This window comes from Drosophila simulans, chromosome 3L (assembly GCF_016746395.2).
Source record: "Drosophila simulans strain w501 chromosome 3L, Prin_Dsim_3.1, whole genome shotgun sequence".
NCBI lineage: Eukaryota > Metazoa > Arthropoda > Insecta > Diptera > Drosophilidae > Drosophila > Drosophila simulans.
The window spans coordinates 13,909,226-14,027,989 of record NC_052522.2 but is presented as its reverse complement, the minus strand read 5'-3'; the positions used below and the strand labels follow the sequence as shown (position 1 = coordinate 14,027,989).

The 118,764-nt window shown below is 39.0% G+C and overlaps 9 protein-coding genes across 22 annotated transcripts; 3 read left to right on the top strand and 6 right to left on the bottom strand.

The window, feature by feature from the left end:
• Window positions 1-10,298: 10,298 nt before the first annotated feature.
• Window positions 10,299-11,497, bottom strand: LOC27206788. The gene is made up of 3 exons (XM_016182596.3): window positions 11,324-11,497; window positions 10,694-11,265; window positions 10,299-10,626 (listed from the first exon to the last, which is right to left on the bottom strand). The coding sequence occupies exons 1-2, from the start codon at window positions 11,384-11,386 to the stop codon at window positions 10,702-10,704; spliced, it is 627 nt and encodes a 208-aa protein (XP_016031843.1). The 5' UTR covers window positions 11,387-11,497; the 3' UTR covers window positions 10,299-10,626; window positions 10,694-10,701.
• Window positions 11,498-19,290: 7,793 nt separating this feature from the next.
• Window positions 19,291-20,884, bottom strand: LOC6738030. The gene is made up of 3 exons (XM_002084809.4): window positions 20,736-20,884; window positions 19,554-20,522; window positions 19,291-19,491 (listed from the first exon to the last, which is right to left on the bottom strand). Exons 1-3 carry the CDS (start codon window positions 20,755-20,757, stop codon window positions 19,424-19,426), a joined length of 1,059 nt encoding a protein of 352 aa, XP_002084845.1. The 5' UTR covers window positions 20,758-20,884; the 3' UTR covers window positions 19,291-19,423.
• An 858-nt stretch (window positions 20,885-21,742) lies between these two features.
• On the top strand, window positions 21,743-22,310 carry LOC6738029. The gene is made up of 2 exons (XM_016169567.3): window positions 21,743-21,882; window positions 21,943-22,310. The coding sequence occupies exons 1-2, from the start codon at window positions 21,855-21,857 to the stop codon at window positions 22,251-22,253; spliced, it is 339 nt and encodes a 112-aa protein (XP_016031841.1). The 5' UTR covers window positions 21,743-21,854; the 3' UTR covers window positions 22,254-22,310.
• A 529-nt stretch (window positions 22,311-22,839) lies between these two features.
• On the bottom strand, window positions 22,840-24,126 carry LOC6738028 (sporozoite surface protein 2). Its single transcript, XM_002084807.4, has 2 exons — window positions 23,967-24,126; window positions 22,840-23,904 (listed from the first exon to the last, which is right to left on the bottom strand). Exons 1-2 carry the CDS (start codon window positions 23,995-23,997, stop codon window positions 22,940-22,942), a joined length of 996 nt encoding a protein of 331 aa, XP_002084843.1. The 5' UTR covers window positions 23,998-24,126; the 3' UTR covers window positions 22,840-22,939.
• A 101-nt stretch (window positions 24,127-24,227) lies between these two features.
• LOC6738024 (rab11 family-interacting protein 3) lies at window positions 24,228-65,842 on the bottom strand. 13 transcript variants are annotated; one of them, XM_016171469.3, is made up of 12 exons: window positions 65,083-65,836; window positions 56,613-56,767; window positions 56,269-56,551; window positions 55,955-56,023; window positions 55,077-55,121; window positions 44,779-44,817; window positions 43,899-44,013; window positions 26,939-27,073; window positions 26,385-26,841; window positions 26,170-26,318; window positions 25,862-25,900; window positions 24,228-25,578 (listed from the first exon to the last, which is right to left on the bottom strand). In XM_016171469.3, exons 2-12 carry the CDS (start codon window positions 56,743-56,745, stop codon window positions 25,450-25,452), a joined length of 1,593 nt encoding a protein of 530 aa, XP_016031830.1. In that variant the 5' UTR covers window positions 56,746-56,767; window positions 65,083-65,836; the 3' UTR covers window positions 24,228-25,449. The 13 variants fall into 13 exon arrangements, with proteins under 13 accessions (XP_016031830.1, XP_016031829.1, XP_016031832.1 ...); XM_016171468.3 differs by having other exon boundaries at window positions 56,269-56,548; XM_016171471.3 differs by lacking the exon at window positions 25,862-25,900.
• Window positions 38,116-38,951, bottom strand: LOC27209289 (peptidyl-prolyl cis-trans isomerase). 2 transcript variants are annotated; one of them, XM_016184736.3, is made up of 2 exons: window positions 38,811-38,951; window positions 38,116-38,756 (listed from the first exon to the last, which is right to left on the bottom strand). In XM_016184736.3, the coding sequence occupies exon 2, from the start codon at window positions 38,716-38,718 to the stop codon at window positions 38,224-38,226; it is 495 nt and encodes a 164-aa protein (XP_016031840.1). In that variant the 5' UTR covers window positions 38,719-38,756; window positions 38,811-38,951; the 3' UTR covers window positions 38,116-38,223. The 2 variants fall into 2 exon arrangements, with proteins under 2 accessions (XP_016031840.1, XP_016031839.1); XM_016184735.3 differs by having other exon boundaries at window positions 38,116-38,718.
• On the bottom strand, window positions 52,449-53,477 carry LOC6738025. The gene is made up of 2 exons (XM_002084804.2): window positions 53,139-53,477; window positions 52,449-53,078 (listed from the first exon to the last, which is right to left on the bottom strand). Exons 1-2 carry the CDS (start codon window positions 53,355-53,357, stop codon window positions 52,578-52,580), a joined length of 720 nt encoding a protein of 239 aa, XP_002084840.1. The 5' UTR covers window positions 53,358-53,477; the 3' UTR covers window positions 52,449-52,577.
• A 1,153-nt stretch (window positions 65,843-66,995) lies between the features above and the next one.
• LOC6738023 (transient receptor potential cation channel subfamily V member 5) lies at window positions 66,996-70,402 on the top strand. Its single transcript, XM_016169568.3, has 9 exons — window positions 66,996-67,684; window positions 67,767-67,993; window positions 68,056-68,335; window positions 68,394-68,907; window positions 68,968-69,194; window positions 69,248-69,399; window positions 69,461-69,569; window positions 69,636-70,058; window positions 70,112-70,402. The coding sequence occupies exons 1-9, from the start codon at window positions 67,286-67,288 to the stop codon at window positions 70,283-70,285; spliced, it is 2,505 nt and encodes an 834-aa protein (XP_016031824.1). The 5' UTR covers window positions 66,996-67,285; the 3' UTR covers window positions 70,286-70,402.
• Window positions 70,403-79,093: 8,691 nt separating this feature from the next.
• On the top strand, window positions 79,094-81,056 carry LOC27206229 (SOX domain-containing protein dichaete). Its single transcript, XM_016169569.3, has one exon. It carries the CDS (start codon window positions 79,325-79,327, stop codon window positions 80,471-80,473), a length of 1,149 nt encoding a protein of 382 aa, XP_016031823.1. The 5' UTR covers window positions 79,094-79,324; the 3' UTR covers window positions 80,474-81,056.
• The last annotated feature ends 37,708 nt before the right edge of the window (window positions 81,057-118,764 follow it).

Genomic DNA, 118,764 nt, shown 5'->3' with positions numbered 1-118,764 from the left:
GAGAGTTGACCACCGACCAGCAAACGTATATATATATATATTCCTATATAAATTCGTATATATAAAAAATATGAAAAACTGCAGATTGAGGGCAGCTCAAAGCAACTTCGACTGCTACTTCAACTTCTGCGTGCATAAAACATGAATTAAGGTAATGAAAATTTATTGACTGCTCGCTCTCAGCGTGCTCATAAAACTTACAAGGTCATTAAGAATGCATGGCTGGGGGAGGTTGGGTTGGCTTTATATATACATAGCCCCCTCCCGCTGGTCTACCCCCGCAATATCTTCTTAATCTGAGCAATAAAAGTGTATGAAAAAATGAAAATGTTTATATATTTTTTTCCGCTGCAATTTTCACACCATTTTGTGCAGAACTTAAAAAACAAATTTCGACGATTTTCTTGTAGGTTTTTTTCGGGAACAATTTTTCATGCTCGCCGCTATGGAAAATCGTTTTCCAATCACGTAAACACAGCTGGAATTTTATTGCTGCGTGTTTTATTAAAAAAGAAAACAAAACAGAAGCAGAAGCTCCGAAGGGAAGCGAAGAGGGAGATCACGAAATCGCTGGACGCATTTTCGCAGCGCGTTGTAATAATAAAAGTTTTCCGCGAGGGAGGAAAATGTGGAAAGCCACCGCAGGACAGGGACCGAAATCTGGCGCCGAGCGAGTGCAAGCTACAGATGCACAGAGATATACTATATGTGCATATATCCTTTGGGTTTTCGTGGGGCATTCGGGGCAGACCATATAAATCAACCCAAAAGCGCACACACTTATTTGCCGCTCTGCGGTACTATGAAGTCCCGAGCTGCGCTTTTTTTTTTTTGCCCAGAGTCCTCTGGCTTAGGGTATTACGGATCGGTTTGTTATGCCAACGGAGGGGGTCCTTTAAGTCCTGCATGTGCATGCTGATCATGGGATTGCTGGGAAAAGGTAATTGCTCGTGCTGGCCAAAAAAGCAGGGTAGTGAAACTAATTTAAAATTCTTTGTGCATATTTGTAGACTGGCAGTTGAAAATGTGTGAGTAGTGCTTTTATGCCTTTCCATTTTTAATGGCATTAAATAAGAACGGAGAAAAAGAATTTTTAAAAATGTACATATATTTTTAAAAAAATTCGTATGGTAGAAAAGCTCCTTCAATTTCTTAAAATTAATAAGCGCATTTCATTAGAAACACATCGTAGATACATTTTCAGCTTTAAATTATTAAATAATATTTACGAAGGCACTGGCTTAAATGACTTGTGAGTTTAAAAGAACCTTTAAAGAGTATTCAATTGTCTCCAACCCAACTTACCATATCATTTGTATTATATTTTTTCTTTTTACTGATTGTGTTTTTGGCGCGGGTAGAGAAGTGGCAGCTGTTGCTACTTTCGCTGCTGCATGTTGCCTTGAATCCTTCGCATTGTAGCGAAACAGTTTTCCCATTTTTTTCGCCCGCCACCCTTGCATTTATTTATCATATTCTTGCTTTTCTTTCGCGGGGGGTGTGGCAGGTCGGGGGCGGGACCAACGGGCCAACGGGTCGCATGATGAATGCAGTGGGCATTAGAGGAAGGAGCGTGCGGTCCATGGCAGTGACCAGGGAATTTATTTGTTTTGTACTTATGGTGTCATAAAATTGTTTTAAGGCCAACTTAAATAAAAATACAGAATGGTGAAAGCGGAGAAGGGCAACAGAACAAAGAAAGTAGCGCAAAAAATGCAGCAGAAACGCAGAGAGGCGAAGGAACGGGGCAAAAATCAAATGGTCATTGGGGAGAACGGCGGGAAAAGTGCTGGGAAAATGCATGGCATGTCGTTTTCTGCTTATTTTCTAAATTGAAAATACTTTGCGTTATAATTTTTCAATGTAAGCGTCTTCGGGGGAAAAGAAAGTGCGGTTGAAATTAGAGTTAAGATGTGCAAAAAAATAAGAGGAAAATAAGATATTTTTAAAGCAGAGTGTTGCTTGTGCAGCAAATAGGGATACCAACATTTATAAATAGCTTTAGAAACTTAAAACCCCTGTTTTCACATTATTCCAAAATTTATAACACAACTGTTGACTAATTGATGAAAACGAGATAACTAAGTGCATAAACAATAAGGCACTGATTAACGTTGAAATTAGCTCAGTGTGCATGGAATAATAATTCAATAGTCTTTACTTTGATTAGAACAATATCAATATTTTATGTTATCAATGCCATAAATTAGCCATGATTCGATTGGCTATAAAACAGATTTAAGCTGATCGCTTTACTTAACGCTTGTTTATTTTAATGGTGTTTGTTATTTAGTATATATTATTAATAATGGTGAACAAACCGTATATATTTGGTTTAAGCCGCTTTCCATTGCATGCATTTCTTTAATAAAATATAAGAACACTTAGCCTTGACTTGGATTGGCTTCAAACTTCTTTTGAATTTCACTAGTTTCATTTTTTACCCAAGACCTTGCCAAGGAATTCATAACCCATGGCCAACTTGAATCCACTTTGGCTAACGCTCCACCTTTCTGCCCTCTCCTTTTATACATCATATTTATATATATATATATATTTTAAGGGAGTGGGGCGAATATTCTTTTTGCATTTGTGCCCTTGGGCTGCATTGGATATTTCGCTAAGCTGCATAATGAAATGTTTGCAAGTGCTTAGCAATGCAAATTCGCGGGCCCTCAGGTGTGGACGGTCGTCCAAGAAGCGGGGAAAATAGATGGCAGCTCTCCTCGGGCCCGCACAAATTATCTAATTAAAGCAGAATGAAATTCCTAGCCACTGTCAGCAGCTGAGGCTTAGACCAGGCTTTAAGCAATCTATGCAAATAATCCACAAAGGAAAAGTTACGAATTCTGCACCACTCGTGTGTTCAGGGGCGGGTGAAATTATGCAAAGGACGAACTTTCTGTTGCAGCTATCTGAAAACGCCACTAAGCAGCTTTAAGTGTCTGTCAATGTCATATTTTTTGCGAAGCTTACAGCAGTTTTTTGGTGCTTCATTTTTGTACTAGCTGATAAGCTTAAAACAAATGCAAAGAGCCAAAAGGAGAAGACAAAAATAACATGGAATGTAAAAATGATGAAGGAATCTATAGCAGAAAGGATGAATATCGGATACGCTATGTGTGAAGTGAGGATATCAGATCGGAGTTATTAAAACTATTAAGATAATAAGGCGGGGTATATTAATATTATATTAAAGTAGGGCTAATGGGATTTTGTTGACATGAAAAAATCAAATACACCACAAAGCCATTATATGCCATATTAGAAATAACGCAGACATCAATGTGGACAGTAAATATGTATCAAATATTACTTTAATATCATTTTTAAATGTTAAATTAATTAATTTTCAGGTGTAAATATTCTTTGGGGCCGGACACAATGCTCACGAACTGTTTAAAAACTAAGCAAATGATAAAGTTTTTCTACCGAAACGAGGATAAAGAGGAAGTTTAAGGAGAAGTCTTATTTTTCGTTGTTAGAACGGCTTCTTCGTTTCCTTTCCCCTCGATTACTGTCGGACCTACTTCATAATTAAGTAATCTCCCCGACTATGCAGCTCACCTTAAGCTGCCAACTGGGAGAACGACTTGGTATCGCAGGGGACGGAAGACATCGGTGCTGGGGACTTGGGGTCTGGGGCAACTGGTTTCCACACCATAACGGAGCTTTTGAGACAACTTAACAGCATGAATGAGCTGCCTAACCAAAAAACGAATAAAAAAAATTAAATTTAAGGCAAATTTTTCACTGAGGCTGGCAGAGAAAAAGAACCAGAGACTGGAGACTCCAACGGTAGCCGAAGTCCGCACTGCAGGCATCCCAATCACAATCAGTGAGTATGCGATGCAGAACAGGCAAATATACACTGCAAAAAAAGAAGGACTTCAGAATACTTAGACAATTGACTAAAAAAAACTGTGATCTTCAGAGTAACAGCATTTAAGCTCACTTATTAAGAAGTGCTTAACTGTAACATGTTGTTTAAAGCACAATATTCAACTTCATGATTCAATTTATATTGTAAAAGTTGTAATTATCAAACATTTTAAGCTAACTCATTTCTTGGGAATTTGAAGTAGAATACTTTTTTTATTTTCAGTGCACACGAGAGGACCCAACTGAGCATATCTTATTACCTCTGCAGAGAAGAGTGGGGAATTATATTACCAAGTAGCCAAGGCAACTTTAACTGCCTCTCGCTTTGACTTTGACACATGTTATGAAATTTGAATAGATCACCGCGAACATTACGGCCCGATTGGAGTTAAGAGGTGAGAGGAGCACATAATGATGCAGCAGAAACCTGTACATTTTACAACTTGATTTCTTTTTCAAAAATATATCCCGTGTGTTCTCCCGGAGGAACATCTGTACAATGAGTTAACATGAATTGAGTGCCAGTTAAATAAAGCCGTTTGCTTGTAAAGATTTTAGGTTGGGGGAAATTAGGGAAAGTTGGAATAGATTGAAGAATTCAATTGAAAAGGGGAGGGGCCAAAATGGCGTAATAAATTGTGATAGATTATGTAAAAAGACTAAGATTTTCAAAGAAAATGTTAAAAAAGTAGCATATCATCTTGAACTCCATATATGTAAAATGCTTTTAAAATATCTAAAACAATACTTGTACAAGATATTAATAAATATATTAAGATTGCATAAATAAAAATTTTCCGCATACTGGCTGCTGTTTATTTTAATGATTATTATCAGAACAAATCAACATTATTGTGGCAACGGTGATTCTTAGTTGATTTCATATTGGCATAATTCTTCTTAAATACTTTAAATTTTTTCATTCGACTATAGTCCTTGTTATCCAACCTATGCAAAGTCTGAAAGACGCCATTAAATTTCCATTAATGCAGCACAACCCGTCGCCTGAGTCTATGCAAACCCGCAGCTTGGCTGCTTACTTATTTTTAAAGTGCCACCTCAGATTGGTGCATTCAACCTGAACTCCACTCGGGTCCATCAGAAGGACAGTGACCGTCAGTGCACCTGGGGGCAACATTATCTAATCATTTGGGGCTAAGGCTGTGGCAGAGACTTGCACTTAACCCATTAGCCGCAATTGCCACAGCAATGAACTAGGTGCAGCGAGAGATGGAAAAAAGGTTAAGTCCGTAAGCCGGGCGAGCTCTGTGCGCTAGTCAATAATTTTCATAACTGCCGCTTAATTGAGACATTAGCCATAATTGGCCCTAAGTGAGTGTAATACAAGCGACAAAAGCATCCACATCCATTTGAGCGCAGCGAAGTGTTAAGGCAGCGATAAAACAAAACAGGAACGAAATCGGAAAAGAGGACATTGCCTTCGAGATAGTTGAGCTACTCTATTTCACACTGAAACACAAAAATCCCATAAAACGGTGATTTAATCAATGAAATTATAAAACTGGTGGGAAATTGCATAAAAATTAAAGATTTTCATTTATCGTAAGCTTTCATATTTTAAATTAATTTTAACCCATTAACAAGTAAATCAATGAAAGATTTTTTATCCTTAGCGATTTTTTTCAGATTCGCAGGGGTGTCTGAACCCCAACATACAGGGTGATTCTGCTCGCCTGGGCGTGAAATTGGCAGTGGGGTGAAATCAAAGCCAAGTGGCCAAGTGTGTGGCAGGCAAAATGTGTCAATAAATTATTTCAGCCTGGCTTTCGCTCAGGTGTTAAATTGTCTCCCTGAAGGAAAGGGGTTAAGGCGTTATTGAACCCCCTAGTTCCACCATCCTTCGATGATTTGTCAGCGCACGTGTTGCACATGTCAACTGCGTAAATAAGCGGGAAATTGGCCAACAGTAAAGGCAAGCGGCCAGGACAGGAGAAAGTCTAGACCCTCGCACAGTCGTTGAACCATGAAAATATCTACAACACTTGGCGACATTTCCCTTTGCTTTGCCCGAATCGCAGTCCCAAAACTCCAATCAGTTTCTCTCTGGCACACTTGTCGTATGAGTGATTTATTGCCTTGAACTCCGCTTGACCCATCGCCTGAATCGAATTCAAATAATAAAGTCGAAATTAGTTGCGGTTCGAAATGGAAGTGGCCAAATTGGAATTGCAATAGTTTTTATGGCAAAAAAAGCACAAAAACAAACGAGAGGAAACAATAAAATTGATGAATCGCATAATACGGCCAAGGTTGTGGACTTTTTGGGGGGAATATTCTGTGGTTAAGTTCGGTTTCGATTGGGTAAAGTTTTCCGGCAGAGAAGCGCCGATTGGTATCGGTGGCAGATAGAACTGGGTTAGGTAAACAGCAAAAGGACTGATAGAAATATAAATTGCAATGAAATCAGAAGTAATAATTTAACACGAAATGACAAAGCCAGCTTAAAATGCTTCATAGTTCGCAATTTAAATATGCAGCTGGATATGTATTAATATTTAAGCTAAATCTAGCTCATTATAATTGGTTTTTGGCTTACTAGTTATTGTCATCTTTTTATGAATTTATCAGTTACGCAACTCTGCTTACTCTAATCATCAACATATTTATGTATGTCTGTGGAATGTCAATATCCTGCCCATTCAAGCTATTCATCAACGCACGCCCATAAAATTTGATCACCCAACTGGACGACTCCTCCCAATGATAAAGACTACACCCGGATTGGCGATTGGAGCCCAGAGCTTTAACTGGACCGCAGGCTGTGCCGTGGAGTCTTGAACAAGCGGGGCCTACACCCAATCCCACATGGAGCCACTCGAAGGGGAGAACTCTTCCCGGCCAACTTCAGTCAGCCATATGTGTTGAGTGATATAGAACATGTTAATGGCTTTTAATCAATTTGCAATTTTTCCTATATACATTTTGTATTTTTTTCCTACTTTGTTGTGGCTCACTGGGCTGTGATGTCATATGTAATGCGAAATTGATATTGCTGTGACAAGGCTAAAGGAAAAGTGCAATGGATGGGGGAATTTCCACCAGGTTTTCTACATATTTTAATGATAGTTTAATTTGCAGCAATTAAAACGGTCTACACCAGTCTGCAGTCGACTCAACCTGCGATTACGTAATCAGCGAGAGAAGACAACACCAGAAAAAGCTCTTCTCCGCGGGTCTTGCATAATGATCAGTCTTCTCAGCAGTGCTGTGAACCTTTGAATATGGCTAAAACTATTAAGTTTGGCTAAATAACATCTGTTGGCTTAAAGTAACCAGGCGTCGTTTCAGTTATTGGTTTACAAATTATTTTGCAAGAGATGGGGTTGAACTGCGAACTTGTAAATAAATATTTAATGTCAAGCAGTATAGAAACAAAGTTTCGAATTAAACTTTTATGCATTTCAACACGCTGAGCTTTAGCTGCAAAATGGCAATATTGGCATCTCAGCTCCTCTTCCTCCAATTCCCAAGTGATTTCCGCTGCTGGCTTGCGCTTTGGCTTCCTGACTTGGCATCGATCTCGAGCCCACCTGGCTGGCTGGGCTGGAATGGCCCCAGATGACTCTGGAAGAGACCCCACTCCAACTAGTTATCTGGTAGCCAGCATCTTGGCAGCCATCCATGGCAACGAAAGCGTCGACTTGCGGCGACAGCAACTTGATATGCAGACAAGGAAGACAAAGTGGCAGGATCGTCAATTAATTCGATAGATGTTGATTGATTTCCAACAGATAAAACCCTCGAAAGTCTAGGTGTACGAATGGAATGTGGGTAACTCTCCCTAATTTGTGTCAATCTCATTGGCTAGAAATAAGCTCGAATTGTAAAAGCATATGCTGTTCTGCTCTAAATTGAAATATGGAGGTGTTCGAAGTTCGTGCTCCAGAAAGTTCTTCGTTTCTTGATTGATACACTTATAATTGGCACATAATTACAGTTCCATTAGCATAGAAGCCTTGGGCAATAGCCACACTTTCCTCTGTCGGCTGCACACCAGATTTCAATCTATGAGATTCTTCAGCGGCTTGTTTGGCCAGTTGCATAATTAACGTTTGTCGTGTTCGGGGAGTGTTCGCCCAAATTGTCGCGTTAATTGATTTTAAATGGGCACCTTAAGTATCCTTCCTTAGATGATTGACCACAAGGAGTTGATGAATGGGTGCCATAATGGTCACAAGATTGGATTCAATTGATGGCTTTCCTGTAGGAAAACACATGCAAAATTAGATGTGGAAATTCGCGGCGTTAAGTACTTAGATAATATCTTAATGAATGCCTGAACGTTGATAATTAATATAATATAATTAAGAGTTTAAATTAGATTAATCCGATTTATTCAAGAAGTTAATTAATATAATATTACATATGAAAAATATAATACTAATTTTAGACTAGACGAATTTCTATCTTCACAGGCATAAAAAAATGTATTTTGGAAATTCTCAGCTTGGAAAACCTTACCCAATATATTATTACCTAGGTACGAGTACTCCCGATATTTTTAAACATATTCCTGGAGCTGAGCCCCAAGTTTCACGGCCATGTAATTATGAGCCCATTGATCTACAATTTATTGCTTACCATTCGCTTAATCCCTTTGCCAATTCAAATTTAAAGCGGAATTTTAAACTGTCGCAACTGTCGCAGCTCATTAAGCATCCAAAGAATTTTTGGACCGCGACAAGGTCTGGAACAGGCCATGGCTTACTCGCTCATAAATTAGCAACAATTTCATTTCGCTATTGGAATTGACGGCCAGCACCGCGGCAGCACCCTTCTCATCCCCATTCCCATCCGCATTCTCATCCCGATTCCCCCAGTGCCCCAAAATGGCAGTGGCACCAACTGGGTCCATAAATCAAAAGCAGAGCATGGCGTTTAATACACTTGACGTCAGATTTCCGCGACAATTTGCGCATGAATTAAACATAAAAGCAAGTGAGGTATACACGAGTGGAATGCCCTCGCACCACCCAGCCTGCAATCCGAACTCCTGGGAAGTTATATTGTGTTGGTGGAACACGGGATCTGCACTTGGGAATCAATTCTTTCTTAAAACGATTAAAAGATTTATATATGAACAACGGTTTTGGAGAAAATAATTATCAAATATGTATTTTTCACCATATCACGCCGCGTAGTGACATTCGAAGCGACTTTTCCGAATGTTAAAGTTTATTTTTCCCAGTGCAGTTTTCCTGGCGAGCGGGCAAATAAAATCAAAGTAGGTAACACGCGCAAATAAAACACTTGACACATTAAAACAGCAACCAACGGCCGCACACATGGTTGGCCCAAAAGGGGGCCTTGTAGTGGGCGCCTGGGGAGGATGAGTGCGAAGGGGGCGTGGCAACGCCATGAGCAATGCGGCAACAAATTTCCATTTTGTCGCTGAAGCGATGACGACGCCATGCAAATAAGAGACACTCCATAGACCCCCGACACCGGGGACGAGCGAAATGAGCAGGATATGAGGCTGCATATATCTCGGATATATATTCCTGCGTATGTACGGGGATACCCCTCGCATATCCACTCACGCATTATGCACGCCCCCGACTATAGAGTGTCATACATACAAATTTAACGAGTCGCATTTATGATACCACAGACAAGTATAATAATTTCAATTAACGACACCCACGGGTGTTTTTGTGCCGTTGCAGGTTTATCCGAAGGATGTCATCCTGCGAGAGATCCTGTGGCAATGGGAGTTACGGGGTAAATAGGTTATGACAGCAAGTGTGCAACAGTCTGTGACTGGGATGTGGAAAGTCACATTCAAATGAGCTTCATCTCAAACTCGATTGGGTTTGTGTAAAGTCACTATTTCAAGGGCAAACACTATTAGCTGCAGTTCTAAATATTATAACCAAGTACAAACTGAGTACAGTTTGAAAATCTCAGCAAGCTATGTACATTTCCTTAATAACTCCCACACAGCTAAAATATTCGCTTTTCCCTTAGTAATTTAACTTCGCAGCACTTTATATCCACATAAAGCAGAAAGTAGACCTTCTATACTTCTACACGACTTAACGCCTAAGAGGGTGAAACGAATGAGCAACAGTTGATGAAAATATTGCGAATGAAGATGAGACCAAATGGGATGTGCGTGCCACCTGGGCAGGTGAGCTTCAATTACCTGGAGAAACGGAGTGTGTGTGTGCATTATTACGCCGCTAATTAACTAAGCGCACACACGCATGGGCATACATACTCAGCTTGGCCACACTTCTTGGCCAAGTTTTTACAGCCCTCGCCATCTCATCAGCATAAAAGTTTTTAATGAGCCATTTTGTTGCTGTTGACAACGCTCCTGCTGTCGCATTTCACTTGGATGTGGGGCTTAAAAAGAAGGTCGGCCGTGGGATGTAATTCAAATGTGAGGCGAATTTGTTATGACAAGCTCAGTTGACACATTTTAATTAAATTTAATTAATGCATTCGGCAGAATCCCGTCCACGATATAAGCCAAAAACATAATACCACCACAGAATGAATGAGCATAAAAGCAGGCGGTGGCCTTTGTTTTATGATGTGTAACATTTGTCGCATCAAAAGAGATAGGTAGCGTAATTGAAACACGTGTAAAAATATAATACAAATGGTAAATTGGGCAGTGCATAATATATATATATATATATATTTTTAAATACAATGCTGATTTCATATGCTTAAGCTTGTCAATTCCCAAGTTTTTTTGTTCAGTTCGTCTCGAAACTGAAATATATGAAATTGAGTGAAATTATAAATAAACATTAATAATATACTAATTATCAATGCGTACCTTTTAACTCATAGACCATGTTGTTTGGTTGGTTGTATGTGTGGCTCAACTCGTTTATATAGAATTCCTATATTATCTTTTAGCTTGCAAGCAGCCTGGTTACGTTTTTCTATGCAACGGTTTAAGTTTGATATTTCGCTGTCCAGTAGCCTCAATTCTTCTTTTAGCTTAGCAAGGCGCAATTCCTTGTATTTATTCCCATTTTCGTATTGGGCTTGTTCAGTGGGCTGTTTAGTTGACTCACTTTTTAGTCCACAGCTTTCTATATTAGATACAGATGACGATTGGGAAGCAAGAGCACACTCGTCTTTTAAGTTGTTGCTCAATTCGGCTATTTCAAGTGCATACTTGTCCCGCATAGCGGTGATTGATCCCTTGCGTTTATCGATCATATCTCCATCACTTTCATATTCCTCGAGCATCTTATTTAAAAACAGGAATTTACTTTTCATGTCAAGCAGAAAAAATTCCTTTTTTTGCTGGTCGTTATTATTCTGGAAATATTCTCTTCCCACGATGCCGTGTGCCCCGGGTGCATTTTGCTCAGTATTCGCATTCGAGCTACTGCCAGGCTGAAATGGAAATATGGTTTTCTAGGCGAATATCTATCGCAAAGGGAGGAGATCTTACCAATTCATCGTTCGCTGATGTATTTTCATTGGAATCGCTGTTTAATTTCCTATCACTGTCCATTTTAGCATTTATTTTAAACAAACAAAATCAAAAGTCAGATCTCAAAGAAAGAACACGTGCGACACAAGAAAACAACTTGAATTGCATAACGCCAACTAATACCTTTTTGGAATACGGTCATACTACAACAATTTTAAAGTGTTTGAAAAATCTAGGATCCAACGTAGCGCCCACTCTAGAGTCTACCCCTTCAATTTAGTAATGTATATTATATTTTTTTAACTATTTTTACAAATGAATAGTAACAGTAATGTCCTTTCGGACACACCAATGCAATCTATGTTATTTTTAGTGGCACAATTATCTTTTAGTATTATCGCAAATTTCAGTATTTTATTATCTTGTAGCATTTGGCGTGAATCTAAAGTTTTCCACACAGCTTACACGCTCTATTTTCCAAATGATCACCTCAATTTTTGCCCATCGTGTTACCTCCTACAAATGGGATTACTGGTCACGACCACAGCAAGGACCTCCGATTGCAACCTGTCTCTCATCACAGGGTTATCCATTTTGTGCAAACAGCAGCGGAGACGTAGCCCCAAAAGTCAATCAGTCTGAAAATTATAAATGCAAATTGATGAAGGCGGTGAGGCTGGCAGCTCATTGATTACCGAGATCCCAAGGAGCATAAACAATGGCCCACCTCGCAGAGCACGCACGACCATCGACGTGGCCAAGACGGATGGACAGTATATAACAATTAGAAGTTTCCTGCTCATCCATGGAGTCGTGGGCTTTGGGGAGGGACCAGGTAATCTGAGGACAAGTGGACAAACGACAGTGGCAAAGGCAACTTGTCAACTCGAATGACGTTTTAATAAGTCACATAATTCATGGGTAGAGAATGTGTGGTGTGGGTCTTTAGGGTTCCATATAGCTATACGAAGACCTATTCTTCGTGGAGAAAACGATTCTGGCGAATGTGAATGTACCGCGTTTGCCGAACTCCAGATTACTTGTTTAGCATGAAGACTGCATCGCCACTTTAATACAGTGGGACCATTGGCCAAAGTTGTCGGGCCAATGGCTGTGTGTAAATGCTAAGGTATGTGCCAGAGATACTATGTTACAATTTTAAGTTAATTCATTTTTATAATTTATTTTTTATTACACATGTGGACATTCAGGTTTTGTAATTTATAGATGAGTTAATATTATTTATTTTTACCACCATTTCTAAAAGGCGGAAAGTGAAATTTATTATGGAAATACGATCTTCCAAAACCTACATATCTATCGTTGTAAAATCTAATGTAACACCACTTTTATATATATTATATTTCTTTAAACCTATATTTATTTGGCATAGATATTAATTATACGTTTTATTTTGTATTCTTTCATTTATTAATATATGTAGTTATATTCTTTTCCATTTATTCTATTTTAGAATAATGCAATTATTAGGCTTTTTCTTTAAAAAATGATTAAATATACTTATTATTTGGAAAATATATATATAAAAATTTCTAAAAAAATGTACCTAAGTAATATATATAGTTTATGTGTAACGTTACCCACTGTGCCCGTTTTCCTGGTAAAACCGCGTAGCATCTATTGGCCTCAGGGCACATGGCGCTTTTGGAACGCTTTGACACATGCTCCCACCGCAGGCTCCACCACCCCATTACCCATGCCCCATCCCCCCAACTTGTCAGCTGCTCATTTGTCAATGTAATTGATTTTATGCCTGAGCTTTTGACTAAGGTTGTCGTGCCGTTAAGTTCGACCGAGAGAGGACTTAGCGGAGGGGATAGATTGGCCTAGAGCAGACACTCAAAACGAAACACATAAAAAAATTAAGTAATTAATGTTTTGAGTTCATACATTTTTATGTATTCAAAGTGAATTTTTTATTGTATATTTTTTAACAGTTAAGTTAAGAGGAAAGCGCCCTCGAAATAATTTAATTTATATTTGATATTATTTACAAATATCCTTCGAAAGTGTTTAGAATTTCTCAGTGCTAACACATCAATTTTAGTTATTTAATACAATTATAGAAATTAAAAACATTTTTTGTTAAGTGCACGTCGATGAAAGGGACGGTTGCAGGGGCATCCGCAGACTGAATTGGTTTTTGTGGCTAAGATAGTTGGAGCTACCTGGCAACTTGGCCACTAGCCTTTTGCCTGATATATTATTCGATTACAGTTAGACGTAAATCAAGTGGAAGAGCATGATGTAGCCATCACTTGAGCTCCAGGTTCAGGATGCGAACTGGGTTTTTGGTAGGGAGAAGTTTTAGCGTTGACTTCATATGACAACGATTCAAATTGAATGTCTGACCGTTGGTCATCTGGGAAGCTCGAATCAATAAACTATGAAAGAAGGTCAAATGTGGTAACATGAAAGTCAAATTTAAAAGATAGGACGTATAATAGGAAGATTTGGAGTTAATTCATAGTGTGGGTAAAAATTCATGAAAATTAAGCATTTACCTTTTTAATTAATTTTTTTTCTAGACCTTATACTTTCTTTTTATACTACGATTTGTTTAAATTCCATATTAATATGCCATAATCATTAATAATTGTTCACTTAAATGTTTTTATTTCTTACAAAAATATTCGCTCTTTTTAAAATAATCCCCACTGGCTGTCGTAAAATAGGTATACATAACATAAAAAACAAACAGTTATAAAATCGCACTCCTTTCGTAGCGTTTCTAATTGAATTTTAACACATTTCGTGACAGGATGATTGAATGATAAATAGGCCGATGGATTGAAGAGTGCGCCACCCAATCGGCACAACTTAATTTTCAATCAATGCACAAAACCAGAACAAAAGGCTTGCCAAAACCGGCGGAGGAACAACCGGCAGCAGGAGGAACTGGGACCAGACTGCAGTTGAGGCGACTGTTTTATGGGTGAGCGCGTTGTATCTGTGAGATACGTAGATACTTCTTTTGGTCAGAGCCCCGGGCGCACACACGCATTCGCGTTTTGTGGTGGCAAAAGAAAATCCTTGGCGCTCATAAATTTTTATAGCTTGTAATTATTTGGAATGTCGGGCTGGACAGGTCCGCAGTTTTGCCTCCTTTTCCCGGCCCCTCCCCATTATTTTCGCTTCATGGCCATCAGTGCTGTGGAAAATGTATCTGGCTATTTCCAAAAGGTCAAAAGCCGGTAGCCGTTCAGTTATGCACCCAAATGTAAAGAAAAAAATATTTTTGAAGCACGTCTAGGCAAGTGGAAGGTAAAACATTTAAATATCATAGTGGATAGTTAAGTAAAACTTATATTATTTATTTCACAATCATATTTGACATGCGCAAAAGACAAAAAATGTTGATCTAAATTAATAAATGAATATTCCCTCTTGGCGCGCAGTACTCAGCCAGCTTAATTGAACAGTCAATAAAATGTTTTAATAAATTATTTTATATGAAACATTCATAGCATACCATAAAGATTTTAAGTTAATTAAATTTTCCTTTCTCCTAGCTATTTTTTGCACTGAAAACTGACTCTGATGGCCATTCTGAGCTGCGCATGCGCGGCAGGCGGTCTGAGTAGATGACTTTGGCAGCTTCCTGCTTTGTTTGGTTTTCGGCTTTGGAGCAATGCGAGATTTATACTTTGGCTTAATTAATGGCAATGCTTTCGCGATTGGCTTTTATGGCTCGTACGCGTATCTACTGGATGCATTCGAGCAGCCGGTGTCTGTAATTAGTCGTAGCCAGCTGAGAGAATCGTGTTTACTGCGCTGTCTTGGCCAAAACCATCCGCATTGCTCTCTCTTAGGTGCTAATAAAGTTGTCAGCTAATTAAATTGGCAATCATGGTTGCTGATCGATAAACGACTGATAAAGAATGTTTGGTCACTTCTCAGATTGGCCATAATTAGAGTTTAAATACATTGGCGAAATAAGAGGCATTAGGTGAATCGATTGCCAGCTTACATTTTATTAAAATAAAATAACATAAAATAATCAATCCGGTTAGAGTCCGGCTATCTTTTGAATGGGTAACTTTTAAGGATAATAATATTCTTAACTTTTGTGTTGGCCAACGATTCGATTACGATTCCCTAGCATAGAAGTGTGGAGCTCAACTTTATGCATATATGCATATATCTTAGCTGGCTCATTATCTCAACAGCCGCCACTTGGCCGATTTCCCCGATTCCCGGCCACTTTCAACGCCTCAGCGAGCAAACTCAATTACTTAGAGAACACGCTGTTGTCCCGCACTTCTTCTGCCCTGCCACGCCCCCCTCCGACTAACGCCCCTCTTCCATCCTGAGGCGGCGATTCCTGTCTTTTGGTTTAGCTTTTATACTCTGACTTCGTTTCGTTTCTGCCTTTCTGCCCGGCAACTTAAAATGCAAACATTTGCCGAGCTTCCACCGAGCTGCGGAGCTGTTCTCTACATGGCTGTTTTTGCCTTTTTGATGATTACAAATTAATCACACTTTAAACATGGCAATTACGCTCTGGAGGGGGCCACAAAACTTGCATAGACACATGGCCAGGCGAATCCCGGCTTCCTCAGCAGCGAACTCCGCTTCTTTTATATGGAAAATTGCTTCCTTTCGCTGTTTAACTTTCGTTTTAATAAATAATCAAGTAGGCTCTGAGTCGGGAGACGGGCTCCACTTGAGCTGTTTTAAGCTCCACTTTTGCTGCTGCGGCACTGGAAAAAAAGTTGACCTCGAAATAAACTAAAATTTCAAAACTTTTTGCATGTGCAAAAATCCATTTAAAAATATTAATGTACCTGTAAAGTTATAATATTTTTAAATAAAAGATAAATTAGCCAATAATGTTCAGAATAAATGAAGGTGCTTCTTATAAGGATATTTTGTTTATTTATAATATACTTTATTAGATCAAAGGAAAGGAAAAGGAATCCCTTAAATTCATAGTTATATATAGTAAGTAATCATTGCAAAAAAGCTAAGAATTGCGCAACCTATTATGTCAGATCGTTATTTTGGTAAATAAAATAACGCAAATATTAAATATTCAAAATATGATTTCCATAAAGCTCGGTTTTGTGCTCAGTGCACTTGCTCTTCTTGACTGCTGCTGTTCGTCAAGTCCCTCGTGTAATTTCCAGGCAATTTCTCATACCCATAATTGCATAATTTCAAAGTTGTTGGCAACTTAATTGCGCTGCACATTGGACCAGGCCAAGAGCGATCCGATTCTCGGGCTACCTGTCTCCCTCTGGCCGAATAGTGGCGTCCCGCTTTGGCCGCTGCCATCATCGGTGTAAATAAAACCTTTTTAAACGCTTGTCAGGCGGCTGGAACCCACGTTGGGCCTAACTGCCAGCGACTTCAAGAGCGCGCATCATCATCAAACATGTGTTGCTGGAATGGGTCCAAAACGGGCTGTCCCCCTCCCGCATCCCTAGCCCTCTATAGACCGCCCCCACTTATCCCCCTGCCACCCATTTGGGCCCGCAGTCATTTGCCATCAAAGTTAATATGCTTTATATTAAATTCTGTTGCCTGGCCTCCTTTTCAGTCCGGTTCAACTGCTCTGGCCGATGGGCATTTTATAATCTGCATCTGCCGCACTTCCCCGTCTGCCCACGATCCCTCAATCCACCATCCACCACCCATCGCCCCTTTTGAGTTCTGTTTGTGGAATTGTTTGCAGTTTTCCTCGCTTATTCCATCTTTTCCGCTGCGTGTCGCAAACATTTCGCATCAAATTACTCAATTAATTTCACTTAAACGAAAAACAAAGTTAAGGCAGCCATTTAATGTGGGAGAAACGGAAAACAGGAAATGCTGCGGTCAGTCATTCCCACCAGGAATTACCAAATTGGTAGGCATTTGTGTGGAAATCGCAGATAATTGGTAAAGAATAAAACAAGTTAAAAAGCCAATTTATGGTTCGTGGCGCATAAAATGAAAGGGAAATTATATGGCTCAGAGCATCAAATCAGAAATTAAAAAACAAAATGGTCCAGTTCCCGAAGCGCATTAGGAGAAATCATTTAACCCGTTGGAAAAAAAAGGAAAAATCCAAAACTACTCGATGAAATATACAATAAACATTTTACAATACGATGGCTAACATTTTACACTGTCAGTAAAAGTTCAAGTGCTTAAAGGCCTTGTTCCCAGATTTCCTAGCAGGCCCATCATCACAAACGCCCTCGAAATGGCATTCCATTTCATTAGAAGCTTATGTAACCTTTCAAAAACTTTGAAGCACCCAAGGCAGCCACCTCCACAAAAGAAAATTCTCTACGGGGCAGAAATTTGCGAACGGACAGTAGTCAACGAGCATTTCCAAATTGATTTATGGGAACATTTCTTGCAAATGAGCCGAGCAAATCAAAACAAGACTGCTAGTAGGAGCGGCTATATTCCAGTTTCTCCCTCCAATCCTCGGATACTCGGATTCTCCACTGGCCATGGCCAATGTGGACTGCCAGCGAAGCCAACGAAATGCATTTGGCACGCAATTACGGCCCAAAGTGTTAATTGCATTTCCGCTCTGCTCTGCAGCCAACCAAAGGAGCAGAAACAGCAGCAGGAGCAGAAGCTGGAGGGCGGGAGCCGAGGCTATCCAAGCCATCAAATGCGGCACGGCCCACAGCTCACGCATTCGGCATTAACCAGAGACAGCCTACATGCACTGAAAAATATATCTGATAAAAATATAAAATCCTTAAATTATGTAATACATATTTGCCCCTTCAAAACATCTAAAAATGTTTATTTTGCACAATATTTAATATTTTTTTTCAGTGCACTGGGAAGAAGTAGCTGCGACTAAGCCAAACCAAACCAAGGCATTTGGCTGAGATAAGCGAGCTGCAGAGCTAACGGTCTTTTTTTGTATGGGGCAGTTGCAAGTGGAGGGGAATTCGGTGGTATAATGGCCAAGACGCATGCGTGGCACTGCGGACCTGGCCAAAAACAGAGCAAAGAAGGCCAGACACGCAGCAGGCGGCCAGATGGAGCGAAACTAAGTCAAACATTTGTAGAACACGGCGGAGAATCCAGCGAAAAGGGGTCTCTGGACATCTAAGATCTCCCGGGGGAAATGCGGATGGAAAAGTGGAAAATTTATGGGCCCCAAAAGGCGAATAGATGTCGTAGATTTCGCATGCTACAACGAATAGTTAATAGTTGAGGATGGGGATTTGGCCAAAAACCTACCATGTAGATGCCTGGATATACGTAAAATATGGGTTGGAGGAATTGATAGTTGCCCACAACAAGATAACCATCTTTTTCTTAGATAACAAAAAAAAAAAATACCAAAGCCATTTGTGAACTTCCCTTGAACTCCGTTAGTCGACCAGAAGTGCCTTTTAATTGGTTCAAATCGCAATTTGCATAGACCATTTGCAGAAGTTATCGCCCGGAGGTCCGACATTCGAAACGGGTCCAGGTTTCCATTCGGGGATCCTGGTTACCAGCGGCTACATGTGGCAACATTTTAGTGATAAGCCGCAGCAAAAATGTTGGCCAAGTCGGCACACAGCTGTCGAATCCGCATTTGGCCAAGCTCCAATCTCGAAAAGCAAGCCCCATCCCCTCGACGCTGTCGCTTTTGTGGCATTTGTATTGGCAAATCAATGATAATGGCATTTATTTGAGCCAACTCCGCTACGCTCGTCGTGCGGCTCTTACCCAAATCCGTTAATAAGCCATTTTGACAAATTGGATGATTGCCGCGCAATCATTCGCCTGCCAGGAGCAGATGGGACATCCCAGCCAGCTCCCGGCAATTCGGAAAGTGTGGCGAAAGTGAAGATAAAATGTCAAGCAAACAACTTCGTGGCCGATACGGAAAATGGCGTCCAAATGGGATCTGACTGCGAATGGGTAGCAGAAATCTGGTGGCAATGGTAATGATACCATAATATTATGGTAAATGGGACCTTAACTTTTCAAAATCGGTTTGTAGAAAATAGTTTAACTGATTCACTGTTTTAATATCTACTTTATATTTTGCAGCTATTATAAATTTGGAATTATTTTAAAAGGTTTAAATATTTTCGATGGAATATAGTGTAAATTCGTTTGTGTAGTTGAATCACATCCCAGAGGAACAGCTTACATCATATCCCTTTTATAGCAAGTAATGGTATTTTGGCATTCGGCATCGTGCACTTGGTGGAAAACTGCAAAACAGTAAACATATATTATATTAATATAATCGAAAATATTGAAAGTAGACCATTACCATTCTTGGTGTTGAAGCAGTTCCACTGACTCAGCTCACATTGGCCTGGAAAATTGACCACACATTTGCCGTTGCTGGCACAAATGGACAGTGAAGCTTTGGGACACTGGAAATTGCATTTTCCCAGTTTCATTTCCTCGCGATGCTGGGCAATCAGTTGGGGAATGTGGGCGTGAACCTGGTTGACTATATTGGACACTTTGTCGGGAATAACCAGCGAGCGACCTGCCTTCGATGAATTTGGTTGAGGTGTTGTTTCGGATGGTTCAGGATCCTCCTGATCCTCTTTAACATCCTTGTCTTTGTCATCAACCTTATTGGTTTCTTTATCCTTCTGGAGCTGCTCCTTTTCTCTTTGAGCTTCCTGTTCTTTCTTTTGTTTAATGGCCTGGTTCACTGCTAATGGAATGTGTTTCTCGGCCTGTTGCATCACCTTGGTCACATGCTGTTGCAGTTTTTGCAGCTTTTCGGCCACGTTGATGGGTTCTTGACCAGGAAGCGAGAGCACCACATGCTCCACGGGCGGCATCACCACCTTATTCTGCACCAACGGCCTTCCGTGGTGGATCAGGGTACCGGTGGCCTGGTGATGGGACACCTTCACCGGTGGATTGCCAGCTTGCACCGACTGTATGCCAGATTGCAACGCAGGTGCAGCCGCTGGGACGTCGGCAAGGGGAGGGGCAAGGACATCACCAGAGTGTGCCAGTGGTGGAAGGAGATCTGGATGGGGCTTGACCACTGGCGCGTCGCTCCCACTCCCACTCCCGTGCCAATCCACCGGTCCACTCAATGTGTTCGAAACCTGAGGTTTGTTCTTTATGTGCTGGAGTACATGATTGATGTGGCTGGTTATCAGGTTCTGGATGTGAACGGGGAGCTCCGTTTGCTGGGGTTTCCCCGTTGTGGTTGTAGTTGCGGTTTCCGTAGTCTGGGTCAACTCGACGGCTTGTCCCAGCGACAGGATGGCTAGGAAATATCAAGGGATTATTTCATAATTTTCTTGCTTTTAGACCCAGTAATAATATAGCTCAATTTCATTATGTTAATACAAACATTATTCTGGGTCAACTAGATATCTCGATATCATGCATAAGATTCTTGTTAACTCAATGATTATTATAAAATTGTAATATTTTCCCTATGTTCTAAACATAAAATACTCGTTTAATTTAAACTTACCTAAAACCAAAAAAGTCTTCATGTTAATCAGTTAATCCGTACTTGTGTTCCTTTTCGACACCCAAAGGCGTTCTGTGACTCTTCCTCCAAATGTTTCCACTTTATAAAGGCTTTTGGGGCTCCCTTAAACGTCACCAGCCTTGCAAACGATTTGTTTAATAATATTTGTTCATGTTATTATTTGGTTTTTATGTAAATTCTCAGCACACGAGATGCTAACAGGTTTTTGGTTGCGCTTGAACGGACCAGTGAGCTGAGACTCGCACTTCGAAGGAGGGTGTCGATGAGGTGGGGGATGGGGTAGACTTGTCTTCCACCTGGGCATATCTCTCACATACTGATTTAATCGCTTCCTTAATAAAATCATATATGCAATTTTGTTTCAGAGGGTCCACAAATTATAATTGTAATTATTAAAGGTGTCAGAATATGTAAAATACAAAAAAATTATTGCATATTGAATGGTTTTTTATCAATATCAATTAAAATAACATGTACGTCTATACATTTCTATGGCTCATAGCGTTTAATATATAATCTATTAATTACTGCATTGATTAAATAAAGAGGTGGAAATATATTACATTTTTGTTTATTTCAAATAAATGTATACTGCATTTTATTAGTTAATGCTTGTTGAAGAAATTAGCGCCATCACAATGGGAACGCGGAGTTTTCCACAACTAAAGCGAAATGGTTGCAATTCATAGCATACTTTCAGGCGGCAGATATAGCGAAATCAACATTGAAATGCCAACAATAAATATGCAAATTTGGCATTTCGGAGTATTATTTTTAGTCAGGCTTGGCATTATAATTACAAAGCAGATAAGAATAAAAATGACAGACAAAGCTGCTGATGGCACCGATGACGATGCAATTTAATATCCCTGGCAGGTGTTAAAATAAGGGATTATGCAGGGAATCAGGAAGGACACACCGCAACAACGGCAGCAGAAACCAAAAGCTGTCATCAGCAGAAATCTGATGAGTATATAAAAACGTGTCCAGTCGGTGCCAAAATCAACAGTTTTACAGTTGCTGTGAACGCAGCAAGGTAATACGCACCAAAAATAAACATCAACAGTTTCAACCGAAGGACCTCATCACAAACCAACAATGAAGCTCCTGTCTTTATTCCTTCTGGGTTCGTTCCTTTGTAAGCTAAATACAATAATTATTTATTAATATAACGAATTTTGTACAGCCTTCGTCGCTTATACTGCCGCTAAAGTGGTTCCCGCTTCGAATAGCAATAGTCTGAGCATTGACCAGCACGGCAAAAGGGTTTATGCGGATGTGACCGAGGATAAATGCGACTATTCTTGTCCCGAAAAGGATCCTTCGGTCTGTGCCACCAATCGACAATGCCTTCTGAAGTTTGAGAGCCGCTGTGCCATGTCGGCCTACAACTGCCGTAATCCCCAGAAAATGTTTAAGACCGTGGAAGACCATCGTTGCACGCAGGACTGGCAGCCTCTATGCATGGAGTCAGATCTCAGGGAGTTCGGCTTGTGAGAAGTGTTTTTAAATGAAAGGTTGAGCAGAAAATAAAATGAAAATTAAGAAAGTTTACATATTGTATTTCAATTGCAATTGCTTTATCTTGGCAACACATTCACTCCGAAGTCAAATAATCAATCAAATAGTCAGTTTAAGACGCCACTTTATATCAACAAAACATAAAACAGAAGCAAGGACGATTTGAAGTGCATAGATGACACTGAAGGATCTTCAGTCAGATTTCCTCAAAAAAGGCAGCTAGCAGTCTGAGAGTCTGTCTAACTCATACGCCCAAATTACATCAATCACAACTTTAAATTTTCATTATCCTTATACACTTGAACCTTTCGTAAACACATTTTATAAATAAGTAATTAAATTATATTAAAAAAATACGTTTTTATACAGGTGTTAAAGAAATCAGCGCTTAATAATTACTTCAAGGGTGTATAAGCTTGTATGTATGTATAAGCAAGATTCCTTTCTTGTTGTAACCTTATTAATATTTAATTTGTTAAGACACTTTTACTATAGCTTAAAATCAGTAACTAGCTCAAGGACAGTTTGCTAAATTTACCAAATTTTAGAAGAAACAATTACTTTTTTCTGTGTATTGTATGCATTTAATTAAATGTTTTGTTATATTTTTACACAAATGTTATTGTTTTGATATAATACTAAGACTAAGAGTAATAGCTATTTTAAAGCGCCAGTTCCTCCGCCTTGCATCGCCTCATGCAAACTCCCAGTCGGCACACATCCTCGTCCACTGCACGGAACGACAAATCGCGGTGCTTGCAGTTGAAGGTGTTCATTACGCACTGATTTGCAAATTCATGGATGCAGATTCCATTGAAGGCACAAATGGGCGAGTACTCGAACTTGGTGCATAGCTCATCGCAGTTTTCCGTAGATGGAGGTGTCATAATATCCACTGGCGACGTGGTGGTCGTGCCACCCATCAGAAGATGGAAACAATTCCTGTTGGGTACTCGCTTGGGCATTGATGTAGATGCGGGTGCGCTGGTGGTACGACTGCTGGGCTTAACAACAACTGGTTTATGTTCGGAAGCATCGGGAATGGGTATGCCAGGATTGGGGATTCCATGGTTGGGGATACCAGGGTTGGGGATTCCATGGTTGGGGATGCCAGGGTTGGGGATTCCATCATTAGGAATGCCGCGGTTTGGAATTCCATGATTAGGGATTCCAGGGTTGGGAATTCCATGATTAGGAATGCCAGGATTTGGGATTCCATCATTAGGAATGCCACGGTTTGGAATTCCATGATTAGGGATTCCAGGATTGGGAATACCATGATTAGGAATGCCAGGATTTGGGATTCCATCATTAGGAATTCCACGATTCGGTATTCCATGGTTAGGGATGCCAGGATTTGGGATTCCATGGTTAGGAATACCAGAATCCGAAACTGATCTTGTCACCCGCACCTTATTATCAGATTTCACTGTAGGTGGCACCACTACCTCCTGGACAACATGGACCTTGCCCGGCTTGATCTCCTCTACGGTGGCGACCTCTTCCCGTTCCTGGTTGGTAAGGATCACGGGCTTTCCATTGGACAGCAACGGCACTTGGATAGTAATCCGACCGATTTCTGCATTTGGCACAACCTGCGCTGTGGTGAAGACGAAACACAGCAGCACTGGAAAGCACAAAAGTAAAACTCAATTCTGTTTCAATCGAAAATGATATTCAATTGCCCACCTGCGGCCAAGTAATAATGTGGCTTAAACATCCTGTAACTTTAACTCCAATGTCTTCTCTGTCCTTCACTGCTGTAGAACCCGGCTTATATAACGCGTTCAAATCGAAAAGATCTTATGCAATCTTCCCTGTGAAGCAAACCTGTTCTTCGCGTCACGCTTCCTTAATAAATTAAACATTTATGTGCATTGTCTTCAAACGAGTTTCGCCAATTAGTATCGCTTTTATTTTAGGGCCAGTCAAAAAAAAAAGGCGGGCCTGTGTTTATAAAATATTCTTCTTTTTATTTTGATATAAGTTCAGCGACTTGCATCTAGTAAATTACATTTAAAATTCCATATTTCGCAGCATGTCATTAAACCTTATGGACTTTTTTGTTAGAGTTATCTAAGCCTTAGTACATTTTTTAAAACATCCGTTTAAGGCAATAAAATTTTGATTAACGATTACACATCGATTCTCGAGTTTTCTTGGATATTATTATAGCTAAATTAGGGTTGACCGCTTGAGTTGTTCAGTTGCTAAGACTATTAGGGATCGCTTTCGTTGGAGCTATCATGTGTCATCCCTAAACGTTTGCACATTATGTCCATTTAATGTTGTTATATATGCAGAGTAAGATTAGTTTTAACTGTGCTATACATTGACATATGTGTGTGTATTAATTGGATTAATTCTGAATTGCATAACTCCTCGTGATAATTGCTCTCATTTAGACTCACATCAAACTAAAACTCCGTCTTCGTATCCTGGGATTGTCCATACCATAAACGCAAATTTTTTGATAGATTTTTGTAACTAGATTACAGGCAAACTAAGGAAGATCTTTCCTGAGAGCGCAAAATATGGATAGAAGGATTCAAGATGTATACATGTTATAGAGACAAGATCTTTGTGATGGAAAGATTTGAAAAAATGGAGCACTTGTCCTAGCAAAAACCTTCTTAGCTGCCATAAAGAAATTGGAAATATTTCCTTTCAAGCATCAACAGTTCATAAAATCTCTTTATGCTATACACATTCACAATCAGATTTTCTGGCAATTATCAATAAATTAATGGGTTCCATTTCATTAATGAGTGAAAGAGTTTTTCCGACTTAAAATCTAACAATATTTATAAGTAATATCTTTATGGATCAACAACACGAACTATACAAAACGCAAACTAGAAACGAAGGAAAATAAACTTTTACACAATTTTAGACTCTCTTTATACAAAACATAATCTAATCGAATTAAGGACTTTTTCATCATTTTGACATGCAATCTTTGTGTTCTCTGCGTTGTTTTGGTTTAAAAATCTACATTAAATTGTTATAAAATAAATTACGACTTAAGTTAGGCATAAATACATGTATAGAGTGTAGCTTAAAAAGTTAACGTAGAGTATGGTTTAGTTAGTTTATTAATTTTAGGTAATGTTAGGTGGTTGTGGCACTCTGCCGAGTGCCTAGGGTTGGTTTGTTCTTCCAGTGGGCTGCACTACTTTCGCTCCATGGGCTTGACTTCCAGCAATTGAGGATAGTTCTCCACGATGTTGAGTAGAATGGTATCAATATAGTGCTTAAGCCGAACATTTTCATCCTCTTTTTCCTGGAAGGCCTGTTGAAGCTGCAAAACATACATTATTATTAGTATTTTGAAATATATTTAGGCAACACACAAAACATGGATAAAAAAAGAATTTGAGAGTGTATATACAAAAATGAATGTTATAGGGTTATCCAGGTGATAAATTGTCCGTAATGAGTTTGATCGATAAAAACCATGAACCAATATTAGTTTGAAATCAAATTTCGTTTAAGTCAAACTGCATTGCGTGCACAGTGGCTCCAAAACCGTGTTTTATTAATTGTTCTTTTTGTTTGCGGCTTTTGCGTGATTGAAGCATTACCTGACTTAAGGATGCTAATGTGGCTGAATCCACAGAATCCTGTAATACAATAAATGTCAATTTAAATACACATGTGGGCAGATAAGATAAATGGTTTTTAAAATAAGCGCAGGGCAGTACGGACACTAGTAGGACACTTTCAAACTATATGTTCCAAAATAGCATTTTAATCAGTTTTCTTTTGCAGTGACTGTGCGTGTGCTTTTGGACTTGGCATCTTGACTGTGTTTTTGTGGGTGTGGAGATGATGGATTGGACTACACTAAAAGCGGAAGCAGGTGACGTAACATATGGACTCAAATACACACCTGGGCTTGTGACATCTCCTCCAGCTCCTGGGCCAAACTGTTGAGGGTCCCGTTCAGCAGATGGCGACCCTGCTCCACGCCATTCGTCAGCATGGTGGCCTGATTGGTCAGCATCGTGGCCTGCAGCTCCTCGTTCTGTTCTTCGAGGGCTAGTAAAGAAAAAATTTGCATATTTAGTTATAAGCTCTCAACATTGATTGAATGTGTTCACGTACTTCGATTCTTCTGGCGCATCTCCTCGAGCTCCTGGTGCAGCTCCTCCAGTCTTATGCTCTCCGGCGATGTGGTCGGCATTGCCCGGGCTCCACTCTCCTCGCGTGCACGCTGCAGTTCTCGGCCCAGCTCCAGCATCAGCTCCTCGGTGGACTTCTTCTCCTGTTCGTGGCGGCGCAGTGCCTGTGTCTGCTCCTCGAGCTCCTGTTGCAGGACGCCGATTTGGTCGCGCGCCAGCTCCAACTGCTCCTCGGTGCGATGCAGGTCATTGGCCTGCTTGTCACACAGGACACGCAGTCGGGCGGCCTCTTCCCGCAGTGCCGTTGCTTCGATCTCGGTCGCACGGATCTTCATCTGGCAGTTCTCGTTCTGCAGCGAGGCTTCACGCTCCACGCGGGCCAAAATCTCGCGGTGCCGCTTCTGCTCCTCGGCCAAACGCTCCTCGGCACGTAGTTCCGACTGCAAGAAAAGTGTCACAAAGTTATTGTTTGTTCTAAGAAATTTGGTTCCGATCGTGTACTTTAAATAAAAATAAATAAATACAATAAATACAAACCTCTCGGTACTGCTCTTCGAGCATGTGATAACGCGCCTGAAGGACTGCATATTCGGTCTTGGTGCGGGTCGTCCGATCCTCAGCTATATTCTGTGTATCTGACAGATCGTCCACCTTGCGCTGCAGCAGTTCCAGCTGTAAATATATAGAAAAAGAGAACTGATAAGTCTATATTCAAATACAAAGGTTCGTGCATCGACTAACACAATCTTTTTTCATGTGCCGCAGATCGAGGAGAAGATCGTTCACCAACTGCACCTCAGCCATGGGATATTTCACATACATTTGCCTATATCTATATAGTGTGCAAATGATTATATATTTGCTGATATATCTTTTCACATTATTTAGGAATGCTCGCAGGTTTAAAAAAATTCAAATTATTTCTGCATCGCCGCGTAGTCTTTGCTCATTTGACGGCCGAAGCAGACTGTTCGTTCATATTTTCTCGAAGCGACAACGACAACTCTCTGAAAATGCTGTTAATTACACTAGTCAACACGCTAACAAAATGTTGATAACAAAACTTGTGCCTCAAAGTACAATTTTTCAACAAAAACATTCCACTTGAGAAGCACTTTCGATGCTTTTCCTACACATCTGCCATCCCACTTGGTTTGCCCAGTGTTATTGGCATGCCTTGCCCATATGAATCTCATAAATATTAAGCATACGCCCCATAGGCAGCCACTTCAAGAGAAGGCGTAAAAAGACACGCACACACAGATTGCTAGTGTTTTGCATTCAAGTTTTGGCCAACTATTTGCTGGCATGTGCATCTGTTTTCGCCATTACAGATTTGCAGCCTGCTGATTTTTGCGCAATTACTCATGACCCGCCCGCGCATTACAAAAACGTATAGGAAAAATAAAAACAGAAGTTTTGAACATGAGTCGCTTGCCTGCTGATAAGAAATATGCAAGATGAATGCAGTACAGGATGCCCCAGAGCTGGCTTATCACAGCAACCGGAAACAGGGTGCGTTTTTTCCGTTTTTAACAAACACTTTTGTGATATAAGCTTGCATATTATTTATTTTATAAGCTGGTTTTAGTCTGTAACTATGAAAAATCTATCTAATATTGAACAGCAACGCGGGACTCTTGATGAATTAATTCTGTCACCTTTTGCTGATTGCACCCCTGCTACACCCCACAATCGTACTACCCCCATGAATGTCAATTGAGAAGTTCAATTAGTGCCTACAAGCGGTTTTCATTTGGGGTCGGCACCCAATGACGCTCCAACTGTGCGGCAAAGGGTTCAATTATGCTTAATTAACTGCAATTGGCTGGCAACTATTCGCAGTTGATAATTTTGCTAGATTTACAGAGAGTGTGGCACTTTATATTCGATCGAGATGTGCGCACTGAAAAGCGATGGATACACGGACACACAATCGACGTCAAAGGCTGCGCGGCAAGTACTGAAAAATGGGCCTAGGGCCCCACCAAAAACAAACAACAGAATGCCATAGAAATGGAGAAATAGTCAGAGAGTGGGGAATATATAGAGAGAAGAATTAGCTTGCTGACTCAACCGAAAAAGTACGATATGGCGGGGTCTCAATTAGGGTATGTGTACAATGAACCATGCCAAAAAACTAAGCATATTATATAGAAACTAGAATTTAAATTAAATGTCTGCCGAATTCTTCCGAAAAAAAGAATACGGAAAGGGGCAAAAGGCAGAAAAATAGCAGCGAAAACAGAAGTCGCGACTCATTCAGAAACCGTTTGGTCAAAGCAAAGAAAGTAATAAAAATAAAATGTTGCTGGGGGCATAAAGAGAAAACGATAAAAGTGTAAGACAAATTGAGTAACAAGTGACAAGGCGTTGTACATAGAATCATGTAAGAATGTTATGGCCGAGTGGCCCGACTATAATATACCCCGTACTTAGTTCATGGCAAAATTCAGCACTGATCTATAGCTTATCTTGAAAAATCGAGAAGTATTATATAAAATTCTTAAGATACAATATATGATACGAAATGTATATTGAAGCTTATTAGAATAAGAATTCCATCTACAATATGCCGTTAAGAAATAGAAGATAAGTCTTTCCTTTAAATACTTATAGTTATTTAGTACTAGGTATACGAAAAGTCGTAAGACAACGGTTTCTGGCTTGTCACTTTCCTCTTTCTCTCGCCTGAAAAAGGTGTTCCCGAGGTCATTAATGCCTTTCGGCCTTTTTGAGGGCCTTTGATTTTTCCAGTTTAGTTTTGACAAGTTGATGGCACGACAGGTGTAACTGAACGATGGGAAATGTGTAATGTCAAGTGCGGAAATACGAAACAGATGTTATGGGGTCCATGAAGTTTGGCCCGAAAATATGGGAAAATTGGAAAAATAAAATGGAAAAAGAACACGGTGTTTGAGTTTCATTTTAATTTTGCCCTATTCTAAAAGTTTTACCTTGCAACAGTTTACACGTTAACAGCTCGTAAATAAAAAATTGGAATGAATTGGTAGCACTCGAACATTAAAATCGGCATTAGCTTTGACCCCAAATGGAAAATCTTGACTTGCAACACACACTCACAATTTCCTCCTCCAGCAATACAATGCCCTACAATTGTTTCATTTATCAAATGAGTTTCCTCACTAGTTTATGTGGATCAAGTATGGTAAACAAATCTAGCATCCGCCGGAGGTTTATCGCTATTCAGAAGCAAAAATAAAGAGCTGACCTCCAGCGCAGTGTTTCATACGTAGAATCTCGGTGACCCATTTGCTGGACCACTGGGAAAATAATACGCTTGATAATTGATTGCATTAAATACTGGGAGTTGCATCAGTAGCTTAGGGAAAGAAATTTTACTTCGCTGCCCCAAAACTGGAGCAATCGCCTTAGAAACCAACGACTTCCATACTTTTCTCTCCATCCAAACGAGCTTCTGTTACTTTCGTTGACACATTTTCCCTTCACGGCTAATCATCAATTTTGTTACAGTTTTTTGTATCATTAATTTTGGCTCCGTCAACTAATTTCTCAAAATGTCTATAGTATTTCGATTTTCCTTTCTTTTCTCACTGATGATTTGTGACCGATGATCTCATTTGGCACAGAATATAGTATTTTTTGTTTATCGTTAGCAGATGTCTAGCAAATTATATGGCAAATACAACAAGTTCTTCGACTTTGAAATTTTATTTTTGGCCCAGTTTTGACGTTTAAAAAGGTAAATAAGTCAAGGAAATCGTAAACAAAACAAAAAGGTGGAAGCACATGGTGGTTTTAAAATAGTGTAAAATCTAAAACTTTTTTAAAACAATGCAAAAGAAACTATTCACATTTTAAGTCTTGTAACTAAATTGTTAAATACTTATTTAAAAACATTTCAGTTTCTTTAGCTTAGTTGTATTTTATGTGAAAATCCGTACATATGCAATGTTTCATATTTTAACAAGGAAACCTTTTTAAAAATTTCCATATTTTTTCGGAATCAATTCATAGTTTAATGGAATTTTCCACCACTCAACTTCAACTCACTTCGTTAGTTTCCAGCATATTTTTTCAGCTAAGCCTGTTAGGTAACAATTGATTAATATGTCAAAATCGGAATGATATTTCCCACAGCTGAACAAAACAGTTGAACTAAGGCAATTCAAAGGTAGACTAAAGCAAATTGCATTCAATTGCGGCTTATTTATAGTGAATGGCCTGGACATTATTGACAGAACGTATATACTATATACTACTTAGATGTCATGACATGCGAACTAAAAAACGGGGGCGTCACACACCCCCAATGAACCCTGAACTTTTAGATGGAACTAGCCCCGGAATCGGGGGAATTAGTGGTACACTGCTTACTTGCTCATTGAGATTATCGCAAATCTCTGCGCTGAGGGCGCCGTTCATCATGCCAACAGGTCCTGATCCGCCACTGCCACCACCTCCTCCTCCCCCGCTATTGGTATCCTCGAAATCACAGAGTAGTTTGTTCTTGAAATTCTTTAGGTTCTCCAATTTGAAACCGTTTGTATTCGTATTATTCGTTTTATTATTGAATTTACTTGTCAGGTTCTCCAAATTGTAGATTTTATTGTTATTATTATTGTTTATATGATTGTTGTTCGATTCGAGGCTGTTGTTGTTAGTCTCCAGCTTGTTTTCGATGAAAACCAGCGAATTGGGCTCCGAATTGGATGGCACAATGTCCTCAAAGTCCGCTGGATTGAGGCTGAGAAACGTCTCCTGATCGATCAGTATGGGCGGGTGTTTTCCAAAGCCACAGTAGTCACTGCCACCACCGCCAGTGACTCCCAAACTGTAGGCGTTGCTTAGCGGATTTTGCGAGGCACTCGTGTTAAAGCTCAGATTCAGATCCTCCAGACTATCCGTAGATAGCTTTCGATTTTGTTGCGCTCCGATTCTGCACTTGTTGTTGTTCAAATTGCTATTGTTGTTGTTGTTGTTTTTGTTGCTCTGCTGATTTGTGGGTCCTACGAATTCGAATTGGCCCGCCCACATATCATAGGCTAAATCGATGCTATCGGGCTGGCTGGCAGGTTGACTACTCATGATTTACTTTTTATTTTATTATTGGGTAGTTTTGTTCCTTATTGGGGCGTGGCACTGGTTGGGTTGATGTTTTGTTTTCATATATTTTCGCACTTTGATGTTTTGCTTTTTTTGATTTTGTGATTTTTAATTTGTGTGGGAAGACAGTTTTATCTTAGTTTTGTAGGCACATAATTCAGATTATTTTGTATTGCTTTGTTTTCATCTCTCAATTTGACTTTAAGGCACTTTTCTGGGCATATTTAGGCTTTTCTCTGGCTAAACAAAATATGTTTTATACATAAGAATTTTATATTGCATTATTTTGAAAACCTTTGTGGCATTCAAATTGATTAAATTTATTTCATTTTATTATCAATTAATTATTAATTATTATTAATTAATTACTCGATGTTTTTTATTTATTTTAAATAGTTATTTTATCATAGTTTATTTTCATTATTTATAAAACTAATGAAAAATAGATTTTTTAAAATCTTTTCAGTTTCTTACAGTAAAAAAATCTACTTATAACCGCTACTGAGCACGTCTTTAGGTCCCATAACAATCTCATTTAAAAATTCCCCTTGCATAATTATAATCAAAGCAATTCTTCAGCAGATCTCATCCAACAGATTGTCCCCCACGAATTTCTTTCTGTATCTCCAAAAATGAGTTTCTTGAACTGCCAGCAGAGTTCACAGAGTAAACAAAAGAATTTTCTTTCCCCCAAGCAGTAAAATGAATTATGCAGAATCGTAATAGTTGCGAAAAAAATAAATAGAAGCTTTGCAAATGATTTCTTCTCTTGTATCGCGATGGCCTTTAGCACAATTCTTAACAAATTGAAAGGTAATTGTTTAAGATTTGGATAGGTCTCATACAAAGAGGAGAGATGCAGAAAGCAGAGCAAGAAATTGTCTGGTAACAAAGGCAAAGAATGGTGGAAAAGCATAAAGAATTTTTCTGTATTTCATGCAGGAAATGCGCGCTTGCAAAAAGATAAACAAAACAAGAGAGTCCACGAAGACAGTCTCCACAACACTGCTTGTCCCCTCTGCAAGCCACTCTTCTCCCAAACAGAGTCTCATTCTTTCTACACGACTGGGTTTGGTTTCTTCTGGGCTTCTGGCTAAGTTTAATTTCCTAGCTGAATTGATGAACTTCGTGTAGATAAAACAAAGCAATGGAAAGAAGCGACCAAGAAGAGGAAAAACTGTTGGTGCATGCAATTCTTCTGCCGTAACTGAAAGAATTGCATAATCTAGTCGGAGACCGTCTTTGCTCTTCATTGCTGTCTCTTCTCAAGCGATGATTCAATCCATCGCTAGAAACAAACGTCATGGGGAAATGTGTCATGAATTCGAATTTTCTCATCTTTCGCTAAATTTTTTATAATAAATTGTATGATTCAGAAGAGCACAGAAACGGGAATTATACAAATTAAGATGAAAATAAGAAGGAGAGCAGAATATACAATTCTGCACACTGGCTCATGTCAAATGGGTTTAAGTGGCTTGTCATAATAAATTAGAATTTATTTGTTTTACTTGTTTGCTCAGCTAAGAAATTAGAAGCATTCTCTTACATACGAAAAGAGGAAACGCGACGATTTAAATCGTTATTCATTTTTAAAGTTTTAATGCTCTGCTTTTTAAAAATCACGTTGATGCCCAAAACCACAAATCCCTCAATGAACAAAAATAGAAGCCGAAAACAACTTGACCGCAAGACTCATTGATCTGTGGACAATTTTGTCAATGGAGCATGGCAAACGCAGAAGCAACAACAATAACAACAACTTTCACCAACAAACCAACAAAACTTGTCTAGTAAACAACTGAAAAAATAACAACAACAAGCCGTGTCGTACATATCTTGTGCAACTTGTTTCGTTTCGTAGGAAAAATTATGATGAAAATTGAAAGTAAGTGAAATAGCCGCTTCAACAACAATTTCTATTTTCAACTGCAATATTTTCGGAATTTTATGCAGTAGCAGACACGTTTTATGATGCATCTTTCATCGCCTAACGCTCGAAATCCGAACTAAAGGAATGTTTGGAGTTCAGCTGAAATATCTGAGTTTAAATGGGGGATCCCATAATGAATGCACACGCGCTAGTTTGGGAACTATTAGAGTTTATGCGTTCCCAGATAAAGCATTTATGTGGAGCCATAAAGATTGACTTGTTTAGCATAAATAGCTCACATTTGTGGTGATATTAGCTGAGGTAGCAAGTCATGGTTAAGTTGGGATAGGGTGCATCATAAATAGATTTTGGGGGAAAATATTTGGAGAATTTAAAATCAAGAAGATTTATGTGATCGACGCAAACCCATAAATGTTTTTGAATAGAATCACAGCACTTCCTAAATTCGGATGCATTTACTCATTCTAATATACATTTAAGTGGGTAGTTACTTCCGGACCCTCATCATTTATGTATTCTAATCTAGATATAAGTGGCTAGTTTCTTTCGAACTTTTGTATTCCTACGAACCCCTAGAAAACTTCCAATATTTCAACTTGGCAACAAATTCGTGCCAATTACCCCGTCTAACCTCGATTTCCTGGCCTGGTGTTGCAGTTTGCATTTGCAATTATTTCTTCTGTTGTTGCATTTTACATGGCAATAAACCTTTCGGACGACCGCCCACGCTAAGACAAAAGAACTAAAAGGTGAAACTGAAACAACATGCTAACCCCATTTCACAGCCTGGGGAAAACGACAAGGAGGGCTAGAGATGAAGGAAAAGACACAAAAGTCGCGACATACAACAGCTGTTTCCTGCCACAAACTGATCTACCACAAATTGTTTTTACCTTCCATTATTATTGCATTGGTATAAGAAATATTTAAAAAAAATAAGAAGATTACACAGATAAAAGCGTTCTTTTTTCTGGCATTAAGTGTGCTAGTCACAGTTATCTGTACATTATATAAGCCAACCCTCTCTTTATTCTTAGAACCAACAGACCGTAAAATTATTTTGTTCGGACTTTGAGGAGAATTCTAGACAATTTTACATATCCTCGTCGTACAGCTATTTTCCAACCTCTCCATATTTTCATTGTTATTTTGTTCCTCAGGTTTTGAATACCCGCCTAGTTTCTAATTACCAGAAAATGCAATGGCTGGCTAAGTTTGCTTTTCTTTTACTTTGAATTTGTGGCGTGCTGTTTACTTTTGTAGTCTAGTAAACTGAATCATTCTTAGTCTTTTCAAATTGTTGGGCGACTTTTATTGGTAAGGTGCCCTTGTCAAAGCTAAATTTTCACGTTATCACATACAAATTTAAATAAAGGTCAATATGAGGGCCAATTAAAAGCAGGGCATGACTGATAAAGATTTTACTTTTCGCTTTAAATGATTCCAAGTTGATTTACGAAATAAGCAATCAAATAAATAAATTACAACTTTATTAAAAATGATTAGGAAACCCTATTCCTTCAATATAAGTACAGTAAGTATCCTAATAATCTGAATTCAATTCAACTTAAACCAATTTGCTAATGAAGTAAACTTTCCTTTCTTGTCAGCTGAATATTTTTGGATTATCATATCTTTTCAACGATTTTTTTCTCGCCCATGTCAGGCAATCAAAAACAGCATAATAGAAAATTATCATTAGCTACTCTTCAGCAAAATTGAATTCCACAAAGATTTGCATACAATGGTCGACGAAGGGAGGGGTGAAAATGGGGATGAGTCGAACGAGGGGAGCTCATTAAATGCAAATTTTACTCCGCTGCTGTGCACTTTTCATGCAACAAAGTGAGACAAGAAAAAAGGTTGTAAAATACACAATGATTAAGCGAAATTGGATCAGGAATGTTGAGCACCACATAAACTATTCATGATTTCAAATAATTATATATTTAAAGACTTTGGATCAACCTGATGGGGATCAGATGCATAATTATAATGCGTTTGATGTACTTTTATGTGTCAAGTAAATATTTTATAACTTTCTTGAAGCATTTGCTTAAAAGAATCAAAAACAAATGATGCAATCCTTTAAAATATTTTCAATTTTTCTGCCGATTGTATGATCTTAAATGATCGGTGCTGCCAAGCTTTCTCACAAATATTTTTCAATTTTAAAAGTGAATAGCTAATTTTTTCGATTATTTAAAATGGTGTATTATGTATTTTATTACAACCACAATCGAGGGAGAAAAACAAATTTCGATTAAAGCACGCGAAACGCGAAAAGCAAACTGAATGAACCAGAAATTCAGGGGCAAAATAAACCGAGGCAGTCGCCAGCGATAGGGAGAAAAATGAGAGACTGGGAGAGCGAATATGGGGAGGCGCAATCTTTATAAATAGGAAAAAATAATAATCAACAAACAAGAGCAATGACAAGGGACCGAAGAAAGAGAGCGATCCGATCCCCCAAAGGAAAAGTTTTTCGCCATATGTCCGAGGGTGATTCTCTCGCCAAATCCGCCCGCCTCTTTTATTTTGAACATATGGTTTTTGAGTCAGGGACAGCGCATAATTATGTGGAATTTATATACGGTCACCCCAAGCCAACCGCTCCCCAAATGCCTCCCATCATATGTACATACATACATACATAAGTATATGTTTAACTCATTACTAAATAAAAGAGCAAGTGAATAAGCGTGGACACGAACCGAAAAGCAAGAGTAACGGGATGCATGCGGGATTGGATGGTAATCCCCATCCATCTCGTCCCATCTCTTTCGTACACCCCCTTTTTTGTTGATGTCATCAGAGGGTCTTTTCCGTTCTTTTGTTATTGCGGCTACCTTAGGCCTTTTACTTATTGGTTTTTAGTGCTAGTTTTCAGTTCCGGTTAGTTGTCTTCTTCTTGCTCCGCCTCGGGCACTGTGCCGTTAGATTTATATGCCTACTAATTGACGAACCATCGCTAATGAAAGAATATTTTCCTACCAAACTTAACGGTACGGAAAATGCCTAGTAAAAGAAATTAAGAAGTACGAGTTATGTATAATGAATGAACTTGGAACTGCTATGCGTGATTCTCGGTGGGAGCCCTTGATTTATTTAATTCCCTTTTGATGGAGAAACTTCCGAAAGCAGAGAAAACAAAACTTGATTTTTAAAGAGGTAATATTATTTTGGTTTTTCATTTTCCTTTTACTACAAATTAAAAAAAAAATATTTTAAACTTGTCTCCATTATTAATAAAAAAAAATTAACACAAAAATGATTTATTGGTACATTCAAGACACAATTAATTTACGTTGTGCCGGTTTTGCAAATTTTATCACCTTATCTTCCTTCGTTTACTTCATCAATTACAGTCAGGGCTTTTTCAACGTTTAACGCCCCATTTCGAAGAATTGCTTTGAATTGTTTAAGGCTATTTTATTTTTTCTTACATTTATTATTTTTTTATTTATTTATTATTTTTGTATCATTTATCAATTTTATGCCACACTTGATTTCCATTTTTTATGATTCGATAAAACACTTATTCAACCGCACTTTTCAATTTAGGATCAATCAAGCAATATATTTGCCAGAGGGTATGAAAATTAGAAACATGAGCCGAACAAGGGCTACTTTGATTACGGGTTTTCACAACAGACCATGTCATTAACGAATTTGTTTTGATTTCACATTTGCCAAAGGCACCTGACACAGCTGATAAGCGAATTCGATCGATAATAGCTAACACACAAAAAACACACACGAATTGAGGTAACTTTGGGTTAATTTTCTCGAATTTCGAACCTTTTTTAATTTGGCTATTTTGCTTAGGAGAGCAGCAGCAGCAGCTGCATTTTCCTTAGCATTTTCCTTTTCCTTGGCAGTTGCATTGCCCAACAACAAAACACCCGCGCGAGAGAGCGCGAGAGAATGAGAGACAGGGCGACCGTTCGTTGCGCTGCTCCGCTTTTCTAGTGTTGTGAACGCGGCAAGCGTTAAATGCAATCTGAGAGAGGAAAGCGCTAAAAAGCCAGCGCCAAGTCGCGGCCCCTCCTCTGCCGCTGCCTCGGTCGACGTCGGCAGAAACCGCGACTTGTTTTGGGTGCCCAAAAAATAACGAAAAGAAATACAAAAAAACAGAGCCTCAAAGCAAAACGAACGCAATAGAAAAATTCCACTAATGCGACTTAGCAGTGTTGGAAATTCGTAATACATGCACTTGAGAAAAGAAAATTGGGTTTGCTGAGTGCTTTATATACACATTGTATCACAAAGTTATCCAGGTGTTTTTTGGTTTAAAAAATAATGCTGACTTCCAATAATAATATTCGTATATTAAAAAAAGAAAAGCGATTCATTTGAATTTAAAGATTTATTTAGCAATATATGTATTACAGATGGATCCACCGGTTTATTCTTTTTATCTATTTTTTTATCAGTGTAAGTGACTTAATAGACATTTGCAAAGTGCATTCGGGTAAAGTGGATAGAAAGGCTTGAGGGAAAGGTGATGGGAGACAGAATGAGAATCGAGTGGAAAGAATCAAAAGCGACATATGCGAGCATCTCTTGAACTAAATTGAGTCAATTAAAAGTAATGGAAAGGAAAATCAAAGGAAAATGAGTCAGGGAACTGGGCTGTTCAGGGTGCTCCGGATGATTCAAAGAATTGGTTTGAAATGGGGAATTTCTTTAAACATATATGAGAGCGATGTAAATAATTGAACAGAAGAAATACATTATTTTGCACCCCCTTTTATTTTGCTAATTTTTCTTGAAAAGTATAATTTCTGTGTAATATTGTAAGTGTGTGATTGACAGCACAATTATGTATTGACACCCTTCAGAGGGCACCGCAGTCTTCGATAATAACTTTCTTGCTGGTCTTCCCATCTTTTGAACCGTAGGATTCTACCTTCTGGACGATATCCATTCCCTCAACGACTTTGCCAAAAACGACATGCTTATTATCCAGCCAGGTGGTTGTCCCGGTGCAAATGAAAAACTGAGACCCATTGGTATTGGCCCCAGCATTGGCCATCGAGAGTACACCAGCTCCGGTATGCTTTAGCTCAAAGTTCTCATCGGGAAACTTGTTTCCATAAATGGAGCGTCCTCCAGTTCCGTTTTGATTGGTGAAATCACCTCCCTGACACATGAAATTCGGGATCACGCGGTGGAATGGAGATCCCTTGTAGCCGTACCCCTTCTCACCGGTGCAGAGGGCCCGGAAATTCTCCGCCGTCTTGGGCACCACATCCGAACGTAGTTCCATCACAATTCTTCCTATCTTCTCTCCTCCTGCGGCTATATCGAAGTAAACGCGTGGCAACGACATCTTCGCAAATGCCGAAAATTTTCGAAGGAAAGCCAGATCTATTAGGTTTAAAGTCGAACGATGCCTTGTTCAAACACAAGAAAAATATTTACCGGATAACTTGGAGGTGACAGCTTTATAATAAAAATGAAACGACTTTCAAGAGAACCGTACAGTAGATCAGCTGGAACTGAACTGACGAATATTCTGGGCTAGTCAGGGACCTGAAGTAAGGGCTCTTTGAAATTCATTCCACAGCCTTCTTTATAAAATCCAGTAGCAAAAAAAGGGCATCAATGCAGGCTTCCACAATTTTTAATACATTTCAAATTATGGGTATATTTGTATATTTTAGGTAATAATTTCTTTAAAATAGATTTATTGTAGTACCTCCCCATACACTGACTTAAACCTACCTTTATCCGTGTCACAACGTAATCTTACAGACCTTATTTACTCTTCTAATTTGTTTAACCGCCGCCCTAATCAACGCAAAACTCCCATACTTTTAAAGCCGGCAATATTTACCTTTCATTTGCAGTTGTGTACAAACTCCACGCGATGAGTGTATGTTTGTATAATTAGGCAAAAAAATTTGTCAATATTTACTTAGCAAAGCAAATACAAGTTTTGCTCGCAAACTGTGAGAATTATCCAAGTTTTAAAGAAGTTGCTATTGCATTTATATTTATTCATTTGTATGTTGTCAATATGAACGCATAGCACTCCTTTAAAACTCTTGTACTCCTACTTCTTTGGGTTTAGCACATTTTGTGTATATATTAAAGTCCAGGGCCTAGTTAGTTTCCAAGACAACAATTGCTATTTGGGTATACATATAAACAAGAATTGTTATAAGGGGAAACTAAAGGAAGGTTGAAGTACGATAAGATTGGCTAGTAACCAAGAACGTTGTAAACACAATGTTCGAAAAAGTAGGTTTGGCATATTTCATAAGTTGCAAGGAGAAAATTAAGAAAAATAACAAATTAATAAAAATTAAAAACAAGCTCTAGATAATCTCACCTCAAAATGCCAAAAGTTTAAGATGATTTAACGAAAGAAGGTTATTCGCACGTAGGCCGTAATTGTTAACTCGACTCTCCACTGTCTCATTACTTATAATAAATTGTAGTGCGACCAAATAGCGAAGACAAGAAAGATACAACCCATAGTTGGCCAAGACAAGTGCAGCCCCAACTGAACTCGAACTCGAACCCGATTCGATTCGTTTTGACTAGTTACCCATTAATGTAACGCCCCGTTCGCCTTGGACAACCTTGTGCAAAAAGTAATATACGGAAAGCCAACATGACGTAATGGAAAGCGTAGGATTTCTACTTGCCAACTGCTCCCACAGCCACGCCCCCAGAAATAGGCGCCTCTTTATTATGGACTTGCGAGTGTATGAGTGTGTGTGGGAACATAAATTCACATTATGGCCAATTCTTCGGGCGATTTTTCAGCTTAGATAAAAGGTAGACAAGAAACACTTTTGTGGGTTCGTTTTAGCACTTACCAAGTGGAATTGGTAAGATAAGAGTGCTCGAGGTAGTTTGTGTTTGGCTATTGTTTTGCTTACCTGGAAGTAGAGGAAAATAAAGAACGAATTATTATTAGATTTGGAATAGCAAAATTCAAGATAATGGATATGGAAACGAGGTGAATGTAAAGTCAACACAAGAAGCATTTTAATGTCAAGCAATATTTTTCAGAGGGTGTGGATATACAGTACAAGCCAAAATGGAAGAACCAAGAACCCAGAAACAACTAACGCCATACAAATTATTACACTTTTCCCAACAAGTTTAAGAAATATTTTCCTATTTTCCAACTATCGCCGATCGATCCATCAACTGAAAACCGGCAAAGAAAAACGTTTTCTGCACCCACACTCTATAAAAAAAACCACTGAAAATGGATTTTGTCTAGCGGTTCGTGCCATTCGTTCCGTTCGCCACCTGTATGGGTCGTCTTATCGATTAAACAATTTTGCTGGCACCTTTGACGCCCACCTTTAAGACCATCAGAAGTCGAGGCCCGGCACAACATAAAAAGCATAAAGCCGAGCCGAATGAGATATGGAAGGGAAATACAAAAATAATACGAAAAACTCGAGTAAAAACCATAAACGAAAATCAATTTTTAACCCAAATGTGACGTTGACCCAGAAACCATCGAAATCCTAAAGACAAAGAGACCCACACACAACGAATTGAAGCATAAACGTTGCAATTATCATAATTAATGCAAATGCTCCTTAAAGTATACCGAAGTAAAAACGGAATTAAATACTCAAAGGCATTTACGAAAGCGTTTAACCCAAATGGGCTGAAATTGCTGCGATTGGATAGATGATGCAAGTCCATAAGGGGGAGGTTAATTGGTCGGAATGACAGAGAAATTGGTTTGCTTAGTCATATTATCATGGGAGTGCAATGTTAATGTTTTGAAACAGTTTACACAGTTTGGGAAATATTTTTTAATTCAATAATTATAATATATCATTCAGTAAGCTCGTAGGACAGTAAATCATCTTGTAGACCATGATATATATGCAATACCAGTAAGTAAGCCGTTGTTCAATAAATTCAAATAGTGATTTCTTTGCAGCGCACTTTGAATATATTTGTTTCCTTCCTGCTGACTGTAGCTTCATTTGTATTCCATTTACTATATTTATGCATTCTATTAGCCAGACACCTGGTGGAAGTTTTTTGTAAAGGCGATGCCTTGTAGGTGGCTGTTTCCAGTCGACGCCTTCGTCGATGCGGCGAAGATATATGCACATGTGTATGTTGCCACTGGAAGAGCCAAAGCCGGGGGGAGATATTCAATTCGAACGATTACCAAATCCTAAACATTTTGCTTGGGCAACAACTTCAAGTGATGTCGTCAGCGGAGATACTCCACTTGTGCATGTATTAGGCCAAGAAAATAAAACAGATTTCATCCCCACATCTCTTGCCAACTCTGACAATTGAACAAATTGCAATTGTGGCATTGTCTTGGGCCTGCCTACAGTTATAATTGCATAAGTGCGACGATGCAAAACAGCTGCAAAGAGCCCGAGACAAATGCAGATTTTAATCAACCTCTGACAGCGCTGGGAAAACTGGGAAGACCATGTCAAGATCCCCCATCCCGAAACCTTACGCAACACCTTCGGTTCAATCCAATCCGATTCTTTTCTTCCGCATTAGATTGTCTGATGAGTGACCTCAGCTTAATTAAGCCAACGGAGCATTAAAAAAAGTAGTGGCCGGGGTGCGGAAAATAGGGTCAGCAGTAGTGAAAGAAGAACCAAATAGAAAATCGTATTCGGTGCAGTGAAAATCTTTTTGGATACGCTTAACACTTTCCTGGGCATCGGGCCAAGGTGAGATGTGGAAAGTTTCTTGAGTTTTCACAGTCCACTTTCAAACAGATGTTAGGATTGAATATGAAGACAGAATGGGATCTAATTACTACTTTTATATTGCTGTAAAGGTAACTAAAATATATTTAGAATTCAAATGAGCGAATTAATATTTCAATGCTTTCATATAGCAGTACAGTTGATGCCAAAAACATTCTCCTTCTTAATAAGCCGTCTGCTTTTCCACTCGCAACTCATTTTGTATTCAGCGCCCAGTTTCACACAACAATCAAACGAAATGCGAGGCACTTCTTTGACTTGTAATGATCTTTTGGCCCAACTCCACCTGTTTCGCACCTGGCCAAAATCCCTTCCCTCTTCTACAAATACCACTTCCGTTTCCCGTTGGCCTGTTGCATAAAAGAACAATCGCACAGGGCGTTTAAAAATTGATTCGTACGTGAGATTTTTCGCAAAAATCATTTTCACTCCTTCTGTTTATATTTCTCCTTTGTTTTTTCCTGTGCGCTTTTCCACCTTTCCTTTTGCCGGCGACTTTTACCACGTTCATTCCTCCTTTTATTTGTTTATTTTGAGCAATTATGCAGAAAGCGATTTTACATCGGTGTGTATCAGCATTATATGTGTGCACTTCTAGCAATTGATTTTATTTTGCTTGCTTTCTTTGAGGAAATCTTAAGCGTTTCAATGATAGGAAAGAAAGTTTTTGCTTAAAAAATAACTTGGTTTAGATTTTGGTATTGAAACTTTCATAAGAGGTAAACAAATTATATTATAAACTGTAGCAAAGTAAATATAGTAACGAAAATAAAATAAGCACATTAAGCATACATAAACTTTGAACTCAAATATGCACATATCCATTACAGAAGCCGATGAAAACCACACACGTACTGAACTCTTCCTCATATACATATGTGTGTATTTCTTTCTGACGTTTCCCACAAGGAAAAGCGAAAATAAACCCTGCAGACATCGATGATTTCTCGACCTCTTTGGCACTCAATCAAATAAGCATCTACATGGGCAGTGGGAAATCTAATCGACAGTGATCCGGCGGAGGCTGAGTGAATTTCAATGACCTTGAGGCGCCAATGCACTCCCCCCAATGGCCATGGCCAATTGCGGAGAGCCTGCTAAAAATGCTTTTGCTTTTTTCGCTTTATATAATAGTCGGCGGAGCACAATCGGATTGGATCCGCAGAGATCGCGATAGACAACGGCAACCTACACAAAACCAAAGCACTGAATTTCACCTGCCAAGTAGCCACGAACTCCCAGTAAAAATACCAGCGAAGGTGACTGCCTCAGCGATTGAGGGAAAGAAAACACGTTTGATTTCATTGCGGCCGAAGATCCAAAGTGAAAAGTCACAAATTCACTTTTCCAGGGATTTCGGTTTTTATTTTCCCAACGAACATGGAAAACATTTTCGGAATTTCGTCTGAATGAAAATGATCTTCAAGCTCACACACATGTTGGGAAATGAATTTTGCGATTGCGAATTAGGTTCAAGTGCAGGTTATGTCTCTTCATCAGCAATTTCTTTAATGAAATATCGAGCTTTGACAATTTTTTTTTTTTTGGCAATTCATGCGACGGTACATTTATTTATTTATTCCGTTATTTTTCGCCATCTAATTCGAAGACTTTGAAATCGAATTGTGCAAGCAAAATGTGTAAAAAGCCGTGGAAACTATGTATTTAAATTGATGTTTTAACGATATCTAATTATCTGAGCTTAGGAATCCAAAACATAGTACTACTTGAGTTTTATTTAATTATAATAATTATTTGTGCTTTGTTTAATCGGTACACTTACCCTATAATCGTAGTCATGACGATTCTCCAAGCTTATGTCGCTGTACATGTCTTCTGTTGTATCACAGTTGGAGCTACGGCCCGATGAGTTAAAGCTCGATGATCTATAGAGTTGGCTGAAAAACATTTAATTTATAAGTAATTTAATCAAATAATTTTTAAATTCAGTTTTAACTGTTTATTAAAAACTCGTAAATTTTAAAAGAAACGAAAAAATCAAAAGAAAACGAATTCGCCTTAGAATTCAATTTATACCTTTTCGAATTCGCCTCGGTTAAAATAATTTTTACTTGACAATGTAAATGAAAATGTATATAATATGGGTGCAAGTCTTTAACAATACAGCCATTTACGTCGAAAAACTTAAACAATTCAAGGACAAAAAATAAACATTTACAATTTAAAAAGATATTTAAATTAATTTAAATTTAATATGAACTACTATTTGAAGTCATAATATTGAATCTGGCATTTCTTTCTGCAAACTAAGATATACTAGTAGTGTGTTTGGATATACAGTATAGCCAAGACTTTAACCAACGGAACAATTCATCTCAAACTGTAGCACAATGTTAGCACACAAGGCGATTTCGATATGTGCAGCATACTTGCCGGCTGCGAATGGGATCTGTAAGCAACTTTCAGTGCTGTCAAATTTAACGAGACCAGTGCTACCCATGTACCAGCATGTAAAATGTAAAATTTACAATTTATAAAGAGTGTATAACACATCTTAGAGTTTTAATATTAAATTTAAGATGGTTTTTGGACAGAAAAACATCATTTGCTTGCTGTATTTAAAAAAACTCCATGAAAACACTAACCATAAAATCGTGTTTATTATATTTCTTGTTAATGTTAATAATAAGTAGTAAACTCACCTGGCTAAGGCATTTGAACTAATCTGCCTGCGGCCGGAACTGAAAACGAAAAATAAACCATTGATTAGTAAATTAAACATACTTTCCGCACTCTACCAACAAACCACCAAACCACTAAGAATAGATAAATGCAAATTTAACCCTAAGTCTAAGCGAGCCGCAACCCATAGAAGCCCTTCAAAATGGATGAAATTCCAGCAATTCGAAATGCAAATAAATTGGCTGGCATTGAATGGCCAACAAAAAAGAAATTACCCACAAAAGGCAACTTGAATAACAACTTGACGCAGGCAGCCAAACAAAAGTAAAAAGAAACCAAACACGTGATAATGAAGGAAACAACACTACCAATGGTAGCTGCCAAAATACAACAAAAACTGCGCCACCCACGCGAACAGGTAAAAGAAAATGGGAAAAGCCGAAATGCAGCCAAGAAATTGTAGCAGCAAAGAAACGTCAAAGACAAAATAATTGCGAAAGATGTAGATGTAGACAGATAAAGAGACTCAAAAGACACAAAGACGCAGACGACTAAATTTCGAGTAAAAGTGGAAAAGTGGGGGAAAATGTGTGTTTGTCTAAAGTGCATATCGGGAAAATGGGTCAAAGGTGGGAGACATTTTGCAACTACAACAGATGAAAGCCAAATGAAAAAGAAAGAAAAGTGCCGGAAAAGTGTCTTCATTTATTTGTGTGCTTTTGCTGAAAGGCTTTTTAAATAAATATTCAGAAGGGATAATTGAGTTGTTGCATATTAACGAAATAATATACGCGTTTATATATAATAAAAAGACTCAGTTAAAATTATTTTTTATTATTTTTACGAACACCTAAAATACCCATCAAACTATAACATCGCTTGCATTTGTTAGTATTTTGTTCTCTTTATGGGCTGGCTAAAAGCATTTTGCGGTTTTTATCTGAGGTGATCTCACATGGCAAATTCATGGAAAATTTTTTGGATTTTAGTGAGGCCGTGCCATAAAACCGTAGATTTGAGAACCGCAAATAGTTTCCGTTTTGGAAAATTGAAAACAAGATATTAAGCAAAATTTGCAAAGCCAGAAAAGTTTGCAAACAAAACGTTAGTTATTCCACTTTTCTGTTCGACTCTTTCTGTCTCACTTCGGCCCCAACTGAACTCATTAGCCCACTTTTCAGTTTAGTTGAGCTCAAAAAAATCTATCTCATCTGGGTTTATGGCACTCTACGAACACAACTTTATTTTATGTTTTAATTTACTTTATGTAAAAAGCCAACATACAAATTGAAGTTGCGTGCTCGTAGAAAATGCAAAAAAAAAATCCAAAAACAAGCCAGCAAATTATTGCAAATTGACCAGAGCCAAAAAATGTGTTGAGGGGACCTGCTGCAAAATGTTGCGCAATTTTTGCAGCCAAAAAGCAGAAGCAGAAAATGAAAAAAAATATTTGCGGTTAGTTGAATAGCCGCTTTTTATGAGTCATTGGTCCGTCTGGCAATTTATTGATGCAAAGTGAAGTTGACATAAAGTGGCAGCCGAAAAGTTGCAACTTTATACTCGTCGAGCCGCAAAAGTTGTATTTAACTGGTTCTATCCACAAAATAATAAATTAAGATACATACTTGATCTGCAAAAATCAAGAAAAACTGGTGGAATATATATATATATATATATATTTGTAAAACAGATTTCGTTGATTATAACCTTGGCAATTGGCAAAATTACATTCGACTGTTTTATTATGTGTTGCAAAAGCAATTAAACTACAGCATTAAAAATAAAAATGTTTTCAACAATAAAAAATTAACTTGTATAACGAAAACTACTTTTTTTTTGTTAATTTTTTGTTTCCTCACATTAAAGCCCACGAAAAGTCCACATAAAACAAACCAGAAAAAGAAAATAACCTATAAAAAAATGACAGTTAATTGTAGACAAAAAACGATCAAGGTAATGGCATGTAATCTCTATAGCAACCAAAAAAAACTGTTTAAATATGATTAAGGTCGTTGGCAGTATTCTGAGGAGTGGCGAACAGGGGAGGGGTTCAACGGGGAGTGGAGTCTGAATTACTGAATCAGTTTTCGGCATTTGGGTAACCTTGAATTTCGGAGAGGGAGTGCTTGAAAATTTCAATGAAATTCGAGACTTTGACCGGAAATCATGTAGCGGTTTTCCTTTTTACTCATTTCCATTCTTTCATCGTTTTCTGATCTTTTTAAGATTCTTTGCTTGATTCCAAAAATAATAAATCAAAAGAGACAATCTGAATGTTTAAATAAATTATGGTTAGTTAAAAATGGTCAATGCATTTTGGCAAACACCTGTTGAATACTAAAGTCTACCGCTTCTAAGCATTTATTTTACCTTTTTTACCAATTACTAACGATTGCATGCTCATTTCCCTACTCCCCCCACCACCCCTCATTTATTCTATTCCCTCTCGCAATGCGTTCCGCTTCGTTGACCTTTGCGAGGGGTCACCTGAATAGGGTTGAAGTGGGGGAGGCACGAAAATCGGAGTGGGAGCTTTGCAAAGGTATTTCAATTGTTATTTAGAACGATTTGCAGTCATAACCAAAGGTAAATATATATTTGTTTATGTAATTTTCCACAGGTATTTGTTGGCCTATGTAGATTGTATAATCAGCAACAAGTGGAATGTAATGGTAACAAGGCTGTTCTATAGAATTAAAACTCCCATTTAATACGAAATTTATAACTATCAAGTGCATATATGGCACAATCAGTGCAAGGTAGATTAACGTTTAATAAAGTAAACTTAAATCTGTTTTTGTAAAACGTAAAAATAAACGAAACATGCGTGTAAGTACTAATAACTAGTGATACTCATTTTATAAATATCTCGAGTTGATGACAGAGCGTCTCACACGAAGATGGCAAAAAAGCGGTTCAGTTAAATTCACTTAACTACCTTTAGGTACGTCACTTGCAGCTTTTAGCAAGAAATTGTTATTTGAATGCAGGGAAAGCCGCCCTCTCCTCATCTTAAGTCACCTGACAAAGGGACTCGTCTCATAACGAGTTAACTCTTTACACAGAAGTGGCAACCAGTTTGACGTACTACGTACATACTTGTTACGAGGCTCTACGCAAATTAAAGTAAAAGTCAAACTTTAATGATCTCAAGTTTGAGGGCCTTCCGAAATTAAATAATCAACTAAGTTAAGGTGGCAAAAGTTTCTTGAACTTTACTACTTAAAATTCAAAACAATAACAGAAAACAGACAATGAGTTTGTGTGTTTACTGCCATTATCCCCTCGAGTTTCTTCCATTTTCAGTATTTCTCTTTGTTTTCCCTGTCTTTCTTCAGTGCAATTTATGTCTCATATTTTCGCGCCAATCCTCAAAGCACGTCAATCAATCACGATCGGATTATGCAAAAATAAAAAAGGAAAAGGCAAACATAAACAGGGTAAAAATAAGTTAGACAAACACCTGTCCCCGTCAGGTGAGATTGACCCACATAATCTGGCGGAAGCTTTATTTTGGCCTGCCCAAATCAAGTTTTCTATTGCAGAAATTGTTGTTCACGGCGAAACGCCTCAATGCACAGTGGTTTTTCTGATTCGGGCTTACTGTTACTATTTCAGCAGTCTTGCCAAAGGGTGAAGCACACCTTGCCCACTCACCTGGCCACGCCCCTCCGCCCCTTCGGCTGTCGCAGCTTGAAAACCGCTCATTAAGCGCTTGGGAAGTTCAGCTAATTGAAACTATTAAAAACAACTATTTTTTCGGCACCCTAGACCGGTTTTCTTCTGGTTACGAGAGTATCTGGTTTCTTTTCAGATTTTTGTGGATAATTAAATTATGGAAAGAGGAGGTAAGGTATTCATTAAAGTTCCAGAGAGCCAGAGAAAGGGCGGCAATATAAAAAGATTTCGGGAGGAGATAGTTTAAAAAAAAAAAAAAACAATATAATTTTACGTATGTCTATTTTCTGATTATTTAAAAAAATAAATATAAAAAACACTAAGCAAATCAGAATTCATAAATTTAATAACGAAATACACTCATTGGTAGTATTGTTGAAACCCAAAAGTTGTCCCAAATAGTTTTTTCCGACTTACAAACAACTTTTACCGAAACTAATTCGTTGTGCTTCAGCTATTTTCTTCAGAAGCGTTAAAGAAACAACTGGGGGTCAAGAAATGTCGCGATTGTTGCGATTTCCAAAGAAATAATGCCTTGAGTCACAGAAAATATGAAATAGAAATGTGCGCCTTTTGTTGCCGGACAAGTGAAAGTATTTATGGACATGTGGGCGTCGGCTTCTCCGGCTAACTTGTGGTGGGCGTGTCTCTGGGGCTTTCTTGAGAATTAAATATGGATATGGCAAACAACATGAATTAAGCTAAGTGCAACAGTAACAACAAGTTGGTGTAGGATTTCTAGTGAGGGTTTAATACGCACATGTCTCTCAAATGACTGCGACGGCGGTCATAGGGAAAATACTCAAAATATTCATCATCCATTTAGGTGAGATCTGTTTTCTTTAACTTAATTGTTTATTTGGATGTTTATCTCTGATCGTTGGGTTAGCTCACTTGGTTATCAGTTTTAAATGCCATTGGCCGCATTGTGGACGTCATTGACTTTAATATGTTGATTTAAACCGATAACGTATACTTTGTTATCTTTTTGATAAGATTAAAGGCTTGAATTCGTTGGCTAATTCCTTTGTGTGTTACAACAATATTAACAGTGAGTAAAGGTAGTACAAAGTTGGTAAATCAAATAGGAACTGCAAAAAACTGGTGAATTTAACATTTTTCCAAGACCCTCCACGATGTATGACTATTTGCACTGGTGCACCAGATGTTTGCACCTCCATTAACTTCACTTTTGATTTGGTTTATGAGCCGTTCAGCAAATTGGTAGCTCGTTATTTGCCACAAAAAGGAAATTTTCATTCGAGAAAACGCACTCGCACTCATCATCGGCAAATTAGACACACTTTCGCAATTGACGGATCCGCCAGCCACACTTCACTTTTCATTACGAGTCTCCTCAAGCCGAACATCCAAGCCAAGCCGCAAGTGTTGCACTCGTTGAGCGGATGGGATGGTTAATATTTAGCCAACACGCTGCTGAAAATCGCTCTGATAACGTCGTTAAACGCTCTCTGCCAGCGAAATCGAAAACGAAATCAAACTCAAAAATCGAAAAGAAAGAAAAGCGCTGCAAAACTGCACTCTCGACTGCACTGACCAACTAGCAATGAAATCGTGCAGCCGCGAACGGGCAGCATTTATATGGCTGCTCTCCGGATAATTAAGGCGATATAAAACTGATTCGATTTTGATTGATGACTCTCGACAATGCGAGCAGAAAAGGGCTGAAACGCTATAAAGCCCAGTTGAAGATGATGCGGTGAGTGTGGCAATGGTTGGAAACGAACGCACTTTAAAAAGTCGATTACTCTTTCAGATTCAAACGCAATCTAGAGATTCGGTTGATTGGCCATGTCGTTACTGCTTATAAAAGGTGTTGAAATAAGTGTGTAATGTTAAAGGAAACGATTAAAACATATACTCTATTAGAGAGCTACTCAGTTCAAAATACTTTATTATGTTAAAGAAGCTTTAAATAGAAACTTGTGTATACAATATTTTAACAACTTTCCCCAATTTAAAATTCAAATGACCTAATATAAGTAACACCAATTCTGAGTTGTTTATCAAATTTCTAGTATGCTTTAGGAATTATCATATCCATATAAACACGTTCTTGGAAGATTTTTATTCTTTTATCTTGGAAAACTTTGTGGTTAGAACTGTTTTGGTAGTAAACTCAATGTAACAAAACAAAGTTAATACACAAATTTGTGCGAATTGATAGTTTATATAACACTTGCAGAAACAAATAAATGTCTCTCTCTCTTTTAAGTGGAATACCACCTGTGCAACAACACTACACACTTATTTTAATGCATTCTGAACAACCTATTTTTTACCCGTATGTGTACAAATGGGCCTTAATTTGGATGAATGCATGGGAAAAGTGCAGCACAAAAGGGCGTGGGCCCGTGGAAACCCCGGGAAAAGTCACGTGCAAAAGACGAGACACACATGTCGAAGATGGAGAAGAGGATAACGCACGAGAAGACGGCGAAGACCCTCCGATTTTGCATGGGAATGTGCAGTATATGGCCAAAGACTGCGCTTGTTATTGTGGCTATTATGATGGTAGTTGGACGTCATTAAGGCGTGACGCCGTAAATTACCAAAGTGTAAACTACAGCACAAAACTATGTACGAAATCTCATAAAAGCGCGCAGCTCGAATTAAAAACGTTTTCTATTCCGTGGAAAGCGAAATTTATAGCCAAAAACAAAACCGACAAAAAAAACACAATTAAATCTATTTGCACAAACGTTTCGCATACGCCGCGTTGTCTGGGGCCCCAAAAAATCATAGACATATATACACATTTGTATATAAACAAAGCCCACACACAGACACTTTCACATACTTTGGTTTTCTCAATGGATTTTTGTTTGATTTTTTGGAATTTTGTTTGATTTTTATTCGGTTTTACACCGGAACACCAGTCACAGACTCTCGGGCGATTAATAAATAATCAAATCGGGCCAAAACGACGACACAAATTTCCTGACATCCGCACGCGGTTACAGCGATGTTCGAACTAAAACCGAATACCACATTCCGACTTTTGAGTCGCCTGCTCAATCTAAAGGCGGCCAGCAAACAGGTTCGAAGCGAGAGAGCCAACCAGCCAAATAATAAACAAAACGGAAAAGCAGGCCAAAAGAGCGAACAAGTGTGTGTGGGAGAGGGCCAAAACCATTGTTGCAGTTCGAACTTGCCAGACAGACTAAAATAGTTACACAGCGAGTGAGAACTTACAAATGCCAATCATTTATGATATAAAAATAGAGTTATATATAAAATGGAAATTACTACCAGAAAATGTTAGTATATTGATAATTTATATAGATATATATATTCATATTCATTTAAATTCCTCTTCATTCAGCATTAAATAATACAATTCCACATACATATATAAAATAATATATTTTTTCTGAAATTTTTATTTTAAGGTGACATTCCTAAACCTTTAAATATTTAAGTTACTTTTCTGCGCTGCCACCTAAGACAACATTTATAGGCTCATTACTAATGTTAAAATATGTCTAATGACGGTAGAGTTTTTCTTTTTCATCTGGCAACTCCCCTACACTTTCCCATGCAACTTGTTTGCTGCCAACATGTTGTTCGGCGATACTAAAAACTAAAACTATGCAACATCTACAAATCTGGCGAACAATAAACATTCTCATGTATCCATTAGATGGCAACTACCTAAAACCGAAGCCAAATTGGCGACAGACGGACTTTCAAGCCGTTTTCAGCTGCCAAATAATTCAAATACATGCAGGAAAAAAACGGGAAATTGTCGCCAGGTCTGCCAATTAGCCAAGAAATGCAAGCCAACTGCCAACAATGTTTGGGCCCCCGCAAAGTGGCTTGGAAACTGCCTCGATTAGGCAGCCGGCCACCTTTAAGGCTAATTGAGGGCCAACCACGGAGACTTGGGAACTATGCACGGGAAAACTGAGATACACAATGAAATAGGTGAAAATTACCACGAAAGACAATTGGAAATCACTTAAAGCCAACCGCTTGTGAAGGCAAGATGTCAAGGTTGGCATAGGGCTATAATGAAATAGGATCACAACAAGTTTTATACAAATCGCTATGAATGGATTCTTACAAATTCGAGCACTACAATTTTAATATTCTAATGTCAAAATTCCTGAAAATAGATCTAGGGCCTCCATGCTATTTTCGAGGTCGAAGGAGATGGCCGTTTACGCACATTTCTATTTTCCACGCATACATTATTCTCATTATTATTCTTCGTGGGTTTCGCGGCATTAATGGGCTTGCTCTCTTCTTTGGCTTGTTTTCCCTTATCTCTTAATGCAAATCGCACCCTACTTTTTACTACGAAATCTTCTTCAGGTTCGGCATCTGGAATCACAGGCTCCGGTTTATTTTCTTCTGGTACTAGCGCACAAGTTATACTAGTTTTGTCAAATTCTGGGGGGACAGGATCCAAGATTTCTTTATATCCTGATAGCTTTTCATCGTTTTCTTTGGGTTGTGGTTCATCCAAGTTATCAATAATATTACTCATAATACTATCAGGAATCGGTGGCGGCGGCTTGGGTATTACGGTCGAATTTAGGGCTTCTTGCAGCATGGCCATATCCTTGGTTACAAACTGAACACGTTTTCTCAGTGACTCAATCTCCGACATAGGCACCTAGGACAAAACCTCATTAAGGCCCTTCTACTGTATGTTTTCTTAGAACTTTTAACTTACATCGTTCCATCTGCGTTTGAGTCTTTTAAATACAAGCCAGAGGAGTCCAAGAAGGACAATCGTAAGAACCACCCGGTAAGTTAGTGATCTGTCCCATACCAAAACTTTCCACAAATCAATGCCTTTAAGAGTGAACCAACAAGCCGATGGCCAAGAATGGCAGTACGGCGAAATCTTTACCGATGTTTCCAAATTAACTTCCTGACGATAATTCCACATTTTGTGGCTGACTTTTTGTTAGTTTCTATCTGGAATTTTGGTTGTATTACACGGCTAAAAAAACACATTTATAGTGTGAACTGAAAAGTATTTTCTTTGGTTGCTAGATTTAATTCAAATAACAACATTTAAAATGGTCCTTCCTATGTGGAAAAGTATTCGTTCTTTAGAACAAAATAATTTCAGAATTTCACCCATTCCCTTTCCGTTTTCGGATAAAAATCTTTAACCTCTTCCCACAATTTCCCCTAATTGTTCTCGGTTCTTTAATGCATTTTCCCCCACCATTTCCCAGCGCAGCTTTGTTGAATGCCAAGTGCAGAGACTGGGAAAAACATGTTCCCAGCAGCTGAGCAAAAACAAAGGCATTTGCATGACAAATTCAAGTCGGCCCAAGTTGAAGTTGCTTCGAAAAGAGGAGAAGCCATGGGAACATCAAGGTCCGGAAAGTTGACAGAGCATCCACAATTTATAGCCTGCGTGGGGTTAACTGATTTGCACACGCCTTTAATGCAGACAATTTTAATTACTTTATTCCAATTCTCGCCTAATTTCCAAGGAAATGTTTTTGAAAAAAAATTAATAAATGAAATGCTAATTGATATTGATCGATGCTTAATTTATGATCTAACTATTACAGCCTTAGTTTAATGACAAACCATCAAAAGTATATAACAGTACATAACGAGACGAGATAAATGTGTCAGAATCGATAACATCAGCAGACTGAGTTTTATTTTGGGTCAAATTTTATTCGCGACTTGACAAAAGTGCCGGCCTAAATTCTGAAGAGTTAACAATTGCCGCAAGTTAAACCTGTTTCTGGACCCTCTCACTTCACTTCCTCCGATCGCATGAGCGAAAAAATAAATTCCAACAGCATGACAACCCCAGCGAGTCAGCCAACTTGTAAGCCACGTCAAGAGGGAAGGAGCTGGCCAAAACGAGGGGAGACAAGAAAAGACCCGCATCTTCTACCTTCAACCTTTTCGCTCGGTCCCCGAGAAAAGTTCACAAAAGCGGCCAAACTACTTTTGGCTCAAGAAGATGGCAGCAGGAAGCACGGTCGCCAGTTGACAAGCAGAACTGCCAAAGGAAGTTATATAAATTGTAGCAGATTCCATCTTAGAGCTCTCATTGTACTAACTTAAATCTCCTGCTGTTAATCTGATATATTTATTTTACTTTCGTTTTGGTTTCAGTTGCAATTAAGTCCCAGAAATGAGAGTAATTTTTTTCGGTTGTAACTTTTATGACAGCCCCCGCCGGCAATAATCATAAATTTTAGTTTTTGGGGGTGGCAGCGTTAGGAAAGCTCTTGAAAATTACCCAATTGAACATCTATGTAGTTGTACAACAATTGAAGCAGGCGAATAAGATGGGAAAAACTGATAACTAATTTAGGCAGACGAAAAATAAGCAATTGAGCAAACCAGCTAATGGAAAATTGGGAAAAACATAAGGCAACTTATAGCTGAAATTAACAATCTTGGATAGAAGATGTCATCGAAACGCTTGTGAAAACATTTAAAACTATATATATCAAAGAACTATTTTAAGGAGCAGTGCACCAATATTTTTAAAATAAAATAAATAAGGTATAAATATTTTTATTTACATTTCAAAACACCAAAACCAAAATGGAGCAAGAATGTGGGTTATGATTTATATGAAGGTCTACATGAAACCCCAATAGAAAATATGGTCAAGGGTGCTTACTGTCTCATGGATCCCCAACGACGCTGGGATAAACTATCAGGATTGCTGTAAGAAAAATGTTTATCAATTGGGAGATCTAATAGTCATTTTTGGTTTAGTTTAGGTTAACAGATTTAACGTTAAAAGAAACCGCAATAAAAATATAGCAATTGAACTTGACAATCTTTCTAATCATCTTATTTTTAAGTTTATATATATATAAGAATGAAATTTATACCTAATTTTCTAAATATATATATAGACAGAGTTATAATGATCTATCATTTTAAAAATTGTTAAATAAATAAATAAATTATGAAATTATTTATTCTAGCTATACTAGCTAACACTCATCACTGTATAATTTAAGAGAGTTTTTTGGACTCTCTTACGATCAGGTGAACTGTGAATTCACCACGGCTACGGCAACTTGTTGAACAAAGGCGGAAATAGAGAGAAAGAGACGGGTGAACACGACCAGAAAGAGAGGCACGATCGCTGTGATGTGAGAGATTCCGAGACCCGAAGACAGAGACACGCATGAATCACGGCCCAAAGCGATTCATGAGCCCAAGTCAGAGCATAGAAAAACTGGTTTCAGTCTGTGTATGCATTTTTCATTCCACATATACATACGTTGAAACCAACAGACACAGGTTTACATAAAGAAAAGGTTAACTATTCAAATACGCGTTTTTTTATGCTGCCTCGGACAGACAAATTGAGAGTTTTGAATTGATGAAGTCTCTGGGCCTGGTCAGCTTTATTTTATGTTCACGGCTATTACGTATTCAGCCGGATTATGTGCGCAACCTTATAAATGCCCGACAACTAAGCAAATTCGCATTCGCTTCGATTGCCATTTCGGGAGGTGATCCGATCAAAATGGGCGAGATTACCTGGTGGGAGTTCGTCGCAGACTGCGCCTGGCCCAATTGTCCCGGGGCATTATGTTTAGTTCGTCATCACTGCAACAATGAAATCGAGTTAGTAAATGCTCATCAGTTGTGACAATGGAAATACACAAGGCGTTTCAGTGGCAGTTAGTTTAAAAGATTAATTGACAGTAATCAAGAGGTAATTCAACAAGACTAATGTTCTTTGCTTGACAGGGGTTACATGATTATAAGTTATAAATTCAATAACAGTTTATAGAACAACTGACTTAACTGAAACTTTTGAAACGCACTGTATAAATGCTTGGAGAACTTACTCTTGAGGTGTTGATGAACCGACATGTGGAGCCAAATCGAGTTCGACGCCAGTACTGCCATTTAAGTTGTTATTTCCATCGTTCGAGTGTCCACTGTGGTTGTGTCCACTGTGGTTACCCACGCTGATATTAGGATTATTGTTAATATGATTGCTGATATTATGGCTTCCATTGGAATTGGAACTGCGGGCTTCGCGAAGTTGCGTGGGATACTCATTTTCGCCATATCCCTCAAAGGATTCGCCATCCGAAAGGGAAGAACACTGAGATTTGGCAACTCCTGCTAAAGTTGTGTGATGTGATATTTATTTATGATTTATGATTTATTTTAATGTTATCCATACCTGTACTGGACGGCGGACTGCTGGGCGTGGGACTACTGTCACCGGACATTGTTTCCGCAAACAGAAAATCATTTGTGCTAGCCTTTATGGAAGAATTTCCATTGGGTAACTGAATTCGGGGCATTGGTGCCATTTTGGTGGAAAGCGTACTGCAGCTGCAAAAGGAATAAAAAATTTAAGATATTAAGTTTGTTGTGTGCGAAATGTATATAGATGTTCAATTGGCTACAGACATGACATGCAGGTCAATAGGTCAAAGTGCCAATACTAAATTCACATGCAATTGCTGAAAGTTAAGCAAAAGCGCAAAAAACGAGCCCATCAATACATTACTTATTGATTGGAAAACCTATCGGGAAAGTACGTTCTAAGCTGTCTAGAGCACTTAGTAAATTGAAAATTTACGAAGCCCGTTGAGATTCTTCAAAAAGAAATAATACATAATCTACTTAATTCCTCTTCAAAGTATCAAAATAAACTATGTGCTAAACAAATATTTGAGTACTAATTACATTTTCCATTCCAAAGAAAAAGTCTGTTCAGGAACAACCTTCAACAAGTGTGTTTTTCCGTTTCCGGAAAATGAAAATTATCAGCCCAAAACGTCATTAGGTAAATGGGTCGAGGTTTTTCAGCGGACATTACTTCCCTTCCTGGCTGGTCACTTGCATTACTCCCCACTTTCCCTCCCCTTCAATTAACCAAAACTTTGAGGCATGACTAAGGGCCTAAGTACTTTTATAGAACTGCCTCGATCTAAGCGTGAGTAATTACCTATATTTCTTTTTTAATTGGTCGTGGCTCTGTCTTGCCAACATTTTCGTTTTCCTTTTCGAGTTTCACGCTTTCGTTTCTTTTGGGCATTGTCACCAAATATCGGTGGGCGTTTAAGGGGAGCAGATGTAGTTGGAGTACAAAAACCTATAAATACCGTGAGTACAATTGCTCGAGCTCGGTTGTCTGATTGATTGATATGTCAGGGCCGTTAGTTGTAGAAAGCCAAATTAGGTCAACTTTTGTTTTGGGGATTAGGCAAAATTATAGGTTCAAAGATTAAGGTTTAGGGGAACCCAAAACAATTCAAAATATGCAATAATAATTTTAAGAATTTAAAAGAATCACTTGATAACTAACTTAAATTATTTGAAATATAATTTTCATTTAAAGCCATCATTGTTTGCCATCTCCTTAAACCTATGTTTGCGAATTTCACTTTTTTAATCCAAATTACACGTACCAGCATAGACAACCCATCAATTTCATAATAAACAAACCATAAACTTGTGATTAAATATCGATTGCTTGGTTAATTCGATGCAAAAAGCGTTTAGCTGGAATAATATGCAATAATGAGCATAAATATGTGATTACACAGAAAAGACTGAAGTTCAAAAGAAAGCAAAGAAAATAGTAAACAACCAACCGGCAATCAAATAAAATCAAATCAAATCAAATATATACCATTGACCAACCCACAAAAGGAGGCGACTTGGATAAAAATGCAAAAGCAAAAGAGCAACGAACCTTGGGCGAACCCCACGATGGCAACAACAAGTGTGCACTGAGAAAATCGATGAAAGTTACTCAAAATAAAGCAAAACCCAAATAACCACAAACAAAAATGTTTTTCCCTTATGCAATGGTTTCTCTGGCTTTGTTGGTTGCTTTGCATAATGGCTTGGAGCTGGGCGTGGGGATTTTATGTGCGAGCTGCCACCCCCGATGGTTCACATGGCTGACAGCTATGACACTTGACTAACTTGGCTAACTCCGATTACAGCAGTAAAATTTGTAAATTAGCCCTTGAAAAATATTACTATTTTTTAAATAATTCATTGTATCTTATTTATTATGACTACAGCGATTTTTAAAAGTTAGGTCACTATTTTCACAATAGGAAAATTTTGCTTCTTCTTTTAATGGAATGTACTCTAAGCTTTCTTTTATGAATGAAGAAAATAGTTACTTAATATTATATAGTGAAAAATATTTCAAATTGACAATTATTTAGTATTTATAACACATTACGCTTAAAAGCTTTGAGCTACGTTTTCATTCTACCATATTTTCTTTATTTTTCTACCTTCAATACAATCATGGCACAGTTATTAATGCAAATGACAGTCTTTTTGCCAGCTGCTTTGGTCACAAAAAGGCAAGAAATAAAACGAAATCCACACAACCAGCTAAGCAAGAAGTGCAGTTAGAAGAGAATCCGTGCCGCTCGGTTTACAGTTACTGCAGATGCTCGCGGGGCTTTAGTTTTTCCAAGCTTCCCATGAGCTTTCCCCTCTGCCCACTGAAATTATAAAATATATTTCCCATGAACGGTTTTCTTTTGTTTTCAGCTTCGTTGCAATTATCGCTACCTGATATGCAAAGTATAGTTAGCAACATTTGAATTAGAAATAAATGAATAAAGAATTGTGTGAAATTCATAAACAAAAGAGAGCTCCGAAAGATTGGCGTAATAACCAGGCAAAGAATGTCGTGATCAACTTGGTCTGAGCTTCCAACAGAGATCGCAGATTTCGAACATGCAATGGTTTTGGAGGCACTGGGAACTCTATTGCAATTGATGCTGGCAGTTGTTCATACGCTAAAATTACATACACTTTATTATGAAATATTATTTTATTTAATGTAAAAAGAAGTATCCATTTCTTGAAATATGCTAATTTCGAAACTATGACATAATAGTACATTTATTTGTTATCTCTTTCAGTTGCTATTAGTGAACTAATATTTTACAATTTGAATTGATAAATCTCATTTCGCACTTTACGGTTTTTAAGCCCTTCCAATCTCACCCATAATTCCCATTTACCATTAACCAAGTGACCCAATCCAGCCTTGAACCATTTCTCAGGCCACTTTCAATTCATTAACGGCCACAACGGAGCGCATGAATATGAGGCACTGCAGTTCATAAGGCCGAACCATTAGCCATATGCTAAAGATCAAAAACCCGATCCCGCCCCCGCCAAAAAATGAACAAAACTCACACGTATGTACATATGTATAAGTATGTCTGGTCGACTCTATATGGAATTGTATAATTATAGCACAAGTTGGGAACTGAAGGGGGCGGTGCGCTGACAGCATGCAACTGAATTTGGGTTTTATTTTTATTAGATGTTATCCGAGACTTGACCAGCTGGTTGCCCTCCCCCGATGCCGATGCCTTCCCCCCACCATTCACTTTATGACTAATAAACTTGAACTTGTGCGAGAGAAAACAATTGAAAAATTGAAACGGCGAGAACAGCTAAAGAAAAAAGGGGAGATATGTACATATATCTCATAGATGTTCAATTACTAGCCAGTTGTTTTGTCAGACACACATGTAATCCATCCATCCATCTATCTATTCAACTCAATAATTATGCAGATGTCGTGTTGTTGTCGCAATAATACTTGTGGATTATGAAACCGCACGTACCAAAATAGGAGATACAAGAACCGAAGGAAGCTCATTAAAGATTCCAAGCCATGTGGCAAAAGGGGCGAGTTTGAATTCGATACGATTCAGAGAGTGGATTGCACAGTTCAAGAGAACAATTTCGAAAATTCCTACGAAAAATCCCAATTAAAGCGAGGAAAGTGCGGAGATTTCAAGAGATCCTTTTCATTCAAGTGGCAACAGATGCGTAGATATTTTTCAACTACCTGCTCGATAGATCGCAACGCATCGATAAGCAGAAACAGCTGTTTTTTCAATTGGTTTTGCTTGACTCAACCAATCATCTTATGAGGGGTATTTGCTTATCTAACTCTGCCAAATCTGTTCGAAAAATGCATTAAAAGAGGCAAACGTGTTTAATGCCTGGAAACGAGAACTTCGTTTAGCCGCAATGAATTTCAAATAAATTACGTGCTTTTGCTGAATTTTCAGTGACGCAGTAATCAATTGTTTAAGTAACTAACAAAGGCAGTGAGAGATATAACAAACGCTGCATTTTAAACCATTCTCCACTTGAATTCTAGCAACGTAGTTAGCAAACAATTTTTCAGAATTCAGTCGTTTAATTATTATTTTTGGTAGTATTCCACCAACTCCACTTTTATCTCTCACTTAACTCTCAAATGAGCTAATCTACTAAATTAGCCCCCAAAGACCCAAAGTAAACGCCCCAGATAAACAATCCAAAAACGCCCACAAAAAACAGACACACTGAAACAACAATCGAAGAAAATGACAGAAAGCCAAGAGGTTGAAGCAATATTGATGAATTATACAAAACACAGTCTGGAAAAACAAAGAAGAAAACTTTGTTGCAACACTTGAATCGAGAAAATTAGGTCATTTAAGGGTGTGAATTGAAGGGGAACATAATGGTTTTTATAATAAGGCAAGTGACAAATGTAGGGAAAAAGAAAATAACTAATTGAAAACTTGGAGAGAAACCTAAGTTATAGCTCTAAAATTACAAATATGTGTTAGTAAGAATGGTGTACAATAGCAATAATGTACATAGTTCCCAATCACATTGCTTTCCGAGTAAATCTTTTAATCCTTATGGCGCTGCAACGCACTGTATAATCTCCTCCCACCGTGTATACTTTAAAATCAATTAGTAAGTCCACAGCACGTCTGAAACAACTTTGAGACAAATCTCATTTGCGACTACGCTGACATATTTTATTTTAGCTCAGTGAATTTATTTTCATGCCTCGAACTGTCGACACCCATGGAGGAACTCCCTCCGAACATCTTGCTCTCTAGTTTGCACTCTATTTCTGATCCGGCGAATGCTTCGCTGGCAGTTCCCGCTAATTTGTGTCCCTCCCGCCGGTTTTAAATTCTCCGGGCGCACACGGAAAGCGGAAGCCCAGGAGAAGCCCGCAGAGAATCCACAAGAGCGAAAATTCCACGTCAGGTTTTTGGTGAATGCCTTAGCTGAATGAATAATGAGGCAGGCGTGCCACTCCTTATTTGATGGGTGCAGTGAGCAGGGAGGAGGAGGAAGGGGCGGAAGAAAACCCGGCAGATTTCGTAGACGCGTCTACGAGATCTTAAGGGAAGACTGAGGCAGGTCAAGAAAATCAGGCCGGAAAACACAGTTCTGGCTGGAGAGATTTCTATATAAGGAGTGGTGCAATGTTTCGCACCAAATAGGAAATTTAACAGAACTATAAATGTTGACGATTTTAAATTGGTATAATATTAAGAATGAAAGTTATATATAAATACTAACTTGTATAATGAATGTCTTATAAAAATATCGAAAAATAATAGAAATAAAAGCTTGTTGGCAAAGGTCAAGATAATCATGGCGAATATCATATTAGACCTATGTATTATTAAAAAGTATTTAATTGTTTTAGAAACTCTTCTTTATAACATTTCATAGGTTTCCAAAACTAATGGAAAGTAATTGTAAAATATGAATGGATAGCGAATATTAAAATATTTTCAAAAATATTTTTCTACCAGATTGAGGAAGCTTTTCATCGAAATAATATGTATTTCAACATTTTTATGCTTCAATAATTCAGTAAGGTTCCCTTTGCGTCGGATTAAAATAATTCAAGCATGGAAAACAAGCCCTAGTTAGTGTATTTAGTGAAAGGTAAATACGGAAGTCTATTACAGACATATAAACCTTGTACATACATACATTTATACATATGTATGCACACATGTGTACCTGCAAGATGCACTCGAATACGACAAAGATGAAAAGCAAAACACACACATTGCACCACATGGCAGAACGACAATAAAGAAATAAAAACACAGGGAAACAAAACAGACTGTCATAAAATGCGACACCTGTTTAAAGTTGTGCGCCGGTACCCCCACCACCACCTCCTTGCCCACCTTTTCAGTTCTTTTCGTGTGTTTGCAGTGCATTTCATTTACCGCAATTATTTACATTGGTTAGATGCGGGTTCTTCAAAAAGGTAAAAAGAAACAAGTGCGGATAGAAGATTTTCATTCAAACTACACTCTGAAAAATGTTTTATTAAAATCAGTTTGGATTTATTAAAAAAATATATTAAATGCATTTTCGAATAAAAGTCACGTTTGCTTTATATTTTTACAAAAGTTTTTAGTCGCTTTAAATGTTTATAATTAATTATATTTTTAGAGAGTTAAAAATCTCATAGACTTTAGAGGTTTAAACGGTATTTTATTGTTATAAAAATTAAACTAACGTTAGCGTGTATACAGAAAGGTATAAAGTAAACTTTATTGATGGCTTCTTCTTCATTTTGGTGCATTGAACCGGTGGCACAGGTGGAAGAAGAGGAAGCAGAGGAAGTTGAAGAAGCGGCATTTGACCCAGTTTGATGGAATGGCATTTGAATGCATTTCCATTTGAGTCGCTCATTCAGTGAGTCGTTCGATCAACGAGTTTTTTCAGGTTGTTGTTTAAACCAATTAAATGTCAATTGGCGACGTCATCGGGCTCTTCAATCAGCCATTCATTCAACCCCTCCTGAGAGCTTTTCCCACCCCATCTTAACAGGCTTGTGCCCCAAATTGAATTCTTTCACAGACTGTCTGCTCTCTCTTTGGTTTCTTTTCTTATTTTTACGCATTGTTCTTGTTTAGATTTTGGCACAATAACAATAATAGCAACAACTGGCACGAGTTCTCTCGTCATTGCCTTGTTTATAAACAAAAGCACAAAAAAAGCTGGCGTAAAAAATAAATTTAAAAGAAATACGAAATCTTTTTATTTCAACTTGTTTACCTTGAATCGTCGTGAATTGAAGTTCAAGCAATTAATTACACTCAATTCAGCTACACTTTTTTATCATTTTCTCGCTTTTGCATTTTTATGCATTTTGCTTAAAAACGATTTTGTAAAAGGCTGCTCAATAAGATAATTAAAATACTAACGACTTTTTGGTTAGAGCTTAAAAGCTGAAAGCGAACATTTACTGACTATAAATTATTTATAATTATTTGTTCAAAAAGTTGCATTCTAATGTAATACATTCAATTTACCTTTGTTGCATAAGGCGTTCATTAACTTTAATTAAATATTAATTACCATTTGTTCGATTTGTTTGGGGTAAATAATTTAAATTATAAGATATGTTTTTTAGACGCCCGTTGAAAATTAAAAACAGAAATGTGCAAAAAAACATGACCAAAGCCGCATAACTGTGCCAAGGCGAAATATTCCAAGCCAACAGCAAAATGTATTTCTTTCTTGTTTCTCTCTTTTGTTTGTTGGCCAGTATTGTTTTTATTTTTTGGCAGACTTTGCAAAGTGCAAATGTGAAACGAGAACCTCTAAACCATGTTAAACAGAGGCCAAAATGAACTTAGAGGAAATGGACGCACTTACAAACCAAAAAAATATCAAATTACACTCTGCAGCATGATGCAATCCACAGAGGAAGCAGCTGCCCCTGCAGATTTTCTATCTTCGGCCAAGTGGATCTCGGATTACGTTGGGGAAAACTCAGAAGATACTCGAGTGCAAGATGAGCCACTTGTAGGGCTACATCCTGCGGGATAAGGACAACGATAAGGCAGGTGGTCCGGAAATAGTTGACAATGCACCGGCACTTTAATTAATTAATCGGTGGCACAACTTCCTCGAACTCCTAAAACCACAAAAGCCGAGTAAAAAACAAGCGGGCGGGGGAGAAACATAAGCTAAAATAGCAAGTAAGCCAAACAAAAAGTCAACGATGTCTCTGCCTGGCACGAAAACCTGGCTCAAACCCACAACAAAAACAAAAAACGTAGGGAGAATTGCAGGCGCTACACAAGGGGAATGCGAAAATCAACAAATAAATAAAAACAATTGCGAATTTTCGCATTCGTGGAAATGTTACAACTGTCCCACCGCCACAAGCAAACTCACCAAATAAATAAATGAGTAAAAGTCGCTTACTTAATTGGCCCAAAACAACAGAATGACGATATCAAATTGTCGTTTTCTAAGCTGTTTCAAATGACTGCGTATTTGAGAATCAATATTATTGAGAATGCGTGATTACACAAAAAGAAATAAATAATAAAGGATGGGAAGCAATTAAGTGCGTCATTTGACAGGCACACTAGTCACGCAGTTAATACAAATGCGTTAAATAACAAACTTAATTACTTTCTTTAACTTATAAAGCTTGTTTACATAATTTACATAGCAAACTATTAGGCTACGTTGAATACTTTATATGACCAGGTACATTTTTTTAAGTAGTTGCACACTTTAACTGTAACTGACTGGTTTATTGACTTCAGAGAATACCCATTTAGTATAAACTAAAGATCAGATTAGATGAGATGAGATTATTTGGGATATTATCTTTCCCAGAGATTTGTACTATAGAACTTGAGATTTTGCACCCAAAAGTAGTTATTATTGCCCAATTAGATCTCCTTATCTATTCAGTTATCTCGCTTTTCGCTCTTCTTCTTTTGAAGAAACCGTATAACAGTACAGTTTAAACATTTGCTAATTGGCAACCGTTTTGCACACAGTTAGTTCGGGCAACGCACCTGTTGAAATAATATATTTGCGTATCCAATTGGAGCAGACGAGTGGCTTTAACCGTTAGCTGAACATGAATTTGGTTAAAAACAAAACAAAAACGAATTATTTGCACTTGGCGAAAAGCCACAACAACAATTGAACGGTGAAAATACAGGAGCACACACACAAACGCGCGCGCAGTCTAAGGAGAGAGGGAGACGAAGATAGCCGGCGAAGCGCAACAGTTAGATCTCGTTGTTGTTGTTGCTGCTGTTTATGTATTTGTTGCAGAACAGGTAGTTGAGCCGAATATTGCCTAAAATCGGCTTTGTTTATTGTGTTTTATTCGATTTTCTTACACTTTCACTTAAATCAGCATTCTTCGCATATCAAAGCACTTATAGCTGGATTTTTTATTGGTAAATTGTATTTGTACGCGTGCGTAACGTTGGCAACGCCTTTAACTTATTTTTTGAGTGTTGTGATTTGGTGGTTTTACGTGGGAAATTTCACCGCGCGCGCGCTATCGAAAATATGTAAAAGTAATAAAACGCCAAAGTGCACTTATTTATTCTTTATGGTTTTGTATAATGTCGTTTTCCGATACTTCCATACAATTCGACTTCACGCGCGCAGCAACAACATACGCTTCTTTATTGGTTACGAGTAAAAATGTTAAAATAATGCAACTGCAGTTTCGATATATGCCAGACCGACAATGCGCCCGCTTCAAACTAAATTCGACGACCGAAATCGCGTTGTTTCCGGTTTGCATCGGCTTATATATGGCAAAGTGTGGCCAGTCGCGCACAGCCGAAAAATACGGGATTTCGTAGGTTTGGTTACTTGCAGAATCTTTCGCTGCTACAAACACGGTCACTCTTCACAATGTTAACTCTCTGATATTTTGAACTTCTTAACAGAGTAGCGAGTTTCTGAAACACAAAACGCTTTTTTGCTCTATCTAATTTTTTATTTTGTGCGTGTATTATTTTCAAAGTTGTTCTAGAACTATATTTACATATCTATCTAGTAAAGTATTTACTTTAGGAAATACATAACAGTTTAATTTAAACTGTCTGATTGGACAATCGTGGACACAAACCAAAAGTCGTTATCGGGTTTAGTCCTCGCTAAAACCTATCGAAAAACTAAGCGACTAATTCTTTAGGCGTCATTCTTTAATCGATTATTATTCGATAGGTAACTTTGGTTTGCTATCTCAATTATTCAGATGCAATATTTCGGGAGATATCAAACCTTTAATATTTTATGTCTTGATTACAAGCGGGCTCACCCTATAATAAGTTTAAAGTCCACTTTAGGTTTGCACAATATATAGCCGTCGCCGTCGCTACGAAGTCATTGGGATTATTTTTTTCTAGTATATTTGTGAACTGTCAGATCCGGACTGTAGAATTTCAATGAAATATTTAGATTGCTTATAATTGATAGTTATAGTTTAGCTTTGGAATTTATATCTGCAGTTTTGTATACACTTAAACTTATTTTTTAATAATATCACCGATTGCCTTCTTACGGGTGTGACCGCCTTGTAAAAATATGGAGAAAATGTATGTAGATAAATATATGTAAAATGTAGAAAATATTGTCACGGCTAAAACTCGACATCGAGGACATGCACCACACGCTCCTAGTCAAAAATTTTCGAATTCAAAATTCATTTGTAAAAGTAATGCACCGTTTTATTTATTTATAAATCATTGTTCCCTAATTAAAATAATAAAAAAATAAATTTTTAAAGTTAGGCTTCATCGCGAATTTTATACATTTTTTTAAAGTATTTTATAAATGTGTAACACTATTAATTTTTTCTACATGTTTACTTTACATAAAAATGTAAGACTCAATTATACATGTAAAGAAACCAGATAACAAGTAATACACCACTCACCTACATTTCGTTGATAGATTCATGATAAGCAAACCAAAACCACGGAAGAGGCCAATGAGACTTGTTGAACAGGTGCAACAGGTACACGATGTCGTAGCAACACAGCGTAAACAAAGCAAAGGAGCTCAAGTTCAGCTGTTGCATTGGCAACGGACGTGCAAGGAAATGTTTTATCAATAGCCACCAATGGACAAGGACCTCGCCATAACAAATAGAAAATTCCAAGAGCAGACAGTTCCTTCAGCAATGTCGCGGTTCAAAAGCGTTTAGAAACTATAAAAAACCCAGGGGGAAAGTGAATTCGGGATCGGATAATGGGGAATACGGAGAGCAACGTTACCAGCGGGGTGAAGAAGCAGGCCGGAGTCTCCACCCAGGCTCTATACAAGTTCGTGAATCTCAAGGGCGGTGGACTCCTGGTGGACATGATGAAAAGAGCCTGTCAAACCAAACAGTTTGCTGAGATCGATCACGCCATCAAAACCAAGGTGGAGCCCTTTCTCTACAACAAGGGCGCTGGACGGTACTTCCCCATCTCGAAGCTCGTACTGCTGCGCAATCGGGATCGCCCCCGCACTCGCCAATTGCCCGAGATCCGAGCCCTCGAGAATCCAGACGACGACTTCAACATCCATGACTACTGTCCCGAGGTTTCGGAGGCCGAGTATATCTCCAATCCTACGGCCTATCGATTCGTCTGCTGGGATCTTAATGTGAGTGGAGTGAATAAGACCAAATCGATTCTATTGATACTGCTTTTTTTTGGTATATATATTTATTATTGATCTTTTTCAGATGCGTGGCGCTGTAGGTGAAACCATTCTCCATTTGTGCCTGCTTAATGCATCTTCCCTGCACGCTGATCTCGCCAAAAGATTGCTAAAATTCTACCCAAAACTCATCCTGGACATATACATGAGCGACGAGTACTATGGAGAGAGTGTCCTGCACATTGCCATCGTCAACGAAGATCCGGCAATGGTAAAGTATCTGCTGGATGCCAACGCAGATGTACAAGAGCGGTAATAAAACAAAAGAACATATTTAAAAGATTTACATTACACAACTTTAAAATCGCATTTAGATGCTGTGGAGCCTTTATGTCGGCGGAGGATACTAAGTTTTCTCGCACGGATTCACCGGATCACGAGTATGTGGCACTTTGCCCAATGACCAACTACGATGGTTATGTTTACTGGGGAGAATACCCATTGAGTTTTGCCGCTTGCCTGTCGCAGGAGGAGTGCTTCCGCTTAGTTTTGGCCAGAGGTGCCGATCCCGACTTCCAGGACACCAACGGAAACACCGTTCTCCACATGCTGGTCATTTACGAAAAGATCGAAATGTTCGATGTTGGCTACGAGGTAGAATAATTTCATACTTTGAATAGTTTTAACAAATTCTAAATGGTTATTTCTTTAGGTTGGAACAAACATACACATAAAAAACATTCAGAATCTCACGCCCCTTACTTTGGCCGCCAAGTTGGGCAGAGTTGAGATGTTCTTTCACGTGATGAGCATCGAACGGGAGATCTATTGGCAGTTGGGTAGCATCACATGTGCCGCATATCCGCTTTTGATGATAGACACTATAAATGAGGAAACCGGCAATATCAACAAGGATTCCGTGCTGAACTTTGTGGTGTTTGGCGATAAGCTGGAGCACTTGGAGCTGCTAGATGGAGTGGTCATAGATCTGCTCAAGACCAAATGGGACACGTTCTGCAAATCGCGATTCTACAAGCAGTTTTACATGTTCGCCCTCTACTTTCTCATCTCGCTGTTCAGTTTCATCCTGCGTCCAGGTCCGGATGCCAAGGACGAAGACGAGGATGGCGCCAATAGCACTACGGCTAAAAATGATCTGTATAGGCAAAATGATTCCGATTCGTACCATCTGCACAGCAAGCGGGCTACAATGACTACCGAATACAGTTAAGTGTAGTCATTATATTTAATATACATAATATATCTAACTAAACTTTCTTTTTCAGAAACATTTTGGCTTAATTTTACTGAGTACTACGATCCCTCTGAGGTTGAGGTTTTGCCCGCCTGGTGGGAAAGTTACGCTCAGTGTCCTTTGATGAATCTCGAATCCGATTTGGCCAAGCTTCGTATCATGGCAGAACTGTTGAATTTTGTAGGAGCTATACTGTATCTGCTGGTCGCCTTGCGAGAGGCTCGATTCCTGGGCCTCAAAATGTTTATCGAGAACTTGGCAAGTAAATTTAAATACAGAATTATCATATCTTATTAAAATCTGATCCTTAGATGACGGCACCTTCGCGAGTTATGTTTCTGTTTTCGTGTGCTTTGATGATGACCATACCCTGGTTGAGGGTTTCCTGTCTCACCGAAATAGATGACCACGTCACCGTTGTGATAATGCTAACCACTGCTCCTTATTTTCTATTCTTTTGTCGGTAAGATAGACTTCCCTCGACTATTTTATAATATTTTTATTTATTTTTTAAATTTTCTTAGCGGCTTCAAAACAGTCGGTCCCTTCGTAGTGATGATATACCGCATGGTCATGGGAGATCTACTCCGATTCGTGTCCATCTACTTGGTGTTCGTGATGGGTTTCTCGCAGGTATTGATTCAATTTCATTTTACTTAAAACTGGATTTCTCATTGTGACCCCTCTTCTTACCACCAGGCATTTTACATAATTTTTCTGACCTTCGACAATCCATCTTCGCCAGAGGATCAGGACGCGGAATCCAACCCAATGCCCTCGCCCATGGAATCTATAGTGGCCATGTTCCTGATGTCGCTAACGAATTTTGGTGACTACTATGGAGCGATGGTGTCCACGCAGCACGAATACGAGGCCAAGATCCTCTTCTTTCTGTTCATGGTGATCGTGAGTGTTCTGCTGGTGAACATGTTGATCGCCATGATGGGTAATACGTATCAGAAGATCGCCGAGATCCGAAACGAGTGGCAGCGCCAATGGGCCAGGATCGTCCTCGTCGTGGAGCGGAGTGTTCCTCCCGCCGAGCGGTTGAAGAACTTTATGCAGTACAGTCAGTCGATGTCGGATGGCAGGAGGGCACTAGTCCTCCGGTTGAACATGACTGTAGGTGCAGAATAATTTATCTTCAAGTAAGATTATTTAATACCTATTTTCAGGAGGAGGAAAAGGAGGAGATGAAGGAGGTGCAGGAGATGAAGCGCATCCATCAGCGGTTCGCCAAGAAGCGACAAATGGAGCGCGAGGCCCGCGCCCTTCGACGTCAACAGGAGTACGAGAAGTTCTTCGGCACTGCCCCCAAATCGGAAAGTTCCGATAACAACAACTTTTGAAGATCCATTTGGACAAACCAGAGTCACTTACTTAGTTCAAGTTTTATTGGGCCATGTTAATATGTATGTGTTCTTTTTGGGCAATAAATTTAGACTACATTGCGCTTCAGAATTCAAGTTAAAAACTGCTTTTATTATTGATAAGTAAGAATAAGAATAAGTATTTTAAAACCATCATTGTTTCCCTTTCTTCCGTCATTTATATAACATGTTGTAATGCAAATCTAGAAATAGAAATATACAAAACACTTTAAATCAATGTTGGCCACAGCCATTGCCACATAATCGACGAATTATTTAGGCGGGCGTCGAAAAATCTGTGGCACAAGTGTCAATGCGTGCGACTGACAGTTGGCCCAAACAAACAAATATCGAAATCAAATTCACTCAAAATAACTATTTAATAAAATCAATGTGCTTATGAAGTTCACACCGAAAAAGGAAGGGAACGAAGAAAAATGTTCGACAAAGGGTCATAGGTAAATTTGCTTTTGCATTTGCATGTGGGTGGGTGGGTTTTTAACCATAACTCAACGACTAGCACATTTTTCCGGCTCTCGTGTGCGTTGACAGTTTTAAATCAAAGAGCAAAGCTGAATTGCAAACAGAGTTAACAAAGGTCAAACCCTCAACCCTTGACAACCCTCACACTCAACACCCCAAACGGCAAAATAAATGGCAAACTTTTCTTTCTTTTGCACTTTGATTTGCATAAATAATTTACTTTAAACAAACTCTTGAGTATCGAAAAAAAAGAAGGTAAGGAAATGTTCAGCCAAGAAAAAGCCAGTCAAAGGTGAGGGGAAAAAGAGTCGGAGGAAAATCGAATTTTCTTTTGAGTTCTAGTGGCAGTTCACCTGGGAATGGTCCATAATTCTTATTTGAATGCTTGTTTAACCATTTCTCCACTTCCAATGCCAAATCCCAAAAGGATTCAACCTGAGTCGGCTATAATTCTTTGCTTTCTTTTTTACAATTTTTGGTACAAGAACTTGCCCAGCGAAACAATTACGATAGTTAGGGCCAAATCACAGACGGCATTTAAAAGTCATTTGGCAAACGCCCCTCACCGAAATTGCGCTATAAACGATGTTGCTTAAGGATCATAAAGCAGCCCGATTTTCCGGGAACACCTAGAAGGTGAAAAACTGTCCGTTCGCAATACCATTTTTGTATTTTCGTTGGGCCATTACCTTCAAGCGCTTTTATTGTTATTGTTTTACAATGTTTTGTTTGTATATGCCGAGGGGCGTAATTAAACAGCTTTGCCAGCCTTTTTTATGACTGGAAATTTCACATGTCGAGAGGACAATTAAGATCCATATCTAAGGTGTACCTTTATATTCTGTATCTAAATAAATTAATACATTACATACATTTGGTGTTGTTGAAATAATTTCTATTTAATTTACGGCCTGCTTCTGTAAGTAGCTAACATTTTATTTTCATTTAGTTCACAATGAACCAAAATGGTAAACATACGATTAGTTAATTTTTTTTGTTATTTCGATCAAAGTAAGTATTCTTCTTAGAAAGATGTAATGAACATATGTATTTACTTATGTGCTCTCTGTAAAAAGGTGACTAACGAGTATATACGGAATTCTAATCAAACTCCTATTCATTATTTATGTGTGAGGGCTAAAAAATGTATTCAATTTTTAGCAGAAGCCCAAGAAAAATATATTTACATTGAGCCATTGAGGGAAGTGGGCGTTGATTCGGCCGGTGGGCGTGTCCACACTATTCACAGCTGCCAGCGCTGCCGAACCCAAAACATATGATTACGCAACGAACTCGACACCTAAAACTCAGAGCCAGACTCCCGGATCAAAAGGTGTGTAATTACACGGCCAGGACACAATGGCAAAGCCAATCGCCAAAGCTGAGAACATACTTTCTGGCCACACTGTGACACATTCAGATGGTAATTGTTAGCCCAAAAGGGGCGGACGCCGTTTGTGCGGGCAGGGTGAGGGGTTAAGCTTACCCCTATTGTTGTGACCGTAAGGGGTTTAGACACCATATCATTAGCGCCACAGCAAATGCAAACAATTTTTTCCAGCGGGACGCGGTCTGAGAAATTTTGCAACGCCGCCGAATCGGTTATGACGTCCCGATCGCAGCGGGAACTAAATTGCTCTATTCAAACTCAATTAAAGTCAAGCTGCGGCCCCGATAGAGAGCTCCGATTGTGAGTGATCCCTGCTCTTTAACACTTTCAGATGGAACGCAAACCCAGCTCCATTATCCTTTGTTCGCAATTCCGAACAAAGACGACTGCTAAACGCTTCCGGTGCTGCGAAGGAGCGCGGATCCCAAAGGTTCCGACCCGGTACGATCCCAGAACGATGCGATCCCACGCATTATTCGGCAAACGATCCCGATCCCATTGATGTCAATCACTGATATACCTCTTCACAAGGACAATAATGCAAGGTGTCAGGCCTTTGTAAGCGTATCAGTATCTTTTCTTTTCAGTCTTCAGTGCTCAACCTTCATCTTTTCTTTTTGGTCTTTGTGTTGCTGCTACAATTGCAATTACGTAATCGTTATCATGATGTGCAAATCGATAGACGGATGTATGCCCTATCCCCCTGACAAATCGACCTCCCCCATTTGGACTCCATCTTTATTGGCCCAGACGATTCCCATAAAAGTCGTTGGCTTAATTCAAATGGCCGCCACTTGCCGCGAATCTCTTCTGTTTGCCAACTCATAAAGCGGAACTTTTATGGGCTGGAATAGATAGAAACGGGGTTGGTTTCGATGAGCTTAGAATGGCCATAAATCAGTGGTAAACAGATCGTTAAAGGGACTTTTTAAGAAATCGGAAACGAAAGAAATTTTAAGTTGTGAGAAAAAAATAATAATGTACTAAACAAATTTAAAGAAAATTTTGATTTTAAGAGTTTGGTTACTAAATATTTCTGTTTCCTAAAAACATATTTCTAATTCAAAATGAAAACGTTTCCTAAGCACACCTTCAATTTATCGATCGGACTCTTGTCTCCCACCTCACGACTTTTGCGTCGTTTGAATAATGCGCCTCGATTTGATTGAAAACCACTTGAGAATCGAAGGGAAGCGAAAATAAAAACAAATTCTAACAACAAAAAACCGCAAAGTTTTAATTGAATTTCCTGAACAAAATAATGTTTTGCCACTTGAGTCTCGCGGGAGGACGCTAAGCAAACAATCCACAACAACAGCCACAAAAACGTCGATGGCGACGCCGCCAAGTCTGAATGACTGACTGACTGATTGACGGGGAGATTGAATGGCTCCGGTTCTGGGATGGTTGGGGAGGAGGATGTGCCTTGGTCTAGATATGCATACACACTTGGAGCGCAAATTCAATTCGCCAAATCAAATCACTTGAGTGAAAATGTTGCATTCAGCCAAAGAAAATAAATAGGAAAACACACAAGTAAACAGGCGGAAAGGGGGCGGTGGTGCCAAAAGGTGTCTTTCAATTGCTTAAAGACCGCTTTGATCTCTGCCAGCATTAAACGCGCTCAATCAAACCCTTTGACTTTGACGAAACCATTTGCCAAATGACTGAAATTAATTAATCGACGAAGCCACAGGAATATAAATCAAAGTAAAGCTCTGGCAAACACCAAAGGATAATTGAAATGGAAAATGAAAAAAAACGAACGACTGCTGTTTTAATTAAATCCCCTTAATGAAAAATATAATTAATAAAATTAATAATATAATATTCAGAATATTTTTCGTTTTCCTTATAAAGGAGAATTCACTCAAGTAAATAAGATCTCATCAGGAGAACGATTACTTTCCATACAAGTAGGACAAATGTTTTTAAAATGGATTTTAATATTTAGAACTGTGGCTGCTAATGAAGTCATAAATCCGCTCTAAACCTGAGGAGGCGTTTGACATCAATGCAGAAGATTGCAGGCTGTCAAAACGATTCGAGTCCTGGGGGGTTGGAAAACTGCAACTGACAGCCGCCCGTCAGGTGGAGTGGACCTCATTTGGCAGCGGTTTTCACAGCGACACGCCCATCCGCCCATTAAACCGATGGTGTTGTTTGGCCCTCGGGCTACAAAATCAAACCGCAAGATTTGGACACAAAATTTCGGGGTTTTTCGGCAGCTAATCGATGGAAGGCTGTACATTGGACTGAGGAATCCGTTCCAACTGTGCTTGTTGGTCGTAAACACACACCGTGGGATTCGGCACGTCGGTCAGGAAGGAAACTCACCTCTTCTCCACTCTGTTCCGGAATCCTGTGTACTCCACTCCGTCCGCCTGTTCCGAGCCTCGGAACCCACTTCAAACGAAAGTCGCATCGAGTGGGCACTTTTACGGCGACGATTTGCTCGGAGAGGAGCGACAACAAAAATTAGGCACACACTGAAATAAAAGGGGGTGTAGATTGGAATCAAAGTCTATTAAAGAGCTGACCAAATCCTTTCGATCAAAGATCTGGCTCGAATAAAATGAGAAGATATCTAATCTTGTTTTTCCCTTCATTACGAAACCAATCTTCAGTAAGGTTCGTACCATTCTTTTGCCTTTAAATAAAGCTTACTCTGCCATTGCAGTGTATCCAAGCTCTTCAAATACTACACTACCACTCCCCTAGAAGTCAACCCCTAAATTCGCAAGGAGAAAAATATGCAAAAAGAATAGAAATGAAATGAAATATGAAAACGAGGCATAAAGAAATTTGACTCAAGGATCGCGGCGGTTCCTTAAGTGGCTCGTTTCGATTACAAACGAGTGAAAAAGGCCTCAAGACGAGATCCCAGGCCCAAGTCGTAAGTTAACCCCACCGGACCGCCACTCGAACTTCGTTTAAGAAATTAACATCGTTTAGTCCAAGTGGCTGGATGATGGAGTCGGCGAGGAAGGGTTAGGAACAATGCGGACGGAGGAGGTGGTGGGGGAGATGTGTTAAGGTTTCTCGGTTAATCTGTTATGACATCTAGGACCTGGCAGCGTAATGAACTCTAATCGAGCAAGGATTATGAGTGGCCATCGAAGACCTACGCTCTGACAGCTCCGACAATTGGATTTGCATCGCATTTTCCCACATTCAACCAGGGCTGAACAGAATAGCTCGATGCGGGCTTACACATGTTTTTCACACCAATTATCCTTTTAGCAAACACCGCAAGTTGTTCGGAAAAAAGGTGACTTGATTGTTTTTCCTGGGATGATATTGCGAAATATTATCAGCGATTTGGAAACAATACTGATGACAATAACTGATCCCGGAAATAGTTTTCTATACAAACAGCTAGACTGTTTTCCTCCAGTTCCCCAGAAACGGGGCAAAACAAAGGATGCACAAAACGGATACAAAAGTTGCAGGAATTGTGCAACATCCATGACAGAAGTGGAACCGGTTTGCATCAGGTGAAGCCGAAACGGAAGTCGACAGCACATGTGGGCGTCCTTCCATTTCTATAGAGTTCTTCCTTAGAGTATCCTTGGAAGAATGGCTCGTTTTGTTTCCCTAATGGTCTGAGCTTGGGATGAGCGGAGAGGAGAAATTCCTGAGACAATTTGGCCATTTCTTGTCGCATAATCACGCCCGTACATGTAAAGCGGGTGGGATGAGATTTTATAAGAACCTTGTAAGAAAATGTTATAAAATCATTTCTGTGAGTAAATTTTATTTAACACTTTATCTAAAGTGCCATAATAATATCATTACTGTTCGTTCGAATTTTTTCGAAACGAAATCTAGTTTCATCTTATGCAAGTTTTTCCACAAAAATGATTTCATTATCCCTAGCTGGACCTGCCATCCCCTAACTTTCCACATTCTATGAACATCAAACGATAAATGCGCTATAATTTTTCATTTCTCCAAATCAAAGCGAATCTAAGAAGGTACCAGAAATTCAAAGCAGAGAAAGGGAAATTCGTGAGCATGCCAAAAATGCTCTTAACTGGAATGACATGTGAAAAGCGCCAAAATCTGTGAGGCGATCAAATGGACACGTACGTCAGGAAGCAGGGAAAATCAAAGAAGAACTCTAGTGGGTGGAAAATGGAAATGCAAAATGAACAAAGGCCAATCCGAAAACGTGAGAAAATTCAGTCAAAACGATTCATTTTCCAACTGCCGACGCCAGATGCGAGGCAAACTGAATTATATAACTCGAAATGAGGGGAAAAATCATATATAACTTGCAAAAATGATACTATAATGTATACGATATATATGCCATATCAATAATTGAACGATTCAATCAACTGAACAATACTGGGAATGTAACCTCATTTGCCTTTTATATTCGTTTTATTTTTGCCATTATCATTGAATCCATTCTGGACATTGTCAAGTCTCACATTTGCGCGATTGTTCCTGAATTTAATTAAAAAAGAATGAATGACAAAAATTATATTTGCGGAATACAAAAAAATAAAAATGAAACCAGCTCCCCAAATGACAATTGAATGAAAACAACAACAATCAACAGTCAAAAACAACAACAATGCAGGAACAAACAATAAAACGCGAGTCTTTCTCTTTCACCGCCGAGAATCGGTGAATTTCGAATGGGTTAAGCGGTGAGGGTGATTTCTGGCGACAGGATAATGGTTAATATTGTATTGGAATAATAGTAATCACGGCACAACTTGACTCATCTCTCACCTGCCATTATGCGATCAAATTAAATATACATTTATTTCATTTTCAACTGCACTGTGACACTGTATTCATACTGATAGATTTTTATCAGATATTTGCATTATAAAAAGAAAGAAAACCTTATATTAGCTTTAGTAATTATTAAATTAGGAAGAAAACACGTTTAGAGTAAATTTATCCAACTACGAGTATGAGAGGTTTTTCATGAAATAGTCCCCAACTTCCACTAATATGAACAGAATTCTGCAAAATTTAAATTTAAAATGCATCATATGAAGATAGTTCATAAAGAAAATCTAGCTTATTTATTAATTAAATTGGGTAGAAAAGCACATTAAGAGTATATTTATTAAACTTTAAATTGTATTTCCTGATTTGCTATAAAGTTTGCACTTATTTTAACTGGATTCTAAAAGAATGTTTTGCTTGTCCCTATATTCAGTTAGATAAAATAACGAAATCATCATAAATTGTATTACAAATGTAACAATTATTTATACCGCATTTGGGTGGAGCGATTTTAGGAAACAGGATCCTGCATTCATCTTACACTGTGTGCTATTATCACTCACTTAGTGTCCTCGTCTGCTAAGTGAAATGCTGAAAACTCGGCAAGAAAAATGTGACGCGGACAAAACTTTTTCCATTACACAACGTACAACAGTTTTTGCTTTCATTATTATTTGAGATTCGTTGTTGTTGCCGTTCTTCGTTGTCCTTTCTTCCTTTTTTGGGGAAAGCAGACACAAAGGAAACGTTGCGAACGCTGAAAGCTTTTTATGCTCTTACGCTATGGGCCAGGTATAAGAGCTTTGTAAATGCAATTGGAAATTGCACTAAGCTTTGGTGCATCGGTGTGTGGGTGCATGAGCAGGAGAAAGGGAAAGAGAAGGGTCGGATATATGCTCAAAGGGGAGAATGTGAGGGTTTTACTTTTGGGGTTATGGAGTTTTTAAAAGTATAACAGAATATAGCAACCTTATTCCTAAAAGAAACATTTTTATTAAAACAACGGCTTTTGGGGTCAAAATGTTGTTTTTTAAAGCAGTATTATTAGTTAGCAAACCCTTTTAGTTACGAATGAATGGATAAATGAGGAAAAAACATTAGTTTGCGGTAAATTTAATTGTGAATTATTCGATTGCCTTTGTCCTTTCAATCAACATTAAAAGGTTTCTTTTCTCTTGCTACTGCTTATTTGAGAAACCAAAAAGAAAAGCTGGCTAAAACATCTTTATTATAATAAAGCACAGAGGACCGTTCTACATGCATCTGGGTGAAGATTTGCCTCACTTCCACTGGCTCCTTTGTGGGATTCTTTCTATGGCCAAATAAGTAAATAATTGCAGTAATATCCTTTCTGGAGCGGCCAGGAAGAAGTGGCAAAAAGGGAACGGAAAAGAATGGAGAAGAATGGCGAGCGAAATGAAAGAATGCGAGAATGGAGAGCGGGGCAAGAGAATGGAAAGCGTGTTTCCATGTCCTTTTCACAAACTAAAAAGTCCTTTCACACACACACATAGTACCGACTACAGAGTACACATAGAGAACGGTATATAGCAGAACACAGACACCCACAATGGACAAAAATTCACACCAAAGACCCATTGTGATTGGCCCAACAAACACGCACACACATACGCGGGGAGAGAGTTTTGCTCTCTCCCTTTCTCGTTCTAGCTGCATAGGAGATGCGGAAGTGCAACGCCGCCGTGCAAACAATAACGGAAATTGTGTGCCCACTGTGCGAAAATCAATGTGCTCCCGCGCTCGCTCTTGCTCTCTTTCTCTCTCTCGCTCTGTACTTTGAGCTCCCCCTGCCCCACAGGAATGGGGTCGCTAAATCGAATAACACGAAGCACAGCCGAACGAGAGCTGCCTGGCTTTTGGCTCTATTGAGCTCCTCTATTGAACACACCCCTCAATGGGCGAACAACTATAACCGATATAAAGGAGCCAATGGAACAAAGCCAGTGGAACAATGGGCCGCAAAACGAAAGAGAGAAGGCGCTATGTGTGAGTGAGAGCGCGACGACGGCGCAGCTCTCTCCCAGGTAAGAAGCCCAGCCTCTGTCCCGCTCGCACCCACATGGCTTAGGTAAAGGTAATGGTGCGAGGGTTGCTCGCACTTCGTGCTCAACTCTCTTCCGAGAGAAACGGGATTTGGCTGCAGTCGTGTAGGCCGCACTGAAACACTACTGAAATCAGTCACAAAAAAGCAGTCGATCCGAGCAGAAGCAAAGCAAGAGCAAAGCAGAAGCAAAAGCAAGACAGTAATTGACATAGAGACAAAGAAAAAATCTGAGAAATCACAGTTGAACCACAGACACATTGTGTTCTAGAAAGTGAAGTGTTGATCTTGAAAGAAGCGAAAGTTAAACAAAGTGTTCAAAATAGCTGGAATGGCCACCTTATCGACACACCCCAACTACGGTTTCCATTTGGGTCAGGCCCAAGGCTTGGAGGACTACGCACAGCAAAGTCAGCTCCAGCTGAGTCCCGGCATGGACATGGATATCAAGCGTGTGCTGCACTACTCCCAAAGCCTGGCAGCCATGGGCGGATCGCCCAATGGACCCGCCGGCCAGGGTGTAAACGGATCCTCGGGCATGGGTCACCACATGTCCAGTCACATGACCCCGCACCACATGCACCAGGCGGTCTCCGCCCAACAGACCTTGTCGCCCAACAGTTCCATCGGATCCGCCGGCAGTCTGGGTAGCCAGAGCAGCCTGGGCAGCAATGGCAGTGGTCTTAACTCCAGTTCGGGTCATCAGTCCGCCGGCATGCACAGCCTGGCCACATCGCCGGGACAGGAGGGTCACATCAAGCGTCCAATGAACGCGTTCATGGTCTGGTCCCGTCTGCAGCGTCGTCAGATCGCCAAGGATAACCCCAAGATGCACAACTCTGAGATCTCCAAGCGCCTGGGTGCCGAGTGGAAGTTGCTGGCCGAGTCGGAGAAACGACCATTCATCGATGAGGCCAAGCGCTTGAGGGCTCTGCACATGAAGGAGCACCCGGACTACAAGTACCGGCCACGCCGCAAGCCCAAGAACCCACTGACCGCTGGACCGCAGGGTGGACTGCAGATGCAGGCCGGCGGCATGGGTCAACAGAAGTTGGGAGCTGGACCGGGAGCTGGAGCCGGAGGCTACAATCCCTTCCATCAACTGCCGCCATACTTCGCACCCTCACACCATCTGGATCAGGGCTATCCAGTGCCGTACTTCGGTGGATTTGACCCACTGGCTCTATCGAAATTGCATCAATCCCAGGCAGCGGCGGCGGCGGCGGTCAACAATCAGGGTCAGCAGCAAGGACAAGCCCCGCCCCAATTGCCGCCCACCTCGCTGAGCAGCTTCTACTCGGGCATTTATTCCGGCATCTCGGCACCTTCGCTGTACGCCGCACACTCCGCCAATGCCGCTGGACTCTACCCATCCTCGTCTACCTCCTCGCCGGGATCTTCGCCCGGAACCATCACGCCAAATGGCATGGATGGTTCCATGGACAGCGCCCTGAGGCGACCGGTTCCGGTGCTCTATTAGAGCCGAGTTTTAGGGTAGAGTACAGAGTAGAGTACAATTGTTGACGCATTCCCAAAGTGATCCACTGGTTTTAAATCTTCAAAAGCTCTAAGTAAGCCAATCCTCCAAACCACTCCGCTTAATTCTAGTACAATCTTCGCGCACTTCAGATCTAGAGAGTAAGGAAAGAACACACAAAACATTCCTAGCCAATACACAAACTAAAAATTATAATTTATTTAGCGCACTCACTATACCGCAAAGAAAATGAAAAAAGAAAAACCTAATTGTAAATTAATTTTATTTAGTTTTAAGCATTGAGCGAGCGCCTCCTTCTTGTTGTTTTTTTTCGCATCAGCACCTACCTAAAATGTAGCTTATAGTTTTAATTGTCTAACCCTCTCAAATTGTAAATATCCCTGCAACTATTCGTTATAGTCTCAGTGTAGCCCCAAATGCGAGGAAAGAACGTACATCAATGTATTATTGTATTATTAATTGTATTGTAAAAGTTATCATCTAAGCGAATAATGGTTCACGAAGGCCAACACAAAACAAAGACATTTAAAAATGAATAAAAACAAAATGATTTGAGAAAACCAAATTTGAAAACCTGTTTATTATATTTCAAAAAATTTACAGCTTGGAAGGAAGATTGGAAACTGGCAATTGGTTTTTAAAATGAAATCCCCCAAAAGATGATGATTTGATTCTCAACCAAATATAATCACATTAAAACTCATAAGTAGAGTTGGAGTTTTTGGCAGCTATTTTGCCTATACTGGAATCTGGAATACTGGAATTTTGATTGGAAGCAGACCAAGATACCTAATATATATACCTAAACAAAACTATAAACAGAATGCATTTCGCATTTTCTTAGAGCCAGTTTACCACGTTTTACAGTTACCTTATAAATTTACTTTAAATATATGCCCAAGCTATATGTGATTTAAATTCTCAGCTGATTATATTTTATTCTCCATAATTGGATTATCATATTTAAATTCGAATTTGTGTCTGTATTTTTCATAATCTTTTAGATTATACAGGGTCGTGCTCTGAGCATGCATCAAAATTATCAACGAAATTAATAACGAATTTGAATATTCATAAGACCATTAACATAATATTCTCAACTGGATTGAGTGAGTCATACGGATAAGGCTTAAAAACAATCATTTCATCATCACCTAATAATGGGTACGAATTTTTATGTTTTTTTTTCTTGAATAGTATTGGTTTAATATCAAACTCCTATCCCGTTGCTGATCAAATTAACCTTGTCTCTGGGTGTCTTTACCATTATTTCGCTCATTTCTGTGTGCGTTTTTGTTGGTTAGTTTACACCCGCTGGGAAGAGATGAAAAAACTAAATTTGATTTGCCATTATACAACTATTTGCCGTTGTGTATTAATTTCTATTGATTAATGCGCTGTTTATTTTGCGCCTCCAAGACAGAATTCGATAGTTTGAACAAAAGGTCGTCTCTTCGCTCTTTGGATGGGGGTCACATTGTGTTTTTTTTTCGGGATCAACGGGGGGCCTGGGCCCTCTAAGACCTCACTATTCGGAGTGTAACTGAATACCCTGGCGAAAGAAATCAACGCGTGTTTTTCCGTTTTGATTTTTAGCTTCTTTTCGTAATAATAATAAGAATAATTGCGGTCATTAATAAATCCACTTGCATTGTCTTCCCCCGAACTCTGACTCTTCGATTGCCGTTTTCAAGTCTTTGGAGTCTATTCAATCGCTCTGCCCCGCTCCCCTTCGCTTTCCACGGTGTATGTCAAATGTGTTAAAATATCAAATATTGATTATTGTTGTTATTATGCGTATTGTTGATATTGGTCTTTTTTCCATGCCTTGTTTCTCCATTCTCCGTTTGCTCTCCGTTCTTTATTCGATATCTACATTTCACAAATATTTACCCAGCATTGACGTGATATTGAATAATTATATAAAAATTGGATTCTTCTGGCTTAGCTCTTTGGAACATTACTTTGTGTATACAGCGATGAACCAAAGGGTTCGACAATACATTTGTATTGTAAGGGAAGTGGTTTTTAAAGTATTTTGATTGGATAACTATTTTTCAAATCTAGAAACTATTACAGAATATCTGTTATAGGAAAGGCATCCAAATTTTAAATTTTTGAATGGTAAGTTGACATCCTTCAGATAATAGCGGATCAAGAATTCGCGCTGCTAAAGTAACATACAATTATTACATTATATTTCGTAACTACATTGAATCTTAGCAATTTAATTTTATGATTATTTTCACATCCGAATATTGTGATCATAAAACTATTTAAAACCATAATCAGCCATTAAAACAAACTATGATTAAATATCGGATGTTGCCTTTGCCAAACCCAAACGGAAGTGATTAACTTTCGCTAAACACCTAATCCTTCCATCCGACTAAGCCAAGCTTAAAACATAACCCCGCTCACGCCTTCCTGATCCATAGTTTCAACATATCATCCAAAAAAATGATGCACGAATAATTGAAATTCCATTTCAACTCGTTGGGTTTTTAAGGATTGTCGAGAACGTTTTACGACCATCTCGCCTACGCCTCCTACTCCCAAAAGCCACGCCTTTCGTCCCATTTGGTCACGTCTGTATACAAACATAATTTGCAGCCTACCGGTTGCTTCGATTTTTTTACGACTTTATGACCGGGGATTAGCGTCCGGTCCGCAGAAAGGAGTGTGCGAAATGTCGCGAGATTTTTATGCTACTAGCGCTGTCTATTTGGGTTGTTGTTGCTCTTTTCGTGCAGTGTTTTTGCTACCTGCGGTAACTTTGGACCCGGATTAGCCAGACTATTGATTTCCATCAAGTTTTCCCAAAAATCCGTCTGTTTTTGTGCACTTTTTTAGCCGAAAGATGTACGCGCTAATCCGCCGGATTAGCGACAAAGGACCAGACGGATTAGCTAATAACGGTGATACAATTTGCTAGTGAAATCATTGCCACGACCTCGTCGGCTGTTCTCATTTTCCACATTTTCCTTGCAATTTCCAAATGCCTTTCTTACGCGGAAGGTTCAGTTTATGTTTTTCGTTCGGGTTGTGGGTGCCATAAACATTAACTGGCTACAGGGACTCTTCCAAGATCGTCCTGCAAAGGGGTCAAGCTGTTCCCTGTTTTGTAACTCTGGTAGTTTTCTGTGTATTTAAGGATCTCCGCCCCAATAGCAGTGTATATCCTAAACATGGCGGCGATGTCTGTCGTCTGTCAAATGCTCCCCCTTTCCCCATTTTGTATCACTCGTTATGCAGCCTAATTTGTGGGTGGTGGCTTTTTGCCAAACTGTTTCATATTTGCAACTGCTTAACAGGGTTGTTAGCCGCTACACTGGACTACACAAATTGGGACTAGTTAGGGATAGTAATGACATTCAAAAGAAAAAGAAAGTTAAGATCTGGAAACACAGTAAAGCTATCAGAATTGGATATTTTTACGTGCATTTACCCTAAATTTTTAAATCTAGTTTCTAAACCATTTACAATTTATTGTATGTTCGTACAATATTTTAACAGCTAAGATGTTAGCCTATTGTTTTTTATTGCCGTCTTTGATTATTTCTCTGAAGCATGGCTTTGCATTAGATTTAAAACCCACAATTCTTATGTCTTAAAGTTTAATTGCTAAATATCAATTATAAATAATAACTACTTCGATTAGACATGTTTGGTAGCTTAGTGTCGTGTCTCATATTTCATTCAAAATCGACAACCGTCCCCCGCTCCCTCGAGCAGCTACCCCACCCAACCACCGTTTCGTCTGGACGTGAAGCATATTGTCGAGGGTGGCTATAGTCGTGGGTATAGCTGCGGATATATCCGACTGGCAGTGCGACTGCGGCGCGTGGTTGACAAGTAGCAAAGCGTGGCGGCTTTTTAAGTGCTAGTTTGACATTTTTTTCGTCCCTTTTTCGTTGCCTCCACTGCAGTGGTGCTGCGCAATGCTAACCAGCCAACCAGACCGTCAATAAGTCGCAGGCTAACAATTAATTAAAAGCCTCCACCGCACAAAAAGCACGGCGCACTTAGGCAAATGAGCAGCGACGGTAAAAGCGGGCGGCCCACGGGGCGAATGCGCGATGTCGACTGGGACATAATTTGTCAGCGAGCACAGGGCGTCAAAGCAGCAAGGAAATTGCAGACGTAAGTGCAAGGATAACGCTGATTTGCCTCCAGTGGAGTCGAGTAGAGAAGAGAAGAGTCGAGTCGAGTTGCGTCGAGTCGAGTTGTTGTCAACTCAACAGCGTCATTAACATTTGGCACGAACGCCAAATGGAAATTAAATGATGATAAATTTGCAACCAGCCACAACTTGACAACTGATTGCAGGAGAACAGGAGTGCCACAAAACAGGACCTATTTGCATACACGGATGCCGTTCGAGGCTCATTCAGTTGTATCAAATTTGATTAGGTGCGAGACATTTGTCAAAGCAATATATATGCTGAGAATAGTGCGCCCCGACCTGGCCGACAAATTAGTGGTTTGCCTCGCTTTTTCCACATCCAACCCTCCTCCCAAAGCGACAGCGATTGATGAGATGAGCTCGAAGTTTTTTGTTCAGTATGGCATATATTCAGATTTTTGAGCTGGACGCTCGACGTCGAGTGCCAAAACACTTACGCCCTGCATTGCACACTCACATGAGGTTGATGTGTTGATGATGATCGTCGTCTGGGAATTGAAAAATCACACATACTTTTAATCAGAAAAGGGTGAAAAGCTGACAAAAGGATCATCGTCATTAGTACGCAAATTAGCTGGCAGAGCAGATAAATCAGCAAATGTGCTGGATTAGGTGACTGAACTTGACTAGTCTGGAACCTGGATCTGGAATATTTTCAAATAATTAATCAAATTTACAGCCTTTTCCCACTGATTTGCACAAAAATTCAGCTAATCCTGAACACGTTTACTTTTTAAGGAAAATCCCTGCTAATTGATAAGTAAAGTGGCGTAAAAAAATAAACCATAACTACGTTAAAACTCATAATGATGTGAAAGAGGCTTACATACTTACTTACTTACTTTAATTGGCATTTGATTCCTTTGAAAACCCCAAATTTTCACCTCACAGAACTGCGCATATTGAGTATTGGTTGCCAATAGAGCTTTGTTCTTATTTTTTGCAAAATTACAAGGGTATAATATTTATACATTTTAAAAATTTACCGATTGATCCCAGGGCACTCCATTATATTTCGAGGCTCTTGGCGGGCGTCCAGCGTTCGCATGACAATGGGCCAGCAAAATGAAAGGATTTTTATGACGCGAGCCGAGTGGAAAACTTCCGTTCCGTGCTCCTGGCCGCTCCTCACCACGTGTCGGAAAATATTGGAGCGGGGGCAGAGGAGGAGGGATTGGATTGGATTTAAACCCCGAAGCTATGGCCCGTCGCCACATTGTCTATTCTGTACTGTTCTGCTTCGGGTGGTCTGCTACACTGGAAATAAATGTTTTGAGTTTGCTATTTCAGACGTCTTTTGTGACCTCTTTAGCTGCTTTTCATCAGTTCTCATCCTTATTTAAGGAAAAGGTAGAAAATATTACCAAATTTCACACCGAACCCATTGTAGACTTCACAAATGTCTTCGCTCAGTGTACTTGGATGCGATCCATGGCATCGTTGCGGCTGCCTAATGCATTATTGTTCCTGTCCAGTGAGACGAGGACAACAACATCAGCGGGAGAAGGAGCAGATCCGGGAGTCTTTATGGCATTCATAACTGCTCTCGAGCGTAATTTGTTTCCTGTTTACGCGCAGCAGGACATCGCACATCGTGTGCGCATTGGCGTATAAATTATTGCCCGAATCATGGCTCAGCGATGAGCACGGAAACCACCACCATCAGTTACCAGAGTCCAGACTCGAGATCCCAGATTCATGTGACCCAACGCCGGTGCATCTCGGACTAGGAAGCCCATCCACACTTGGCTTCAAACTCAAGTGCTAGCCCATTAATTTGCTGAGGCCAGGGTGTTCTATTGCAGCTACTTTAGCCCTCCCCTGCCAGGCAAATATTTGCATAAATTTGTAATAATTTTATCGTCAATTTGGGTTTTATTAGCATGTTCCGCAGCTGAAACCTCCCCCTTTTTTTCATGGCTTTGATTTGCGGCCTGTTGCGGGTGTCTTTGCCGTTTGCTTTCGTTTTCATGGCTTGGTTTTTAATTTTTTATTAATTTGTTTAAAATTTGTCACTTCTGCCATGATGCCACTCAATGGCGGCTGATTATGATAAATGGGCGCCGAATGATAAAAGTGAGCAGTGGAATGGAAATATTTGAGGGAAGGTGGCGAACATTTTACCACTTGAGATAGAAGAGCTGAGCGCTCTGCTGTGAGCACTTAGGAATTATTTTATAAAATGGAAAAAAATCCATTCAAAAGGATTTAAAGCACGGAAAATAAATATATTCGTGCATGTGTATTTAATTTAATAGAATTGCAATAGGACATTCTTAAAAAATATATAATTAGCCAACAATTTGGATTTATCTGAACTCACTTTTTGTTAACTTTCGCAATGCAATTTTGTTTTTGGCAAATCAAACAAATCCCTACAACACATGGCGGAACCCACGAAAGCCACGAACAATTCCCCATTCCGGTTAAATTCTAGGAAGGAAATGGATTAATTTTTGCTTGGATAGCTCATTGATTTGTCCCGTGTCCCAGGACTCGATGCCAGACATCCTGACACAAAGGAGTTACGGGGCCCCAAAACTGCAAAAGAAGAAGGGGGGGAGGATGAACAAAACCAATAACTGCCACAAGGCAAACAGATGAGTCGAGGGACCTTACGAGTTTGGTACCAGGTCTATTATGACATAATTAACTCCTCGAATTGGCCCGACAAGCGATTACATAACGCGTACTAAGCGAAAGGGCGGAGGGGATTACGCAGCCGATTACGCACAAAACGCAAACTGTTTACATTTTTGGCAAACAACAAACGTAGATGCAGGCTGCCGGCCAAACAAATAACCCGTACGCTACAGGATTCGGAAATGAAATGGGAATCGGGATGGGTATGGGGCAGCACAATGGTCCGTTCACAATGGACACATCCCAGCCATCTGCCCGATTTCGATGCGACACACACCGTTTAGGACCCAGAAGAAAGCCGAGACCAGAAAAGAAAGCAAAACATCGGCTAAGAGTGGAGAAGCAGCAATGGCAACATAAATAGAAACTGAAAATAGAAAAGCCGTCTTTATTGATAACTGCATTTCGCCCATTGTCGGATTCCGATCTCTGCTCAATGGGTTAAACGCCACCAGCTGGTAGAGCCGCTTCTCTGTTAACTGCCAATAGCTTAGGATTATAACTGTAACCCTCGACCAGGTCCAAAGAAGAATCTACTGGGGGCAACGGAATTGTGCTCTCTTTTTTGTTGGGCACTAATCACATTTAATAACAATTTTTTTTGGCAACAGTTTGGATGGAGCTGGGAAGGGGCAGGTGGAAGCGGACTGCTCAACTCATCAACACCTTGACGAATCGTAAACAAAACCAAATTTGAGTAATCAGCTTCATTCAACAAAAGTTGAAAAGAGTTGAGAAACGTGTAGCAAAAACAAAGACGGCGGGGGGAGTTGGAAACACAAGGCGGAGTAACGAAAATGAATTTTTAAAAAGTTAACTAAATGTTTAAGATCTGAATACTCTTCAGAATTTAAAGAGTGATACAAGTGGGAGTTTTGAATTTATACGATTTTCTCACTTCTAGCGATAACTATAACATATTGTTAAGAAATGTTTAAGCTATCATAATTGGTATTTCGTATATTAAGTACACTGTCAAAAAAATATAGTTTTAAAATCATATTCATAGCACACATTTTAAAATGTATTTTTTCATTTAATTCAGAAATATTTCAATAAATCATGGAAAATATTAAATGAAACTAAGAGTAGGAGGTTTTCCATAGGCACCCAAAAGATTTTCATAATTCTCACACCCATGGGGAGGGCATCGGGAGGCCAAGACTCCGGTCTTTCCCACCAGTCAACACCGTGGTAGGAGCTAGGGGCTGGGAGTGGGGTCGCAGGGGGTGGGGGTCATCGTCGGTGAGCTGGAGGCCCCACAATAATAACAAAACGCAAACAACAAAAGCGCTTAAATGAAACAAAGCCAGCGGACAATGGGTGCGCATTATTTTCTAATTTATCGGCATTGTCTGGTGGAAGCCTCTCGCTTTGGATCCGATCGGTTCGGATGGGATTGGTTTACTTGTTCGACTTGGTGTTTTGATTTGGCCTTTTTCTTGGCCCGAAAAGCTCATTGTTGTTGCTTGTTTTCATTATTGATTTAAACAAATCGAAGAGCAAGTGAAGAGCGGTATTAATGCGGTTTTAATGAAGTAATAAACAACGGCGGGGAGTCATAGTTGTTTTTTTTTTTTTGTTTCTTTTATACAAATACCAACTAAATCGGGCACAAAATCTGTGAAACAAGGCAACCCGTAATTAGTTGTTATCTGGCAGAACTTATCTTTGTCCGGACAATCCCAGCAATTAATTGCATTTTGTCATTACAAATTATAAAATAGAAAAATAGCGGCAGGCAGATAACCATTTCTGGTTGCATTTTGGCACGCAAAGCAAAGCTATTTGGGCCAGGTTTTTGCTGGGTTGGGTTTTTGGGCTTGCGATTGTCCGGTTCTGTTGGGTTGGGCCAAACACTTTCGCTTCGAGCCGACTCCATTATCTATCGGTTTGTGTGACAAATGTTACGTTCCAATAATTATGTAAAGAGCAAAAACGAAAGGTTTGGCCAGTGATTGACCCAATTTTTCGGTCATTTATGTCGAACAAGTGATTTCAATGAATAGAAGTTTTTGGTTTGCAAAACGGATTCTAAACGAATTTCTATTCAGTCGTTTGTAGTTGCGAGAAGTCGTATATTGCTTATAATAAAGTCAAAAGGTATCTATTGTCTTGTAGAAATAAATAATAAATAATAATTTTGAATTCAGAATTCTTTCATTTGAATTGGCTTTTGAAGTATAAATAGCATTTGTTAAATGAAAAGAAAACTAGCAGCAACGACATTAAAATTATTGGTATAACAACTTTTTGAAGTTGCTAATTAAAAATCAATTAAATGCGAGATAAACAATAGATGTTTAAAATTCAAATGAGCGACAATAAGGACTTTCTCAGTCAAATGCAAGCCCAAGGGACCTAAAAGGACTCCAATATTTATTCAATCTGTGTTGGTGTTACCCATTATCTTTGCACTTCTGTCAGCGAACCCCTTGATTACCGGGAATCGGAATGAATCGGTAGAATCTCCAGCGTCACGAGTTGTCTCCCCAGAGGCCAAACAAAGTCGCGACAAAGCCAATTGACAGAGAATCCTGGCGAGCCTTGGAGTCTTGGCCGAATGTTAATTACAGAAATAACTGAACCGGCAGACAAAAAACGAAGCGACAAATTCCAGTTAATAGTCGAGAAGAGAACAACGCTGCCATCGTGTGTACAAATCAATTAGCAATAGTTTGCGATGCACCCAACTCACGACTATTACAAGGGCCAACTACTGTGTGGATCCGTTCGATATATGCTATAGTATTTGATTTGACTGCTGGCCACTAAACGATGGCAAACAGAGGAGCAACAGGCCCGATTGGCTGCCAATCGGCTGTGGAAGCGTCAACTGGATCTTGCAACTGCAGTTCAAAGTTTTCATACCCAAAAGTGGTAGGGTATATTGTTTTCAGGGTCAGTACAAACATAACCATCTTAAACCATTACAAAGCAAAAGGAGGTCCTTTGGAAGGAGGTAACAAATCTTTATAAACTATCTTGATATTTTAAAGCAACCTTATTTAATGGGGTAGCAATAAAATAACATATTTAGTTATACAAATTTAAAGACCCATTAAGCATATATAAGTACCAAGTATCTGATAGTCGCGCCAGTCAATTATATCGCATTTACTTGTTCTTTGCTCTAATATTCAAATGAGCCCCTACAATTGGGAGTAGTTTTCTAACTGTTTGTTTTGGGCCATTTGTAGTTTGACTTTGTAATTCGTAGCTTCGCTTAACACTCGATTGGTTTTGTTGTTTAGCACGAGTGCCAGTGCCCGATCGGGGCTACCTATGGTCCGAGAACCCTCGACACTCCATGACATCTGCCTGGGTGCCCCTGTTCGATATCATTAGGGTTCATTATGTTCGATGTCCAGAGGAAAAGGTGTTCTACTCCCCGCTGCATTTCGTTTGATTTGGCATGTTTATTGTTTGATATTGTTTTTGTTTACGCTCGATACCATTGCAAATTCTATGGCGCAAACTCTGTTGCGAACATAATTACGTTAATTCTCTGTGCCCATCATCGTCATCGGGCATGAGGGTAGCATCGGATCCGATATCGCAATAGGCTCTCCCTCTCCAAATATATATTTTTTTTTGCTTGATTTATGATGTGACGGAAGTGTAGTGTTTCGGAATTTATTAGACAAAACATTACGCTTGTCCGGTCTCGGGTTACAGCAGCATCAAAAAGATCTCCGATTCACTGATGTCCACTAAAACGCACATTGACTACACCTCGGAAAATTCGATCTGTATATTGCAAAACTTCCCATGTAGTTCGCAAAATGTATGTATAATTTTAGGTACGATTTTTCCAAGTGCACCAAGTCTTACAGTTGCTGCAAAACTTTCACAAAAGGACTCGAAACTGTCACAAAAAGGAGCAGCAGCCTGGCAAGGAGCAACCGTTCCGCAAATGCTGTCACACCAAAAAAGGGCTTCCGATGGCATCGCATTCAATCGAGTGCGAGTTCCATGCGAAAAAATTGAGAGAAATGCAAACTTTTGACGAGACATTTTTCGCTGCATTCATCTACAAAATACAAGCAATATGGGTGCCAGTGACGCCAAAAAAAGGGGAGGTGGGTTGAAAAATGGGGGTGTGGAAGGGCGTGGAGAGTGACATAAAGGATTGTCGCCAATCGGGGCGTGTAAACCAATTAGCAGCCGACAAAATTGTTACTATGGCAAAAGGTTACATAACGCAAATTATATTTTGCACACGCGAAAATCAAATTGAATTTTATGCCCGTAATAACCGCCAGCAGCAATGGATTTAAAGACTTAAAAATGTATTTAATTGCAGAGTTTTAAGATATATATGATTTATTTAAGTGAAAAGTTTATCATTATTGTATTGGAACAAGACTTGCTATTATTTTTCCACCTGGTTTCGATTCAATGCTTATTTGGCTTTCTAATAGTTTGCTTAATAATATTTTAGTAACAAATATTGGTCCAAGCCACTCACGAAAGTATGTAAATGAAAACAGATGTCTCTGCCTGATACAAAATTCTTGGCGTTTTCTTGTGCTAAAAGTAAATATGAACTTTAAGAAACGATAATTCTTGTACAGACAAATGATACACAATATATTTCTTGCAAATTCTAGAAATACCACTTGGAAACTCCAAAGTGTGTTTCATATTTGCCGAAGCTCTTAGCTTTGTAAGACTAAAGTCCATTAAATTGATTTGGATTTTCCTTCTAGCTTGATAAAACAGCTTTCGATTTCCTTGTTCCTGCATTCTCAAGCGTCCTTTGTGGAAACTTAATTGCAAAATTTAGCACAAAAAACCTTCAATGGCATTGTTTTTTTGGAGTAAGCTGGTTCAAAGCGGTTACTGGGTTAACTTCTGTAGCTCTAGCTTCTGTCGAACGTATTACGCAATGGAGCGGGCAAACAGAGAACGAAATGGGTAAGAGCAACTGCGTCACTCGATTGGAATGGTACGGGGCACCAACTGGCGATTGCACAGGTGTGTCTATATCTATACATATATGTACCTTACAGCCCGGATCGATTGCGTTGTCATAGAGGGGTTTTTTTCGAGCCTAGCCTGTTGCTGCTGTTACGCATTTCGGCGGGTCAAAAAAACGAGATAAATAATAGAAAAGAAGTACAATTAAATCGAAACAATTGCGATTACAAAAGCAGTTGGCATTGTGTCTGATCTACGATCGCTATTTGCGTTTGTTTCATTTATTTATTTGTTCTATTTGATGTTGTGCCATTGCTCAAATGGTGCGAAAACTGCGCTTTGAGTTCTATGTATTCCACTTCTTTATGTTTTCATTTTTTACCCCTAGCGCGGATAGCCTTAATAAATTTATTTACACTTTGTTGCGTTTTTTTTTTTTTTCGTTTTTATTTGGGGCGCGAGTCATTTGTTCGAGGATGATTTCCGCAGCTACAGTGCAACCCCTAATTGCCGTCCACTTGAGAGAGCAAAGTACAGGCCTCAGCTGCACTTATCTAAACCGAAGCATCAGTTGCTCGGTTTCTCAAGCTAATTCCATATGTTTATCGGGGGATTCCATCGAAATAATCCAATGACCGAAAGGGGCGGTGTGTGTGTTTTAGCTTTTCGCGGTGGTTGTCCCCTTTATGATACCCTAATCACACTCCCCACTAATTGGTAAAATTCTTTTCACACGCGTTTATCGCCGCCACTCGCTGGTTTTTTAAACGACTAATTTGGCTTGTTTATTTGATCAGTGATCTGGTTTACTGAATGAACCAAAATATTCTGTTAGTCCCCCATTGAACACATCTTCTTTTTTCATTCAGAAAATCGCATATTTCGGTATGTATTTTGGGGATTTGAATTTATTTTCCATAATTTTTGTTGCCCTTTTTGTGTGCCTTTTGCCTTTTGTAGTCTGTTACCAAAAGCGCTAATTTCTGGCTACGTTCTATTGTTGATGTAGACCGAGCTACGAATTTGTTTACTAGCTTAATCTTTGTTAGCTGCTTTAGATTCAGGGCTATTGGCATTCTTTGTCTTAACGTTTAAGGGGATTTTTTTATTTTTATCAAAGTTTGTTTGAACAGTTTTTACTGCCATGTGAACATATTCAGAATTTTTAAAAAACTTGGGAGATTCTAGTGCATGAACATCTTAATTTATTTTGTTTCGAAACAGAATCTCAGAAAAAACAGAAAACCATATAAGAAATTCAAACCACTTTATAATACCAGACAGAAGATTTAAATATTGTCTTTGATAGCGTATTTTTCCTATTTAACCCACATATTAATTTCTTATAAATATTCCATGATAAGATCGTGTCTAATGTGATTTGGCACTTCTATATGATCGTCACTTTTCAATTGACGATCACTGATGCCAATCCAGCTATGTTCTCGTCAAATGTGGCATTAACTGGAAGTAACTCGTAGAGTAAAGAGAATTTTAGACTTGTTAGAAATATTATACATATGCACATATGTTCTACCAAAGGGAAGTAGTTTCGATCCTATAAAGTATACATATTCTTGATCAGGATTACTAACCAACTGGCTATGTCCGTCTGAATGTTAATTAGATATCCCGGGAACTTTGTAGAAAGTAAAGCATGCAGAATCTGGAGACTGCGAATTTTTGCAAGTGTTTTCCTTCAAAAAGTTGCCAGCACTGTTAACGAATCTGGCATTTAAAATTTTCCATATTGTATTGGCCAATGATTGTCGGCGATCGCTGTGTCTAAGTGTGTTTGCCTATGACGATCGCAATTTGCGTTGCCAATTAGCACGGGTTTCGGCCAGAAATGCGGTGGCGACAATTCGCTTTTGTGCTCAGTAGATAATTGTGCAAAGTGTTTTTTTTTTTTTTGGGTAAGTGTATCAGTTTCGATTTTCCAACCGCGAATGGGTGCTATTATCACCTGTTGGGGCTTTTCATTAGGCTTTGAGGTCAGTGCTTGGGCTACCGAAATTACCAAAATGGCAAGCTGGTTGGAAAATCTGTTCTCACAGCACTCAAGTGGGCGGCATCGTCTGCGGTCCACTTCAGCCGTATTTTCACAATGAAAATATTTTGCCCAGGATTTTCCACCCCGCCTTTTTCAAACCCTCTCCGCCGCTCTCCAGCATCAAAAATCACTCGCCCATTAGAGCATGTTTAATGTTATTTATTCATTAGGCTCAAGTGTGCGCGAAAAATAACAATTATCAAAAAAGCAAAAAGAAACTCACCATTTTTTCGGCTCGCATAAAAAAGTACAAAACCGTGGAGGGGTCAGATTTCCCGAAAAACGATAATTGAGAGGTTGAACGCAGTTGAGGCCTGTGAAAACAAGAGCACTTAACAACATGGGCGTAGGCAGGATTCAACTGAAAGGATATTCAATTCAACACGTAGATGTAGAATATAAATTTTCCTAAAGCCAATTTAAGATTTCCTATAGCTTAAATATGCTAATAGTTATATGTTTAATACTACTTTGAGAATAAAATATATTTCGACACAGTATTCCTTAAAACGTAATCATAATCAAAAAACTTATTTTTATATTGCCTACACCACTGATGCACAATTTCCTCCTTTTCCACTGACGTACTTTTACGTTACTCTGATGCAGCTGTATTGGTGAGACGATTGGGGAAGGGGTGAAGTGCAGAATGCGAAGTTCAGCAAAAGATTCCATAATGTTTTTTCATGGGCTGTGGCTCGAAAGTCCTTGAAAACTTGAAGGGGGCCAGCTGTGGCGTGCACAATTAGACAGACAATTGGGCTTACTCAATCGGTTAAGCTATAGGAGCACATTTAAGGGTTACAATTTATAAAAAAAAATGCCTAAAACTTATTGTTGCAAAATGGGAATCAAAAATAATGGTTATTAACGCTAAAAAGGCTTTAAAAGCCGTTCAATGTGAAAATAATATATTTAAGGGTTATATTTGTCAGGAATTTTGACAGTTATGGCGTGCGATATATTGTTTTTTATGATATGTCTTTATGTTATAATAAAAAGAAGTGGTATTGTCGAAAGACATGTTATTGAAGGCAGTTGAAAAGCATCCCAAACGTTATTCCTACTATTTTTCAACAGGAAAAGTGAACACATTGGAGAAAGGTGTGTTTATTGCTTAATATGTTTTCTTTTTGAAATAATGCATAGTTTTTGTACATGCTAATCAAAGCTAAAACAAACATGACCTACCCAAAGTTGGCACACAAGTATTATGTTTAGGTGTTGGCCACAAACACACACATGCCAGCACAAAACATCCATTTTAGCCAAAGAACTTTTATGGCCTTTGATAATTATGTGCGCCTGGAAGCGGAAAGCAGCCACCGAAAGACGAAAGGAAAAGCCAGGGACAGAAATAACGTCAACTAGCGAGAGTTCCAGCACTTGTGGGGCTTTCATTTAATTAGCCACAGCTGACAGTTAGCCAAAGAAAAGAACAACGGAAGGTGTGGGTCCGCTGCACAGTCACCGTCAAAAGTTGACACATGTGAGTTGGTCGCGACTTAACCCAACTTCACTTAACTGGAGTTGCCGGCGGTGAAATATCTGCGATGGAGTTGGGTGGTTCGTCGAGTTGAGTTTGCCATTTTCGCCCACTTGACTTGGCAGGCGACCAGCTGGCAGAGTAAGCTCGAAACCTTCGACAGGAATACTGAAACCCAAGTTCAGAAGTGCACTGAGCAAATGTTTTTGTAATCATATCGTATGTAATTATTTGAATTGTTTCCAGTATTAAAAGATAATAATGTTATTATATAACTAATTTCCTAAGAACATGAAAAGTATCGCTATAAACAGAAAATTATTTTTGTATAGCATATCATCACACATTTTCTCTTAGTGCATCATTGCGGTACCGGAACGGGCCGAACCACTTGACGCTGCTTCAATGGCTACAAAATGCATTACATAATGACATTTCACTTTGCAATTACAATATAATATTGCGCGGGCATTAAACGGCTTCAACTCTGTGCCCGAAATGCACTCGAAAACATTTCAAGTGAGTTGTTGTTGAGCATAAAAAACGGAAAACGAAAGAATTATAAATCAAATTGCGGAAAAAAAGAGAGTGAGTAAAAGTGAGTTAGGTTTGGGGGGCTACGAAGTGAGTACCGAGGGCAGTCAAGCATTAAAAATTAATTATGAATTTTTGAAATTCTACTGCACTTGGGCGAAGGCATTTCTATGATTTATGGAATGGGTAGAGGAGTCATAAATTTGACTTATTGAAGAAGAAACCTCTGTGGTTCCTGTAGAGGAAAACACACCCTATTACCAGCCCATTTTCCATTACCATTCGCTGGAAAATTTCCTTGAAGGCGCCAAATGTTTTGGCAAACAAAGCGTAAATTATGAAAATTATGAATTGCCCTCGGCATAACCGTGGATATAAACCATTTTTATGGCTCACACAGACTGCGATCTACCCGTTTAGGATTGTCTCTCGAGGCCCGATTGTCTCCTATGGCCAATGACATCTTTATTAGTTTCCACAACACTGCATTGCCGACACTCGAAAAAGTGTCAAAAATCGTATAATGAATTATGATGAATTGCTTTTCGTTCTCGGCGAAATCAGAAATAAAGAAACAATCCCGACTTGAGGCCAACCGGGCAACAACAATGCCTTCGTAACAAAAGCCAATTAAAAACTTAATTTAAGCTCTGCCTGAATGCCAGAAAATATGGAAGCAGTATTAGGTCGATGTTGGAATGCTCTTTGCCATTTGGTAAATAACTAAAATGATTTACAGAAAGTTATATAATAAAGGTAAACCCAACAGGCACTTTTGCCACGTTTATCCCCTCGTCCTTTCATTTTAAATATATAATATTTATAAAGCTTTATTTAATACTAAATACATTAAATTGTTTGTTCCATTTACAATTTTATAATCAATTTTCAAACATTATACATAAGTAAAGAACTCTCCTTGAATAGGTAGTTACAACATTAAAGCTTCCTCTTGCGATGACTCAAGGATAGTCTTCGTGCCAAAATAAGAGCTTTGTACCCAAACTCATTTCGATCGCTTGGAATCTCCAAATCTCCGAACCGCCCGCTGTGAATTATCTGGGGATCTGGGGATCAGCTCGGTAGCCGCCTGGTCAGTAGCAAAAAATAGTTTCATACCTTCTTTTTGGAGCGGCCATTTTGGTTTTACGATTTTGTTCCGTGACATGCGCAGTGACATTTGAAAGCGGTTTAAGGCCCCAATATCCATGCGCGTATGAATATCTTTTGACATTAATTGTGTCGTTCCTTAGCCCTTGACAATTCGAAATTCATTTCAGATCGATGCCATAACAATTGCGTCAAATTAAAAAGTGAGCCAGGTTTCTGAGCTCGGACACCGAATATCTCTTGTGTGTTTTGTTTGAGTATTTTTGTGTCTTCAAGTGGCACGTGCTTTTGTGATCGGTGAAACCGTTGCTCGCATTTGTTTAGAGAAAGGTTTCTTTACAAACCAATCGTATAATATACATAACAATCTGTGACAATGCAACTGAATGGCTTTAGATTGATTGGGCCCTGAAAGTGGTGCCTTACGTACGAATAGTTTAAATACGGAGAGCTGAAATCAAAAAGAAAAGATTAAGGTCAAAGGAGCTTGGCTTAGCATCTAAACAGAGTTATGTCAATGGGTATGTGAATTGCAGCATTTTTCCCAAATGTAATCCCAAAAAATCATTAGCATTGATTAGCCAAAGTCATTAGCCCTGCCAAACAACTGACCCGCAATTGTAAGATAGTAGAATATTTCCCAATCCTGGTCACCATTCACTAAATGCTGGTAGTCAGATCATCAATAAACTGATTGAAACCATGCTAATGACTATGGTTTTTTGCCATTTAATTTGATTTCCTTTTTTCTATATCTGACATAATTTTCGATGCGGGAAAAAACGCAAGGGAAAGGGCGGCAACAGCCACTGACCGTTAAGAGATCACATCGAAACAAAAAATGAAACCAAATCGATCGATTTGTAACGTTCGAAATAAATTTTTATGTGCCTGCCGCGCCCCCTTCAACTGCATAAATTTCTGGGAACAAAAAAATATATCTCCAAACCGAAAAAGGTAGCGAGAGCACCGGCAATAAAATTAACATCTTTGACACTAAGCTCTGATTTACTTTTGTTTTAATGTCGCGGGCTGCTTTTGTTCACGTGGCTCGAACTTGATTTTATACGATCTGATCGCTGCTGAACCTAACACGCCTACCTGTCTTGATCGCATTGGATTTACATAAGGCATTAAGTCGGAAAATATCTCTCTAGTTAAGGTCGAGAGGAGCACGGTTGATTGGTCAAGACCGAACTTCAAGATTAACAGAAATCTCTTTAGTTGACTTGATTTCCATGACAGCTGTGTGATTTGGCTTAAGTATGCTTTACATTTTTATTAAAATGGGAGACGAACAAGTTGATTGGCTTATCTGAATAAATAAAAACGTTGCTTATAATAGTCCCATGGTTTTTATAATTTAATAGGTTTTACAACATTGATAGGATTAATTTTTAAGTTATATTTAACGTTTATATATTAAAGTGGAAACATGACCTAAACTTTGCTTAAAATGTTAAAATTAAATTATAACACATAATACTTATAAATGCTATAATTTAAATATATTTGTATATATTTATATATATTTTCTACCAATCAGAATCCAGTTGAACCCTTTATCTTGCGAATGCACAGGGAAGCTCATGAGACGGCCTAAAGAAAACACGGGCAATCCTTGTTTAACCTTTGCCCTCTGGCCGGCAGCTATTTAACTTTCGCAAACACATAACATGTCCAAATTTTCGCACCGACAAACTTTTCGCACAGCCCGAGATTTTGCCCCAGGCGAAGGTTCGCCTCAACCCCCCAAGAAAAATCCGAGACGGAGAACGGGTTCGACTGGAATTTGCATTTGGCAGGCGGAGGGGAGAAGACAAGGGACGTGTCGCTCATAATCTTCACGCAGTCCCCAGAAACGCAGAAGAGCCTGGGCTTTGGGCAAAGGGGATAATGGAACATTGATTATTATTTTGATACCACCACTCAAAAGTCTTGCAAATTAAGTACGCATTTATCTCAAGTAATTTGGGTTCAAATGTGCCGCAACTGCGGTCAAATTGTTGCACATACTTCCGTCGTTCACAGACGAAAAGCCCGATGACATTAAGCGTATCTACAAGATACTTTGCCTGGCCAAACTGGATGCCATCATATGGCCACTTTGCCCCTTTGTGCGAATCGCCAAATTCTATTCCTGTAGCAAATCGGTGGCAGTCATTTGGGCTTGGTTGGGTTCCTATGATAAATGGTTGTTCAGTAGGACCAACGAAAACATCGCAAAAAGTATCAAAGTTTCTTCACTTTTTTGTGTTTTTATGCTGGTTGAGGGTTGTCGCCGGGATTGTTATAATTTGGGATTTTCGTGTTAATTACTCTTATATTATGTTTATGGGGTGGAACCGGAAGTTCGGTTTTGAGAGTAGGGGATTCCTTTTCATAATGGGGGAAGTGGGGACGGGGCTTGTATCGTTAAAATTTGGCTGGTTATGATTTATGCCATATGTACCAAAATACCGATGGGGTATATTATGATTTTATGTTCTTTTTAATTTCAAATACCGTTTCTAGGATTTGCTTTTGCATGCCTAAAGACGATGGCGTATCATCAATTAATTTCCAGGTTGATTGCATTGGATTTGCATAGATCGCCCAACTGGCAATTGTTCAATTAGCAGACCGAGTGACGCGTAAAAATAACGCTTTTCTGAGCCCCACAACATCATCAGAAACTCGAACAAAGGTCAAACAAGAGGATGGGAATCCGGAGGATCCATCCTCTCCACAGCAAATTGAACGCCGGCTTGGCTGGATGGAGCTCTTAATTACGTCGGACTCATACGGTTATGAATGAGAACCAGCATTGGCAAATGTTTCCACATGCTTTGGCATTTCCGTTTCCGCTTGGCGCCATCTCACATCTCTCCTGTTGCCAAATCGTTTTCAAAACTCAAGTGGCGTAAATTAATTACCGCTGCCACTGTACGAGTGTGTGGGGCCTTCCTGATATATCTACTTTTATGGCTTTGTTTGCTTCCCAGCCCACATTCTGTTGCCAAGGCCTTCTAATTGCTCTAAATGCTCGGTGGGCTCTGGGCTCCATTCCGTTTTCGATTTGGGCTTGCCTAGGTGGCTGGCACTTAAAGAATTTGTTTTGTTTAGAAAAATCATGGCGAAATATTTTAATTGCATATTCGAAGGGGTGGAGATTAGCAGTTGGATGTAATTAAGGCAAATTTGTTACTGCTTTGCTTGACACAAAATTCTTTACACAACTTAAAAAATTATATCCCAGCTGCGCTATTTCAAAATTATAGTCTTTTTATGTCTCCTAAATTGCACAATTAGATGCATAAGTATACGTATTTAGATTTTTTGAATCAAAAAAATATATGGGACTCAAATTTAAATATTTTATTGTCTCATTGTAAATCCTAAAATTCCCTTTGACAAACTTATATGTTATTTTCATAATCCTTAAGTCTAGTGGATGAAAATACAATTGGGTTAATCCACTGATTCTTTCGTTTTGCTGACATTATTAACCTATATAATGAATATTTTATGAATACATCTGAAGACCGAACATCTGGGCACTGTGGTGCACAAGTGGTTTAGAAAGGATGGGACTCCCTGCTCTATTTTGATGGACACTTACCACTAAACGCTGCCTTTGTCTCTTTGCTACCGAAGGACCTCCCAATATGACTTTATGTGGTCTCTTTCGCTTCCTTTCTCCCCGTAAATTTATTTTTGACAAAGACACAATTCTTTAACGCAAAATTAAAATTTTAAATACGCAATTGTCCTTTTTGTCCTGCCAATGCCGATCCACTGTCTCTATTCCAGTGTCTTTTGAAGCGAACCGCGCGACACAAAACAGCCAAACAATTGACAATGACAATTGTCCTGGCTTGGAACTCGGTACGGGGTTCAGCTGAGCTGTGTCTTTCTGAAATTAGCATTTTCGACCAAGTTGCGTCTCGACTCATTCCCTAGAAGTGGTGCCATAAGAAAAGTGAGGAACTGAGACCCACCGCAAGGCAAAAATGAGGCTCATAAAACTCTCGCAACGAGACGAGAGTCAGGGCAATAAAAGTGAACCAGCTTGAGAATCGCGTGCCTTGCAGCAATATTTGCATTGCCTTCTCCTTCGACCATCACCATCGCCATCTCACCATCAACCAACCAACCATCCAAGTGTAACTGTTGCGAGGTGTGTGATTTATAACGTTTGTAAAAATATGACAGACTTGTCGTATAAATTTTCATATTGTTAGCAGCAGTGCAAAAATGCCACCAAAAGCATCTCCTCGAGCACCTTTTGTGTGCTCCCCCTTTTCATTTCGCTCCTTTACATTATTTCTGTGAGGCTATAGCCATCCTCCTGCGTATTTTTCCGATCCCCGATGATCTTGGCCGTCGGGGTCACCAACTCTTTTTGTTCGCTTTACAGGCTGCACGTGCTTTTTCCGTTGGGTAATAAAGCATTCCCCATTGTTTCTCTTCAACGCCAAGTGCCTCAAACTGAATAGGTTCATAAAAATAAATAAATATACATAAATATTCTTGTTTAGATATTATTATTATGGCATCGGACGCAAGACGTGGAGTTGCAGGAAGTTGGTTATGTAGTGGGAGTCGGTTTGCTAATATCAGTGGTGGGGGTGGTCAAAGACTTTCACGTTGAAAGTGGCCTGAACGGGAGCTAAAATTGATTTACCTTCAAGCTAATTTAAAAGTGTGAATTCTGCACTTCCTTTTTGTTATTAACTTAAATACATTGACTTTTAATAGCTAAATGAGTTTTAAAAAGGATCTTTCAGTAGCTAAGAATGCACTTTTGCCTATTAACATAACATAATTAAAATTTTGAATATCTAAGATCTACAAAAATTTTTATGGGCCCCCGTGTAAACCATTTCCTAGCCATTTCCAGTTATATTTATTCATCGCAACAGCAAAACATAAATTCCTAAATCCTTTCTTGGTATGTTGATAACTATCATTAGAAAATTATACAACTAGGCACATTTTCGATTAGTTCTGCACACTCAATGCTGCCATGATGAGAACATGAAACAACACACCCACTTTTGCCTCCCACTAGTAAAGGATATCATAAAACTACGATTCCTTGCAGGTCAGATGTCCTTGATCAGCAGTCAGTGCTTCGGGTAGGAGTGATTTCGAGGCGTTTTCGGTGAGCTAAAGTTGTTAGGCAAAGAGAGTGATTTTTATGACGGATCAGCACTCAACCTTTTCGCGATCGGTGATCGGAGACTTAAGATCAGCAATAATCCTAAGTAGAAACAGACGCGAGAGTCGCGCGATCTGTTGTGGGTATTTCCATTTTTTCTGATGGGTGGGAAGGTCGCGTGTCCAGGGACAAAAGCTAAATGCCTAGCCCATTCCATTGTCTGGCTAATGCTAATTCCACTCGTACAGTTCCTCTGGCTGTTTGGCCTTATTAGTGCGACCGTTTTATTGAACGCAGGAAATTCCGAAATTAACCCAATCCCAACTTCCGAGAAGGCGAACGATTAGCGCTTCTTCTGGCTGATTTCTTCGCTTGCCTCTCGGGCTCTGTGAAAATTCCATGGAAATTTCACACATCCTTGCGAGGGCGGGGATCAAGGTTGGCCTCCTGGGATGTATGTTTCGACCTACAGATGGCTTAGTGTATCCGATATTTGATACTTGATTGCGTAATCTCTGAACTCTAAAGCCCCCCCTCCCCACATCCCAATAAAATATCCTGACATATTAGACAATCCCGGATACAAAAGGTAAAAACGCAATACAAAAACATTAGGAAACAATTGAAAATGTTGAAACATAAATCCCCCAACCCACTCTCCCCTGGCCACTCCAGACATTATGTATATCCTTGTGTATCCTGCGCAATATATGTGTAACTTTTGTTGTTGTTTTTCGTTATTGTTGCCGCCTTTCATTATTCTCTGGGTGTTATTCAGTGAGTGAGAGAGCAAAAGAGATAGGGATGCACAGTTAGACAGAGAGAGCATCAGAGTTCGCGTCATCGTTACGTTGTTTTTTTTTCGCTTTGTTCGCGTTCTTTATTTGTTGTATTCCTCGGCATTATTATCCCTGATATTTCCTCTATATTGAATGGGAATTGGAAAGCATTATTTTTTATATATGGAGCAACAACTAAGTGCGCATTATGACAGCATTTGCCATGGGTTAATTGAGCGACTACCCCAACTACAGCCAGATTGCACTTAGAAAAATTATTAAACATAACATTTCAGTATTGGTATTTTTATAAAACATAATTATAATTAATCGTGGCGTTTAGATACACACTAAAGGATTACAAGCTAGATCCAAAATAACAGAATAAAGAAAAAATATAAAATTTGAATTTTAGATAATTTACATCAAATTCTTTCGGTGCATTGATAAGCAGGCATAACTGTACCCAATCAATCGAGGCTCACACTCGTGCAACAATGCCACTTCTCACTCTGCAAAACTCTCCAGCGGATGACCGGATGTTCCAGAGCATGTTCCACGCTGATCTAATCTGACATTTGGTAGACAATCAATGCATCGCTGCACAGATTTACCAATAAACAAATTTGCACATGGAATAGATACACGCACTCATGGATGCAGGCCAAAAGATACATATACATTCTGTGGCGGAGATTAGCGTTTTACGCTCGTTTGAATTTTTATTATACTAAGCTCGGGGATTTAAAACTCGCCATTGTTCGGCAATTGAAGAGGGGTTGTCCTGTCGATTGTTTCCTACAGAGAGGAGTTTAACGTTTTAGGGTCGCTTTGGGGAGGGTGTCTCACTGAAAATATTGGATGCGGGGTGATGCGTCAAAATGTAACTGTCAGAATGGATTGGTAAGCTTTGATCTACAGATGACACCTGAGTGACCCGAGAGACCTCTCCTTCCAAGTGAACAGCCTCGCAAGTGATCCATTTAGTGAATTGTCATCGTCCAGAGATATGAGTTGGTTAACAAGCCGAAAGAGACGACACACACAAGGTGACTCGAACCAGTTGGTCATGAGATCGAGATCCTGCCAGACAGTTTGTCGCCACTCCAGGGCTCATTCAACTATACAGACAGACATGGAAACCATGCAGCAACAGCAATAGAAACAAAATGCATATAAAGCATTTAAAGGAAAATAGATTATACCATGAATGAAATGAAACGAAATGAAATTTCAGAATGATCTCAGCAATTCTTTACTAATCTACAGAGCAGGGCCCATTGTGTCGGTCCGAAACTGCTGATCTTGCCAGACATGCTGGCGACGGCGATCGTCCAACAATAAACCATCGGGTGGCAGGTAGATACTCCTACTCCCACTCCCATTCCCATTCCCTTCTGGAGGAAAGGAAGTTCATACGGCTCTGGCCATTGTCCACAGATCTTGGTTTATGCGTCTGCCACGGATGCGCACCGAAGCGATCCCATTGTTGGCCACACGCTTTTCGTAGAACAGTGAGCGACAAACTGAGGAACAAAACACAAAAAGACACTGGAAGAAACGACTTCTCTGCATTTTTCTATTCACCTCCCTGTCCCATCTTTATGTTCATATTCTTCCATTATGGGCATTTATTTGGCTGCCTTTATGCCCAATGTGTTTGCCTGCTTATTAATGTGGAAATGCCTCTCCAAATTGGAGTGTCATTTGGTCTGATAGCTATGGCCAGAGACAAAAGGATCCACCGTCAATGCCCAACCGAATTGTTAGGGTAGAACCTCGCCCCGCTTTATATCGCTCCATAGATATATACCACCAGACCCATAAAAAGAGTGTGAAAGGAAATATTCAGTTTGATCACAATGGAAATTGTTACAATTCAAACGACATTCACTTTATCGAGGTTGACATGCTAAAAGTGCCACTGATTGAGGGGAAACCATGATAATAGAATAGAAAACTAATATGTGCGTGGTCGTTACCATATGATTTTGCTTTGAAGTCTGCAATGACTGAGAATATTTTAAACTGAGCTATATTACTGAAAATTATATATAGATATGATGAATTAGCCTATTATATCATTAGTATTCGTTTTCATAATAATAATTAGAAGCAGCAACAAACTTTAAGCACATCAAAAGTAATGACAATACGATAAGCACCAGTTTAAGCTGGACAGATGAAAACTATATTATTAACTGTATCCTCACTGTATATCCTGTGAGGATAAACCTTGGTTGAATTTATGATAGGTATTAGGAAAAATTATTTTTTTCCTTTTAAATACAATTTAATCTTTTTAAACAGTTCCTATTTAAGAAAAAGCGGCCTTGTTCAAACAGATTAGTTTTATTTTAAAATAACATTTATTACAGGCTCATTTGGGGAAGATTTGAACGGAGTCTGAAACTTCTCTTGCCTCATTTAACAATCAAAGTACAAAGCATCAAATCCTGCTCAATTCAGATCAAAAGAAATGTTAGGGAAATACAATTATCATGGATATCTATGAGTGCGCACTCGAGTCTGAATCAATAATCCCATAATATAAATGATGCCAGATCGAGAAATGTAAATGAAAGAGAGGGACGGGTGTATTTGCTTATGTAAACTCTTGGTACATAGAAGATCAAGTACACATAAGGTGAAGCCCAGACGCCGACGCGCCAGACAGTCTGTCGCCATAAGAAAGAGAAGAAGACTGCGAAGAAGAAGAAACAGAAGAGGAGCTACAAAAGAAAGAACCAAAAAGTAGCAGGCAATCGATAACAACACGCACAATGAGAGCGGGACAAAACCATGTGCACTGCACAAGAGGATCACTTACCAGAGAAGGACCGATATACAAAACAATGGCCTCCTACTCAGTAGTGGTAACTGATCTCGTTCAGATCCCGGATCGGATCCTAACTCTACGATCTCTCAGATTCTCGGGCCCGTGCCCCGCGGCCATTTGACTTTTGTTGAGCCTTGCACTTTATTTTCATTTGTTTTGGGAAATTCCCAAATAAAAGGTAGTTAAAGCCAAGACAATGCCAACAGAGGAACAGGTAGAGGCCTCCAGGCGAGTACAGTCCTTCGGTGACATCGGGTACCGACGACGAAAAACACCTGAGGCACAAAACGGACTTTCCCAGGCTCGATTTTAGTCCAGCTGGTGTTTCTGCAGGAAAAACAACAACCATCCAGCGACAGGAAGGAGTAAGCCGCTTCCTAAGCCGGCTTTTACTTATCAGCCCAAAACGACAGATCCCACAGATAGGATCGAACGGACTTGGCAAGTTAGCCATGGCCAGATTTAAATGACCGCAGCTCAGCAGCGATTTGTATAATTAGAAGCCGCATGCAAATTGTGGGAATTTCTGCCTCACTGAGCCACCGATTTTGCACCGTCAAATGGGTGGGTGGACAGAGGGAAGGGCGTTAGAGTATTAGGAACCTCATTTACACTGATATAATTCATTTATTAAAGTGGGTGAGTATAGCATATAAAATATAATAAAAAGAAAATTTGGTCTTGCAACAATAATATCTCATTAATTCTATAAGGTCCATGAAAAGCTTTACAAAATGTGGGAACTTAATATTTTCTGATTCAGCTGTGACCTCTTCACATTTATTCCAAACCCTCATAAACAAAACGAAAGTTCAGTTTTAAAGGCAATGGGTTAAAGTTCAATAAAATGATTTATGAGATCCAAATCGAATTCAAAACCATTTTCAGAATCAGCACAATGACCCAGAAAACTCAGACAAAATGTCAAACGAAATTAAAGAAAATTGCGAAATTCGCCTTCGTTAGGGAATCGATTGTCAAGGAAAGGTCGCGGATCTCAAACCCCTTTTTTTGCATTGGTATTTTTGTACGCGCCGTCAGAAAATCAAATCGATGCGACCTAGATTCATCTAACCCTGCGTAAGATCTTCGCAAAGGTTGATCTCACCTGAGCAGTTGACAAAACTAAAAAAGGGTCACGCACCTTTTTTTGCATTTGCAAAAGGAGTATAAAGAAGTGAAAGGGACGGGGTTCGCGGGGTCGAGGTCTTGGGTTTTCGACTTGATTGAGTTTTAGCGCTCGGTGATCTTCGATCGAAGATCCTGCCCTTTCGATCGGATCAAAAGGTGCAAAATAATTGAGTTCGAAAGGTTGCGAACAAAAAATTTGCAAGCATGTAATTGTCAATTCTCTCCTTAGTTTTTTTTTTCGCTTGAAAGGTCGCACAGTCGACGGAAGAGTTGAATTTAACTCCTTTGTTGTTTATTTATTGGCATCAAAACTTGGCCTGGCATTAAAGTAGAGCAGATCAGTCTGAGAATCGGCAAGGGTTCGATTTTTGCATTCGAATGCGAACAATGAAATCGTAATTGCAATAACATGCAAAGCAAAAATAAGAAAAACTACGTTTTGTTCTCAAAGTTTGGCGCCAAAGGAGGAATATGAAGTTTCCCGTCAACGAAAGAGGGAGGGCATAGAAATGGATTTATAAATATTATTGGATTTAAAGGGATTTATTAGGCGTATCCTTGCCATACATATGTAACAAAATGAGGATCAATGAAGGAAACTTATGAATTAAATTAAATTCAAATTAAATTTCTTACAATTGTTTTTGAAATTTTTGTGTTGGAAAAAAAACGTGATATTTTGAATAACTTGATCAATCGACATCAGTACATCGAGTTCTAGAAAGTTTCTAGTTCTTAGATCGGCCAAGGGCTTATCTACCCTTAATGCAGATCAATAATAAAGATATATTAATATAAATAAATCCATTCCAACGATCACCCAGGAGCACTGGAGATGTTGAGGCCACTTTAAGTCTCTATTTCAACTCTGCAGATCGATTGTACAGATCTGTGGAATCATTTTTGCGATCACTTAAATTGTCGTTAGCGGTTTTTCCGCCTCAAAAATGAGCAATGGCCATGTGACATATGAGATTTGCACTTAAAGATCACAGAGCCGCTACCGAAGAATCGCAAAAAAAGAGCATTGCTAACTAACAATTCAATAAAGTATCAATTTACCCCCCAGGTCGGAGTCAGAATTTGCATTCATTTCTATGACCATTCAAAACCAATCAAGTGTGAGTGTGCGATCTTGGCAAAACGATCTATATGCAAATGTTGGTGGAGAAGTTTACTCAAAGATTCAGTTTCATTGCACAACAAAAGGAGAATTGCAACCGTGGCGAAAATCGAAGAAAGAAAATAGTCTCAGAAGGGGAGGGAAACTACCACCCGTCATTCGCTTCATTCGTTTCAAATCGGGGATCGATCGTGTGACATTTGAACTCGATGCGTAGCGAAGAAGGCAATTTTCCTTTTTGCGAATACGAATGCGAATCGAAGACAATTGGCATTTGCATGCATCTCAAATTCATTGACATCGATCGTCTTGACTACTGTTTGTTGATTTTAAATTTATTTTTTTGATTTTTTGCCATGGCAGCTGGCGTTTGCCAATTGCGGTTTCCTGAAGTGCAACACACCATCAAAGTGTCATCCATCATTTTGATGGGTTTTTTGCATTTTGCGCAACGTTTGTGTTCGGTTGTTTACATGTTGTGCCTCCCCGACCCAAAGTCACACGGATCTCTGTAATTGAATCTTTTATCCTGAATGGAAGATCTCTGGGAAACTTTTGCATATGCTTCAAAAGGAAATCTATGTGGCTAAGAGACGAAGTTACAAATACTGTAATCGGAATCTCCTGAAATATGAAATGTACTTAATATTTTATTACTACTCAAGATTATACATTTGCATATTAAATTTAATAAATTTATAATCCTTAAACTATAAATACAAATATAATCATAAGTACACAACACCTTAACGTTACATAGCTTTATTTAAACAATCTCCGCCCTTTTAAAACTTTTCACCTTAATAACAACACTTTCAACAAGGGCATGCCACAAAGTCATATAAATTTGCATGAAATTTGCCCTGTGTGCGTTGGATGCGTGGGGGTCTCTTTTCACAATGCCAAGGAGCAGCCTAATGGGGCAACTTGAATAATAATTTTCCACTTAGCCAGGCCCGGACGGGTGTCTTGGGTCTTGGCCGGGTTTACGGGATCAGTGCCCCAACTAATCAACTGTCAGGGCCAAAATAACTCAATTAACTTTATCTCGCCGGCGAGTTCCACGGAATTTTCAAATGCAACTGTCAAAATTGTTGTCGTGCGTTGGAAATTCGAACGAATTTCGAGATCAAAACAATATGGAAATGCATTTCTCAAAGACAAGAGCCAGACCAAAGCGATCCAGCCATTGATCAGCCCCACATAAAGTGGCGACTGTCATTTCTACAACGGCCACGATGACTTTGTATGAAATGCGTTTCGATGGCACTAAAGTGGGTTGCACAGGAAAAAATGTAGTACTGTATTGAGATACAAAAGAATAAATTCTTTTTTCAAGGATATTAAGATATCAAAAGCATTTTGCTCTAAATATATGCGCAATGACCATAGTTAATTAAACCTTGTAAAAGTGGTTACATAAATAGAAAAATTGGAATTATTTAAAAGGTTCCCTGATGACGAAACATTTCTTTCTGTGTGTCTTGAAAGGGGGAAAAGTACCAGCTCGCAGCTGGTGGTTCCAGCCTGTCTGGTCTTGGCCAGACCAAGTGGCGACCCATCCACTGGCAACCACTTGTCTTGGAATGTTTTCACGGGGGAAAATGATTTCTTTCTTTCTGGCGGCTGCTTGTTGCTGCCTGCCTCGAATTAAAAGGCAGCACCAGCAATCAATATCCAATAATCAATAGAGCAGCAACATTTCCATTTTTTCATCCAACGTATATTCATGCATTTGCATCCACACAAATGACAAAAGCGCACACAGTCTTCACTGTATCCGTATGGGCAAACAATGCCAACAACAACCACAACCGGAGTCACTCCTTCCCAGATACAACAACAATAACAATGACGTTGCCGCAAAAAGTTTCTTCTGAAGGCCCCCAGAAGAAGAATCGAACCTAATGAGTTGGAGAGCAGCACTTCGGAGACCGATCGACTCGGACCGGTTGCTCAAAGTGCAGTGGAATGAAAGGGAGAAATTTTATGAAAAAATATTTCTTAATTTTATGAGATTTTGCATTAAGAAGCTAGTAGAATATTTATTTATTAATTTTAAATTGAATATATTTAAGGCAAATATTAATAATATAAAATAACAAACTGTCGTCAGAAGTATTATAAGGTTCTTAAATTTACTAAGTAAGCAAACGGTACTAAATTCGATATATACATTTTACCATATTTTAAATAATTAATCTTCTCGATTTAAAAAAAAAAAACTAATGGACGATTATGTGACAGTTTAGTCAGTTAGTTAGGTACATAAATTTTAATATACCTTTTAATATATTATCCCATTGTACCTCATGACCGCTTGTGCCTCGACTGTCTCTGATTGAATCCACTATTTATGCGCTTAAGGTTAATCAAAGCCCATTCCAGCAATGCCTTAACACTTGGACAACGAGAGGGAGACGACAACAGAGGCGAGAGGGAGACAGGAGACAGGCAGACTAACAGACAGAACGGGAGGCCGGCAGAAACAATTGGAATCTTTTTGGTCGTGTCATAAATGCCAATGAACATATGGGGAAATATGAAAAGAACGGCCGCAGGATATGCTGGCCCAGTGCCATCCATAAATAATCAGATTTTATGACTTTCGCGGGTTCTTCTGGGGATTAACCAAGAAAAGAATCCGGTGTACACATATATATTTATATATGGGGCACCATGGGGCGCCAACCGATTGTCCATACTCAACGGCCTGTTTGTTCTTATTAAAAGAGAAGGCGGCCGCTACACAAAAATCTAAAAAATGTTAATGAAAATCCACACCATCGAGATGAGAAGTTATGCTGCCTCAGACCATATCTCTAATACCTTTTTATTGCGGCTGGCATATAACTTTTTTAATCTATATGAAACCTAATATAGTTTTAAAATATTAAATTGCGATTGTATGTACTATAGTATTTATAAAATATAAAAAAGGGATAATGGAAATCTTTGTTTAAATAAATTTAAGATTTAATTTGCCTAGAAACAACGTCTGCGCCAGTTTTCAAAACTTTTTTTCTTTAATTATAATCATATATTAAACTGAAAGGCTATTTGTGTATCAATTGTTACTTCCCGATATAAATCCCTAAATCTTTGTCTCCCCACCGCCCTCATTTCTGTACGTAGAACTATAGGCTGCCACTTATTTATCACAACAAATCAGTGCGAGCACCCACACAAAACCGATTCGACACGCGCCCAAGGTGGGCCACCCTTCTCATCCCCCTGGGGATCCACAATTCAGGGCTCCTCAAGCCTGTCCACACGATCAGTGCAATTAAGAGTCGAATCGGATCGGATCGGGTTCGGCTTGGGCTTGGGCTTTTAGTTCGCATTTGGGCTGGGTTGCTCTGGGCTCCATTTTTTTTTGGGCCCTGGGCTCTGTAACAAGGTGCTAAATCATTGGCACGACATTAACCCCAAGCTATGGCACACTTTATCAATGCAAAAAACCAAAAATGTTGCGCCTATCAGCGCCAAAAAGGATAATGTCTGACTGCAATAACAACACGAACAACAGCAGCATCAACAACAGCAGAAATCTGGGCGGCCTGGATGGGTGAGCAGCTAATGAAAGCGAAATGGCTGAATTACGACTGCCACAGATGAAACCGTGGGTCAATAGATATTGACATATAGCTAGCGCCCACAAACCTAAAATATTTGTATAACTTTATTGCGCAATTGTTTCTAAGCTGTGGTCAAGAAATACAATTTCCCCCATTTTATGTGTTGAATTGTTCCAATGATTCCTCTGTGGATTAAATGCAAATATATATCCACGACTTATAATGCTTGGTTATCCTGACATTCTTCATGTTAAAAACACTTGCATCTTATTTTTCATCTTTAAATATTAATAAAAACCGATTCTGCTCCACTGTGCATTCCCATTTCGCTCCTCATTCAAAGTGCGACAAAATAAAAATGCGCAGCCAATACAAACGACCATAACCCGAATGGAAAAATGGCTAGAAAAAATGTGTAAAAATTGTTTGGATTTTTTTACGCTTCCTTCCCGGCTCCACCTTAAACACAGTGTGTTCCAACGTTTAATGGCCATTTGTAGTTCATATGGGGACCATTGGTAGTTCATTCTGAGCCCAGCAGTTGCCAGTTTGCAACATTGTCATGGCTGAAAATTTATAACCATAGAGGCCGTCGAGAAAATGGGATATGCAGAACAGAACCTTTCAGCCAAGTCAACTCCCTTTCAGACATTTATTTCTTTGATCAGACCATGTTTGAGGTATTTGGAAATTGCCATTCAATGCCATATGCTTACAAGAAATTGGGTCAAAAAGCGTTTGCAATAATGACTGCGAAAAAAAAACAAAAAAATGAACAAAGTAAATAATAATTGAAAAGTAATAGCAATAATGAGAGCGAACGACAAAATGATGAAAAGATATAACAAAAAAATAGATAAAAAACACATATAACCATTTATAACAACTGTAACAACATTAACCGCGAACGGTGGCAGCAGCACGAGAAAGCTTAGGAAAACATAACAACAAATGATACGAAATTCGCAATCAATCAAATATTGCTTAATAATTAAACAATTCAATAAAATCAACATCGAACAGCAAGTAGTTATAATAGCAGTCACAAAAGCGAGATAATAGGAGAGCTAAAATGGGATTCAGGGGGAGACTGACAGAGCGATACTCTTGAATATTTGCTGATTAAAATATATTTTTTTATTAATAACAGTAAAATAAATAATAAAAAAAAAACATATAGGCTAAACTAGGAAATCATGCAGTCAATTGACGTATAGTGTGAATTGATTTCCAAAAGAAACGTATGTATATTTAATAAAATCTCTGTATGATAATAACATCAAGTGATAATTAGATTTTTCATATTTATTTTCATATATTACCTTAAAGATAATTTAATTTAACAGTGTATAGGTGTACTACAGATCATTTATACTTAATAAATACTAAATATATAGTTGTCAGAACCTATAAAAAATATGATGATGATAGTAATAACTTTTCTGAGACCACCGCTATAAAGAACGGAACCCATTGGGAATCAGTCGAAATCAAAAGTTGTTGCACGTCTGACCGTTGATTTTTGGGGCTCCAGATAACAGATACCCTGCTCTTTGGCTCGTTTCTAAGCAGGGCTTTTGGTGGCACATTACCGGGCAAAATGACAAATATTTGTTGTTCGGTTGTTGAGCGGCATGAATAGGCTACCCTGGGCCGCAATCCGATTTGGGGGCTTTTGTCACTCGATTGGTTTGCTGTAGCTGTTTTGTCTTGCCTTTCTCTGCCGGCCTTTGTGGCATTCGTTTCGCTACTCTTTCGGGCCGTTTCTTTTCCCATTCGAACTGCCTCCCCTTTCTGGTTGTCGTTTTTCGTTAGTCTTTGTTTGTACTAAGAAATTTTAATTATAAGCAACTTAATATCGAAAGAAAAAGCCAATTGTCATTGTTGCCATCGCATTGGTAAGCTCATTTACCACTGCCGATCAAAGTTCTCGAAAAATATGATCAATTTTTAGCTGTGGGAAAACTTTTCCTAGCTATCTTTAAAGTCCACTAATGAACTAATGTACATTACTAATGTAATGTACTAATGTAGTCCACTAAAAGTAAAAAGATTTAATCAGTTTCAACAAAAATGAGGTTTCTGTAAGAAAAGGACATTTTATTCTTCAAAAAATATTCACCTTTCAACCAACCATGTTAGCAATCGCCAAACAATATCAAGTAAGTCACAATACTCCATTGTTCTAAAATTAAGTTCTTTAGACAAAAAAAAATATTTTTTCCCATGTAAGTTTCGTAACTAGAACACAGTAAAAATGCCAAGCTTTCGAACCAGTCTGGCTTGTAACTTTATTTACAGCTACGACCGATGTCAAACCTTGACCGCGTGTTCCACCCCACTTCAGTTGGCTTTTTGTCTCAAAAACAGCGTGAAAGATGGAAATTATTAATTCACAGCAGCAACCAAGGCAAATCCGCTACCCTTTCCCATACCCCAAACCGAACCCGCTGGCCATATGAGCGCATCTTACAGATACAAATCACTTTCGCGCTGCATCTTTCAGCACGTTCGTACGCATCAATCACAACAACTTAGCTTGCATATGAAAATATGACCAAAACAACAATACAAAAGCCAGAAACAAAAAACCAACAAAATATTTACGAGTTTTTTGTTATGCTTCACGCCTTTAAGCCGACAGATACAGGCAAGAATGAAAATAAAAGAAAAATGTGAAATAAAAGAAAAGCGCTACAAATAATGAAAATATCCCTTGTTACATTGATTCAGTAAGTTTCGGCTTTCTTTGACTGAAAAAAAACGCAAGGTAATTCTAAATTATTTATGTGAATTCTTGTAACGTAAGACGCATTAGAATCAGAACAGCATAGCCATACCAAATATGCATTAGTTCCTAAAAGCCACATAATCAAAGAAACTATAAATATAAACTAATACATAATAAGCATTTAGTATATTATTTAACATCATTTCAGTTTGATGTATCTTATAAATGTTATGCTTAACCTTTCAATTGGTAATAATAACTTTTAAGTAGTTATATAAAATTTATTCAGGTTTGCTCTCGTTTTGAACAACTCCTAGTTTAAACTTCATTTTCCTGTGGCACCATAAACATATAAAATTCGCTATGCTACAAGACGGACTGCTTTTCCAACTCCTTTCCCTTTCATCTGAGGCCTCTATAAAATTGCTACAAATTGTCTTTACAGTTTATATCCTTTTTTTTTTAGCAAAGATGTCAACGGGTCGTTTGGGTCAGTCAGCCAGTTTGGCTATTGTCTGGTTTGAAACTAAAACTGGGCTGGGCAGCAACCACCGAGGGAAAACACATTTTCTCAGCTTGTAAGTTGAAAATTTTATGGGCCTTGACTTGGGGTAGCATCGTCATTAACATTAAATTAGGGTAAAAGAAAGGAAATTTATGAAGGCACCGCAATGGGATGCGCTAAATTTTCGTTTGACTCCTTGCACCTCTCTCCTTCCTGTTTTTGATTTTTTTCTGACTTCTTCTTAACATTGGCGAACTTGTAATTTATGAGGCTGAGAACGGAGAAGGGACAGAAAACTGTCTTCTTTTTCAAGGTGTGGCCAATTAGTGGCAGCAAATGGTAGGAATGGATAAAAGGGTCCCAAGAAACCAAGGACAAGGAGGTAATTTTCCAGCCCAACCACCCACAGAATCCGTTTCCCAGTCTGCAACCTAATTGAATTGGGACAAGTGCCAAAATCGCTTTTGGGCTAATCCGCTTTGCGGTGAGGAGTATCTGAAGAACCCTCCAAGGAAACCCCGCCAGACTGGACACCCGCAAAATCTTGGCTTTCATTCTTTGATAGCCCAGTGGAAAAAAAATTGGTCATCGCAAAAAAAAATTGGACAAATACTCATGTGCACTTGAGTTTTCTTTTTTATCCAGCCCGTCCCTTTGTGGCAAATTTTCTTTCATATTTTTCCATTTGTTGTCCAAAAGAAGAGAAGGTTGAGCGTAGGTGGAGCTCCTTTGGCTGGTCAGTCAGGCGCAAATTATAAAGGAATTAATGGTAGATCCAGTCAGAGAATAGAAGCACAATGTGCATAAGGAAAACCACACAAAAAAGAGAGAGATTCAGGACAAAGGGGAGTTTGAGGTTTGGGAGGGATTACGGCCTGACAATCTTGGCGCAAAAATTGCCATTTAAATATGCCCATAATCGTAATGAAGCCCAGGCTGTCCCGGAGCTAAGCTGATTGATGGCTCTTGCCAAAGATGATGTAAGAACTCCAGCTATCCATCAAGGGCTGCCAGCCACTGCATCGATTTCAAATGCAAATTTTGTCCGACTCCGGGATCGAGTCTGCCTGGAAGACTAACCCACTTAAGACTGTCATTATGATTATTATTGATCATCAGCCGCGAAGAGGAGTGAATGCAGAACTGGATCTCGGATTGTCTTCATTTGCATGACGAACAAGTTCTGCAGATTAACTAGCCAATGTTTTGAGAAAACTTTTCAGCAAACAATCCACCCAGGGGCAATAAACAACAAATGAAAATGAAATTGAAATGGAAATGGATAGGACATGGCACTCGGAGCTTACCGTATGACGGGATTAGCGTTCTTGCTTAATTTTTTCTTCGAATACAGTTTTGCTTCTCATTTTTTTTTTTACCAGGTATCTTGAGAGGACTCTGCCAGCTGTCAGCTTAGATGGCTAACTTGATCTTAAGCTGTTTTGGTCATGTGAAAATTATGGAAAGCAGGCAAACAAACTTCGGACTGGGCCGGCGGACAATAAGTAACAAAAATTGCACAAGATTGCAGCGATCGCGTTATCGCAGAACGATCAGAACTCGCCAGGTAGGAAGGAAGGTAAGTGCGTATAAGGATTCCCACACGGGACATCGGGAAGACTTGAAGTGGTTCAACTAATCAAAACTGACAAGGCAGCAGAGCGGTTCGAGATCAGGTCCCGACATCCCTCCGATGATCCAGATGAGGCGATGCGAGGAGGGGCGAGGGATACGGAGGCTGGCCGGAAGTGCGAAAGGAGTTCATCAAATGGTTAGGTGACAAAAGGGTTGCTCAGGACTTACAAGGACCACATCCCGACCGAGGTCAGGTATAAAACAAAGACGAGGGTCAGATTCCATGCCCCCATTCGTCAGCCGATTGACAGACACGGGGCCAAAGTTTAAATTAAATTAAATTCATAGGTTCAAAAGTTGACAACAACAATTTTGTAGAGCCCATAGGATAACCTTAATGAATCCGGGATGCGCAATATAAACTGGTCAGCTTTACTCGGAGATCAACTTCGATATGGTCTAATGAGTAAAGAAGTTGCTGAGAATCTTTTTTTATTTTATTAAACTGCAAGGGCTAGGTACAACTATTTTTAGAACTTGTTTACCACTAAAGTTTAGAACAATGTTTGCTTTAAATATTTGAATTCAGGTGTTAGTTAAAGTTTTCACACCACTTTAAGAATATAGCACGTACTATTAAAAACAACATCGAATTTGAAAAATGTAATCTTTGGAATCCATTAATATAAATTTGAATTTATACCTATAAATTGTGAAAAATATAAATTTTTAAGAATTTTAACCATTTATATCAGATATAGAAATCTGAAGATCAGTTAACATTTAACAAAATCTATATTGTAAAATTAATATCTTATTCTTTTTTTTTATGCATTTTAATTGTAAAGAAAGGCAATCCTTACACTTATATAATCAAAACCGTTGTGATAACCCAACCTTCATTGTGACTTAATCAATTTTACAAGTTTTCCTATTGGTCACAGTATGTCTAGATCAAATTTCATGCTGATTAAGCAATAATATACTATTAGACATATGTCTCAAATTTAAAAATGGGGTTTACATGTGGCACAAGCCTCATTCAATTCGTATTCCATTTAAATGCCTCTCAATTGAGAGTTTGCTATTTCTATTTTTTGCCGAGATGCGTATCATAAATTCGCATAAATTATGGCAGGGCGTAGCAAAATCGATACGCAAATTTTCCAGCAATGAAAAATTTGCAAAAAAAAGGCGCCGAGTAAAATGCGACACACGCAGACAAATGGAAAACATTTGTAACGGCCATTAATCGATGTTGGTTATATCCAAATGCAAATTGAATTAGCAAAGGGGTTACAGTTGAAAGGGCACCCAGGGGTGGGGAAGGGGTGACAGTGGCTGAGGGGGGTGAGTCACCAGTTTAATGAAGCCATTAAAAGATTTTTCTCGATTCTTGACATTTGTCAATCCCTGGGCGGTGCCCGTGAAATAAAAATTTGTGAAATTAAAAAATTGGCAAATTTTTAATGGGCTACCAGGAAACGCCTCCCGGGACCCATAGATTTATAGAGAAATACATTTGATTGTTGTGTTTTTGGACACTGCGGGGTTGATAAAGGGTTAAATGTCGGTTACAACTTTGGTTTCTTTTCAATCTGCTTTTTTTTTAGGTATTCGGCCGCGTGTTCATAATGACAAAGTTTGGCCATTAAATTTCGCCATGCTCTTTTGAAAGTTTTCTGCTTTTGTCAAATTATAATTGCTAAATCTTGTCCAAAAATGTTAGAAGCCCTATAATGCAAACCGTTAGCTAACTCACACTTGTTACAACCAAGAAACAGATCTAGATTGGGCGCAGAAACAGAACTGGAAATGGAAATAGAACCAGAATGCGAAAATAAAAGCAACTGGAACGGTTTCAACCTTAATTTGTATTCAATCAAGGGGTCTGATTCAGGTCTTCAGGCTCCTCACGGTCACTTTTGCCCTGC

Excerpts from the sequence above, each read along its gene's own strand:
- LOC27209289 (XM_016184736.3), bottom strand. The coding sequence starts at position 38,718 with ATGTCGTTGCCACGCGTTTACTTCGATATAGCCGCAGGAGGAGAGAAG.
- LOC27206229 (XM_016169569.3), top strand. The coding sequence starts at position 79,325 with ATGGCCACCTTATCGACACACCCCAACTACGGTTTCCATTTGGGTCAG.
- LOC6738030 (XM_002084809.4), bottom strand. The coding sequence starts at position 20,757 with ATGAAGACTTTTTTGGTTTTAG. Across the intron at positions 20,523-20,735 it reads GAAGACTTTTTTGGTTTTAG|CCATCCTGTCGCTGGGACAA; the intron begins GTAAGTTTAAAT and ends GATATTTCCTAG. Across the intron at positions 19,492-19,553 it reads CTGCTTCAACACCAAGAATG|TTTTCCACCAAGTGCACGAT; the intron begins GTAATGGTCTAC and ends ACTGTTTTGCAG.
- LOC6738024 (XM_016171475.3), bottom strand. The coding sequence starts at position 31,471 with ATGAGTAGTCAACCTGCCAGCCAGCCCGATAGCATCGATTTAGCCTAT. Across the intron at positions 26,319-26,384 it reads GATGCGCCAGAAGAATCGAA|CCCTCGAAGAACAGAACGAG; the intron begins GTACGTGAACAC and ends TTTCTTTACTAG. Across the intron at positions 25,579-25,861 it reads CATTAGCATCCTTAAGTCAG|CTTCAACAGGCCTTCCAGGA; the intron begins GTAATGCTTCAA and ends TATGTTTTGCAG.
- LOC6738025 (XM_002084804.2), bottom strand. The coding sequence starts at position 53,357 with ATGTGGAATTATCGTCAGGAAGTTAATTTGGAAACATCGGTAAAGATT. Across the intron at positions 53,079-53,138 it reads TCAAACGCAGATGGAACGAT|GTGCCTATGTCGGAGATTGA; the intron begins GTAAGTTAAAAG and ends GTTTTGTCCTAG.
- LOC6738029 (XM_016169567.3), top strand. The coding sequence starts at position 21,855 with ATGAAGCTCCTGTCTTTATTCCTTCTGG. Across the intron at positions 21,883-21,942 it reads CCTGTCTTTATTCCTTCTGG|CCTTCGTCGCTTATACTGCC; the intron begins GTTCGTTCCTTT and ends AATTTTGTACAG.
- LOC6738023 (XM_016169568.3), top strand. The coding sequence starts at position 67,286 with ATGGGGAATACGGAGAGCAACGTTACCAGCGGGGTGAAGAAGCAGGCC. Across the intron at positions 69,400-69,460 it reads TATTTTCTATTCTTTTGTCG|CGGCTTCAAAACAGTCGGTC; the intron begins GTAAGATAGACT and ends AAATTTTCTTAG. Across the intron at positions 69,570-69,635 it reads TCGTGATGGGTTTCTCGCAG|GCATTTTACATAATTTTTCT; the intron begins GTATTGATTCAA and ends TCTTACCACCAG.
- LOC27206788 (XM_016182596.3), bottom strand. The coding sequence starts at position 11,386 with ATGGACAGTGATAGGAAATTAAACAGCGATTCCAATGAAAATACATCA. Across the intron at positions 11,266-11,323 it reads CATCAGCGAACGATGAATTG|CCTGGCAGTAGCTCGAATGC; the intron begins GTAAGATCTCCT and ends TTTCCATTTCAG.
- LOC6738028 (XM_002084807.4), bottom strand. The coding sequence starts at position 23,997 with ATGTTTAAGCCACATTATTACTTGGCCGCAG. Across the intron at positions 23,905-23,966 it reads ACATTATTACTTGGCCGCAG|TGCTGCTGTGTTTCGTCTTC; the intron begins GTGGGCAATTGA and ends TGTGCTTTCCAG.